This window comes from Lissotriton helveticus, chromosome 4_1 (assembly GCF_964261635.1).
Source record: "Lissotriton helveticus chromosome 4_1, aLisHel1.1, whole genome shotgun sequence".
NCBI lineage: Eukaryota > Metazoa > Chordata > Amphibia > Caudata > Salamandridae > Lissotriton > Lissotriton helveticus.
Window position 1 is genome coordinate 1,667,849,834 of NC_136063.1, and position 144,179 is coordinate 1,667,994,012.

General features: G+C 43.8%; 1 long non-coding RNA gene across 1 annotated transcript; it reads left to right on the forward strand.

Moving 5' to 3' along the window:
• Nucleotides 1–45,946: 45,946 nt before the first annotated feature.
• Nucleotides 45,947–116,651, forward strand: LOC144827644 (uncharacterized). The gene is made up of 3 exons (XR_013610281.1): nucleotides 45,947–46,159; nucleotides 84,151–84,357; nucleotides 116,507–116,651. It is a non-coding gene; the product is annotated as an uncharacterized LOC144827644 (long non-coding RNA).
• Nucleotides 116,652–144,179: the final 27,528 nt, after the last annotated feature.

Here is a 144,179-nt window from a genome sequence, read left to right on the forward strand (position 1 = left end):
TCGGCGAGCGCCATTTTGAGCGTGGTAGCGCTCTGGCAGCTTCGCGGGACGCCTACTTAAGGCGGTCCCTGGGTATTAGGCTGCCTTGACAAGGTTTCAACGCGGCTGCGTTAATTGCGGCAGCGCTCGCGCTCGTTTTTAAATTTCCCTCGTTTTGCTATTTTTGTTACTTTTCTGTTCTGCTTATCCCTTGCTTTTAATTAGGAGCCCCCTTACTGCACATAATTCTGTTATATCACCGCCATTTGGGCGGATCCGGTTCCCGGGGCTGGTGTGTTGTGGGCGCCATCTTGGGTGAGGGCACGGACCATCGGCGAGCGCCATTTTGAGCGTGGTAGCGCTCTGGCAGCTTCGCGGGACGCCTACTTAAGGCGGTCCCTGGGTATTAGGCTGCCTTGACAAGGTTTCAATGCGGCTGCGTTAATTGCGGCAGCGCTCGTTTTTAAATTTCCCTTGTTTTGCTATTTTTGTTACTTTTCTGTTCTGCTTATCCCTTGCTTTTAATTAGGAGCCCCCTTACTGCACATAATTCTGTTATATCACCGCCATTTGGGCGGATCCGGTTCCCGGGGCTTGTGTGTTGTGGGCGCCATCTTGGGTGAGGGCACGGACCATAGGCGAGCGCCATTTTGAGCGTGGTAGCGCTCTGGCAGCTTCGCGGGACGCCTACTTAAGGCGGTCCCTGGGTATTAGGCTGCCTTGACAAGGTTTCAACGCGGCTGTGTTAATTGCGGCAGCGCTCACGCTCGTTTTTAAATTTCCCTCGTTTTGCTATTTTTGTTACTTTTCTGTTCTGCTTATCCCTTGCTTTTAATTAGGAGCCCCCTTACTGCACATAATTCTGTTATATCACCGCCATTTGGGCGGATCCGGTTCCCGGGGCTGGTGTGTTGTGGGCGCCATCTTGGGTGAGGGCACGGACCATCGGCGAGCGCCATTTTGAGCGTGGTAGCGCTCTGCCAGCTTCGCGGGACGCCTACTTAAAGTCGCCCTCCCCGCGCAGCAGGGACGCGCAGTAGGGGCGCCGTCGCATTGCCGGAGTCGTTCCTGAGTCCTGCCCGTCTGCGCCCGTCCGCGCTAAGGACGCGCGGGCGCAGCGGGCTAGTCGGCCATCTGAGGTAAAACTCCCCTGAGTACCGTGATGCTCACCTACTCTAGAGAGAGTCTTCGGTCTATTGGGCAGACCGTCCCAAGGTGTGACCTAGCACCAATTCATCCTCTACGTGGCCCTTGCCATTGTGCCTGCAAGAGATGGATGCTCGACTCCCCTATGTCTATTCGCCAGAGGGATATTATATCTGTCCCTCGGAGCAATTGCTCCGTGCGTACGCTTCGGGTGCTGAATCTGAATGCTAGGTCTGTGGTGAAACACCACCAAGCCATCCATGACCTTATTAAGGACGAGTCTCCTGATATATTTACCATCACGGAAACCTGGCCTCAGGAGGCTGATGTGGCCATTATCAACTTGGCCTGTCCCCCTGAGTACTCTATCTACACCTTGAACCGGCCTACTAGAGGTGGTGGCATTGCCCTTATAGTTAGGTCTTGCTTTACCTGTATTTGGAATGGCCTTAACATCGCTGGCTGCGAAAGTGCCTCTTTTAAGATCTCAATCAGCCCCCAGTTTACGTTTTCTGGTATGGTTGTCTACTGACCTCCGGGTAGTGATGTAGTGTTCAGAGAAGCCTTTCCAGATGCCTTTAGTGCTTTAGCTATGGGCTGTGCCAATTTTTCCATCTTGTGTGATCTGAACCTTCATTTCGACAACCAGACCATCCCGGTGGTTAGTAGTATCTTAGCTGATCTAGAGGCCCTTCAGCTATCCCAACAGGTATCTCAGCCTATCCATGTCGGGGGCCACATTTTGGACCCTTTTTTTACAAACTTAGCTGAAGCCAGTGTCCTGTCCATCTCCCCATTAGGGTGGACGGATCATTTCTTGGTGTCCATTCGGTACCCTCTGCCTGAGACCCCTTCCATTCCATCTGTTAGACGGGTCCCTAGGCGGCACTGTAGTAAACTCAGGTTGGATGACCTGCACCGTATCCTGGTGGAAGAGCCGTTAGGCCCTCTGGACAACGTGGAAACGGGCTATGACCAGTTCTGCAGGTGGATCTCCAGGGCGCTGGACTCTCTGATTCCCATCACTTTGAGCAAACTGAGCTCTAGAGAGTCGAGTCCCTGGTATGACAGTGCCTTACGTGCTCTGAAGGGTACTTGCAGACGGGCGGAAAGAGCATGGCGGAAGGCCTATGAGGCCGATAAGAAAGCCGCATATGTCGCCTCCGTTAAGCTCTACCATCGAGCCATCTGTAGAGCCCGCGCGGCGTTCTACGCCTTGGAATTCCGCAACAGTTCGAACCCGTCAAAAAACATCTTTAAAGTTGTGAAAGATCTTCTGGCAAAAAGGACTTCCTCCCTGCCAACCGGTTCCATCTCCCACTGTGAGGCTCTGCCATCCTTTTTTCTGGAGAAGGTCCAGGTTATCTACCAGGCCTTCCTTAGCATTGGGCCAGTTTCGGGAGCCCTAGATTGCGCTCAAGGTCATACCATCCTGCACTTTTTCCCCCCGTTATTACCTGAGGGGTTTAACAAACTGGCCCAGCAAATTAAATCTGGCTCCCCCTCGGATCCATTGAGACCTGCTTTTTTCAGAGACCAGTCTTTTCTGGGACGCTCTGCGGTGTGTTCCCTAGTCAATCTTTCGCTGGCCTCTGGTATAGTACCAACCAAATGGAAGCAGGCGGTGGTTTCTCTGATTCTGAAGAAGTCTTCTTTGTATCCTTTGAAACCCGAGAACTACCGCCCTATTTCATACCTCCCTTGGCCGGCGAAAGTTACGGAGGCCCATGTTAATCTGGCCCTGTCAGACCACCTTACTCGGGCCAATGTCCTGGACCCCACGCAGAACGGCTTCCGTGCTGGTCACAGCACGGAGACGGCCCTTCTCGCCATGGTGGAGCATCTGCGTGTGGTGCTGGATGCGGGTCAGACGGCGGCGCTTGTACTATTAGACCTTAGCGCCGCCTTTGATACCGTCTCTCATCGCATTCTGCTGCACCGTTTGGAGGAGATTGGCATCGGGGGGCCTGCCCTGCAGTGGTTCCGCTCCTTCCTCGACAACCGTTCTTTCTGCGTGGCCATCCCACCTTATCAGTCCAAATTCCATCCTCTGGCCATGGGGGTTCCGCAGGGCTCCTCGCTGAGTCCCACGTTATTCAAAGTCTACGTGAGACCGCTGGCTGAGGTCGTCAAGCAGTGGGGCCTGACTATGGTTTCATATGCTGACGACACTCAGCTGGCGGTTACTCTCAGTGGGGATGCGGATCTGGATGCCCCTAGGTTTCAGAATGGACTGAAGGCGGTGGCCAGCTGGATGACTGCGAATTGTCTCCAGCTCAACGCTAGTAAGACAGAGATCATGATTGTCGGTAAGAGAGCAGAGCTCTGGGGGGACAGGTGGTGGCCTTCGGAATTGGGACCATCTCCGACTCCGGTCTTGGAACTAAGAAATTTGGGAGTTTGGCTAGATTCTAGCCTTAACTTTGTTGGCCATACAAAGAAAACTGCGGCTTGCTGCTTTGGTGTGCTGCGGGGCTTAAGACCCGTGCTTAAATTTTTTGATGCCCCGACCAGGCAGCTGGTGATTCAGGCGACGGTAATCTCCCGGCTTGATTACGCCAGCTCTCTCCTGGTGGGGGCTAACCAGGCAGAAATTACTCGCCTGCAGCGCGTCCAAAATGCTGCCGCTAGAGCGATAGTTGGCCTGCCCAGATTCTGCCCTGTTTCTAACATTCTTTGCTCCCTGCATTGGTTGCCGGTTAGGATGAGAATCCATTTTAAGGTCTTATGTTTGGCCTTCAAAATTTTGAAAGGCACTGCCCCCCAGATCCTGACCAATCTTTTATCTTTCTATGTTCCGTCTCGCTCTCTCCGATCTCTGGGCCAGGCTCTCGCCGTAGTTCCCCGGTTTAAGCTTTGTCGTGCCGCTGGCCGTTCCTTTCGAGTGAGAGCTGCGGTTATCTGGAACTCTCTCCCGGTTGAGATCCGTTTGTTGGAGGATCTTCTGCAGTTCCGTAAGGCTATCAAAACCTTCTTATTTTAATTCTGCCCCATAGTTGCTTTTTTGCTCTTGTTTTTAGCGGTGTTGTGTTTTACCTTGTCATGCGCCAGGACGCTCCTTTGCTGGAGCAGCTGTGCGCACGATAAATACCTGTAACATAACATAACATTTTACAAGGTAGAGTTCAGCCATGGTAAGTGGCTTAACGCTGCCTTGTAAATAAGGTGATAGGGGCTTGTACATTGCTCCAAAGACTTGCAAACAGTGCCCATTGCTAAGTCCTTTACGTCATTGATATTGCAAATATTGTCGTCCATGAAAATATTCGCTGATGTTTGCTTCCAGGATGGATTGCAATGTTCCTTGAACCCACTCAAAAAGTAAAGAGTATCACAAAGGATATTTGTGCATATTTAAGATGTTACGAATCTGTTTCTGTTTCTCCCTAACAGCAGTGGAAAACAGAGATGCCCCTGATTCATTCTAAATGTTAGAATCATGCTCATTGGCTTTGGTTGATGCCCTTTCCCAGGGACTCTGAATTATCCTTCTAGAATTTATGTTTCAAAATATATACTTCAACACAGGGAAACGATTTCCCAGTGGAAACAAAATATTTAAAAAAGTGCAAATGCCTTTCCCAGAATTGTACTTTGTGTGACTTGCACATCCTATCAGTCGTACTCCTGGAAAGGTTTAGAAATATTTAAAAAATGATGTAACCGTAAGGTCAGATGTGAGTGTAAGTCACCTGTGGGATCCTAATTCAATTATCCTGAGCATTGCTAACCACAGGGTCCCCTTCCCAATAAGCAGCGTTCCAGCTTCGAGAATGAGGGTTTTTCATTGGTGCACTAAACGCTGTTTACTGTTTCAAGATAAGCCTAAGAGAAGTCACTGGTCACACTGTGGAGATAATATCTTCTTAGACATTACGAGGATCTAGCATCTGGCCTTCACCTCTTCTGCTTTAACTCTTCACCTTCAACTCTTGCACAGCTGAACTCCATCTCCCTGTTGACCAAGCATTCTGGTTCACTTCAATCCTATCTTCAAGAGTCAATTGGTGACATCGCAGGTGACTTCAGCTGTAAGTGGCAGTAGAACAATCTATACAACATATATGGAAACACGTTATGTCAAAGCAGAAACAATGAAATATTGGTGAAATGTACATCCACTGAATTAAAAAGAAAATGATGCTTTGAAATCTTTTAAGTCTAGGGCTCTCATTAAGAGTTGGGAAATTTCAGTCTAAGTATATGAAATACTGCAAATTACAATTCAAAATGCCTCATATCTTAAATTATTGGGCCAACAAACTTCAAACCTGATAATTCTGTGCCCAGAAACACCAGAATTTGTCAGATGATACAAGGAAAAAGGCTATAGGCAGCAACATTGTCCATCTCCTGTCCAACCCCTGCAGCAAAATTAAAAGCAAAAAAAATGTTCTTCCTATGAAAACTATTACATAACTATAAGTACACAGCAGGGTCTTCCACTGTGTAATATATACAAACTACTTCGTTCCAGGGACAACATTATGTAAATATTATGTAAAGGGTTCACTTTCTCTGTTTGTGTCACTGCATATCTTGAATGTGGTATAAAAGGAGCAGGTAGGGACAATGCACCCTATTATATCTAATACACCAACACACAGGGCAGGCATGCCCCCCAAGAGCAAGCGTAAGCTGGGGCTGCACTGTTCGCAGTGCATTAGTGAAAGGCAGAGTGGCTGTTTGAAGCAGCTGCTCCATCTTTTACAGTGCAGGTGGGACTTGGCATGTCTTACAAGGGGATTGAGATCACACTGCAAGCGGGTATGTTAATGAATACTCCTGCCTGCAGTGGGATGTTTGGAGAATTCCAGGGACTTCCCTTTCATTTGCTCAGAGGGTGTCCTTGGGGGAAGCTCACTAACTGTGTGCCACCTTCTTGTGGTATGCACAGTCAGTGCACCTCCAGACTGCTCTTGGGGTCTGCACCCATACTAACAATACAATTCAATTCAATAAACTTTATTCAATATTTGACAGGAATTCCATAAAAGTTAAACAGATAAACAATATCAAAACTGATATAAAGATACCATTAAACTATCACGGTAAATAAAGAAAAAAGAGTGTACGAGCCAAAGCCCAAACTATCGTGCCTCATCAATGATAAACCTCACATATTGAGACATAAAAAGTAAATGGCAATAATAATACCAACCAAGTTGTATACATTTGTTGCCATATACTTTATCCATCCCCTATGTGATCCAATAAATACATAGGATTCAGGCGCGTTCCCTGGGATGCTATACAACCACCAAATAGAAGTAATTTATCATGCCTTGGGAAGCTCCTCTAGATCTTTCCATATTGTTTATGGCTGCTTTAAAATACTACACTACGGTGTGCAGATCACCATAGACCACAAATCTTGTTAAAAAGCTAGGGTGGGCCTACAATTACTGTGATTATGTTTGAGCATGAGAGGCTTAACCCCTTTGCTGCCAGGCCTACCCAGTGTTAAGCTCTTTTGACTATTTGGGGTAATTTGCACTTGGACCCCCGTAACATTTGTCCACATAAGGTATCCATGCCAAATTTGCATACTTTTCTTCCAACATCCTGCAGCATCTAAAGGTACCCAGGGTTTGTAGATTCCCCTGAAAGGGACTGACAAATCGGCAAAATACAGCTTAATTTTGTTTTTTGTAGTGAAAAATGGGAAACATGCTGCAGAAGCAAGCATCTGTGTTTTTTCCCTGCCAATGGTATCGATGAAGGGATTATGGTGGCAAAATCACCATCATCCCAGCTTTCAGGAACAGGCAGACCTTTGTCAGAAAACCAACATTTTCTACACAGATTTGACATTAGTGTAAGATGCCAAAATAAATATGAGCAGAATCCAATTGTCGTAAAAAAGATGGTTTAATCTCAATAGCTCAGTTCCATCCTGACAGAAGGCACAAACAGAATTACCAGGTTCTGGTTCTGTTTAGAACCTATACAAAACCCGGCAGGTGCTAGAATCAAATATATACAAAGGCTTAAATGGGGAAGGGACAGGGGATAACAGGATGTGATGTAACACATTTTCCTTATTTGACAAAATTTAAGGACAAACTCCCACACTTTTGGCCACCCTCCTGACATTCCATACTTTACCATCCTGGGTGACAATGCTGTTGCGATTCACCTTTATGACTTTTATAGGTCTTCCAAATTTGGCCTCTTCTTTAAGCAGAATACCTGGTTTACGTATTCTGACCCAGTCTCCACCAACAAAAAGAGGTTGCTTAACATTCATTCTAATGTCATAATAGTGTTTGCATCTCAATTGTTTCTCTTGCACTCTCAGGGCCACATCCTCTTTGTTCTCCACGCAAAGACTTCCACAACACTTCTTCCTAAACCACCATGGGCACAACTTAGAGATAGGCTCCCTGCCTTTCAACAATTTGAAAGGTTAAACCTCAGTAGTAGAGCGAGGCGTTATGCGATATAACCATAACCTCTCTCTCAGTTTGTCTTTCCACTCCAGACCAAAACTGCACAGAATATCCTGTTTCAAATCTCTATTATATCTTTCCACTTGACCATTACCTTGAGGTTCGTATATAGCTGTGGTGACATGACAAATGTTAAAAAACTTAAGAAAATCTGCCATATCATGAGATTTCATCTGTTCCCCGTTGTCCATAATGAGTACTCCCGGATAGCCTTCTATAGCAAAAACTTCTTTGAAAAATGCAATTACATTACAAGTATTACCATGAGGTACAAGCTTGATCTCAGGCCATTTAGAGTGATGATCAATCTTCACCAAAGCAAATCTGCTATCAAAAGGTAAAACTTTAAATGGACCCGCACTGCAAAACCAACCTTTTGCCACAGAAATTCAGGCCACTCCACAGATATTAGAGGAGCAGGGTTACACTTGGGCATCTTGTCACTGCTAGCACAATCAGAGCATTCCCTTACAACTCTGTTCACAAATCTGTCCAAACCAGGCCACCAAAACACAATTCTTCTGAACAATCTCTTCATGGATGACATTCCCAGATGACCTTCATGAGCCATAGACAAAATGTGACCACGAAGAGATAAGGGTGGAATGTATTTACCTTGCCTGAATACTAGATCCCCTTCCATCTCTAGTTCACCTGAGAATTTCCAGAGAGGAAACAGATCTTCAGAAATTTCACTCTTGGGAGGCCATCCTTCTCTCATATACTCAGTAACCTTAGGAAGATACCTACCACACTCCATAGCACTTCTCCACATCCATTCCGAAATGGTACCAACTCTCCCAGACACCAATTCTTCAATATTGGCTACAAGCTCCTCATAATCACTTCCTTCATTTAAATCATGAGGCAACGTAGAAAGACAATTAGTCGTTACATTGATTTTCCCTGGTACATATTCTACCAGAATATTTTACTCTTGTAAGCAAGACATTAACCTAGCTATGCAAGCAGTTGCATTCTGACCACCCCCAGGAGACAAAGGGGCTCATTAGGATGGCGGACGGAAGAGCCACCGCAGCCCTGGAGTAGGCGGAAAAAGCCCTTTCCGTGTCCGCCAGCCGCGGATACTCCGTCCGCCATATCAGGATAGGAAAACGTGTCAAGTTTCCGTCCGCGACGGAAAAGGACGCACCGCCGCCGAACTACACACGACCACGTGGCGGACGGAACAATCCCGGAGGCCCCGCCGTACGTACTGACGTCTAAGACCGTCCCCCAAATCAAGATGGCGGAAACTCCACATAAAACCGCAGCGGAAAAACAACCTGACTGAACACGGCGGAATCCACACAGCGAACATAGGTGACAAAGCAGAGATACCCACCGCAAGCTGACCACCACCATGGACCCAGCGCTACACGCTTTCCCGATGCTCTTCGCGATCCACCACGTCCTAGTCATGGCCCACTATGGACGACGACGCAGGTTAGGCACAAACCATTGGCTGTCTGGAGGGGAATACCAGCAAGGGACGTGACGTAGGGAGGGGGAGTGTCATGTTACCGAAACCACTGATGAGAAGCATATACGAATACACATTTGTAGTACGCAAGCAGGAATGACAACGACAGACCACGAGACTTGATAGACTACCTTTATTGTACAAAATAGGGGAATAATCACAGTGTATGCGTGAGCATGTGCAAAGTGGGCACCAGAGCAGCGACATCATAGGCAGGTAACGAGAGGGCAGAATGCAGTAACAGAGCACCAACAGGGCAGTGTGGCCAACAGAGCAGGTACATCATAGGCAGGTAACGAGAGGGCAGTATGCAGTATCAGAGCATCAACAGGGCATTGTAGAGTACAGAGCAGGTACATCATAGGCAGGTAACGAGAGGGCAGTATGCAGTATCAGAGCATCAACAGGGCATTGTAGAGTACAGAGCAGGTACATCATAGGCAGGTAACGAGAGGGCAGAATGCAGTATCAGAGCACCAACAGGGCAGTGTGGCCAACAGAGCAGGTACATCATAGGCAGGTAACGAGAGGGCAGTATGCAGTGTCAGAGCACCAACAGGGCATTGTAGAGTACAGAGCAGGTACATCATAGGCAGGTAACGAGAGGGCAGAATGCAGTATCAGAGCACCAACAGGGCAGTGTGGCCAACAGAGCAGGTACATCAGAGGCAACATATGAGAGGGGCCAAGTGCATCAACAGTCCATTGCACAGAACAGCTCCATCAGAGGCAGCACGTGAGAGGGGCCAAGTGCATCAACAGTCCATTGCACAGAACAGCTCCATCAGAGGCAGCACGTGAGAGGGGCCAAGTGCATCAACAGTCCATTGCACAGAACAGCTCCATCAGAGGCAGCACGTGAGAGGGGCCAAGTGCATCAACAGTCCATTGCACAGAACAGCTCCATCAGAGGCAGCACGTGAGAGGGGCCAAGTGCATCAACAGTCCATTGCACAGAACAGCTCCATCAGAGGCAGCACGTGAGAGGGGCCAAGTGCATCAACAGTCCATTGCACAGAACAGCTCCATCAGAGGCAGCACGTGAGAGGGGCCAAGTGCATCAACAGTCCATTGCACAGAACAGCTCCATCAGAGGCAGCACGTGAGAGTGCAGAATGCAGTAACAGAGCATCAACAGGGCATTGTAGAGTACAGAGCAGGTACATCATAGGCAGGTAACGAGAGGGCAGTATGCAGTATCAGAGCATCAACAGGGCATTGTAGAGTACAGAGCAGGTACATCATAGGCAGGTAACGAGAGGGCAGTATGCAGTATCAGAGCATCAACAGGGCATTGTAGAGTACAGAGCAGGTACATCATAGGCAGGTAACGAGAGGGCAGAATGCAGTATCAGAGCATCAACAGGGCATTGTAGAGTACAGAGCAGGTACATCATAGGCAGGTAACGAGAGGGCAGAATGCAGTATCAGAGCATCAACAGGGCATTGTAGAGTACAGAGCAGGAACATCATAGGCTGCACAAGTACGTGTCCCTACCAACCCGTCACAGGAACCACAAGAGTGCCACGCAGTTCTCAATTGACACACCATGTGAAATAACATTTGAGTGAAGTGTTCAGCACCTCACATCACAGAATCAGGGGGACTGCGTGAACTACCTGCCTCGGACACACTGGCAGCACCAGCAACAGGAGTGTGAGACACAGCCACAGCCCGAGTGACACACACATGGGCCACGGACCCAGACACACTGGCAGCACCAGCAACAGGAGTGTGAGACACAGCCACAGCCCGAGTGACACACACATGGGCCACGGACCCAGACACACTGGCAGCACCAGCAACAGGAGTGTGAGACACAGCCACAGCCCGAGTGACACACACATGGGCCACGGACCCAGACACACTGGCAGCACCAGCAACAGGAGTGTGAGACACAGCCACAGCCCGAGTGACACACACATGGGCTACGGACCCAGACACACTGGCAGCACCAGCAACAGGAGTGTGAGACACAGCCACAGATGTAGTCACTGACACGTGAGCCACTGACCCAGACAGACTGCCAGCACCAGAAACAGGAGTGTGCAACACAGCCACAGATCTTCTAACTGACACGTGAGCCATAGACCCAGATACACTGCCAGGACCTGCAACAGGAGAGGGCACAACTGACACTGTGCCACCATCTGATACATGAGAGTCAACTGCACCAGCGCCACTGGGACAACTGAAATGATGAGCCACAGGGCTGTATGGGCCTGGAGGCAGTGTGGGCCTGGGAGCTGGGGATAGCTGACCTAGAGCCAAATCGGTGTTGGCAGGTGTCAATGGTGTGTGTCTGCGTTTCTTAGGGATGTGTGTGTGCACCCTGGACAGGACAGGACTGCCAAGTGGTGGGGACGCCAAACAATCACCACCCACCATAGGTGGAGCATCTGCTGCCGGGGATCTGGTTTCTGGGTGCGTGCTGGAGCCTGCTTGTCGTTTGCTCTGTGCCTGCCGCCTGGACTCGGAATCATGTGTAATGGGGGATGCAACAACAGGGGACACCCTCCTCTGCTTCTGACTGGCCTGGATGGGAGTGGAGGTATGGGGGGACTCCGCGGCGGAGACATCAGTTTGGCGTGTAGTAGAAAACATCAGCCTCAGTACAGCCAGGGGTGAAGTATGCCTGTCCTTGATTGCGCCATTGTCCATGCTAGATGCCTTGTCCGTAGGATGTGCCTTATCCTTAGGTGGAGTGTTGTCTCTGGATGTAGCCTGTGCCCTGGTCGCCGCCCTGTTCCTGCCAGCAGACTTGTCGTCTGTGGTGCACCTGTCTCCAGTAGACACCTGCTCTCTGTGTGTGTCCCTGCCCTTGGGAGATGGACCTTGCTTTGCTGTGGGCCTGCCCTTGGGAGTCTCCCTGCTCTTAGGAGGTGCCTTAGTCTTGTCACTGTCCCTGGGAGCGTCCCTTTCCTCTGCTGTGGGCCTGCCCTTGGGAGTCTCCCTGCTCTTAGGAGGTGCCTTAGTCTTGTCACTGTCCCTGGGAGCGTCCCTTTCCTCTGCTGTGGGCCTGCCCTTGGGAGTCTCCCTGCTCTTAGGAGGTGCCTTTGTCTTGTCACTGTCCCTGGGAGTGTCCCTTTCCTCTGCTGTGGGCCTGCCCTTGGGAGTCTCCCTGCTCATAGTAGGTGCCTTAGTCTTGTCACTGTCGCTGGGAGTGTCCCTTTCCTCTGCTGTGGGCCTGCCCTTGGGAGTCTCCCTGCTCTTAGGAGGTGCCTTTGTCTTGTCACTGTCCCTGGGAGTGTCCCTTTCCTCTGCTGTGGGCCTGCCCTTGGGAGTCTCCCTGCTCTTAGTAGGTGCCTTTGTCTTGTCACTGTCCCTGGGAGTGTCCCTTTCCTCTGCTGTGGGCCTGCCCTTGGGAGTCTCCCTGCTCCTAGTAGGTGCCTTTGTCTTCTGACTGGCCTTGTCCAAGGTACAGTCCATGGACATGTGAGTATCCCTTGCCTTGGGAGTACCTTTTGTGTTGAATGCCTGTGTAGCTCCTGAAGGCATGTCCCCCAACAACAATTGCGGATCCTGTGTGTGTACTCCAGTGTATCTGACGTTGTCTAATTGAACAGATTTAGCTGATCTAGGGGATGGGGTCTGTGCCCTGCGTGCCCTGACGTGCTGTCTGACGCTGCTTCTAGTGCAATAACCTGTATTTGAGTCCTGCTCAGAATATTCACTACCCCCTGAGACATCCAGTGGTGTAGATGGGGAAACCGAAGTAGCACCCTGTTCATGCGACTGTACTATTGCAGACGACACACTGCTTGCCAATGACTGCACTGTCCTGTGTAGACCTGCAAGATCGCCATGCATCCCTTCCATGAAAGCCACCACCTGCCCCAACTTCCTATCATGGTCCTGGAAAGCATTTGTCATATTTGTCTGCCCCACACACAGCTGTCGCAGCAGATCAACGGCCTCAGCACACAGTGCATTTTGGCTCACCGTGGCAGGGGCAGCGGTGCCTGCACCGAACGCCACTCTGCTCCCCCTACTCCTCCGGCCACGAACAGTACATGGTGCAGTTTGTGGAAGTGTGGGCCCTGTGTGCTTACTTCCGACAGAAGGTGAAGAGTGCCCACTCCCAGTCTGTGACAACAGTGCAGGCTCACCAAGAGTGTCCGACGAGGAGGACGATGGTGTCTCCACATGCGAGTCCTCAGGGACGGTCCTGTCCCCCTCTCCGGCGCTGGCCTCCTCTGTGTCAGTCTGCGTGTGTGCGAAGTCTGAGCCGGACTCATTTCCTCGACTACTCTCCGCCGTCTGTGGCTGAGTGTCCTCTGTCATACCTGAAATGCACATAAAAGATGTGTGAGTCATGGGCAGACTGACGTACAGAAGGAACAGGATTCGCAAATTACATAGCTGACAAAGATTTTGTAGCCCTCATCCTGCACATGGCCCACCTCTACCAGTCATCCTCACATTTCCTGCCATGGGGCCATGGACCACTAGGGGATGTGCCTCAACACTCAACTACTAAGCAAGTGGCGTGTCAACATGGCGGACCTGGATGTCAAATGAGAACCACCCAAAGGGACCAAAATGGCATCACAGACATACATACGCAACACGGAACTCAATAGTGTGTCTGTGCACCAATACATGCATAGCACTCACAGGTTTCCTACACAGACAGTTTGCTCACCGCTAGTTTGCTGTTGATCGGCACTCAGACGTTCGGCCAGTTCAGGATGCGTCACTGCAATGATACGGTGCATGAGAGGGGTCATGGAGCGTCGGGCCAGACGGGGCGTCCTTGGAATCAGGCCCAGTGTTACTTCCGCTACATTCTTGCTTAGCCTGGAAATGTCGTCCCAGCGTTTGTGGCAGTGTGTATGTCGTCTGTTGCACACCCCCAATGCCCGTACTTCCCGTGCTATGCTCCTCCACAGGTCCTTGCGAAGGTGCAGCTTGACCTACCATGATGGGAGACAAAAGGGTTTCAGTCAGTGGACAGGTGGCCTGTCACACACATAGGGGCAAGACGTAACTGTCAGCAGCCATGCACAATCAGGAACATATGTCTAGCCCACACTACACAGCTAAGATAGAAATAGGCCAGATTATTTGGCCCCCTCATGCACACCAACATGTCCCACACTGCACTTACCACCCGTCCTGGTGCGCCGTAGAGGCGTCCATAGTTGCGGAGTACACCGTCCACGAGGACATCAAGCTCCGCGGCGGTGAAGGGTCGAGACCGGATCTCTTTGCCTCTCGACATGGCAAGATCACGGAGTATGGCACTACACCAGCAGTCGGTGGTCAGCTCAGCAGCAGCAGCAGGTCGAGGTGATGGTCACAGGCAGCAGTCGGTGGTCAGCTCAGCAGCAGCAGCAGGTCGAGGTGAACAGGCAGCACTGGTCCCCAGGGTAGGAAGTGTCATTTTGCCCAACACACATATATAGGGCCCTCAGCACGTGTCAGTGGCATACGTCGCCAGCAATTGGTCAGCCCTGGAAGCGTGATCGTGAGATGGGCCAATTACTGGCCCTGTTGTTGCGGTGCCCAGCTTCCGCTACTTGCGATTGGCCATATGCGGCCAGCGTCCCTCTTCCCATTGGCTGCATGTGCGGGGACCGTCACGGGCACACATCGGCAACCGCACGTGCAAGCCTCAGGCACGGATGCTTCAGTTGCAACAATGTTCTATCACTGGCGCCTCCATGGCGGTGCACGTACTCAGCGGGGGAGGTGCAGGCCTATACACCCTTTAGATGTACTCAATGGACATGCCAGTTCATGACCCCCCTTACAGTCACATTGCATCATCCACCGTACACCGGCCGGAGCGGCCGGGCCTAGGACGGCCGTGGCCGGCCATGAACACTACCGCCGTGCCCGGCCATGAACACAACCGCCGTGCCCGGCCATGAACACAACCGCATGCCGGGCACGGCGGTTGTGTACATGGCCGGGCACGGCGGTAGTGTTCATGGCCGGGCACGGCGGTTGTGTACATGGCCGGGCACGGCGGTAGTGTTCATGGCCGGGCACGGCGGTAGTGTTCATGGCCGGCCACGGCGGTAGTGTTCATGGCCGGGCACGGCCGTCCTAGGCCCGGCCGCTTCGGCCGGTGTACGGTAGATGATGCAATGTGACTGTAAGGGGGGTCATGAACTGGCATGTCCATTGAGTACATCTAAAGGGTGTATAGGCCTGCACCTCCCCCGCTGAGTACGTGCCCCGCCATGGAGGCGCCAGTGATAGAACATTGTTGCAACTGAAGCATCCGTGCCTGAGGCTTGCACGTGCGGTTGCCGATGTGTGCCCGTGACGGTCCCCGCACATGCAGCCAATGGGAAGAGGGACGCTGGCCGCGTCTGGCCTTTGGGAAGTAGCGGAAGTTGAGCACCGCCATGGCGGCGCCAATTATGTTATCTTGTCAGACGCTGCACCGTGATGTGTTGTGTGCAGTAGCGTCATGAGGGATGTGAGCGTGATAGGGAAAGGTCATATGTCATACAATGTAGCATGTGTGTCCATGCAATGCCCATCGGTGGGCACACAATGGGCAACAGATGTGCATTTGTACGTGTTGACGTCGGGTGTGACCCTACATACGTTCTTACATCTTCACAACTACACAGTACATCACGGCTGTGTGCCCAAATTATGCATCTGTTGTCTGTGTCTTGTTCTGGCGAGGTGACTACAGTGGTGGTGCTACACATGCATTCCGTGTATGTGTTTTGTACGTTGTGTCACCATGCATGTAATTACCGTATGTACATCATTCTTGGTGTTGGCATGTGTGCTTGATGACATGGCGTGTGTATAATTATCGTTTGTGTGCATGCAGTTGCATGTGTGTCTGTGATGTGGCTACTAAACATTAGGGTGCAGACTGAAGTATTGTCAGTAAGGTTCACATGTGATGGAGTTGTACACGTATACGTCGTTTGCAAGTTGACCTAAGTTACATCTCTCTCCCACACAGGAGGGCTACAAATGTGCATCGGCCATACACTGTGCTGGAGGATATGGTTGACGAGGAGGTGATTCGGAAATTCCGGCTGGATCGACGTCGGTTGCTGGAGCTTGTGGCTCAATTGTCTCCTCATCTGCAGCCACGTAGGACGTATCCTGGGTCGATTACACCCACTGCAAAGGTCATGGCGGTACTCCATTTCTTTGCTACTGGCACATTTCAGTATACAGTTGGACATGCCGGGGGGATGTCACAGGCCATGTTCAGCACGGTTCTTCGGGATGTCTTAACAGCTATGATGCTGTACAAGGATGACTACATCCATTTCCCACGTCCGGAAGAGTTGCCAGCTGTCAAAGCTGATTTCTATGCCCTGGGCCACATACCTCACGTTGTGGGCTCAATTGATGGCACACACATCGCAATCATTCCACCACGGGCACGGGAACAAGTGTTCAGGAATCGCAAACATTTCCATTCGCTGAACGTGCAGGTGGTGTGCCTGGCAAACAACATCATCTCACATGTGTGTGCAAGATTTCCTGGATCTGCACATGACGCCCACATCATGCGGAGCAGCAATGTCCCACGACTCATGGCTAATCTGCGACCCGGTCAAGCGTGGCTTGTTGGTGAGTGTGCAGTGGGGACTCTTGTGATCTCTGTGTTGCATGGGGTACCCACCATATCTTGTTGTGATGTTTGTCTCTGTCATCCCCCTACATAGGCGACTCGGCTTACCCAAACCGGCCCTGGCTCCTCAGTCCCCTACGTAATCCGAGAACAGCGGGTGAAATGCGGTACAATGATGCACATGGAAGGACACGGAGAGTCATCGAACGTACCTTTGGACTGCTAAAGTCTCGGTTTCGGTGCCTCGATAAGACCGGAGGGGCCCTGCCTTACTCACCAGGAAAAGTATGCAGGATCGTGATTGCCTGCTGCATGCTCCACAACCTGGCAGTACGCAATGACATAGAACTGCTGTTGGACCCTGAAGACGAAGGAGTTCCTCGGCCTCCCATCCCACCCATGTCGACTGATGAGGATAGTGGTGAGGAGGAAGGTGTGGACCAGAGGCGCCAGCTCATAGATCGCTACTTCCCTTGAATGTGAGTTACTACCTCTAGTGGCGGTTGACAATGCCTCATGTATGTTTGCTGGTGTTGTGTGGATGTGGGGTTAATCAGCTGGGTGTTCTTGTTTGTGATGGTTGCTTATGTGTGTCTTCATTTCTTTGGACATACAAGTCTCCATGATGTGTGTGCTCTCATCCCATGCTTTTGTGATGGTTGTCGTTTGTGTAATGTTGCTGTGCATTGTGTTGTGATGTGTGTGAATCTGTTTCCTGATGTGTGTTTGCTGTCTCTGATTTTCTCTAGGTCACTCCCGCAGCGCCATGATCATGTACGACTGTCATCCCTGAACCTGTTTACGTCTGTTTCTGAAGGCAATCATGTGAATAAACATGGAGGCAAAACATCATTGTGTGAGTAAGTGCTATTTATTTACAGGTTGTGCTTCTGTGCTGGTGAATATTTACAAGTAAGTGGGGTGGAGGGAGTTGGAGTTGAAGGTAATGGCAGATGAAATGTCCGTGCTGACACCACATTGGGGGGTGTCAGGGTAGTCCAGCAGACCAGTGGGAATGATTGTCTGTGGGACAGGATACTTAGCTCGGTGAATGTCTGGCACAGGCGGTGACATTGTCATGGTCGTCCCCTCTTGGAGCGTGTGGATGGCGCTCCAACACTGCTCTCAGCCACTTCCTGCCTCGGCCGGCCCCTCCGTCTCTGAGGTGGTACAGAGTCAGCTGGGAGGGCAGGTTGTTGAAGGGCCACATCCGTCGCCAGGGGCACAGGTGGTGGTGGCGGCGGTGGAGGCGGAGGTGACGGTGGCGGTGGAGGCGGAGGTGGCGGTGGAGGCGGAGGCGACGGTGGCGGTGGCCCTACGACACTTGGTGGAGGGGGGGGTTGTTCCGGGCAACCCATTCCCTCCACATCGTTGCCTGCTGGCCCATGATCTGCAACATCTGGCCAAGGATGCCACAGATTTCGCGCTGGATGTTGTTGTTGTCCACCGAGTCCTGGTGCGCACGATCTGCGTTTGCCTGGGACCGGTCGTATGACGCCTGGCACCTGGCAAGGGCTTGTAGGGACTGTGCCACTGGCTGGGGTAGCTGTCCTTCCTCTGCACGGCGGTGTGTGGCTCGCCTGATTGGCTGATGTCCCGTTGCCTGTGGCCCACTCACCCTGGTTGTGTGTGGGGCCGATGGACCAGCGTTGTGCGCTGGGTTAGGCTGGGTGGCACCGGCAGGAGTGGTGGTGCTGGTGGTGCTGGTGGTACTGGTGGTTCTGGTGGTACTGGTGGTACTGGTGGTACTGGTGGTACTGGTGGTGGTGGGGACTGTGCAGATCACAGAGACAGGTGTCGCTGGTGTGACACTTGCGACGTTGGTCGGTCCCGGGAGTCCCTGTGAGCCAGATGGCCCTGGCTGCGTGCTTGGTCCCGCTCCATCCTCCGCACCGGAGCTGCCTGTGTCCTCGTCAGCAGAGAGTCCTGTAGGTGTGGGAGGCGAGGCTGGCGGCCGGGTACTGGTTTCCCCAGTCAGTTGACGATCACCTGAGGGACAAGATAGAGCTGGTCAGTGATGTGGACATTACATGGTTATGTAGATTTGTAGACATTTCTGTTTCCTGTCGCACACACCCCACCCTCCACCACCACCACCACCACCACCCTCCCCGTGTGCATGGGGGCCTGTTGGGAGTTGTAGTTTGGGCCTCTCACACACCCCGCCCTCCACCACCACCACCACCACCACCACCCTCCCTGTGAGCATGGGGGCCTGTTGGGAGTTGTAGTTTGGGCCTCTCACACACCCCGCCCTCCACCACCACCACCACCACCACCCTCCTTGTGAGCATGGGGGCCTGTTGGGAGTTGTAGTTTGGGCCTCTCACACACCCCGCCCTCCACCACCACCACCCTCCCTGTGAGCATGGGGGCCTGTTGGGAGTTGTAGTTTGGGCCTCTCACACTCCCCGCCCTCCACCACCACCACCACCACCCTCCCTGTGAGCATGGGGGCCTGTTGGGAGTTGTAGTTTGAGCCTCTCACACACCCCGCCCTCCACCACCACCACCACCACCACCACCCTCCCCGTGTGCATGGGGGCCTGTTGGGAGTTGTAGTTTGGGCCTCTCACACACCCCACCCTCCACCACCACCACCACCACCCTCCCCGTGTGCATGGGGGCCTGTTGGGAGTTGTAGTTTGGGCCTCTCACACACCCCGCCCTCCACCACCACCACCACCACCCTCCCCGTGTGCATGGGGGCCTGTTGGGAGTTGTAGTTTGGGCCTCTCACACACCCCGCCCTCCACCACCACCACCACCACCCTCCCCGTGTGCATGGGGGCCTGTTGGGAGTTGTAGTTTGGGCCTCTCACACACCCCGCCCTCCACCACCACCACCACCACCCTCCCTGTGAGCATGGGGGCCTGTTGGGAGCCATGGAAAGGTTAGTGAGTTGGTGTCCAACGTGCATGGGTTGGGGCATAGGAGATGTTTCTTCTCAGTTGTGTGAGCCTGACCATGTCGTGCTAATCGTGGTGCTTGGTTTGTACTCACCAGTCTCTTCTCCTTCGTCAAGTCCGTCTAGGCTCTCTGGGTGTAGTATCACCAGCACCTTCTCCTCCCAATCGGTGTAGGGTATGGGCTCCGGGGGTGTGCCACCGCCAGTATGATTGGCTCGGGCAAAGTTTTTGGCTCGGATGCCCTTGACCCTGGTCTTCAGGTCATGCCACCGCCTCTGGATGTCATGCTTCGTCCTTGGCACAGTCCCCGAGGCATTCACCCGAGTGACGATCCTGTCCCACATGTGGTTCTTTTGCGCCACGGACGTCTGCTGGACTTGGGCCCCGAAGATGTGGGGCTCAACACCGAGTATTTCATCTACCATTACCCTCAACTCTGTCTCCGTGAATTTGTTTTTTTTTTTGGGTGCCATGGTGTGTGGTGCTCAGTGTGTGAGTTGAGTGAGTTGGGGGGTGCAGGTGTGTGGTGTGTGATGTGTAGGATTTGTGTGGTGGGTGTTTGTGTGGTGGGTGTGGTAGGGTGGTGGTTGTGTGTCTTCTATGTGAGTTTGCAGTATCTCGATGTTGGCCTCTTGCTAGCAGCAATGCTGTGATGCAAAGGATTGTGGTAGCGTGTGTGTGTCATTTTATAGTCGTGTCTCAATGGTTGTTGGCAGTCAGGTGGTAGGTGGGCGTGTTGACTAGTGTGCATTATTGGATAATTGGGACGTGTCATGGCGGCTTGTGCTTGATGTTGGGGGGGGGGTTGCTTGTCAATGTTGGTATGTTTGCTTTGGACTAGCGGTAGGCTTCCTGACATTTGTTTGCCGCTAGGGATGTTGTGCGCGTTGGCCTTCCGCAGTGATGCTGTGGTTATCGTAGCATTCTTTCCGCCGCGGACGTGGATGGCTGTGAGTTCCGTGGACCGGGCGGATTAATCCTAATTGCGGTCACGGAGTATTCACAGGTATGGCGGTACATGTGTTATTTTCCGCGGTCATTTCCGTCCGCGGCAGTGGTTGTTCATAGGACTCCGTCCGCCGCGGACGGAGTTGGATGTGTTCCGTCCACTGCGGACGGTGTTGGTTATGATCCGTCCGCCGCGGTCGGAGTTTCGTGACATGAATATCCTAATCCCAAACGCGGAATCTCCGCGGCGCGGCCGGGAGTTAAATTTCCCCCACCATGGCGGACAGTAGCCATTTCCGTCCGCCATCCTAATCGACCCCAAAATGTTTACAAGGGGCTTATGATCTGTTCTCAAAATAAATGTGCTCTCCAAAAATAGTTGCAGAAATGGTACACCGCCCACACACAAGCTAACAACTCTCTCTCAATGACTGATTAGCACCTCTCTGTGACATTAAGAGTGCGGGAAGCGAAGGCTACATTCCACTCTTCCTTTCCAGCCCATAGTGACAAACCCCCCCAACCTATATAAACTTGCATCCACTGTAACTGTGCACATCTTATTGATACAGTTCAGTTTTAAAGTGGGGGCAGTCACCATCCCAGCCTTGATACTCTCAAAAGCCCCTTGCTGTCTTTCTTCTCACACAAATTCAACATTCTTTCTTGTAAGTTCTCACAAGGGTTCGATCTTGGACGCAAAGTTTTTAAGAAATGTATTGTAATATTCGCAGAGACTTGAAAAAGAGAATACTTTATCTTTTGAATGTGGAGCAGGGGCTTTGAAGATAGCCTCAACCAGAGACTTTTTAGGTACCACTCCTTCTTTAGATAATGTTTGTCCTAAATATTCCAGACCCTCGTTACCAGCCGACTAGACTACAGAAACGCCCTATGCTCAGGAACCACAGTCAAACTTCAGAAAAGACTCCAACACATACAGAACGCATCCTCATGACTCATCCTCGACATTCCCCGCCACAGCCACATACCATCCCACCTGAGAGACATGCACTGGCTCCCCGTCAACAAAAGGATCACGTTCAGGCTCCTCACCCACGCATACAAAGCGCTCCAAGACATAGGTCCCGCATACCGCAACTACCGCCTCACGTTCTACACTCCAACACACAAACTACGCTACGCCAGCCTCACCCTCGCCACCATCCCATGGATCTGCAGAACCACCGCCGGAGGAAGATCTTTCTCCTACCTGGCGGCCAAGACATGGAACTCCCTCCCCACCCACCTACGACTGACCCAGGACCACCTCACATTCAGGAAACACCTCAAGGCCTGGCTCTTCGAGCAGTAGCGGCACTCCCCCTCCCTCCCCCTAGTGCCTTGAGACCCCTACGGGTGAGTAGCGCGCTCTACAACTGTTTTTGATTGATTGATTTATTGATTGAAAACATTTGAGGAACAATTGCATCCCTTTGAATAGATAACACATGGACCTTTAGAAGACAGAGGCTGCAGAAGTCCAAAGATATCCTTTTGAACTGGAACAAACCTTGAGGAGTGATAAACAGTTATGCAACGTGACTCCTCTGTGAGTTCTATTTGATGTTATGCAGAACGAAGATCAAGGGTAGAAATAATGGTAGCAACTCCAAGCATGCTCACAACCTCATTAATATTCGGTAAAGGATGACAGTCTACTAAAATATTAGCATTCAAAGCTCTGAGATCAATGTATAATCTCAACGACTTATCAGATTTTCGTTCTAAAGCAATCAGAGAAACCCATTCTGATGATCCCACTTTCTCAATAACACCCCCTTCAAAACATCTCCATTAGGAACACCTCCCAACTCCTCCCTTACATTATTTGGAACATTCCTGAGCTTCTGTTTAACAGGATACGCTCCTTGCATAAACTTGATTAAATGAGTAAAACTCTTATGCTTTCCGAACTTCTCAGACAAAACGTCAGGAAATTCATCTTCAATTACCTTCCCACCTGTGTCATCTTCAATTATAAAGAACAGGTTCCTTGCTGCGAGGATTTAGTATTATTCCTAATCTCCATTGGTCTCTCCAAGGCAAAACATTAACACCTTTTATCACCACATAAAATGTTATGAAAGCTGTGATCCCTTTGAATGAGATATCAGAAGCAATGAGATTGATAATAGAAACCATCAAAGCTTTGAACAATGACATCCAAGGCAAACAAATCCTCACAGGCCAAGGATTTATCAAACTTTTATAGTTTTCAGTAATGATTGACCATGGTGATCCTGAGTCAGCCATAAGTTCCAAATCTGTGTTTAAAAATTGAACAACATTGATCACATGAACATCTCACACACGAGATCTCATGACTTCTCGTGGGAAACATTTTCCCCTAGGTAATAACTCTCTTTTTATCATTGTTACACATTCTGGCAAAATGAAATATCCTCCCACATTTAATGCATTCTTTTCCAATGGCAGGACAGTGTTGAAAAGACGCTACATGGTTGAGACTACCACATCTATAACAAAATTAATTCTTGTCACTTTTGTTCCCTGGTTGAGGAAATTTCCGAGAAGTATTTATAAGACAAGTGGTCTACAGTTTTCTCATTTTTAGAACAAACTTCTTCAACAGTTTTCATCCATCATTCAGATTGTTCAAAAGCTTTAGCAGTAGCAATAGTATCATGCAAACTAGGATCACCCAATTTGCAGAGTTGTTCCTGCATCCTTTTACTCTTGACATTAACTATGATTTGATCTCTGATCAGTTCATCTGAGATAACTCCAACGTTACAAGAAACAACAAGTGCCCAAAGTGCAGTCAAAAAATCATCCAAGGACTCAGATTCCTCTTGTGAACGAGTATAAAACTTATATCTATAGAGTGCAATACTAATTGTGGGTTTATACCTATACTCCATAAGGGCTATAGCTTCTTCAAAAGTACCTAATTCCCCTTGGACAATTGGTAAAGTTCTAAATACAGTTTGACCTTCTGACCCTAAACAGTGTAGTAGTATATGTTGTTTTCCTCTCATTGTCCATTCTGTCTCCATTAATAGCTTTCATATAGGTAAAAGAAATCCTCTTTCCATTTAGGCCAGGGAATGGGGATCACCTTTTTCTTGAAATAAATTTGCAGGTGGTTAAAACTGCATATTCACCCCTCCTAAATACTCACTACTACACTAGTGTGTCCACACACTCAAATCGATTTTGAAAAAAAGATCATGAAATGAAAGACAGATATTATTATTAAATTATACAGTAAACTTTAAAATCTGTAAACCAACTCAGCTGTGCACATCAGTGTGAAGAATAATGTGCAATTTAGTATGAAAGATTTGCAAGAGAAACTATGTAAAAAGAGTTTCAGCTGTGCAAATCAGCATGGAAAATGCAACTCAATACAAAAACACTTTAATAAAGTTAATGTAAAGTGTTCCACTCACGTATGTCCTTCGAAAATAGGAAATGCTCTTAGGCGTGCACAACAGCATGATGTACACAATATTTATCCTCTTATCATGACGGGGTCACAATGAAGAATGAAAATAAAGAAGAACTATGTGATACGCAGTTGTGCGCATCGATGAGTTGGAATAAATGAAGAAATACCTTGTGCTCAGTTGTGCGTATCGACGTGTAAGAAATCCCAAATTAAGATGGCTGATGATGCTAGGGGATGTAACGTGATGATGGTGAGTAAAAAGGTGATGTCAGGCAACTTAGGATTCTTCTACAGGCATCTGGCTTCAGGCATCTTCCTACTTGGAATTCTTCTTCATTCTTCCCTTCTGTCAGGCGCCCTGTTGCTATGTGGTGTTGCCAGAGTGCTTGGCAAGGAAGATGCGTGTCGCGTGGGCAGCTGTTTGGCGCGTTTAAAAAACGTGGTAAGCAAAATTTAACAAATGTCGAAAATGTCAGTATTCCAACACTGAAAAAGGTAGACATTTGCGAAAAGATTCACAGTAGAGTAGATGAGCAGAATAATCCAAAGGCGAAGCAATCCAGTAGCAATTCAATACTCCAGTAATCCAGTAATCTAACAAATAGTTAAAATTAAATCCCAAAAGTAGTGGTACCGCTCCTGTGTCAAGTAGGGTAGCAGGTATGTAGTATAACTTGTCGCCAGTTTAAGATTCCAAACTAAATATGAGAAGAATCCAATTGTAGCAAAAAAGATGATTTAATCATAATGGCACAGTACCATCATCACAGCAGGCAGAAACAGAAAGACCAGGTTCTAGTTCTTTTTAGAACCTGCCAGAACCAACTATATACAAAGTCTTAAAGAGAAAGGGACAAGGGATGACAGAATGTGATGTAACAATTTCACTGGCTCATGTCCCATTTTTCCTGTTTTTGCGCTTTCAACCTCTTTCCAGTTAGTGGCAGAAATGGGTGTAAAACCAATGATGGATCCCGGAAAGCTATATATATATTTCTGTAAGGTAGACACAACTATGAATTCAGAAAAAGGTCTTTTTTGTAGGTCTTTTGAGAAATTACTAAAGAAAATAACAGTTGAAATAAACAAATATTGAAATTGATTTGGAAAAACTGTGCCTAGGTTTTTTAAAGCAATATACTGTTACGTCCACTTGACCCTTCTGATTGTGGGGATACATTGGATTTATAGATTCACCAAGAACCTGGGGTACCCAGTACCAATAATTGAGCTGAACCTTGCAATGGTTTTTCAATTGTGTACTGGGTATACAGCAATTCATTTAGTAAAATATAAAGAGTGAAAAATAGGTACCAAGGAAACCTATGTATTTCTGAAATGGGAACAACACATGGATTTTAGAAGCAGCGATTATTTGCGCATCTCTGAATTTGTAGGTAGTCATACTAGGATCAACCTAAAAACGTATAAAATTTTAATCTGAAAGGGAACCAAAGCATGTCCATAAGGACAGGTAGTGTTTTAATACATTTTTAGGCTCTACTCTGATATGAGCACCCACACAAACGATGCAACATTTTTATCAGGAGATCATGGTAAATGATGGGTGGTAGGAAGTTTTTGCCGGCACAGAAATCCTTCAACTTTCCCACACAAACATGTGACAAAAATGTAACTTTTCTGCTACATTTGAGGTTTGCAGAGGATTCTGGGTAAAAAACAATGGAGGATTAACGCACACAACACAGCCAGTCAAGTGTCAGTCAACACACACTGCGGAGCAGACATCTCTAGGGTCTAGCCAGACCTGACTGATTATTTACTGGTTGACTGGGACACCTGAAAGCTGCTTGAGCGCTGTGCAAGGGGAGGGGAGGACTTCAGCCCCCAAACTGTTTTGCCGCCTGCTGCATCATCCCTGTGCCCGGAGGCGTATACATTAGCACCAGGGGTCCCACAGCATGGGATGCCTGAATGCTGCTGGAGCACTGTGCAAGGGGAGGCGAGGACTCCAGCCCCTAGACTGCATTGCTGCATGCCACATTATCCCTGCACCTGGATACATAAATTATCGCCTGGGGTCCCACAGCGCAGGATGCCTGACTGCTGCTAGAGCACTGAGCATGCGAAGGTGCCGACTTTAGCCCCCAGACTTTTTTGCTGCCTGCTGCATCATCCATGCACCAGAAGGAGCATAAATTATCACTAGGGGTCACACAGCAGCGTGCTGTGGACCATGCCTGGGCACACGGGTGGGCCCAACACAAAACCCTGTCAGACCCCAAACAGGCTGGGCTGGGTTGGGCCACACCTGAACATCTTCGAAAGTGACTATCTCCATAGCTGGTGAGTGTTGAATATAGCCGTTTTGTTGCTTTTTTTCGAATTTCACATGTTGACTCCAATTGCCGTATATATGAGGTCTTTGGTCATAAAAAATCTTGTAGCAACAAGCTATTTATAGTTTGGTGAAGGGGAAAGCAGAATCCACTAATGGAACTTATAAAAGACCCAGAGCCAGCAAGTCTATACTGTTCTTTCATAACCAGACATTTGGAGTGCTCTCAGATTAAATTTTATGTGCTGAGGTTTAGCTAGCCTCGAACCATCAAGCCAATATACTAGCCAGAGATACGCAAGATGACCTTTGACCCCTCACTTAATCTGCACCTCCATCACAATCACACACATGTTCCATACATATAGTGGCTCGTCCTAAGAATCAGGAACCCCATGTTAATAAAGAATCTGGCTACATTCAAAGGTTAGGAACCAGATGCATAATCAAAAATCCAGGGAAGCCACTTCCCAATGAGCCATGCGGGAAGCCTGACAATGGATCAAAGAAGGCTCTATTGAAGCTCCTAACTGATAACAGCTCCAGGGGCTGATAAGTTTTTTTATTTTATTTTTAAATTCTTTTTTATTAACATTGTTCAAGAGAACATCAATTCCAATAGGCAGTTTCAATGGTACACAGTGAGGCGGAGACAGTTTTACATCAATGATACATTCTTGTGAGGATAGAAGACTAAGAAACCCCCCAACGAGATTCAGTTTCCCATGTTCACCCCTCTGTATTTTTGCCAGGGCCCCCACTTTCTTTCTTATTTCTTAATGCACCCCCTTCTTTTGTAGACCATTTCCTCAGGGCGCTGACACCAATCGAGGTCTCATCTTCACTCCTCCAGCGTCGGAGGCAGAGGCACCCCCCACCTCTGGCAATGTTACACTCTGCAATCCCAGCTGCTAGAGCCAACCATAATCCCTCATATCTGGGCCAGTCAGTCACCTTTAATCATGAGTAGCAGCCACTTCGCATCCAGGGGAATTCTCGCTCCCACTACTCTAGACATGGCATCGGTGACTTTTTGCCAGTACCTAGCAATCTCTGGACATTCCCATAAAATAGTTAGGAAGGTTACCTCCCCCTGGCATCCCCTGGCGAACAACACCATAGAGATCCTGCCCCATGTGTATAGGTGAGTACGGGGATAGTATGTTCGATGTAATATCTTGAGTTGAATCAACCTAATTTAGGATCAAATTGCGAGTTCTCTCTGGCACTGGATTGCCTCCTGCCACTCCTCATCGTCTATAGAACTCAAGTCTTTAGCCATTTTCCCGGAGGGCTAGAAGGGGGTCGGACATTATTTATTAACTTACGGTAGACCGTGGAGGTCGGTTTCTCGACGATTGGGTCTAATAACACTTGGTCTTCCAATGGGGAATATCCTGGGACAGAAGTCCCACCAAAAATGTGGGTGCACAGCACGTGTATGAGCCTCAGGTGCTGATATCTCTGAGTGTGGTGTAAATTGTCGGGCTGATAAGGTTGAGAGCATTATTTTTAGAGCTGACTTATAATTTGGAACGTAAGATTCTAACATGCCTTGATGCTTTTGGAAATGGCTTATTGCTCTGGAGTCATCAGTTGGAGTGCAACAAGGTTCAGTGGACACTTTACAAACACATTTTGAGAAATTGCCCTGTTTTCTAGTACCTACGTGGTCATTGATACTGCGAAAGGCATTACTAAGGGCTCTTTAAGATGCTTGGAGCTTCCAACGTCCAGGTAACCAATAATTGTCCAGCGCCTGTTAATGAGGTTGTATCTCCCTCACGATCAATGGTACCGAATGTACACTCCGGTGACCCGGTTCACCAGTGGACTTCTTATCCGGTCCAAACGCTCAATCATAGGATCATTATTGGCCCCACAGCAGTAGTCCATCACTTGCCTAAGGCCGCTTCTATAGATTGTCCATGTGCCAACACAATCCAGCTGACCCCAGCTGTTACTCCTTATGTTCTTATTATGTTTGATGTCCCCCCCTTAAGAAAAGAGTCTCAGGAAAACTATGAGCAACTCAAGAACAAAGTTGTCCACTGATTGGCAGCTTGGGCTAACTCATTCCAGCCCTTAACACAGCTCCTGTTGATTGAAATCATCATGGCACACAGAGGAGGATGGATCGGCCCCACTCAGAAGATATTTTCAGGTGACTGTATTATAGTGAATTTTAATAGCACTGTGCAAGCAGGACGCATTCTCCACACCCTGGGACCCAGAGGTTCCACCAAGGACCATAAATCAGTGATCCCGCCGTGGTTTTTATATCCACCTCCCATTGTAAGACTGGTGGAAAGGGGAGGACTGCACACTGGCCAGTATTGGCCACATGATGGAGTGGTGAATTAGATACACAAAAGTAAAATTTCAAGTATGCCACTCAGTAATCATTTCAAACCCCTTAGTTAGTTGGAAGATCTTGATTGACTGGGTCCAGTCCCAGATGTAGAGGACCTGCCCAAGTCTACGGTACTCAATATACCTACTAACCTAAGGGTTCTTAGCTGGAATATTGCTGGGGTCCAGGAAAAGCTAACCGATGCTGGCTGGATTAGATGTTGGTTACCTTTGATGTCGTTTGTCTACAGGAGATGTGGGATGCCAAGCGTTGCCTACATCTGACCTGCTTTGCTTCATTTTCTGAACAAACCATTCTGTCTCCCAGTGGATGAACTAGTGGAGGCCTTGTCACACTGGTAAATTTGGTCTTTACCTGTAAAGTTAAACTTATTAGGTTCAAGATGAAGGAGGTCCTGGGTACACTCCTAATCTTCACAAACATATGCAGACTGCTGGTCATATATTTCTATAATACAGCCACTTCCAAAAATGAAATATATGCCGTTTCCAGCTTTAAAGTTTTTATAGATGATTTGTTTCCCTTAGAACCTCTATTACTGTCATTATTTAATTGGGGGGTTTTAATTTGCACCCTTGTCTGTCCTGTCAGGCCAATGATGCATCTGAGAATGCAAACCCAGGCACTGACCAGGTGCACCTCCTTCACATACAGTAAGGTGATAACGTCATTAGCCTAATTGCCGAGTATAACCATGTCAATTTAATCAATCCAAGACAAGAGGGGTCAATTGAGAGGATTCCCATGTTCAAAGGGAGAGGTTTTAGTACTGATGCAGAAACATAAAGAAAAAGTAAAATCTCATGATTTTGGTACCTGGGAAGGTACAAGGACATACCATACCGATTTATATTTACCTAGAATGGTGTGAGGACTAACCCCTGGCCAATGAGCTGGTAAAGGGGCTCCTGAGTAGTCAGGAGCCAACAGTTCAGGACAGATTCAGGACAGATTCAGGACAGGACAGATGACAGATGACCTCTCCTAAGTGCAATGCCAGTTTTTCACCCCTCTCTGGTACTGCTCCCAATTCTTCCTCCTTCTAGATGGACAGGTTTGTTTTCTTCAGTTATCTCTCTGACTCTTCTCTCTCTCTGTCTCTCCTTTCTCGATTCTTCTGTCAGAGTGCTCGAGCAGCGTCTCTGACCTCCGTGGCATCCCCTGTCTTCTTCTGCTTCAGTGATGGGTCGGTGACAGGTCAGTGACAAGTCTGACAAGTCAGACTAACTGAGCCTACCTTAGTTATTCTATTCTAAGTATATGTACCACCCCACAATGTTTCAATATTCATGAATTCCCTACTTCTGATTGGACAATTGGATGAGCAGAGGTCATCACACCATCCTAATTTAATGCCTTTTCTTTTACTTATTGTTCTATGTTCCCTCCCCTTAATTACTTTCCCAAGCTTTATTTTCCCACCCGCATTTCACATTAGGATTAATACATTCTAAGCAAATTTTGACTTCTTCTCCTTCCCCTCTCTGAGTCAAGAGGTGGTGTTCCCAGGCGCTTCTCTGGTTAAAGTATCCTTGGCTGGGTTTCAATGTCAGAGCATGGAGTTTGACAGACTTCAGTGCGCTTGCGCATATCCAGGCAAGATGAAGATTTCAGTCACCCTCTAGGCCCAAATACGAACTGATAACAAAGTCAAAGAAAAACATGTTAGAATACGAAAATAAATGAATGCACTGTATACCACTTATTCCTACTCTAATCTCTTTAAATTATGTTAACTATTACATTAGTAGTTTAATAAGACGTGCAAGGTTTTAGTTTAAGCATAGCATGTCCATTAGCATGTGAGATTTAGGCGGCCATTTTAAATACTACTGCGCAGCTGCAAAGAATTCCCACCAAAGCGAAAGACGTCATACTACGTAGATGCAGTAGACGCATGCGCAGAAGATTCCCATGTTTTTAGCAGCCATTTTAAGCCACTTGGATTACTTGTTAGTAAAGCACATTGAAAAGCTTCCCCTAGATTAAGTAAATTGTAGTGTAATGCAATTATTATTATCCACAAAACATGTTGGTTACATTATTACATGTTATTCAAGAGGATCGCATCCCAGCAAGTTTCTTACATATGAAACCTTGCTCCTCTTTCATGGCATTCTATGCCATCACTAATTACTAAACCAGATGCCAACTTTAGCAAGTTCCAATTTCAATTTCTTCAATTCTCTTGGAATTTCCCTTTCCTTTTCTCTTTTGAAAATCTTTCATTCTTTTGTAAATATTTTCCTTTATCTCTTCAACCTGTGTTTCTTCATATTTTCTTTTCCTTCCCTTTTCATTCACTCCATACCATTTTCTTTTTCTCCAGCATTTGCACCAAACCATTATTGTTAAGTACAATAAAGTTATTCCCATTATTGGCATCAGTATTTGACCTATAATACTTCTCCCTAAATTAGAAAACCAACTACCTATAGTAGAAATACTATTTGTTAATTTCTTTCACACACTGCCAAATTCGTAATATTTTTGATGTACCTCCCAATTTCAACACTTATCTCAGGTATGTAAGTGCAACAATGTTGTGCCTTCAACATTTTACAGCCTCCACCCTCTTTTGCCAATAATATATCAAGGGCAAGTCGATTTTGCGAAACCATAGATTTTACCGCCAACAGTTCAGTATTGATCAATAAGAATCCTCCAGCAGTGTCAGTCGATAAGTGATCCACCACTGTAGATAATTTACAAATTCTTTGTGTATTCAGAATTACTCCGACTTAAGGTATCAATGCACTAAATATATTTCCTACAATTTCTGAAAAACTAGCCCTTCTCTTGCCCTTCTCTTGCATGTTAGTCCGTTATTTTCTTTATTGCTTCCAATGATTCTTTTTACCTGATATAATTTAGGGAATACTATTCCAAAATAGCTACTCCCATACCAATGGTCAGGCAGCTTAAAGTAAGCTTTGTTTCCACAAACATAATAAACTCCAGGAAATACTGGATCTGTTCCACCTTTTAGTCCCCATCCCCCTATTATCAGAAAATTGTGCTCACATTCACTGGAACCAATAAATATATTGTTATATTCTGTTTTTAACATATGGAGACAGATTTTCCCTTTCTTTTCAAGGTCCAGGGACATAGCAGCATGAGTCTTGTCAGTTGCAATAAGGTCTTCTCTATCAGCCCACTTAGGTATCTAAGGTTTTGGTTCAGAGGCCCTTCTATGGAAATCCTGTCTCCTTTTCTCTACTAAATTCAAAAATATCTTTTCTTCTTCATGTAACTTACATGTTAAATTGTACGTATGTGCTTCAGCTATATCTATTTTTTTCATTGTTAGAAAATATTCACCCATGAATTGTGACTCTCTACTGCTAAGGACAGGGTTCATATTTTTATGTAGGGGAACTTTAGAAAAAATCACATCTAAGTTAGAATAATAATATTGTAACTTTCCAGTCTGTAAAATAAACTATCTAAAATACTACATGAAATACCATAGGTCAATGGTAAATGATGATATGTTACTACTTCTGCTACTAATTATTATTATTGTGAGTTTTATATAGCGCCTAATGTTAGCTACCTTTCCATGTGCATTAGTGTCATTCTGTTTGTTTGCGGTCATTAAATTGGGAATGGCTATTGTCAGTACTAACCATACTAAAAGTACTAAAAATATGCTACTTATACACATTCTACAGCATCTTTTTACACAATTTTGTTTCGGTTTTCCAGCAGCTCTATTATCAGCCATTTTAGACTAGGAAGATTTCTCCCCGCTTTTTAACTTTTGTATGGAATACAACCTGGGGAGTTATTTCTTGAGGTTGGTCCCACTTCTTCGTCAATTCTATCAGCATTTAATTCTTCATCATTATCTCCACTTATTTCCAGATTCTCGAAATCTTCAGGAATCACATATGCCCATTCAGGACCTTTGAATTTTTTATTCAGTCTTTTCAATCGTGGACTTCTCCTTCTTGGCTTTTCTGTTGACGGTCCAGATTGTTACTTCATTTACTTAATCAGGTTCTTCACTTATTGTCTTAAGGCGATAGTTCAGTCTCTTGATAACAGTAGTCTTTTAGCTTGCACTGTGCTTTCAGTTTCTTCAAGTGCTCTTTTGTTTTCGTTGGTTTGTGGCACAGCTTGATTATTTTTGTCTTTTGAATTCCTCTTTATCCAACTTTGTCCAGTGCTTTTTACCTTAGCCGTTTCTGCCTAGATGGGTTCTTTTTCTCTAATCTGACCCTGTTTAGGATGATGTTTGATTTGGCTTTGTTCTTTTTTTTCCTGAACCTGTTTTTCTTTTCATAACTGGTCCTGCTCAGGTCATATAATTTATTGATTTTCTTCTGCCTGGCTTTTGTTTCTAATGCCTATCTGTCCCTCTTCAGACTTGTGGATGTCGCTTTGATTTTCTACTGTGTGAGTATATTGATCTTTCCTTATGTGGTCCCGCTCAGGTTCAGTATTGGCTTTATTTTCTGTAATCTGAGCACGTTCGCATATTCTGTCTCGTCCTCACTCTCGTCCTTTCTTTCTAATCGAGTTTGACTTCTTATTCTCACAATAATTTCAGGTATGTCCACTACTGGGATCCAGTCATCCTGACTAGTGCTAGGTTATTCTTGTTCAGCTACTTCAGGATCTGTTCCTCGTGATCCTTCAGCTGTACAACCATCAGTCGCCTCAACTGCTTGATTTTGCTGTGGTTCTACTTCATCAGGGGCTGGCACTCTCTTGGTATGGCTTGCATTATTCCAATCAGGCAAGCCTGCACATTTTACAGCTGTTGTTTTAACCAATATAACCTGATGTGGCTTTTCCCACCTTGGTGCTGGGCACGATTTTCTAGTGTGATTTTTCACAACTACCTAGTCACCGGGATTCAGATCATGCACTTGGTTCGGCTGTCTGGCAACAGCGTCTTCCCCAACCTGGTGAGAGATAGAACGCACTTGGTCAGTCAACTCTTTGCAATACTCTAGTACCAAATCATCAGATATATCAACAGCTTGTGTCCTGGAGTACATGCTTGCCTCATTGCTCTTCCCATGAGTATTGCATGGGGACCTAAGATTGTATTGTTGTCTGGGATACTTCTGAGTCCCATCAGGACAAGAGTTAAAGCATCAGGCCACTCGTCGGGTGGATGCATCCACCTTTACCAATCTTGACTTGATTGTGCCATTCAATTGTTGTACTACTCCAGAAGCCTCTGGGCAGTATGCACAGTGCAGTTTTTACTCAATTTTAAATACTTCACGAATTAATCAAATTATTTCATTATCAAAATGAGACCCTCTGTCTTATTCAATAGTTACTGGAAAACCGAAGAGAGGAATGAGTTCCCTCAATGGGAGTCTGGCCACTGTCAAGCTGGCATTCCTTCTGGTCGGGTATGATTCCACCCACTTGGAAAATAGACAGACTAAAACAAGTACATATTTTTGTCCTTGTCAGACAGGTAACTGAATGAAATCTATTTGAAGTTCTATAAATGGACCCTCTGCTTTCCAAATTTTCCCTCTGCAGACTACAGTTTTTCTGCCAGGGTTCATTTGTTGACAAGTTAAGCACCTCTGGCAAAGACTCTCTGCGACATTCCTGAACCTTGCATTGAACCAATCTTGTCTGAAAAGTCTAATCATAGCATCTTTGCTTATGTGAGTGTCCCAGTGGTACATTCTAGCAATGGGTGCAAGCATACAGTCTGGCAGCACTGTTCTGCCATCTAGGTAAATCCACACACCATCATCAGCCCTTCTCTGACAACCTATTTTCTCCGACTCTTCCTTTTCCTTTATGTCTGCTTCATCTTGTAATTCTCTCATTTCTTCCCATGTTCCTACGACCCCAATTAGCATAAGTTAGCATAGGCAATTATCCACCAAGCACTCGTCTTCAAATATAGTCTGTAAGATCCCAATGTTCAAAATTCGTTTATTCCATCAATTCTTCATCAGATTTCTTCATCCAATATATGACAAAATACCAGCCAACACGTGTTTCGTCTGATCAGTATATTGTCTGATTTGTTATGAGGATAGCGAGATATTTTGGAATACTTTTGAGAGTCTTTGACTTCTGACTAGAAACGAAGCAAACGGGGAAGCTTTAAATTGGATTGAGAATCTACTTAAAGACTAAGATACGAGGATAGCGAGATACTGTGGAGTATTCACGAGGGTCTGATTATGACTATGCCGGTTTTGCAACTTTGAGACGAAGCAAACTATTGGAAGGCGATTCTACTTATACATTAAGACTACTACTTCGTTTGGATTGGATTGAAGAATTTGATTTAACCGTGAGGACTATGAATTACAATTATTTGCATTAAGAGTAATGCCCTGAAGAAGTCTGTATATCATATACTGATCAGACGAAACACGTGTTGGCTGGTATTTTGTCATATATTGGATGAAGAAATCTGATGAAGAATTGATGGAATAAACGAATTTTGAACATTGGGATCTTACAGACTATATTTGAAGACGAGTGCTTGGTGGATAATTGCCTATGTTCAGTCATTTATGACATTTATTGAGTAGTGGTAACCTACTCTCTCCACTTGGAGCACCAATTGGACTTGAAACTGTGTTTACTTGCTTATACATGCTGTGCGCTTCATATTAACTGTTACCATTATAGTTTAAGCATAAGTTAGCAGCTGATTCCACATGCTTCAATTTTCTTGTTTACTGCTATTTTGTATTTAGCACAATGTTGGGCAACTTGGTCAGCATAACGATTAGAAGCTGTCCCCTTATCATTTCCTGACTGGTGAGCAGCACACTTGACCACAGCCACTTCTTTTGGCAACTGAACTGCTTCAATTATTTCTTTTACAAAATTTCAGTTTTTAATAGGTGTTACTGAAGAAGTCATGAAATCCCTCTGCATCCAGAGCTGGCAAAAGTCATGCAAAGCCCCGTAACCATATTGACTGTCAGTGTAAATGGTTACTTTCCAACTTTTTCCAATTTTGCAAGCTTTAATTAAAGCAATCAATTTGGCTACTTGTGCAGACTTGACTCCTGGTAAATAGGATGCTTCAACTATTCCAGTCAATGTGCACACAGCATAAGCAGCACTCAATCCTCCTTCCTCACGGCGCACACATGAGCCATCTACAAAAAGCTCATGTTCTGCATCTATTAGAGGTTCTTCCTGCATGTTTTGACGAGGTTTGGTACTTCGTTTAGTGACGTTGACTCATTCATGATCGACTTCATCTTTTCCTTCTTCATAATACGGATCTGGCAACAAGGGTGCTGGGTTTAAGACAGTACATCTGACTATTGTTACATTCTCAGCTCCTAATATGACTCGCTCATATTCAGTCAGTAGACTAGGAGTAAGGTACTGAGTTTGTGTTCTTGTCAATAGAATTACGACTGAATGTGAAATGTACACCTTTACAGGGTGTCCCATTACAATGGATTCACTTTGTTCCAGACTCATGCACATTGCAGCTACAGCTTTTAGACACCCTGGCAATGCAGATGCCACTGGGTCCAATGTGGCAGAAAAATATGACACAGGACGTCGCATTAAGCCATGTCTCTGTGTCAGGACTGAAAGTGAACAAGTTATTTCGCTCGTCAGAGAATAATGCAAATTCTTTTGAATAATCTGGCATACCAAGAGCAGGTGCTTCACACAGACAGTTCAATATTTTACAGAAGCTGTCATACTTTCATCATCCCACTCTACTGGATCTTTTGCTCGTTTCTTGGTCATTTGTATCAAAGGATTAGCTAGTACAGCAAATCCCACAATCCACTGCCTGCAATAACCTACAACTCCCAGAAGCATCCTTATTTCTTTTTGGATCTGTGGTAACTTCATATGTCTTATTATTTTTACTCTTTCTGAGGTCACTTATCTGACTCCTGTTTCTATTTGATGCTCCAAATATTTGACAGAATTTTTGCAAAATTTACATTTTTCTGGTGACACTTTATGTCCACCTTCAGGCAGGTGATTTAGTAATGCAATTGAATCAATAACACAATCATTTCGAGTTTTTGATGCAACCAATAAGTCGTCAATGTATTGCACCAAAACTGATTATCTAGGCAACACCAGAGAATTTTTTTTTTAATTTGGTTAAAAATCGAAGGACTTTTAGTGTACCCTTGTGGAACATGATTCCAAATCTAAACATGCTCATTAAATTTGAACAAAAATAAAAATTGGCTATCAGGATGAAATGGAATGGAGAAAAGGCCATCCTAATGTAATGTCTTTTCTTTTAGTTATTGTTCTATGTTCCCTCCCCTTAATTACTTTCCCAAGCTTTATTTTCCCACCTGCATTTCACATTAGGATTAATACATTCTATGCAAATTTTGACTTCTTCTCCTTCCACCCTCTGGGGCAAAAGGTGGTGTTCCCAGGCGCTTCTCTCGTTAAAGTATCCTTGGCTGGGTTTCAATGTCACAGCACGGAGTTTGACAGAGTTCAGTGCGCTTGCGCATTACCAGGCAAGATGGAGATTTCAGTCACCCTCCAGGCCCAAACACGAACTGATAACAAAGTCAATGAAAAACATGTTAGAATACGAAAATAAATGAATGCACTGTATACCACTTATTCCTACTCTAATCTCTTAAATTTATTTTAACTATTGCATTAGTAGTTTAATAAGACGTGCAAGGTATAAGTTTAGGCATAGCATGTGCATTAGCATGTGAGATTCAAGCAGCCATTTTAAATAATACTGTGCAGCTGCAAAGAATTCCCACCAAAGCGAAAGACTTCATACTACATAGATGCAGTAGACCGATGCGCAGAAGATTCCCGCATTTTTGGCAGCCATTTTAAGCCACTCGGATTACTTGTTAGTAAAGCACATTGAAAAGCTTCCCCTAGATGAAGTAAATTGTAGTGTAATGCAATTATTAGTATCCACAAAACATGTTGGTTACATGTTATTCAAGAGGATCCCATCCCAGCAAGTTTCTTACATACAAAACCTTTTTTGTGACTTTTTGACTTCGTTTATTTCCCCCTACTTCTTTCCTTATTTCTTTCTTCTTTACTTTCCCTTCCTTTCCTGTCATGGTGTATTTGATTTCCCCACCCAGCGTAATGGTAGAGGGGAGGCTCCCATGCAGGCAGCACAACCACCCAGGTGTCCAGCCCCAGGCGATCTTTGGAGAGGAGTAGGTGGCAGCACTAGTTTTTTTTGTGCAGCGCCACTTCTCCTCTATGTTGATATTAGGCGGCAGGCCCGGTAGTGGCTACTCGCTGCAGGAATGTCGGCGGAACTGGGGGACCGTGTGCCAGTGCATGCTGCTTAACAAGAGGTACGGCAGAGCGGCCAGCTGATGAGGCACCGCTGAGCCAACATTCTCAACAGGGAGCAGGACCTGTTTGAACTGCTGACATAGAGATTCCAGGGCTCGGCGAGTATTAATTATTTGTTGTTTGTGTTCTACAAAGCTAAAAAAAAATCTGACTAGCATGCGGTTCACAGTTAGAGGTAAATTATGTGTTTGGTATGGTTTACTCTGGTATATTATTTTTATTATTATTATTATTTTTTTTTTCTTTTTGTCCTCATTTGCCTTGCCCTTCTCTCAGATAACCGCCAACCACCTGGCGTGTCATACTCCGAGGCGATCGAGATTTTACCTAGCGCCCACTCGGTGACACGATTTAACAAGATTGGCAGTAGATGGACCTTGAGAGAAGAGGGAGATGGATGAAGCGGGCTTGCACTTACTCCAACTAGATATTTATACCTGTAGGACCAACCATGGAGCGAATGAGGGGGACCCGGGTCCTTGGAGTAGGATAGGCATAATCATTTGACCGGGGAAAAAAAAACACCGGACACTATCTCCACTGAACCAACAAGTCCCAAAAAGCCAAGCCACGTTTGCTGCAGGCTCTGGCCAGGTCCACTTCATATGTTTCATACATGGACGATAACCAGCCTGCATGTGATGGCGCCGTATTTTCCGCCCAGACTTTACAAATTTGTCTTCTGGCCAGCAACACTGCATAAAACAGAAAAGACCTTGCCTGACCAGTCGTACCGGCATCCAACCCAAAGATGATTAATGGTAGTGTAATGGATAGGGATGTATTTAAGATTGAGTCTAGGGTAACTTTCACTTCCTCCCAGAACCGAGCGACATAAGGACAGTCCTTGAACATGTGGACGTCTGAGGCCTCGATGTAATTACACTTGTTACACTTCTTGCCTGGGAGAAATTTAGATAGTCTCAGGGGTGAAAGGTAGGCACGATGCATCGTAAACAGCTGGTTACGTCTCAGCCATGTTGGTTTAACAATTTTGTATAGGAGTGTGAAAGATCTTTTCCAGTTTTCGACACACTGGGCGCCTAATTCTTCCCCCACAAATCCTCTGGAAGAGTAAACTCCCCATCAGCTTCCTCCAACATACTCCAATTCCACAGGGCCACCTCTTTGCCCCCCCCTTGTCGTTCCACCAACTGTTGTTCCAGGCAACTGACCTTCCCAAGTGGAATCCCTTTCCTACACAAGACCCTGGCCCAACTATCTAGTTGTAGATATTGTTATTGTGTGATCCAGTTTCTGGTTTCTACTAGGCAGGCACCAATACCTAATCGCATTCATCAGGCGCTTATTTTGGCTGATTAATAAAGAAGCCATTGCAAACTGTTTCTTCAGTCCTATAGTGAATCACTGAGTAGCTCATTCCCAGCTACCGCCGAGAAATGACCAGTTCTCGCAAGATGTATGTCTGACTTCGGCGAGGAGGAGGGCAGCCCGGGGACGCCGCAGGACAGGTAAGTGTGTTTTTATTTCTTTTTACATTCATTAGTACATTTTCTTTTTACGGGGTGGAGGCGAGGGCTGGCCAACTCTGATCCGCTGCGGAGTGTCAGTTTTGCCCTATACTCCTCGCTCTTGCCAGAACGCGGAGTAGGCAAATCTCTGCACACTCTGCTGGCAGAACGGAATTCTTTGCCTGCCATTAATAATTATCAGAATCACAAATCTATTTTTGATCTGCTTTGTTTCTTTCATCAACCCAGAAGGGGAAGAAGAGGGTTGATTTAGAGGGTCTGGGGTAATCTGGTCAGCCAGCACCGACCACCAGCCCTGCTTCAGAGGGCTTTGCAGATCCCAGTAACTCATTTTATGATCGTTGTGGACTTCTTAGTGTAGAACAGACCATAAAATCTTGAGCAATAGTTTGTCTATTTGAATGTTGGTTCTAACTATCGTGATTCCTGAATATTCAGATAGCAGGCCCAAGTAAGCTACTATTTTTTTAAATTAAAAAAAGTCACCATGTATGTTTGTTCAGAAGGCTTTCCTTTTCCTGCTTATGACTAGCTTTAACACAGTTCAGCTCACGAGACATGTGGCCATGGTCATCATGAACCACTACACCTCTCCTGAGTGTAGTGTGCTGCAGACCTGTTCATTTATTGATACAGTACACCACCAGTTTCCAATGACAGTGCAGCAAGGAAGGAAAAAAGTATGAGGTCCCACTTACATTGCATTTGCCACCCAACCCCATAGTTTTTTCATTGAACGTTATTCCATGCCTGGCTTGTCTAACTTTGTGAACCAACCAATCGAATGCCCAGAGTGATATTTGTAAGATACGTTCTAACTGAGCTGTAGTGCTGCATTTCTTGATTGCTTTTGTATTTAGGGTTGAATATCTGTGATCTAAAGAAAACTATGTGTAATGTTTATATTCTAGCCACACAGAACATCTGTGATGCCGGCTTCTGTGCCGCTGCAGAAAGAGACAGCAAAGGCTCCATTCATGCAGGACGAGAAGCAGAAGCAGGAACAGGCACTGGTTAGTCAGATATTTCTTGCAATTACTATGCTCACTAGCTATTGCCATTGCATCATTCATCGTCATTATCAATAAGGACTGTGAGGCTTAAAACTTCCCTCCCCCCCAGCTTTACCAGCCACAGCGGTGGTTGAGTTATTAAGGACTCTTCTATCTGCAAATACAGCAAAATCTCACACATTGCGCTTTGATGGCTTTAGGGAGACATGAAAGAACAGGAGGCAGCTTAAAAGAAAGGAAATGGTATATGAGTGAAAGAGTGGGTGGGCCATTCTTGGAATGTGCCACATTTAATCATGTGATACCCATGTAAAGTGATTCTAGAACATATATCATAGTTTCCCATAACAAACCAATTTACACTTGTTCAGATTTTTCCCTTGTGAATTGAACCCTGAGTGAATAAGCCAAATATGATGAATCGATGATCAATGTAGTTCCCCTCTTTTATATAGAGAAAAGCTCTACCCTATCTGTCTAATCCCTCTACCCTACCCACTGCAGTAGAGAAAGTAAAGTTCCTTTTCTTTGGTTCTTGCCCAGTACATAAATTTGCTGGAAATAGTGGTGACGAGCATGGCCACAGGGTAAAGTGGGAGTAAGTGCATGATTTGATATCAAGTTTGCCATATGTTATACACAGTGATGAATGTACCAAATAAAATCTATATAATCTGTTCCTTTGCCTGTAATACAGTCCATTAGATTCATCTTCCTCAACTTCTACTTACGGCAGACAGGATAATATATTAATATCTGCATTTCATACATGAGGTGTGTGACTGACGTAGTATCTTATTTATTATGTATCAGCCTCTTTAGAGATAGGGTTGAAAGTGAAATGCAATTGGCGAAGAGCATGGCCATTGGAATTAGATCATTGTCAACTAATGCTGTAGCCAGCAGCAAACTAGCAGAGGCGCTGGCTAGCAATGAGCATGGCTTTATTATTTTACCACCACACACAACTTGTACTCCTTAATATATACTACTATTATAAAGGAAGAACTTTGAACCTCTGAGGCGGGTAAACTCGGGAACCCCAGCGCCAATCCACACACCCGATACATCGTAGTCCCTTGGAAGAAGCGCCGGCCGCGACGTGCGTGCTGACGTTAGGAGCGCGGGGAGGAGCGACGTACAGGAGCGCGAAGAGGACCGGTGGACATGAGCGCGGGGAGGAGCGGCGCACAGGCGGGGAGGAGCGGTGAGGAGCGACGGACAGGCGGTGAGGAGCGGTGGACAGGCGATGAGGAGCGGCAGACAGGCGGTGAGCAGCGGTGGACAGGCGGTGAGGAGTGGCGGACAGGCGGTGAGGAGCGGCGGACAGGCGGTGAGGAGCGGCGGACAGGCGGGGAGGAGCAGTGAGCGGCGGATGAGATATGTTATTTATTTATTTATTTAGGAGCGGTGAGCGGCAGCAAAATACAAAAGCAAACGTTACATTAAATGAAGCAAAAATGACAATCGTGAGCCAACAAAATACAAGAGGAAGCAAACGGTGCATTACAAAAGTCAGCCAAACGGTGCATTACAGGAGGAAAAAGTGACGTGTGCAGGTTACAAAAGCGTACAAAGTAAGCAAGTGTTACATTAAATCAAGCAAAAATGACAATCGTGAGCCAACAAAATACAAGAGGAAGCAAACGGTGCATTACAAAAGTGAGCCAAACGGTGTATTACAGGAGGAAAAAGTGACGTGTGCAGGTTACAAAAGCGTACAAAGTAAACATAGAGGTATAATACTGCAATATATGGAGGAAGGCTCCGGGGGACCCACGGACATCGTCGGGCCGGGCGGGGGCCCTAAAGCCTAATTGCTCCCAGACAACGTCGGGACGGGCTGCTAGTAATGCTTAATGCTGTACTCATCAATGAGAAGTCATTTATTTTTCAACTGAAAGTGTCTGACTCTGTTTATCATAGTTACTTGAAAAGCCTTTAGAGGAAAAAAATCCAATCACTGTTTTATAATCCTGTGATGTTATTCCCTACCAGTCTGCCTGTTACTTTTCTGCCACACAATCACTGCTTTTTTATGTTTGCCAACATGTGTGGATAAATGAAAACATACAAATTGCCTTGTGTGAATCTCCTAAACATAATCATCACATTAAATAAATTGAAAATTCCAATGGGCCTAGGGGACCAGCAATGTACTGCTACAGTGCCACTCTGTTATTCAAAACTATAGTTCGCAAAGAGCGTTACTTACTATGTATCTTTTTAGTTTTTCCCAATACAGCTGCTTCTGCTGGTCCAGTCGGACCACCCGACAGGCAGGAGAGAGCGGCCCATTTGTGGTGGCAGAGGCTGGGGCTAATACAGCTTGAATACTCGTGGCTGTTGGTCCTGGAAGCCTCCCGTCAATCGCATTGATGGCGCCGCCGCTGGCCAACTGCTGCCACCCATCACCAGAATGGCAACAGGCCATTGCTATGCTGCATTCAGCAGTGACTGGACACTATCACGGGCAGGCAGACCTCAATGGAGCAGAGCATAGACAAGCTCTGGACCGACATCCATAATACCCTCTTCTAACCCTTTTTTAATATGCTGTTTTGGTGGTAGAGATTTGTTGATTTTTGGGGGTGGCTGGAGAGGGTGGGAAGGGAGTTGGGCGTGTGACTCTAGAGACTTTGATGAACATTTTGAGTTTTGGGGCTATGGTCAGTTTTGCTTGGGAGAGGGGTGGGAATGTTGTATTGGGTGGAGAGGGTGGGTTGCTTTATAAATAAATGGGGAAAAGATTATTTATAATCTAAATTTATGCTTGAAGTAGTTTATTTTATTTGTACTTTGCACTACTGCCTTCAAGTAGTTGTACCCAGCCTTGTATGTGCTTGTAAGACTAGAACTATCGAAGCACTTAGTTATAGAATCTAGGCTTATACTTCTCTAACTATCTTGATCATTATGGGAAATGCTGCCATGATGAGATCACCTAGGCTATATTGTGTTGAGGGTCTGAACTATCTAGATAAGAAACAGTAGCAATTAATGTATTTCTTACTAAGTTAATTTACAGCCTAGTTGTCTTACCTGACTATACATGCAGCAATAACAGGGGATACATCACAAATTCACATGTGAGGTCCCACTTCCAGTTCCACCCAGGTGTGATCCAACTGTAGGATTGTTCCTAATGATTGATTGATTGATTGATGATTATTCATCATAGGCAACTAGATGGAAGCAGAAAGACTGAGTAAGTGGGCTATGTATATTTATCAAAGATTTACAAATAATTGACACCACCTGAGTAGAACGTGATGGTGATGACACAATGAGAATGCCTGATTGTGCTTACATAGAAAAAATAGCAATACTAGTAAGTTTTAGCTAATGTAGAACTACAGTATTATTTGTGAAATTCACAAGTTATCAAATATGGACTCATTTTCTGGAGTTGACAAGCTTAGGTTAGGTGTTTATGGCTAGTGATGATGCTGACGACTGATGTTCTTCATTCTATATCTAAAAAACAATGGATTATTTTTAATGTATGGGTTGGTAATGGGCTGGAGGGAGTTACTGGTTCGAAGATTCAACAGTAAGTTGGTATTGCTTCACCACATCCGTCCAACCAAGTGTGTGATCCATTGATGGTGTAATTTGAAGCCCCAGCTCAATCAATCACACAGCTTAGGGTAAGAGGGTTAGGGTTTTGATGAATGGATAGGGATCGGGATTTGGGGAAAGGTTTGACAAAGAAAAACACTACAACACAAAGCCAACATTCATATGGGCAATAAGCAGTAGCACATCATTCGCCATCAATCTGTTGTTAGAAGGAATCAAAGGAATGAGTATGACAGAGTACAGATACATGCACTGCTAACAGTCCTTTTGCCCGCAGGCCGAAACCTAATTTACAATATATCCAAATGTTCTGTTTTCTAGGTTAGGAAATGAACCCACCTACCCACTTCTTCTTTTAGTTAATATGATTGAAATATTATACCATATTGCAAATTTGGGTGCTGCATCTGCATTCTCCTTGGAAATGTACACTCTTTGTGGCCTTTCTGCCCTGGTCTGGTAGGTAATCAGGAGTGTTGTTGAGCTCTTCTAGCTTTTACCTTTCGTTTGAGAAGGAGGCTAGAAGAAGGCCTGCGGATTGTAAAAGAGAAACTGTATTTTAGAGGCAAGGAGAAGGACAGTTGGAAGGTGAGCTACATGAGGAGTGTATAAAAAAAGAAGACTCAGAGAAAAAAAACCAAGAGGGGGTGTTCAGAGTTTCACTTTTGCCACAAGTCCAACATACACACACACAGCAACATTTCACAAACACACCTCTCCAAATTCCAAATAGCTGAGAAGCCAACATTAGCCAACTTTGCGCTTCTTGATGTGTGTTGATGAGGTAGTCTTGCAGCTCCCAGTCCCGTCCTGAGTTCTTCTTCCATGATACTCCTCCCATCCTGAGTGACTATGAGTAACCCCATACCAGCAGAGACCAGACTAGTCATCATCATCATCATGAATCGCATGGACCAGAGCAAAATAGACTTGGAGTGCAGTGCACTGCCTGTTGAAGAACAAGTAGAGAATGAAACAGAATTGTAGTATTTTGTATATGTGTTTTTTTATGTAAATTGACTGCTCTTGTGGCTGACGAACCAGAGAAAAGGAGAACAGAACACCCCTGCAATTAATTAAATCTGGCTAAGTGCCAAAGAGCTGATCATCATCACTTACAGGGAAAATAAAATAGGCGCCGAACACTTAACCGCATGCGTGCGGTCGATATTCTGCTGCTGCGCTGGGATTTACAAAAACCCATTATTCATGACGAGCTGGGCTCGTCATGAGCGTGCGAGGAGGCTACCTCATGACGAGCCCAGCTCGTCATGAGCGTCGAAGGGGTTAAGCCCCAAACAATGCAAATCAATTGTAAATTTCCCATGTTACAGTTCAACAACACACACCCTCCTTGAGTGTCTTTCACTACATGAATCATCAATCAACTTAATTCATCACTCATGCAATCAGTCACTCACTGTTGCAATAGTTGAAGTTACCACATCCAATCCAAGGCATGCATGGGTAGTTCAGGTATTGGGTATTCAATCACCTTTGATACAGGCAACACACTGGAATTTGGTATTGGCAGGCAGTTCTGTACATAATACATGATTTTATGCAACAGCTGCTCTAGTACTAAGAGATGCAAAAAGGGATAGGCATTAGGCAATAGGCATGTGAGGGGGGCAGGCATAATCCACAATGCCATAAAGTAATTGTGGAGGCTTCTTCAATGCACACTGGTACAACTGCAATCCAGCACTATATATGTGACCAGTGCTTAATTTGTGCCGGTGCTTTCCGGTGCTTAGCACCGGCACTTACTTAGCAGGGCCGGGTCTACGCATCTGCTGCTTGCACGTCACATTTGCATTATATTGTTGACTAGACTTAATTGATTAAATACTTCTCCTCACTGACTCGGTGCAGAGTGTTGTTCTCTAAGTCTCCCGTGACCGCCTGAGCCATTCACATGGCATTGGCGCCACGGCCGTTAGCTGGTGGGCGGGAGACCGAGCGGGACACTAATAGAGCTGGATTTAGTTCTTCCGGGGTAGGGGCTGTGCAGCAGAGTGAGCGTGCGCAGATTTTATTTAGATGATTGCCACGCACTGGCACACCCGCGCACCTCACGAGTCCTCATCAGCAAGCATTAAGGCAGGCAATCCGACGACTGAGAGAAGGCAGCACCAGGCCCAGTTTATACTAGGGATAAGGAAGTGTGCCCCGGACCAGCCCACCATGTGACCGTCGATCCGTAAGTAATAAAAACTTACTAGCAGACCGGCGTTGCCAGGATCTGGCTACAGGGGTGGGGGTCAGTGAGGCAGGCCTGCGTGGGAGCACGAAGCCGCAGCCAAGATGGTAGGCCCCCTCCAGGGGTTGCAAACCAGGCTAGTGCTGCCAGGTGCCATAGAACACGACTGCCTCAGAAGCCCTCAGCAGTGGTGGAAGGTGAGTCATTACTCACTATCTCCTGTTTGTGCCGCCATCTACATTGCCCCTTCACCGACTGGATACACGGCTCGGTTCCGTTAATGCTGGTATACAATGGCACACTAGCCCCGGGCCAAGGCGGAGACATTTTGCGCCTCCCCCGGTCGAAGGGATCTGGGAGGCAGATGTCGATCATCAGCAGGGCCCGGGGCATCTGCATGGCACGGCTGGACATCAGGAGAGCCGTGAATATTGTAAAAAAAAAAGGAGCTCTGTGGCCCACGGGAGCCCGGTGCTCAGATGAGCTGTGCTCTACTGCTCCATTCCCGTTCAAGTCACGTCCCCTTCTCTTTCACTTTTATCCTATGATAGAACGGGGCTCTGCCCCACTGTTTACCCCAGAAGCTCCCAGTATAATATTACGGATGCACTTCCATCCTCATTCAGGCGTTGTACGTCGTTGGCAAAAAACCCAAAAACGAAAATAACTGGGTTCAATAATACCTGTATATACGGTAAAACTATGGCCAATTTAACAATAACTGACCTCTACTAGCAGTATGTATATTAGTAAATTATAGCAGTAATAAACTCGGACTCATCACTGTCCAACCGCAGCCTGTGGCATAGCTTGGACAACGGCCGCCAATGAGTCTCTTGTGTGGCACTGCACGCACCTGCGTCCGTCTGTGTTTAACTTTAAATTAGGATTTTCCTGCGCTCGCCTGACCGGAACACAAACATTATTTGCTGGCACTAAACGAGTGTTGTAAGTTATTGTCTTGTGCAGAAGAAGTTGCACGTAGAAGTTCACACCTGAGTGCTCCGGCCATAGCACCGAATTGTTGTTTATTTTTCAGTAGTCATAGTGTTTATGGATTTGGGAATATTAGCACCAGCCAGCTTTAATGACGTCTTGTCAAAGGCGCTGAGGGACATCTCTTTGGTGTATTTTCAGATGTGTTTAAGAATCCTCCTAGCCCGTTGACCAATTGTAGAATTAAACCCTCCTTTTAGAGCTTTGGATGTCTGTCTGTGTCAGTGTTTTTTTGCCTAACAAGATCCACATCTAAACGTGTGTGCATGATGGAGCTTGTGACAGAGAAGGAAAACAAAAGTGAGGTGCGAAAGAAATGAAATTTCCAGAGTGGACATGTCATAACTAAACCAAAGCAAAACCAAAAGTGTCAGCTCATAACAAAAATGTTAAAAGCACAGAAAAAAAATCATTTTACTATATATTTTCACACATTTGCTGAATTCAGGTCCTGTATTGTTTTTGCGAAGTGCAGTCTACCATTGACCCCCAAAAATGATCACAAAATAACAATTACATCAAAGCACTTAGAACTAATGTGCTTCTTTCCAAAAACTCTAAAGGGCAAGATTTGCTGCTGTTTTGCGTTTGTGCTGAACTGGTTGGTGTAGCGCCAAGTAACTGTTTGTAGGTCGAGTAAAGCTTATTTTCCTTTGTTCCAATAACATTTTGTGATTCACGAAGCCTGCTTAGAAACGGAGAGGCTGAGTGTGCTCTGTACACCACAGTAACTCAAGGGGGAGATACAAAGGCCAACGTAAATGATTCCAGCAGGTATCTCCACTCCAGTATTCACAAGTTACTGCGCCTGGGAGCATGGTAAAAATGTAGGCCTCGGGCTTACTAGGCCCATTCCTGCATGCGGTGCCCTGATCCTAGGCCCTGGTGTAGACGTTTTCCATCTGCTTCCGGCTGGTGGAAAGTGTGCGCAGTAAAGCATTGCGGATTCTTGTTTTTTTTGTTTGGAGTTTTATATAGTGCGAGCTTGACCCGAAGGTATCAGAGCGTCTTACATGAGCACCAGTTGCATTACATACAGACACATTCTTTTTTTTTTGTTTGGCCCGGGGAAATTAAGTGATCTGCCCAGAATCACAGGATGTTGAGCATCCTCGCGAAGGCTCGAATCTGGTTTCCCAGCTTCGAGGTCGACCGCTGTAGCTCTTAGACCACATCCTTTCTGTGCTCCTGTACCCAGAGTTCGACTGGAGCACAAAATACACAATTAGGGGTGTGGCCTAAATCGTGCAAACTAGAATCATGTGCTTAAGAAATTCATAAAGTTGTATTTAACAAAGGATAATAAAATAGCAAAATGTTACATGAGACCTGTGCACAGCACAGCAAGGCAACACACACAAACTAGCATGCTCAAACAATAGTGACGTAGGGAGTGTGTCATGGGCTCTAGTGCAAGAAAGGAAATGGGTCAGCACTGATAGTGACCTATAAGGGAAATATCTTTTTGTTTCTGCAAAGTGAAGCAGCAACTAAGTTCTTATAGACAGTGGCGGGTCGCAGTGGAAGTGCTGCGGGGCGGGGAGGGCCAAGGTGGGGGGTAGCGAAGTCAGACAAACGATGGCCAGGGGTAAAGTAAAATACATACTTTACTCCTGGCCGTCGTATGTCTGACTTCACTACCTATCACCCTGCCCCTCCCCCGTTCCGCCTCGCAGCACTCCCACTGCAAGCCACCACTGCTTATACAGTATGGAAGCTTGCAAGAGAAGCAATGGTGGTGAAAAGACTTGGGTGCCCTGGATGTGTTGGTGACTGTACGTATGAAAAATATTGTGCTTAGAAGTACATCTTTTTGGTGTTCTAAACCCAGTCTGGTAATTGGCAAGCTATCTGTTTTGGTCACCTTCTCATGTTAAAGGTGCTCTCTCAAATGCAAATAAAAACAAAGATTACAAAATATTTATTAAAATCTTTAAATATCATTAAACTTAAATAGAGTTGTTATTTTGGTAACTTTTCTTAAATTCTGCTGTGGAAAGAAGACTGCTTCTTCTCTTTGCATCTGTTATATAACACAATTTTCAACTAGAGGACAAAAAGTCACAAGTGGAAGTGACAAAGTGACTCATTCAAGTGTATTGCATGATTTTATTCAGTTTATTTGTTTAGAGTGTTCTAAGAACATTTTGGTTTATTTTCTCACATAGGCTATGTACAAGTTGTATCTTTGAACTCATAGACTCTGTTAAAAATGGCATCCCCAAGTATTGTCCTCTCCCCAAATCGGCACAGAGTACTGGAATTGTCCCTTTTCAATGCATTAGTGATTTTAGCTAATTTATTCAAAAATTGTCCTTTAAATGCAGTTTGATTTAATCTTTTTCAAAATTTTCACAGGGCAGGAGAACCTCCTATCAAATCGACTATGCTAACGCGCTGTACGTCGGCATCCCCGAGTACCAACTGAGAAGACTCCAGCTAATACAAAACCAAGCTGCCCGCCTGATCTACCACCAGCCAAAAGATCAGCATGTTCGCCCACTTTTAAAGAGTCTTCATTGGCTGCCGGTATCCGCCCGCTGCAAATTTAAGTTAGGCTGCACCATCTTCAAGTCCCTCTCTGGTTTAGGTCCCTCTTTTATTTCTTCCCTTCTCCATTCTTATACCCCGTCCCGCAACCTACGTTCATCCCAAATGGCTCTGTTATCCGTTCCCAGGTTCAAGAGGAAAAAACATGGGGGCCTGAGGTTCTCTCTTCTGGCTCCATCCCTCTGGAACTCCCTTCCACTTTCCCTCAGACTTGCACCTTCATACTCTGGTTTCAGATCACTCCTCCATTCTGTTTCACATCCTTTTTCACTACGCCCCAGCACAGCGCCAAGAAACCTAATGGTGTTAGCCGCGCTTTATAATTTTTTTCAAATCAAATCAAATCAAGGCTCCCTTGCTGAAATTCAGATCGGGTATTACATCTGACATTTAGCAGTGACTGGTTGAGGGTGTGGGTGGAGCTAGTAGAGTAAGTGGGTGGAGCCAGTGGAGGAAGTGTGTGGAGCCGGAGAAAAGTAGGTGTGGCCTCCGACAAACATTTGAGCACCTGCACTTCAAATTTTACAAATTAAGCACTGTATGTGACTAATGAAAAAATGTGGGGCAGCCTAAGTCTGACACAAAAATAATAATGCTCACCTAGCTAATTTAAAAAAAAAGATTTTTGCAAAGGAAAAACTAAGTTCAAGGAGAAAACGTGAAAAGTTCCATGGGGCACTGCCATACTTAGGGGCCTATTATGATTGCGGTTTTTCCGCATCCTCCGGGTCGGCGGAAGTCACCGCCGGCCCAGAGGATGCGGAAAAACCGCAGCGGACCCACCAGAGACCCACCGCCACATTAGGATGGCTGGTGGGTCCTGTTTTCTGTCCGCAGCTATTTCGCCACGGTTGGCTTACAACCGCGGCGGAAAAGCTCTAATATGGTGAAGGTGTCTCTCAGACACCGTCCACCATATTAGGAAATGCTTGAGAAGATGCTTTTCCGCGGCGGATTTTCCGCCGTGGAAAAGCATGTCGAACTTCACTGCGGGGACCCGTTGCGGGCCCCCTAGGTGAAGGGGGGGTGGAGGGTGCACATGGGGGGTACCTATGGTACCCCCCTGCATTTGTATGCAGAGATCGGCAGGCACCGCGCGGTGCCTGCCGCTTTCTGCATACAAAAGCAAAGTATGCATTTTTTACATTGCGGCCGGTGCAGCTTGAAGCTGCACCCGCCACAATGTTAAGGATAGAGGATGTGACCGCCACCCTGGCGGTCACATCCTAATCTTCACGGGGGAACGCCGCTGCCCATGCGGACGCTCCCCCCTACTCTATGGTGGCGGACGGACTCAGGTCCGTCCGCCATCATAATCGGCCCCAAAGTGCGGGAAGTAGAGCTCGTCCTCAAACTCTGGTGGTTCACCCAAAAATTGGTCAGCTAACACATTTGATTCGATTTTGGACCAATCACCCTCTTCCTGCTCCTGTGCTGCTGTTTCAGGAACGGTGTAATTGCCAGCCTGCTAAGCTCTGACCATTGGCGCATCTTCTCATACCAATACATCAATGGATTTTGGTCCACATAGACCTCTTTTGGATCATCCAGATCCTCCTGGAACAGCCTGTGGATAGTCATTGGTACTGCCACTTGCTCTATCTGTTTTGACATCGCCTCTGCACTGGACTTGAGGCCTGCCAATTGAAACCAATACAATGCAGAGGTTGGGTCTGGCCTTCTTTTTCTGGTGTTGCCAGTGCTATGGTTGATGGTGTTGTTGGCTGCTGTGAGACAAAATTGCCCTCTCTGGATGTTGAAGGCGGCACCCCAGAACTGCGGGGTCGGAATCAATGCTCCAGCCATTCTTCTTCCAAGTCTCCGTCCGGCTCTACAATCCACTTCTTGTATTTTGAAACATTCCCTTCAGAAAAAGGGATTAATGTGGGCAGAATGGTTTTGTACCATGGATCAAGTAGTGTGGCACAAATGTACTCTTTGAACTTGATGTTGTCATGTTGCAGCCTTATATTAGAAGCCAAGCATGGGACTAAGCTCTCAACCAAGATGTACGGTTGCATGTTTTCATTCAAACCTGCGGGGGTGAACCTTTCAGACACCTTCTTTACCTGAGCTTGTAGGAGATGAAGCAATGGGATAGCCTGGCCCATTGTACTGTCCTCCTTGCTAACTTCCTGTGTGAAAACCTCAAAAGGGAGTTGCATCTGTGTCAGGCATTTGACTAGGCACCATTTGTCCCTATCCATGGTTATAGCTTTCCAAACTGCATCCCCTCCTTTTTGAATGACATAGTCATTGATCTGCTTGTACTGCTCAAACAGACGTAGCAGCATGTAAAAGGTGGAGTTATACCGTGTTGGCATGTCCCGTATCAGAGCTTTAACGAGCGCTCTATTAATACGCTGTATAATCCGCAGCTGCTTCCGGGCTTTAAAAGAATAGCTGAAATGAGAGCAGATTCTTCTGCAGGTGGTCAGAATGTTGCTGACTATGTTTTACTTTTTGAGAAAGTCTTGCCCCACCAGGTTGATGCAATGGGCCAAACACAGGACCTTCAAATAGCCTCCGTCTAACATGGCCTTGAAAATGTTTCTGCCATTGTCTGTGACAACAAATCCAATTCTAAGACCTCTGGGTCGCAGCCATTCATCCACCTTGCTGTTAAATTCCTCCAAGATGTTTACAGCTGTATGTGATTTCTCAATGGCGAACATGGCCACTGGTGCATGCTGCAGAATGCTCTTAAAACTTTCTTCAGGGCCAAAACCTGAAGATATCTTTTGATTTACCCCTGCAAAAGAGATCCAGTGTGCAGTGAAGCACATGTAATCAGTCACCTGGGAACTGGTCCACATGTCTGTCGTCAGGAGGATGGTGTGAACAACACTTTACTGCAAAGCCTGTCCAACCAAATGCAGCACATCATGATGAAGTACTCGAAAAGCCGCTCTGGCAAAATAGGTCCTACTTGGTAGATGGCTGACACAAATTCTTAAAGTCCCACTCGTTTCACAAATGAAATACGGACAAGGTCCAGTGCTAAATGTTTTGCCAGCTTCCCATTGTACAAACGTGCGGTTGGGTGGTTTCGCTCGTGGGGCCCCTCCTGCTTAAACATGCCCGTAATAGTAGCCTGGATTTTCTTCTTTTCTTGGGGCACTGACACAGGTGTCTTCTGAGAAATAGATGCTAGTTGTAGACTCAATGTGCGTCGTGGTCATTGGGCAGTCACTGTATGCCACAGTGTCTCCATCATCTCACTCTGAGTCTACTTGTGCTTTTGTGAAGTCACTGAGGTGGGTGAGTTTGCTGTTGCCCTGCGGGGGACAGGGCTGCTTTGTGTGAAGATGTTATCTTCTTCTTCATCATCACCCGCCGCCATAATTGGACTTGTAGCTGATGTTCCCTGGCTTTCCCCACCACTACGACCACCTTCAGCAATTTATTTAAGTTGCTACTCCCACTTGAATGTGTGGTGTTTTTTTCATATGGATCGATTGGCTTCCAGTACCATAATGTGTACCAGGGTTACCTCAACGAACATTTGTGTGGCAAATAGTACATACTGCAATGTGCTTCCTCGCTTTTCTAACTGTGGAGGAGTACTTCTTTATCGGGCCACTGCCAAAACCTGAAGACAAACTGGAGGTAGGCGGCTATGTCATCGATTGCCTCTCTGATTCTCCTGAGGCAAGGGTTGGTGCAGGTCTCAGCTGGGGCTTTGCAAATATGGGAGCTGGTGGTTGTGCTACCTGTACTACATCCCTAGGAGCTGGTTGAATAGCAATGTCAGATTCCTCTATGTCACCTTCCACCATAACTATCTCGTCACCGTCATCCTTCTCTTTGCCCCCTTCCATAAGTCTTTCTGGAACTTTTCTTTTCCCTTGCCGCTCCTGTTGTCTCCTGGTCTCTGTTGGGATTCACTCCATGTCCCTATCATCATCATCAGAAATGGTGCTGTTTGAAGACAATGGTGCTGCAGTACCCTTCCCTTTCCTTGCTGGAGATGTAGAAGCCAATGATTCGAAAAGAGGAGTTTCAACTTCTTGCGGAAGCCCAACCTCCTGTTCTGCTCCAACATCAGAAAAGTCCATTCTTGGCTCCAGCTACTGTCCAATTTGCTGTGTTTCCTGAAAAGATTGTGTGCTAATTTGTGAAATGGACCAATCCAATTCAACATCGCTACTCATCAGCGTCGACATGATTGCACTGGCTGCCTCACTGACAGACGCGGTCCTGGGCTTAGGTTGGGGATGTGTTCTATTGATGGAGGAGTGCTGCTCTCAGCTTGCTCGCCGGAGGCAGGTGCGGCAGGCATAACTTTCCTGAAAAAGGTTGGAGTTGGCACACCAGTGGTGGAAGTCTGCTTCTTCTGCTCTACTGTAGTCACTTTCTTGGCAGCACCTTTCTTTGGGGCCATCTTGAAGCTGTTCGTTGGCAGTGGCACTTAGCTTCACAACAAGCTGAAGAGATGACTGTGTTGCATTCTCAGTCACATGTCACGTAGTGTACAGGCCTTCTGTCTGGCAGTACTGTGGGTAATGCCGCTTCTCTTGTGAACCTAAAAGCAAAAAAGCAAGAAAAACATCCATGAAGCATGGCATTATTGCAGTTCAATTAGTAGTAGAAACAAAGAATATCATTCAGTGTGGTTACTTAAGATATTTTAAATAATTCACTATAGTATAGAGCCATTATTTATTCCTAAAACAGTAACCTACACCATCATAAACTTTCATGATGACTGTACACTCAGGAAGGATTAGAAAGAGCAACAAAACTATACAGTTGTAACTGTTTGCTTTATGTGCAATGCATCACTTGGGCTGTGGCACGCAGGGAGTGCAGCTGACAAATGTATTGACAATTGAATGATCCCTGCACAATGATTGCTGTTAGGTACCTATATCAGACATGGGGTTGATTCATTAATGACAGATACTATGAAAATGGTTTAAAAAAAAATTCAAAAAGAACTTTTTTCAAAAAAACTAAAATTGAAAACAATTACAATTAAGAAAAATATGAATAAGTTACATTATCCTCAAGCATATCATTCCTCGGTGGAGCGCGGAGTGTCCGAATTCTGCAAACTCCCCGAGCGGATAGAGTTAACTGCACCAAGCTGTGGCCCATAATTACTTAAGTGGGAATAGAGCCCACACTAGTTCGTTTTTTTTTTATTTATTTGCACAGGGACATTTCGGCATCTGTTAGATATGGCTGCAATGGGCAATGCACACCGCACTTTAAAATGAAGCCTGGGGTTCCCCCAAGGCTGCATATTAGCACAATTTGTATTTATTTTTTAATCCAAACAACTGGAACCAGTTATGATGGATTCTCACCTGAACGTCCCCAGGGCTGGAGTCCATCTGATCCCTGCTCAGCTTTTTGCAGACAACACAGTATTAAACACTCGGACTGCCAGGGGGCTACAGAAACCTTTAGATCTTTATATTGATTTTATGAATTGCCTTGACTTGTCCACCAATTTCTCCAAATCCCATGTGATGAAGTTTGGCCTGCCCAAGACAAAAACCATGAACTTCATAGTAGAAGGACACCATATCAGCCAGGTTGATCAGTTTCATTATCTGGGTGTTCAACTGGACTCTCGTCGTAGCTGGCACTCTTTAATAAATCATAACGTGGCAGCTTTCAACAGGGCAATGTATAGCACAGAAGACTTCTCCCGGCAGTTAGGGCGCACCCACATGAAAACCGTTTGGATATATTTAGGGCTAAGGGCATTCCAATAGCTAGCTATGGATGCGGTATTTGAGGATACGGGCCAGTCACCTCCATTCAAATTTGCGAAAAATAGATTCCTTAAGGCTCTCCTCGGGGGTCACACAAAGTACACCCTTTGAGGTTGTTCACGAAGAGCTGGGTATGGGCTATGTCATTGACTATATCCGGCTCTGCCCGCTGATGCTCTGGCTCTCGGTTTGGACAAAGGAGGATCTAGGCCTTAATCGATTGATCATGCAAGGTTGCACAAACTTGAGTATCTCATTTTTGATTCCTTGCTTGGCCTATGACTCTTCCATTATGACAATTTTATGGAGACCTGAACTTTATATAGATCCAAGTGGTATTATCCAAACTGATAAACGATGGGTCAAAGAAGCATTTAGAGAGAAGATGGCAGCAGATCAAGAGGCATTAGCATTGAATAAACTTCTAGCACATTATGCGATTTTAGTGAAAACTGTGAGTGGCTTGGAGCCGTTTCTTACCTTGGACATGCCCCGCCACCAGCGACAATTGCTGACATTGTTTAGGTTTAATTTATTCCCGCAGCTACTGACCTCCAATCAATGCTGCTTTAAGGAGTATAGGTTGTCCCTGTGCGAATGTGTTAATGATTCCATTAATGATAATTTGCACATAGTCATGATCTGCCCGAAATATAATTATCTGCGTTTTAAATTTATACGTCACCTCTTGAAGCCCATGAATTTTAACCAAGTGAGACCTGCACTATTGTTCATACAGTGTTTTAACTACTTCCACAGTATGTTTTTTAATCTTGTTATCTTTCTGATGTTTTTAAAGCAAGCTAAACTGTAATTATGCTGATGTTGATATTTATGAAATATATCATACTGTGCTTGACTTTTAATATTTTATTGTTTTAAATCGAATAAAGAATATATTGATTGATTGATTGACTGGTTCCCCACCACTGAGCTTTTGCAATTGCATCTCTTTGTTACTTTGCTTCCCATTAAAGTTGTGTTTTACAAAACTTCAAATAGCATAACAAGTGTATTTGTAAAGCGCACATTCACCCAAGATTATCTTGCCAGTGAATAACAGATGTTTAATGTTACCCAACGGTTCCCTTTTATCAACCTTAGAGGAATGAAAAGCTGAGTGGACCCACAGGGATTTGAATCTTTGACCTCGAAGTCGAACACAGGCACCTACAGTACATGCATTAGTCTACTAAGCAACCAGACCTCACTCTCAATAAAACAGAATAAAATAAATCTCAGCATGCAAAATGTGGTTGGCTAGCAATTGACAAGGGCTAATTTGCAATTATGACTACCATTAACTACTTAGTTGTCCTGCCTTTCACAGTTATACTATGCCTCAAATGCTAGGGGCATCACCCAGCTCTATTGTACATCTTGGGAAAGAAGCCCTGACACTAATGTGATCCGTATTTTCCGGCCAGATAACCTCACCTGTGTAAATGAATAATTTATGTGTTGTGCATTTCCTCTAACTATACTGTTCAATCGCTTTAGAGTCAGATTTAGAGCTTAGTGGATAGGGTACAAATGGAACACTGTACCCTGTCCACCAAACTCGCTGTCCACCCCCTCATCTAGAGAGTTATCTGTCAAATTATCCCCCATTGCCTCCATCAATGTAAAGCTTCATCGGAGACCTGACAATCAAATGAGCCACCACTTGCTCCATCAATGGAACATTTCCTCCTTCAGCCCAAGTGGTCATCAAAGACAGGATATTACACCTCTTGCCATATTAAGGGTGCAAGGTGTATTATCTTTATTATGTTGTATGTCACTGCCAGGAAATACCTAGTGGTGATAGAAAGGAAACAAAAATAATGCCCACGCACACTAAGAGAAAACCCCTAGGGTTTAGTGTTTATTAGATTTTTGTTTTTTCTGAAACAAATTTCCACTTTGGAAGTTTGTATCAGAAAATCAAAAGCATATTAAAAGTTTGGTGAATGGTCATCATTACTAATGGCGGCCTCCACCAAACATTTTTTACATTAAAAGGAACCACCATAAATATTCCAAAATGGCAGTCAACTATGTTGGAACCATGAATTGAAAATACTGAAATGGACACTAGCAAGCCATGATGTGCGCACAAGAATTAGTGGCCATATGAGAAAAAACATTTAAAAAACGCTCATTGTGTACCATGCATCGGCGGCAGTTTAGATTTTCATTCAGGTCAATGCAAACAAGCAATGGAAGGGGTAGGGGCGGGGCAGGAGAAGTCGACATAGACGGGTTAGTGAAAACAACAAAAAAATATGTAAAAACTATTAACCTTGAGTTCGCAGCACTGCCGACTCAGTCAGAGTGGTTTTGTTTATGTATGACTTTTCATTAAAAAACATGGATGGTGACATGGGAATGTTTATGAACCATTTATGTATATAACCCTAGGTATTCACTAAGAACATAGAGGAAAAGATGAGATCGTAATATGAGAGAACAAACAAGGCACGAAATTTCTTTAAAAGTCAACTTAATTTTAATCTACGTAAACATATTAAAAACAATTCATATCATACAATTATAATCAAAATTGATAATACACAATTGATCATATAAGAATTCATACACAATTAAAACAAAACAATAGTTCTAAAATCAACTAGTGGCATTAGTTGGTCTCTACGCGCGTTTCGGCGTCAAACAAAACGCCTTCTTCAGGAGCCACGAGTATTTCTGTAAAGAGAGCATAAAAATTCTGACTGTTAATTTACCATTCGTACATAATACATATAGTTAATTTACAATGTTACTTATCTGCCTTGTTAGTTAAATGTTTATTCTCCCTATAACAGTTTTTAACTTTCCAATTTTGATCACAAGTTTATCCTCTATAATAAACATGGTATACATTTAAAGCGAAATCACAGTCAATTTATTGAGCATTTGCATTTATATATTTTTACCTTGTTTCTATGATAGTGACAGTTTGCCAGAAGATCCCAACCGCTTATATATATAAAAAACTTTTAACTTAATGAGTCACTACATAGTTAGTGCCCAAGATGTTTCAGGAAGCTGATATTTTCTCAGAAAATTCATAATTCCTTTGATTATCATGTCAATCATTGAGCAATACTTATGATCTATATCTTATAGTATTCTCAATTACTTAAGGAAGCTAGAATTATTGTGCTAGCCCCATATTGGGACCATTTTAATGAAAATTACTGATTTAAAACAGCTTATGGATGATGTTTATCATAACCTGACAAAAATATATTGACAGGTAGACTTTATATAATATAATTGTGTTTTCTTAATGCAACTATTGGAACCTACACCTAATAAATAAAGTAGGTAGGGTCATAATTATTGCATTTGTCTAGTTGGGACAATAAAATTCTTAATATTATTCTAGTCCTTTTTCTAAGATTTGGTCGAAGGAGATATATTTCATAGCACTCACCAACTAAAAAACTCTAACAACCGTTTATGTACAAATTCCTGTTCAACAACAGCTTCAAGATTGGATTCGTCTTTATATTGGTATTTCCACTTTGTATTATATCTGCAGGTTAGAGAAGTTCACAAATGTTTAAATACATTATATCCTATATGTATGTTAGTTATCAACAAAGATATCATAGAGATATTTATTTAGCTTTTCTTACCATCAATATGGTTATCATTAAAATGGAAATCTTTGTGATTACATCAACAGGCATCCAGGTGAAAATCTGATCATAAAGATATTGGTGTTTATCAGACCGAGCACCTAAGGATAGTAATGTAGGCTAATAAATATTTATTTAATAAATCTCATATAAGGATCTAATGTATAGCGGTAAACGGACCACTAATTACTAACCATGAATAACAATTTCTCCCGTTAAGGCTGCAGTCACTTCAAGCGCTTCATCTGCGCAACCCCTGGCATAAATTCAAACATTTCTTTTTTGAAGATAATTGATATACCTAAAATGGTAACATAGGCCAATAATTATTTGTTCAATGAAACTCACATCACGGTCTAATGTGTGGTAAACAGACCAATAATTACTAACCGCGAGTGGCTGTTATTCCGGTTAAGATTGCAGATACTTCAAGCGTGTCATCTGCGCAATCACAGGAATGAACTCAAACGTTTTCTTTCAAGATAAATGATACTCCGTACGTTCTGGGCGCTTGAGTCTGTATGTAAGAATTAAACAAACAGACATGAAATCAAATCTGCCTACCTTCTTCTATCAACACCCTTCCCTTGCTTCAAACTAGTGGCGTCTCATTCTGACAACACACTTACCGAGATATGGCTATATGCGGGCCTGAACGACGGGTAACTGGTAGCGTCTCCTTGGTAGATGAGAAAGAAACGACAACCGCTTTAAACCCCATTGCTTTAAATACTTCCCTTTCCATGGTCATATGACCTGCAGTATTTAACATTTTAAAGCGGTATAGCTTAAATTTGCAGCGCCTGAAAGTATTCAGCTGTGTGTCCTACCGGAGGGATCAATTGTATGTAAGGTAAGTGTACAAAGTTTAATAGTGTGCTTTCTGCAATGATCACGAACCTACTGGGTCTTGGCTTAGAGGAACCGGCACTTCGCAACCGAGTTGGAGATAGTCAGTCCCCGACAGGGGTTCGATACCACCTTGACACTGCCTAATTAAGGTAATTTAAACAGGAAATCTTTTGATTATATTATTTTACAATTACATTTTATTATATAATCAGACGACATATTTTCTTATGCCTGCAATATTTAACATTTTAAAGCGGTGGAATTTAAATTTACAGCGCCTGAAAGTATTCAGCTGTGTGTCATACCGGGAGGCAGATTACAGTTTAAAAGGCAGGTTATAGTTTAATAGTGCACTCACTGCAATGATCACAAACTTGCTGAGTCCTAGCTCAGGGGAACCAACACTTCGCAACCTGTTCGAAGATAGTCGGCCCCCGACAGGAGTTCAATACCACCTTGATACTACCTAGATATGGCAATTAAAAAAGGGAATCTTCTGATTACATTATTTTATAGTTACATTTTGTTATTTAATCAGACGACATGTTTTCTTATACATATCATCTTGCAATTTCATTCATTGATACATACAAGGGGAGTATTCTAAAACAATAGACTCCCCACATATATCCCTCCAAAATAATTCAGTATTTCAGTGTATCCAACATTACCAGAACATTTTCCTAATATAACGTGTGAACAGCCCATGGTTAAAATATCGCATTTTCCCACGGTATCTCACCGTTCAGACCTCGTTTGAATGTATTAAGAACAAAAATCCAATAGACTTCTTTCTTTTTTCGGATTGCGCATCCACCTTTATCTTCCGGTGTCTTAATTTTTTCAAGGATGCGCCACTCGAAGTCCTCAGCTTTATGATTATTCTCCAAAAAGTGTTTAACTAAAGGAGCTGCAAGTTTTTTAGTTCTAATTGCAGAACGATGTTCTGTAAGCCGGACTTGGATTGGTCTGGAGGTTTCTCCAACGTAGCCTAATCCACAGGGGCACTTTAAAAAATACACAACATTCGCTGTTTTGCAATTCCATATTTCAAAAGCCTTGGTGTCAAAGCCATTATGTGAAAAATGTTCACCTGTAATTATGGTTGCGCATGATTTACATGTGGAACATTTAACGGTGCCACGCACTGGGAGGGTGTTAATTAGGGATCGTTGATTAGGTCCAAGTAGGGAAGGTTTTGTACCAAACTTGGAATGGACAATGTGGTCCTTAATATTTTTATTTCTTTTATGTGCGAATAAGGGCTTAGCCAGATTCTCTTTAGATGTCGGGTTGCAGTTCAAAATGTGCCAATTAGCATTAATAAGTTGTCTGACACATTCATCTAGGGTGGAATGTCTTGTAACGCAGACAAGTTGATCTTTTGTTATTGGCTCTTTTGTTCTCAGTAGAGCGTCGCGATCATAAAATCGCGCTCTTTTATAAGAGTTTCTCACAAGCCTGTGAGGATAACCCCGATCGAGGAACTTTTTTCGCATAACTGATGCCTGTCTGTCATAATCGATTAAATTAGTACAGTTCCTACGGACTCTCAAAAATTGAGAAAATGGAATGCTTTCACGCTGGCTTTTCGGATGAAAGCTTTGAAAATGCAACAGCGTGTTGCGAGCCGTAGGCTTTACATATAAGTCGACCTCTAAACCATCGTTTTGATTCTTTATTAGAAGGTCAAGGAATTCTACTTGCTCAGTGCTATACTGAGCAGTGAATTTTAAGTTCACATCAACAAGATTAATCCATTCTAGGAATTCCATAAGGGAATCGCTCCCATTGGTCCAGACAAAAAAGATATCATCAATATATCTGGACCAATGGGAGATAGATTCAAAAAAGGGGGCAACCTCATTTTCAATAAACTTCTCCTCAAAGGCAGACATATAGATGTTTGCAATAGAGGGCGCAACAGATGCGCCCATACTTACTCCTCTAATTTGTTGGTATAGTAGATCTCCAAAAGCAAAATTATTTTCAGTTAGTACAATAAATAGACAGTCAATCAAAAAGCTTTTGGGACAATTTATGTTAAACTTGTCGATAAACCAATCTGTTGCTATAATGGCCTCATTTAATGGGATGTTGCTGTACAGAGACTCAATATCCATAGTTACAAGGATGTCTCTATTGGGCATAAATGTCAGGTTTTCTACTATATTGATCATATGGCCACTATCTCTGATGTATGATTTAATTTTTGAGATATGTGGCCTTAAGTAGTGATCGACACATTTAGATAGGGGCTCAGTTACAGTTCCTATCGTTGAGACAATGGGTCTATACGGAGGATTGTTACTGTTTTTATGTATTTTTGGGAGACCATAAATACATGCCGTTTTATTCTTGTGGGAATTTAAAAATTTGTATTCTTTAGTGCTAATCTCTCCATTAGAAAGAGCCTCATTTGTTAAAAGTTGAATTTTCTTTGAGATTGAATATAAGGGATTGGAATTGATTTTACGGTACGTGGAATCATCGTTTAACATCTCAATCATTTTGCATTTATAAGAGTGAGTGTCCAATACAACAATTCCCCCACCTTTGTCACATCCTTTGATTACCAAATCTTTATTCTCAGATAGTTTCTTTAGGGCTATTGACTCCTCTTTGGTTAAGTTGTAGATAGGTTTAGGAATGAATTGCAGTGTTTTTTCTAGTTTTTGTAACACTACTAGTTCAAATGCTGCAACTTCAGGGCCTAATTGCTCTAACCCTGGACAGAATGTTGATGGTAATTTCAACTCGTTATTATTATCTAACTCAAGATTGCTTTCCTCATTTTGAAAGAACTTTTTTAGTCTTATTTTTACGAAAAAACAAGATTATATCTTGATATAATTCAAAAATGTTTACATGAGAGTGAGGAACATATGAAAGTCCCTTCGATAATAATGATTCACTCTGACTATCTAGTCTAGTGGATGATAAATTGAAGATGGGTATTAGATCCCCTGACCCCAATACTGACGGTTCCGAGTCTCTCTGATGAACTGGGGCTCCTGCACTTGATGTTGTTGCTTGTTCGGCTGAAAATTCCCTCTGTTTTGGCCTTGGAACCTTACTCTTTGGCGACCCCGTCGAGGCCCTCGGTTGGATAAAAAAGAGGACTGTTGTTGAGGTCGTGAACCAGGGTAGGGATGGAAAACTCCTCCTTGATCATAATAGTTACTTGATCCCTCTCCCTCTGAATCTGAAGTTTCAGAAAAATTATTCACTCTCTGTGGGGCATTTCTAGACTCATCAACATAATGATTTTGTTGATAAAATTCCTTCTTTAAATACGGATAAGCTATTTCCTCTGTATAGAATCTTTTCTCTTTATTTAATTTATCCGTTTTTCTTTTATTTAGATAGCTGGTGAAGGATTCGAGTTCTTTATTTGATTCCTCTATTCTTTTCATTGCTTCCTCAACTCCATTTGACTGTTTAAGTTTCTCTTCTAACTCATCTATTTCTGTTTTAATGTTGGCAGCTAGTTCTCTAGATGTTTCCACGATTAACATCATCAGATCGCGAGAACACCTACTCGCTATCTGACTCCACCTTTCTAAGAAAGGTCTATGGTGAACAAATAGACCTGGTACATTCCGTACCCTTAATCCATTAGGTATAATGCCTGTTCTTAAATAAGCCAACATGAACTCTCCATGCGCTTCCATTCGGATGAGTTTCTTTTTAAGATCCACTAATTTGTTTTTATCATCATGGACCCTGTTGTCGGTACTACTGCTACTGAATGTAGCTGTAGTTCCAACTAGAAGTGCAAACTCAGCATCCGTAAATCCAAATGTTTTTAAATTGGCCATGAGGGATTGGCAGGGAATATAGTTTAACTTGGGAATAAAATCAAATCAAATGCAAATGCTCAATTCGATAATAATTTATAGGATTGATAACAGCAACAAAGCCCTGCACAGACAAGCTGTGGGAAACAATATGAAAATAACAAGGACCCCCTGTGAAAGTAAATACACTTCCTAGGACAGGGAAAGCAATTATGTATATAACCCTAGGTATTCACTAAGAACATAGAGGAAAAGATGAGATCGTAATATGAGAGAACAAACAAGGCACGAAATTTCTTTAAATATATATAAGCGGTTGGGATCTTCTGGCAAACTGTCACTATCATAGAAACAAGGTAAAAATAAATAAATGCAAATGCTCAATAAATTGACTGTGATTTCGCTTTAAATGTATACCATGTTTATTATAGAGGATAAACTTGTGATCAAAATTGGAAAGTTAAAAACTGTTATAGGGAGAATAAACATTTAACTAACAAGGCAGATAAGTAACATTGTAAATTAACTATATGTATTATGTACGAATGGTAAATTAACAGTCAGAATTTTTATGCTCTCTTTACAGAAATACTCGTGGCTCCTGAAGAAGGCGTTTTGTTTGACGCCGAAACGCGCGTAGAGACCAACTAATGCCACTAGTTGATTTTAGAACTATTGTTTTGTTTTAATTGTGTATGAATTCTTATATGATCAATTGTATATTATCAATTTTGATTATAATTGTATGATATGAATTGTTTTTAATATGTTTACGTAGATTAAAATTAAGTTGACTTTTAAAGAAATTTCGTGCCTTGTTTGTTCTCTCATATTACGATCTCATCTTTTCCTCTATGTTCTTAGTGAATACCTAGGGTTATATACATAATTGCTTTCCCTGTCCTAGGAAGTGTATTTACTTTCACAGGGGGTCCTTGTTATTTTCATAATGTTTATGAACCAACCATGGTACTCTGCCAAATGCAAAGCAATGCAATATAGCAGGGATACAGTTGATTGCTTTAGGGCACCGTTAAGCAAGAAATGAATTTGGCGCTGGAATGTAAATCCCAATTCTTTATTTTGCACTTATTTGCAATACTACTGTGATGCAAACCAAGGCAACGTGTTAGTAAAATTGTCTGAATTGCAGTGGAGAAATAAGCACTGTCTTTGAACTCACACAGGTTGTGCATATGTAGATTGTAACTGCATTGCCTCAGCTACAATGTCAATGTTTATATCTTTGTGTCCACAATCAACTTCCATTTGAATGTGCAGGGTGACCACCCACATGGCTGTACAGTGCAGGTCTCTGTGGATTCACATGGCCCCCATGTTATCTCGGAATGCCCACCCTTGGGGTGGACGTAAAAAATGCCATCTTTATCCCAGGTAGCTAATATTTTGCACAAGGTCCAGGTTTGCCTTGAATGCGTGTATGCCTTAGTAACATGAGCATGCTCAAACAGACCATGTCCCCAGGCCAGTAAGAGAACCTCAAATGTAAATATTCACCTCCCGGTTCAAAGAGGTTTCCACAGTGCCAAGAGGCTTTAAGGTTTATAATGTGCTTCCAGATTTTCTAATACATAAAAACATGATACAGTACATCTACTGAAACAAGAGGTGAGCGTAAAGAAGGTGCTTGTGACTCCTTCAGTAGAATGTATTTGTATCCACTGCCTTACAAATTACCAGGAAGCCTGAGTGCGAAGGTGGCATATATTCACTCATCTGTATCCAGGTGTTGCCTCACCTTTACTGTTAGAGTGATGATAGTGTGGATGCCCTTATTATAAGAAATGTTTCAAAATGTTCTCAAAATCAATTTTTTTAAATTGCTCTTGTGTCTCAAAAAAGATTCCTCTTCAAAAGTCACATAATTAATTTTACTTTTGTAATCATTGTGGCTGATAATTCAAGTGGGGTACTAGAATGGTCCAGTTTCTTCTAAATGTATCCCTGCCTTCACTTCTATAAACACATCTTCAGCAGATTTTTACATGTCCTTCTCAGTAGCCGACTTTTTCTTCTCTCTGTATCCTACCTTTGACCAGCACAGTACTAATTAACACAAACCAGACACTTGTAAACGTGTTTCTGAATTAGTTTTAGCATGATATTTAATGTTTTTGTTTGCGGAGATCATTTTTCTGCGTTTTCTTTCTCAAGTGATGGGAACAATTTCCCGGGTGTTGGACAACTATCAATGATTCAATAGCACATGCGATTCACTCTTAGATTTCCACAGTGAAGACTATGCAGGGCACACCGACAAAAGTTACTGATGCTTCTCTTTTACTTCTAGCCTGATAAACACTTGGGCCCCGATTCACTAAGGTAAACTCAGACATTTGGTATAAACTTAGAGCAAACGTCTAAGTTTATGACTTTGATAATTCACAAAAAGCATTTTAGAGTAATTTCTTTGTGTTTACACTGGAGCCAGAACTCCGCCCCAAGTGCAGATAAAGGTAGAACTCATAAATTCTCTTTATGAATTCCCAAAGTTGGAATCTTAGACGTTTGGTCTAAGATTAGACCAAATGTCGAAGTTTATGAGTTTGGGAATTCACAAAGAGCATTTATGATTACTTTCTTTATGTCCGCACTTGAGCCAGATCTCCGCCCCAAGTGCAGACATAAAGATAGAACTCGTGAATGCCCATTATGAATTCCCAAAGTCGTAAACTTAAATGTTTGGTCTAAGTTTAGACCAAACGCCTGAGTTTACAGCTTTGAGAATTGGGTCCATGGTGTGAATGGTGTAAAGGGATCTCATTGTAGAAATCAGCACAGGTTTAAATACCAGGGTAAAATGAGAAAATACATAGTGTACCCATTGCTAAACTCAATTAACATTTGTTTCTTCTCAATGTACTAGTGTTAGAGATTTTTAAAAAAATGCCATATTCTATGAACAGCTAGGTAAAAACAATAGCAGGTTGATATTGCACAGTTTTTGTTGTGTATGTCATAAACAAATGGAACAAACTGATGTAGCCTCAAGCATAGCCCTTGATTTAACATTCAAAGAATGGATTAAATGTATCTGCTATACATTACATTATGCAAGAATTGAGAGAAGAGAAGTGAAAAATTCTTGGGCCAGATGTACAATAACTATTTAGCAGTTGCAAACCCTACGATTCTCTAAACTTGTGGGTTTGCGACTCCTAAAGGTTTTGTTTTTGTACTAATCCTATTTTAGGAGTTGGTGAAGTTTTACCAACTACTGAATTGGCTTTAGAAATTGTTTCCAAATTGCTATTTGGAAGGGGCATGCTGTGGAAATGTTTTGTGAAGTAGTGATACAGTACTCTAGGTCTGAATGGTTTGTGATAGGAATTCATGTCACAAACTATTGATAAGTTACTGACTCCGAAGTTGTGGATGTAACTTATTCACAGAGGGGAAGGATCTATTTAGTCGAAGTTACAATTTTCAGGGACACAATCACAGGGATGGTCGCTTGATGAGCTTGTCAGGCTTCCAACTCTGTGATTGAGACTAATCGTAGTGAGTTTCAAATTGCGACCAGTCTAATGAATTTCCATTAGTCAGGGCAGTCTGTGACCGATCATGATTCCTTATTTTACAAACCAACCCATTAGTGCATAGGCAGGATCACAGAATAAGTTTCTGGTTGCAAAAAGTAGAGTTGGAAATCGCACCCACTATTTGCGACCATAAAAATAATGTATCTGTCCCCAACTTCCATGTTTTCACCGGTGTAAATGCTGCTAGCTAATCTATAAACAGCAATCATGGTGAAATCAGATTGACCTTCTTAGTGCAAAATTTTCATAATGCTTCTGCCTGTGTGCGCATTAAGGGAACCACTGGGCAATGCTTGTGCCTAGTTCTGTATACTTGCTGGATACATTGGAATCATATTGAATTTGTACATATTTATTTTTTTACCCAAGCAAGGTACTGAAATGAAGCATTTGAAAAAATACACTTAGCCACCACTAAATAAAGCTATCGAAACTCTTTAACTTTTTCACTTTATTTTTTACCTTAGATGGCAATGAATTAACTCTGAAAGGAAATGAAAATGTAATGAAAAAATGTACTTATGTATTCTTAAACTAATGATTTCTAGCCTAGGAAGCCTTTTCATCCCACATTGTCATAACACCAGTCACACCACCAATTACAATTAAGTCAACCTGACTCTCAGGATTTTCTCTTTTCATTTCAGACTTCTGATCGAAATGTATAAGCCACCAGTGTGTGATTTAATAAGATTTCGTTGTAAAAGGTCAGCGATTACGTCTCTGAAATATCATTCCAATTATAGATAAGGAGGAAGTCCCTGGTGAATCTAACACGTTGCTTTATATCAATTCAACACACAACATTAAATGACTTTACTAGATGATATTTTGCAAGTTTTATATATTTATTTCATAAGATACTCCTTCGCTTTGCTTGAGTGCTCCATAGAGTCGGAATATAAAATATCTTGTCTTACTGAATGGTGGTATCTTCAATGTACAATACTGGTAATAGGGAGAAAAACATGTCTCAGTGCCCAAAAGGTAGCATACCACAATTGCTTGGTAGCAGCTCTCTCGTCTAAAGGAAGTGAAACTGTTACTTCCAGAACGCAACTTAAGAACTGTTGTTAAAGCCCCCATACTCTTGCATCTGGATGGTGGTAACACACTGCTCTGTGGTCTTCCAGCCTCCACACTTGCACACCTTAAGGACACTCTACATAATGCAAGATGGTTCATCCAGGCTCCAAAAGAAATACGATCACATCACCACCATCCTGGTGGAATTCCATTGGCTCTTCTTGCTAGTTCACACCATTTTCAGAGGCAAATACAGCCTTTACAAAGTAATCACGACCAGCACCATTCTTTACATGAGGACAACCTCACCATCTCTGTTGCTTCTTGGCAAACCCGCAGCCAGGACGTCATCATACAGCAGAAGAGTAAATAAAAAAAAAAAGAATAAAGCAGAAAGCATTTTCTGTATATCTACCCAGGACCTAAAACAGCATTCCTTTGTCCATCAGAACCACCACAGCGCTGAACACACAGGGGCATATTAGCAAGAACCTCGTTAAAATTATCGCCGTTTTAGCGGCAAGAAACTGCCGCTAAAACGGCGATAATGAGCTAGCTAATTTGTGTTTTAGTATTCCAATAGAAGCCCAGGTTAGATGTATTGCACATCTATTCATCAAAGAGGAGGGATGAGGAATTCATGTCCAGTTCAGTTCCCCATGGACAATATTCTGATAATCAATAAGAAAAGGACACTGGTATCTACAATAACCATTGGTTATCTTTGACAACCCTCATAGACGCTTAAGATTGTAACGATGCGGTGTATTTGTTTCTCCGCCCCTCATCTAATTAATTTGGTGAATAACTGTTTTTTAAATTCACCCTCTCAGTTTGGCTTTCGGACATCATCCCTCTGGAGGTGTCATTATATCTCCGGACACTTCTACATTCTCCAGAGGTTGCCTCGGGTGAGGCAGGCATACTATCCTTTTGACTACCCAATGACTATGCCATGACGCTAGATGAGGGGCGGAGAAACAAATACACCGCATCGTTACAATCTTAAGCGTCTATGAGGGTTGTCAAAGATAACCAATGGTTATTGTAGATACCAGTGTCCTTTTCTTATTGATTATCGGAGTATTGCACATCTAGCCTGGGCTTCTGTTGGAATTCTATAACGCATATTAGCAAGTCCATTATAGCCGTTTTAGCTGTAGTTACCTGCCGCTAAAACAGCGATAATTTTAACAGGATTCTTGCTAATATGCCCCGTAGTTCTTTAAAGAACACTACATCCAATGCATTAACGGTTCACAAACCAACTACTTCTCCTATCACTTGTTGGCTTTATTGTTATCTTTTATCCTGTGCAGTCCTCAGCTGCCTTTTGGCTAGGTTTGCGCAATAGAAATATGGCAATACTACTGTGATGCAAACCAAGGCAACGTGTTAGTAAAATTGTCTGAATTGCAGTGGAGAAATAAGCACTGTCTTTGAACTCACACAGGTTGTGCATATGTAGATTGTAACTGCATTGCCTCAGCTACAATGTCAATGTTTATATCTATGTGTCCAAAATCAACTTCCATTTGAATGTGCAGGGTGACCACCCACATGGCTGTACAGTGCAGGTCTCTGTGGATTCACATGGCCCTCCATGTTATCTCGGAATGCCCACCCTTGGGGTGGACGTAAAAAATGCCATCTTTATCCCAGGTAGCTAATATTTTGCACAAGGTCCAGGTTTGCCTTGAATGCGTGTATGCCTTAGTAACATGAGCATGCTCAAACACACCATGTCCCCAGGCCAGTAAGAGAACCTCAAATGTAAATGTTCACCTCCCGGTTCAAAGAGGTTTCCACAGTGCCAAGAGGCTTTAAGGTTTATAATGTGCTTCCAGATTTTCTAATACATAAAAACATGATACAGTACATCTACTGAAACAAGAGGTGAGCGTAAAGAAGGTGCTTGTGACTCCTTCAGTAGAATGTATTTGTATCCACTGCCTTACAAATTACCAGGAAGCCTGAGTGCGAAGGTGGCATATATTCACTCATCTGTATCCAGGTGTTGCCTCACCTTTACTGTTAGAGTGATGATAGTGTGGATGCCCTTATTATAAGAAATGTTTCAAAATGTTCTCAAAATCAATTTTTTTAAATTGCTCTTGTGTCTCAAAAAAGATTCCTCTTCAAAAGTCACATAATTAATTTTACTTTTGTAATCATTGTGGCTGATAATTCAAGTGGGGTACTAGAATGGTCCAGTTTCTTCTAAATGTATCCCTGCCTTCACTTCTATAAACACATCTTCAGCAGATTTTTACATGTCCTTCTCAGTAGCCGACTTTTTCTTCTCTCTGTATCCTACCTTTGACCAGCACAGTACTAATTAACACAAACCAGACACTTGTAAACGTGTTTCTGAATTAGTTTTAGCATGATATTTAATGTTTTTGTTTGCGGAGATCATTTTTCTGCGTTTTCTTTCTCAAGTGATGGGAACAATTTCCCGGGTGTTGGACAACTATCAATGATTCAATAGCACATGCGATTCACTCTTAGATTTCCACAGTGAAGACTATGCAGGGCACACCGACAAAAGTTACTGATGCTTCTCTTTTACTTCTAGCCTGATAAACACTTGGGCCCCGATTCACTAAGGTAAACTCAGACATTTGGTATAAACTTAGAGCAAACGTCTAAGTTTATGACTTTGATAATTCACAAAAAGCATTTTAGAGTAATTTCTTTGTGTTTACACTGGAGCCAGAACTCCGCCCCAAGTGCAGATAAAGGTAGAACTCATAAATTCTCTTTATGAATTCCCAAAGTTGGAATCTTAGACGTTTGGTCTAAGATTAGACCAAATGTCGAAGTTTATGAGTTTGGGAATTCACAAAGAGCATTTATGATTACTTTCTTTATGTCCGCACTTGAGCCAGATCTCCGCCCCAAGTGCAGACATAAAGATAGAACTCAAGAATGCCCATTATGAATTCCCAAAGTCGTAAACTTAAATGTTTGGTCTAAGTTTAGACCAAACGCCTGAGTTTACAGCTTTGAGAATTGGGTCCATGGTGTGAATGGTGTAAAGGGATCTCATTGTAGAAATTAGCACAGGTTTAAATACCAGGGTAAAATGAGAAAATACATAGTGTACCCATTGCTAAACTCAATTAACATTTGTTTCTTCTCAATGTACTAGTGTTAGAGATTTTTAAAAAAATGCCATATTCTATGAACAGCTAGTTAAAAACAATAGCAGGTTGATATTGCACAGTTTTTGTTGTGTATGTCATAAACAAATGGAACAAACTGATGTAGCCTCAAGCATAGCCCTTGATTTAACATTCAAAGAATGGATTAAATGTATCTGCTATACATTACATTATGCAAGAATTGAGAGAAGAGAAGTGAAAAATTCTTGGGCCAGATGTACAATAACTATTTAGCAGTTGCAAACCCTACGATTCTCTAAACTTGTGGGTTTGCGACTCCTAAAGGTTTTGTTTTTGTACTAATCCTATTTTAGGAGTTGGTGAAGTTTTACCAACTACTGAATTGGCTTTAGAAATTGTTTCCAAATTGCTATTTGGAAGGGGCATGCTGTGGAAATGTTTTGTGAAGTAGTGATACAGTACTCTAGGTCTGAATGGTTTGTGATCGGAATTCATGTCACAAACTATTGATAAGTTACTGACTCCGAAGTTGTGGATGTAACTTATTCACAGAGGGGAAGGATCTATTTAGTCGAAGTTACAATTTTCAGGGACACAATCACAGGGATGGTCGCTTGATGAGCTTGTCAGGCTTCCAACTCTGTGATTGAGACTAATCGTAGTGAGTTTCAAATTGCGACCAGTCTAATGAATTTCCATTAGTCAGGGCAGTCTGTGACCGATCATGATTCCTTATTTTACAAACCAACCCATTAGTGCATAGGCAGGATCACAGAATAAGTTTCTGGTTGCAAAAAGTAGAGTTGGAAATCGCACCCACTATTTGCGACCATAAAAATAATGTATCTGTCCCCAACTTCCATGTTTTCACCGGTGTAAATGCTGCTAGCTAATCTATAAACAGCAATCATGGTGAAATCAGATTGACCTTCTTAGTGCAAAATTTTCATAATGCTTCTGCCTGTGTGCGCATTAAGGGAACCACTGGGCAATGCTTGTGCCTAGTTCTGTATACTTGCTGGATACATTAGAATCATATTGAATTTGTACATATTTTTTTTTTTACCCAAGCAAGGTACTGAAATGAAGCATTTGAAAAAATACACTTAGCCACCACTAAATAAAGCTATCGAAACTCTTTAACTTTTTCACTTTATTTTTTACCTTAGATGCCAATGAATTACCTCTGAAAGGAAATGAAAATGTAATGAAAAAATGTACTTATGTATTCTTAAACTAATGATTTCTATCCTAGGAAGCCTTTTCATCCCACATTGTCATAACACCAGTCACACCACCAATTACAATTAAGTCAACCTGACTCTCAGGATTTTCTCTTTTCATTTCAGACTTCTGATCGAAATGTATAAGCCACCAGTGTGTGATTTAATAAGATTTCGTTGTAAAAGGTCAGCGAATACGTCTCTGAAATATCATTCCAATTATAGATAAGGAGGAAGTCCCTGGTGAATCTAACACGTTGCTTTATATCAATTCAACACACAACATTAAATGACTTTACTAGATGATATTTTGCAAGTTTTATATATTTATTTCATAAGATACTCCTTCGCTTTGCTTGAGTGCTCCATAGAGTCGGAATATAAAATATCTTGTCTTACTGAATGGTGGTATCTTCAATGTACAATACTGGTAATAGGGAGAAAAACATGTCTCAGTGCCCAAAAGGTAGCATACCACAATTGCTTGGTAGCAGCTCTCTCGTCTAAAGGAAGTGAAACTGTTACTTCCAGAATGCAACTTAAGAACTGTTGTTAAAGCCCCCATACTCTTGCATCTGGATGGTGGTAACACACTGCTCTGTGGTCTTCCAGCCTCCACACTTGCACACCTTAAGGACACTCTACATAATGCAAGATGGTTCATCCAGGCTCCAAAAGAAATACGATCACATCACCACCATCCTGGTGGAATTCCATTGGCTCTTCTTGCTAGTTCACACCATTTTCAGAGGCAAATACAGCCTTTACAAAGTAATCACGACCAGCACCATTCTTTACATGAGGACAACCTCACCATCTCTGTTGCTTCTTGGCAAACCCGCAGCCAGGACGTCATCATACAGCAGAAGAGTAAATAAATAAAATAAAAATAAAGCAGAAAGCATTTTCTGTATATCTACCCAGGACCTAAAACAGCATTCCTTTGTCCATCAGAACCACCACAGCGCTGAACACACAGGGGCATATTAGCAAGAACCTCGTTAAAATTATCGCCGTTTTAGCGGCAAGAAACTGCCGCTAAAACGGCGATAATGAGCTTGCTAATTTGTGTTTTAGAATTCCAATAGAAGCCCAGGTTAGATGTATTGCACATCTATTCATCAAAGAGGAGGGATGAGGAATTCATGTCCAGTTCAGTTCCCCATGGACAATATTCTGATAATCAATAAGAAAAGTCACTGGTATCTACAATAACCATTGGTTATCTTTGACAACCCTCATAGACGCTTAAGATTGTAACGATGCGGTGTATTTGTTTCTCCGCCCCTCATCTAATTAATTTGGTGAATAACTGTTTTTTAAATTCACCCTCTCAGTTTGGCTTTCGGACATCATCCCTCTGGAGGTGTCATTATATCTCCGGACACTTCTACATTCTCCAGAGGTTGCCTCGGGTGAGGCAGGCATACTATCCTTTTGACTACCCAATGACTATGCCATGACGCTAGATGAGGGGCGGAGAAATAAATACACCGCATCGTTACAATCTTAAGCGTCTATGAGGGTTGTCAAAGATAACCACGGTTATTGTAGATACCAGTGTCCTTTTCTTATTGATTATCGGAGTATTGCACATCTAGCCTGGGCTTCTGTTGGAATTCTATAACGCATATTAGCAAGTCCATTATAGCCGTTTTAGCTGTAGTTTCCTGCCGCTAAAACAGCGATAATTTTAACAGGATTCTTGCTAATATGCCCCGTAGTTCTTTAAAGAACACTACATCCAATGCATTAACGGTTCACAAACCAACTACTTCTCCTATCACTTGTTGGCTTTATTGTTATCTTTTATCCTGTGCAGTCCTCAGCTGCCTTTTGGCTAGGTTTGCGCAATAGAAATATGGCATACATTCATAAATAGATACATACGTTTATACATACCATACATACATACACACAAATGCAACTAAATTGGTGTACTATACTAGCATAGCCAATTTGTTTGCTGAATTTTCACTTGCTACATGCACTTATCCAAGTACTTTTTTTTAAATGGGGTTTTGATTAACAAAGAAATTTGAAAATCTACTCTCATAAGCTTGAGTGTACTTTTGGATATACATTTTCAAATTCATAAAGATTTCCCGGATTACTACCAGAATACATTTGAACATTTAAATTTATGCCAATTCGGAGGCTTTTCTACATTTCTATATGTGATTAGTATCCAGATAAACCCTTGAAAATATATCAAAAGTGCATTTTAATTTTTTTACATTGTTTTCTTCAAAGAAAATGTAGAGAATATACATAATGTTTCTGAGATGAGAATGGGCTATGAAAATGTTTGTGAATGCCCAGAAATGTGTGACATTTTTGGTGTGCTCTATCATTTAAGAATATCCCCACATTGGAATTACCATTCCCCACCAAGATAATCAGTTTGATCCCGAAATATTGTACCATATTTGGAAGTAAATCGTTTTTTAGTCCAAATTTACTTTTTGTAAATTATTTAAATTGTAACTCAAAAATCAAGAACCTTGGGGACCTAAGTTTGACTTTAGAGAACAAAATGGCTTTGTGACTGATGCCATCTGTGCATAGTTGTTGGGATGGGAAGTCCACTACATTGTAAACGGCATGTATGTTTGCTCTGGTGCCTAACTAAAATAAGATATACTCAGAGATATAGGCCAGTCCAAGGTAATACAAGGTCCAGATCCTGTTTTGTGATGTCAAGGGACTCGCAAAGCATTCCTTCATAATGGGTGTAGAAGTACTGTTCATGCCTGGTTGAATCACATAAAGAGGTGGTGGCATTGAACTGTGTTCTTGTTACTCAATTGGGCGAACAAAGCTTTTTCTCTGTGTTACAGAAAGGAGAGTATACAGACCAATCTCATGTAAAGCTCTGCTGTCATGTGAGCCCCATAACCTTGTGTTGATGCTGTGTGTGAGTGTAGGTGTCAGTGTGTGAGTGTGTGTCTGGGTGCATGTGTGTGTGCATGTGTGTGTGTGGAATGTGTATGTGCAGTGAGTGCATAGCACATATATGGTAGAAGTACTCTGTGTGCGATATGAGTCTGAGTACTATGAACAATGGAAGTGTATGATCTGCATTCATGTGTCTGGGGTGGAGAGCCAGGTACTAATGTAATCAGTACCCCACTTTGCTTCAATTCCAAATTCTTACGAACAAGGAAGAGAGGGGCATATTACCAAGGGTGGCGATAGGCAATTATAATTATAATAATTAACTGATGTTAGCGACAGCTTTTAGGTGATAGCGAGCGGTTTGGGGCCCGCTTTGCATGTCAGCGATATTTATCGCTAATGACATGCAAAGTGGGCGTACCCAACCTGTTAGCGACTGAAAGCAGTCGCTAACGTCGCTATCACCTATTAGCAAGGCAGGCGTAGTGATGGAAATATTCCCGCTATCGCCAAAAACCAACGCCTGCTCAGACCAGTTCTTAGCCATGTTATTCAATGGGAGGTGGATAACATGGCTAAGAGCATTTTGTCGCTAATGCGTGAATATCGCTGTATTCTCAGCGATATTCACGCATTTCGCCGCTATCGCTGGATATTTTAGCACAATGGAGAAAAACGTTGCTAATAGCATGTTTTCTCCGCTAACATATCCAGCGATAGGCAGCGATAAAAAAAACGTCGCTAAGCCTATTTAGCGATAAATATCCCTACTTGTTGGTAATATGCCCCAGAGTTCTTAGCAGAGTACGGGAAAACTTGTTGCCTGTAAAGAGCCAGTGTCTGCATGAAAATCAGTCTTGCAGAGGTGGAGGGACATCACCTGAAGTCTGCATAACATGTTAGAGAAGCTGAAGTTCTGCCTAGTGCCTAGACACCTGCATGCTCAAAGAGGGAAGGAGAGGGCCTGGCCCGGTAGTAGAAGAAACTGCCCAGGTGAGGAAGATAGCTGTTTTGCCCGTGTTAGGAATATTCACAATTGATGCTAGCCCAGAGGCCAAACTCATCTGGATGGGCACCTGTTTAAAAGACCTTTTGTCACTGCCCATGTTAACGGAGGCTTTGTGAAAGTACCAGTCATGGGAAAAGCCTGCGAGTAACCCCCACCCAGCAATGTGAACAATTAGCAGAGCCTCACTCACAAAATAATAAGTTAGATGTGCAGATAAGGTTATGCAGGAGACTCAGTGTCTCCATTTTGTTTTGGAGCTTTTCGTTCCATGGGCAATAGGCTCAGCCATATAAGTGGTGTATCACTTTTATCAAGAGGAGCGTGAGGACACAAGATAGTAGGAGTTGTTATCATCAATTGAATTTCTTTCCGATGATGGGTTCCGAATGAAAGCCAGTGTGCAAGTAGGATTACGTTTTGCAAATTGCTCTCTGCATCACATGCTAGTCTGAGAGCCACAAATTCAGGGATGTTCAAATAACTACTCTTCCTTAACTCAGTATCTTGAGCATATCTCAAAAATCCATAGGTTTCTTGCATAACCATGTCTTAATATTTACATTTCACTCTATGAATTGCTGCATGGTTGGTGGGTGAAATTGGGTTTTGGTTGAGAGGGGTCTGAGCCCTTCTTAAGCAGCCACCTCAGTCTCCGTCAGGGTGAACTACAAAAGTCACTAAATAAACCTGTGCTCAACCCTCTGGTAGCCTGAAACAAAATCTGTCAGGCTTGAATTAGAGGCAGTGTGTAAGGTATTTATGCACAAACTGTAATACAGTGAAAATAAAACAAGAAAAATCCCACAGTGATTTAGACAAATATTTTAATAAATAATTTGAGACCAAAACAACAGAAATCATTTTAGTACAATTGGAGATATACAATTTGAAAGGTTTACATACAAATAGGGCTTAAAAGCACGAAGCGCCAACTGTGGTTATCTGGTCATTTCAGACTGGGATAAAGTAACAAGTTTAGGCTGCATGCAATTGAGTGCGGCCCAGATTCAGGGACCAGGTTAGGCCCACTTAGAACTGTGCAATATGTTCTTGATGAGGGGTGTTGTGCCACACATTTTCAGTTCAGAGGAGTGATGCATGGTCCTGCATCAAGTTGCATTGTACACATCGGTTCTGATGAGCGATGTGGGGTTCTGCATTGAGTTGTGTGGCGCTGCCTTGTTTCCAATGAGGAGGTGCGAGGGCCGCGATTCATGGTCCACGTAGAGTTGTGTTACACTGTATCAGATCCGATGCAGCGCTATGAGGGCTGCGTTGGGTTACGTTGCTCTGTGTTGGTTCCGCTGTGGAGCTATAGGGGCTGCAATGTGAAGTCTGTGTCAAGTTGTGTCATGCTGCATCAGTTTGAGTTTGAGTTTGAGTTTAAAAGTATTTCTAGAGCGCACGTACACCCAGCGGTTTCATGGCGCTATGCAGTACTACAGGACCCGAGGAACAGAAAGACTAGGGAGCCAGGGGGGCCATTAAGAGGGTAAGGCCTGAATAAAAAGAAACGCTTTAAGGGCTTTGCGGAAAAGGGAGTACTGCGGGCAGGATCTCAAGTGGATTGGGAGAGAGTTCCAAAAGGCAGGAGCCAAAGTAGAAAACTTAGATCCACCCCATTTTTTTCGTTTAAAGCGGGGGACCACGAGAAGTTGTTGGGTGGCTGAGCGCAACTCTCTAGACGGGTTGTAAGTGTGAATTGCCGAACCGATGAATGCAGGGGCAGAGCCGGCCTGGGCATTGAAGATAATGCAGCCCAGCTTGAACAGGGCACGTTGCTGTACGGGGAGCCAATGCAAGGATTTAAGAAGGGGCGTGACATGGTGTGAATTAGATAAGTTGAAAACCAGGCGGGCCGCCTGGTTGTGGACCAACTCGAGACACCTCACTAGGTACGCCGGCATGCCACAATAAAGGGCATTGCCGTAGTCCAAGCGGGACGTCACCATCGCCAGGAGTATGAGTTTGAGGGCAGAAGGAGAAAAGAAGCGGGAGACTTTACGTATTGTCCGGAGAGAGAGAAAAGCTGAAGATACAGCCGCACTAACTTGGGAATGAAGGGAGAGTTGATCATTGAGTTTGAAGCCGAGAGTTTTGACAGAGGCGGAGGGAATGGGTGGGGGACCTAAAGAAGGGGGCCAAAAGAGAGAGGACCATGGACTGGAGCAACCACCCGTCAACACCAGTTCCGTTTTGTCGGGATTGAGTTTCAGGTGGTTGTGATTCATCCAGTCCTGAATGAAGGTCATAACAGATTGAACATTGGATATTGAAGCAGAGGAGGAGGCTAAAGAAAAAATTAGCTGGATGTCATCCGCATAATTGTAAACAGAGACCTCCAGCTGTTGCAGGACAAAAATAAGAGGGGCAATGTACAGATTGAATAACAATGGGGAAAGGGAGGATCCTTGGGGAACCCCGCACTGTACAAGCCGAAAATCGGCTGAGTAATCACCCAAGCGGACTGCTTGAGTGCGGCCACTCAGGAAGGAGGACAGCCAGACCAAGGCCGAACCCCCGATTCCCGCCGCTTCGACACGGGAAAGTAAGATGGCATGGTCTACCGTGTCGAACGCGGCGGAGAGATCGAGGAGGACCAAGGCCTGGGGCTGACTAGTGTCCATACCCTCCCTGAGGTTGTCCAGGACCGATAAAACCACGGACTCCGTGGAGTGTGCAGGGCGGAAACAAGCCTGCCTAGGGGCCAAGACACTGTTGCCTTCCACAAAGTAGCTGATAGTTCTTACTACATGGCGTTCCAGTACCTTGGCCAGAAAAGGCAGGAGTGAAATAGGGCGGTAGTTAGCTGAGACAGAAGGGTCTGCACCAGGTTTTTTTAGGATGGGTAAAATTACCGCCGATTTAAGTGATGGAGTGACAATACCCTGGGAAAGTGAACTGTTAAGGAACGTGAGGGGTGGTGAGGGGCAGAAAGAATAAATCTGTTTCAGAATATGAGCAGGGCAAGGATCCAGAGGGGAACCTTGATGCCTTCGGGCTTAGTTGCGCGTTTATAAATCCCTTTTCATTTCATTTCTTTTCATTTCAACCAGACTTAACCAGGGGAAGAAGGGAAAGGAAAGAGTCAACTGTGAGAGGAAGGATAGCGGCCAGACGCGCTGCGACTGGGGGACAGTGAGGATTAATGAAGGAGGGGGGCGGGAGGGGAATATTGGCTCTGATCGTGCTGATTTTGTCAAGGAAAAACGAGTTGAGGGAATCACAGAGGAGCTGTGAGGGAGAGGGTTTGAGTGTGGCCCTATCAGAATATGCTTGATCTTGAATGATGGCAAAGATTTCTCTGGGCCGATTTTCGGCAAACTGAATTTTAGAGGAGAATTAGGCCTTCTTGATTTCCAAAATGGATTTCTTATATTGGGCTGAGAGGGTGATGTAGTGATTTCTTAAGATGGGACAGTAGTCCCGCCACCAGAGGCGCTCCGCTCGGCGAAGATTACATTTTTGGGTCTTCAATTCATCATTAAACCAGCGGTTTGCATCTTTTGAGCGCTTAGATGATATGCGCTTTAGAGGGGCGACTAAGTCACAGCCGGCCCGCAACCAGCCATTGATGGACTCCGCTTGTCCAAGAGATGGCAGTCCTGAAAGATCCGGGCTGGACGCGGAGAGTGTGGCAGACAAGGAAGCTACGTCCACGCGGTTCCATGAGCGCGCCCAAGTGTTTTGAACTGGGGGGGGCTTAGGAACAGAACAGAGGGATAAGGAGAAGGAGATAAGAGAATGGTCAGACCAGGTGCAGGGGGAAATGGATAGTGAAGTAACCGGGCAATCTCGATACCAAATTTGGTCGAGGATGTGGCCCAGACTGTGGGTAGGGGCGTGTACAGCGGAAGTAAAATTAAGAGAGCGGAGCGACTCTGAAAACTCCTTAGAAGCTGTACATTCTGCGGGGTCGGAGGGCCAAAAGTTAAAGTCCCCAAGAACAACAATAGACGAGTGGTTGACTGCCAGGGTAGCCACCAGATCTTGGAAGCCTGGAAGAAATAATTGCGGGGAGGACGGGGGTCGGTAAATAAGGACACAAGTGAGTGGGGGAGTGAGGGAAAGTGAGCGGGCCACTAAACAATCCGATAAACCCAAAGGAGAAAATGCGAGAGGTTGAAAAATAATTTCTTTACGGGCAATCAGAGCAACTCCACCTCCTGGTTTGCCGGGGGAGCGATCGGCTCTAAGGGCATAATAGGATGGGGGAGCATTGCCAGTAGGGAGGGGAGGGAGCTATCAGAAAACCAGGTCTCGGTAAGGAATAGGAGGTCAGGTTTGTGTGAATCCAATAGCGTGAAGAGATCATGTTGATGCTTAACTGCCGATCTGGTATTAAAGTACATCGCAGAGAGAGCCGTAGAGGAGGGGCCAGTGAGTAAGGGGATAGTGGGGCGACAGGCCGAGGGCAAGGGTGGAAGGCAAGAGTGGGAAGGGGCATAAGATGTGGACAGACCTAGCCTACTGATACGGGCAGATACCGTGTCATCAAGTGGCCAGGGGCCTAGGAAATCGGTCAGCTGCACAGATGAGTATTGAATAAAAGAGGCAGAGTGACCAGCCCCTAGCCCCGGTCGGTCGCAGACGGGCTTTCCTTAGGCGTGCCTTCGGCGCGCAATCGTCGTGCCCGCTGCGCTCGTCCGCTGCTCTTCCGAGGGAAACACATGATTTATAGGAGGGTGGGCAAGTGGACGGTGGGCGTGGCCTCCGAAGGGGGCGTGGCCTGCGGGCTGAGCGAGGCGCTAGTGAAAGCGTTCCACGGCAGATGACAAACAGCGCTTTTCCGCTTTTCAAAAGCGTGAGGATATCAGGGGGGGGAGTGGTCATTAAAATACAAAAAATAATGGAAACAACAATTTTTAAAAGAACTACCTCCCGGCTTTCCGCCTCAGGAGTGTGATACTGCAAATGGCGGCGCTAGTAATTCAGCGTCCCTTTGTAGTGTTGGGCGGTGGGCGTGGCCTCCGAAGGGGGCGTGGCCTGCGGGCTGAGCGAGGCGCTAGTGAAAGCATTCCACGCCTGATGACAAACAGCGCTTTTCCACTTTTCAAAAGCGTGAGGATATCAGGGGGTGAGTGGCCATTAAAACACAAAAAATAATGGAAACAACAATTTTTAAAAGAACTACCTCCCGGCTTTCCGCCTCAGGAGTGTGATACTGCCGCCCGGGCTATTTTTGGCCTACGCAGACGAGCTCGAGCTTCCGGGCTGCTTCAGACGCTGCACTGGCTCCCTATCAGGAAGCGGATCCAGTTTAAATCCCTGACTCTGATGCACAAAGCCCTGTATGGATCAGGGGCGGGATATCTGCGGCGGAGACTGGCTTTCTATCGTCCAGTCCGCTCCCTGCGTTCGGAATCCCTCTTTAAAGCGGTGGTCCCGCGGGTGAGGAAGGCCCGCGTGGGAGGGCGGTCTTTCAGCTGCAGAGCCCCCCAGCTTTGGAATCTGCTTCCTCTTTCGCTCCGTAGCACTGCCAATTTGCTCCAGTTCAGGAAGAGCCTGAAGACCTGGCTTTTTAATCTTTAGTCTGTTTTACTGTTTTCTGCTTGTATTGTTTTCCTCTGCTGTCTCTTGTCTTATTTTAGCTGTGTTGTGTTATTTCTACTCTGAGTTGCAGGTGGAAAGCGTCGGGACACTCATATCAAGTAGCCGTACGCTATATAAAAGTTACATAACATAACATAACATAACATAACATACTGCAAATGGCGGCGCTAGTAATTCAGCGTCCCTTTGTAGTGTTGGGCGGTGGGCGTGGCCTCCGAAGGGGGCGTGGCCTGCGGGCAGAGCGAGGCGCTAGTGAAAGCGTTCCACGCCTGATGACAAACAGCGCTTTTCCGCTTTTCAAAAGCGTGAGGATATCAGGGGGTGAGTGGTCATTAAAACACAAAAAATAATGGAAATCAGTTCTGATGAGGAGCTGCAAGTATTGTGTCAGGTTGCATTGGACGACGTCAATTCTGATGGGGGCCATAGTTGGGCTGGCGAACACCTTTAGCCCCAGTCTCAAGGATCTAGAGTGCACAGGAGCAATGCGGGGTCCTGAATCAAGTTGTGTCACGCTGCATCAGTTACAATAGGGAGCTGCGATGCGAGGTCCATGTCACGTTGCGTTGCTGTTTGTCGGTTACTATGAAGAACTGCAAAAACAGCATCAGGTTGCGTCGCATTGCTGCTGCTAAAGGGGCTGTAAGGGCTGTGATGTGCGGTCTGCACAGAGTAGCATTGCACTGTATTGATTCTTGTGAGGATCTACGAGGGCTGTCTGGGTAGAGTTTGGTTGAACTACATTAATTCTGGTGGGGATCACGGCTGGGTTGGCACAGCACCTTTATCCCACTTCCAAGGATCCAAAACTGGGGATGCACAATATAGGGGGTAGGACTCAAACCAGGCAGGGTCCAGGAGCAAGTTCAACATGGTTGGAGCCTTTTCTGTTACTGAGGCTCTTATCAGGAGACCAGTCAACAAGCCCTCAGAGTCACTCTGGAAGATTTGTGTTTTCAAGTTGGAGAGTAGGTCACAAGCAGCAGGATAGACTTCTGAGGGCACAGGCAGGCTTCAGGCAGCAGAGCAGTCATACTTGGTGCAGCAAGGCAGTCTTCTAAAGTTCACTGTAGGCCACAGCAACAGGTAGTCCTCTGAGAGCCCTTCCTCAGGTCCAGAAAGTGAACTGAGCAGTGGGTCCGAGGGTCCCTCTTTTAGACATGATGTCCATTTTGAAGTAGGAGAAATGTCTGGAGATTTCCCCCAAACGAAAGGTTTGGAATTTCCTGACTCCCTACCTTGGCTTCAGTCTAGCTACTGGCACAAACTGCTAGGGTGAATTTCTTTGTGTGAAAGCAATGCACAGCATATTGAAGTGCAAGTGGGCCTTTCTCAGCTCTGGCTCCATCCTGAGATGGACCACACAGGCAGGTCTAATTCCTCTATTGCGTGACTGTCTGGGAAGAGTATACAAAGGGTAGATGCCTCTCACACTTAAATATGTGACCCAGGAACAAGCTGCAGGCACCAAATGGTTAGGGTAGAAAATGCAAATGTTCTAAAAGTGTCATTTTTTAAATTGTGACTTAAAAGGTAAGGTATTTGGTTATGTCCAATGTGTGCATGCAGTGTCCATCTGACACGATCAATGTTTTGTACTATTTGAACACGAACTCCATGACACAGGATCGCCATGCTTGTTTGTCCACCGGTGTTAATATTATGTAATGTAAACTGTATGTCAAATTGTGTTTCTTTTCTCCTGAATAATACAGGTCAGCTGTCAGTGAAATCAAGCAAATATGTGTCTGTTACTGGCTGTATACATTTATTTGAATTTATTTAAACCAGCAGAGTGGGTTGCGGTCCTGATTAATGCCTGGCAACTCTGTTTAGGGTCTGGTTTAGTCACAAACATGTTCACCACATGATTCCGCACCAGGAAACCCTCGTGGGTGATAGTATACAAATGCACACACCATAATATTTGGTTTGAATTACAATCCAATCATGTAACCCCTTCCCACTTGGGACGAGAATAAAGCAACATGCATCCACTAGGCACTAGCTTTAACAGTTTTTTCCATTTTGTTCATAGACACACTCCTACCACTACGGAGGACTTCCTTCTGTAACTCAAAAGGTCCCTTCTGAACAGGTCTATATTCCACACCACCTCTATCGTTGATTGTAGTGTTAGGAGGGTCTATATGATGAAGCATGCCACCCTACAGTGGGTGAGGATTGCCATCCTTTAATTTGAAGAGACCAACACCTTCACAGAAAGACCACCCCTTTTTATCAGGTACAGTGACCACTCTCTCTGACCTATTGTGTTTACTGTTATGTGTAAGACACTGTGCTTTGTGGTCTTTTAACTCTCCCCTTTTCCCTCTTGTGTTGATGGCAATTTTCCTATGAAGACAATGTACATTTCTTCTCTTAAACGTCAAAAAGCTGATATTATTATTCTTTGGCTTTCCCCATTGGTCGCCGGTCCTTTATGGGCTGGTACTCACATGTATTCTTTATGGGTAACAACCGTTGTCAAGATGCCACTTAATCATCAGAGGTATTAAATAAATGAAAGACTGAGGTTACGACAATGCATACCTGCAAAAATAGTGATGGAGATGCTGGTAATTATTGCGGATACAGTCCATTGAATCATTGTAATTGTTTGCGCAACTGGCGTAGCTCATGGGCAAGCTAATCTGCTCTCTGCCCAAACCCCAACTAGTAGGTCGCATCTTTTCTGAATTGAAACGCAAACAACTGCAGACTAGTTACGGTCTTGCTCAGACTTGAGGAACTCACATGTGAGGTGCAGCTTGAATTCTTATTCCGCAGTGTGGTCATCATTCTCTGGGCTTTGTCTGGAATCCCCGGTGAACCATCTTCCAAGTTTTAAAATAAAGAACAGTCTCTGCTCTTCGTTGTAGCTCCTAAAAATAAATAATAGCTGTAGTGACGGTGCCACCCGGCCTGCGCTATACAATGTAATATACCTGGGTGCACCCAGAGGGCGGGCTCATCCGATGGCAGAAATAAAGGAGTGCAAAACTGCTCGGGGTCTTTGGCTCATACCTAATTACTAGTGTGTGTGTGCTCTTCTTGCTGCAACTTAAGCCAGAGGCCTAGCCTCAGAGCAGTGCGTGTCCACCCAGGCCTAGACACCACATTGGTGATGAGGGGGGTCCCTCCCACGCCTTTGCCGTGCCTCACCTGATCACTGTCTGCCTCTCCTGGTGCCGAGGAATATGATGCACGGCCACCGTCAAGGCTTGAAGCTCGGTGAGGGAGTCCGGTGTGATGTATTCCTATAGGTACTGTATCGATTCCCCTATTCCTGACCCTGGTTTGGTTAATAATTAACTAGCAGCCATCCAACGGTGCAAAAACTGTTATCTGATTAAGCCACACCACGGCACAGAAGCGCGTTATCTGATTAGGTCATAACGCATGCCATCTAATTAGACAACCGATATTCCTCCAGCCCCTGATAAGGCATACGGAGTTCTCAAAACAAATCAAACCTACAGCGACCTGGAAAATTCCCATAGCCATTATTTTGATTTCACCGAGAACTTCAGCAAAAGAATGTGCGAACGAGCCCGTTCATATGACATCCTTATTGACGTATATATGTCCATCCTTACGTCAATCTCGGCACCTTTCAGGTATAAATATTACCGACATTGCCTTAAGCAAACACATGCGGTGGTGACGAGATCGGAGCAGCGAGACGTGCTGAGGAGCCCAGCAGAGAGCGAAGCCCACAGACGCTGCCCCGCCTTCCTGACGTGCTGAGAACGAGACACTGCCTTTCTCCTGCCGAGAAATCCAGCTCCGGCGCTTCCAAGCAGCCCTCGCAGGCAGCTGGAATATCAAGACCTGGGATAAGAGATACCAGCCCTCCATCATTCTAGATCTCAGGTACAGACCTGAATAACCCCTTGCAGAGAATTCTCGAATCAGTCCCTTGGCAAAACAAACTTAACTTAAACTGCTACTTATCTACTCCCGCCCACGTATTAGGCTTAGGTCAGGTACATTGGGGTAGGCGTGGTTAGAAGCACCAGTTGAGTACGATTAGTCAAATGTATATATGTATGTATCTATTTTAGCCATTTTAAAGTATCATATGGCTCAGAAACCATATCAATGCTTTTACAGTATTATTTTATAATTCTGTCTCTACTGTATGCACTTTACTTAACTACAAGTATTGCAATAATAGCGATTCATTTCTCTTGTATGAGAAAAGAGACTGATCAATAAATAACATCTTTTATTGAACCACGCCCATCTCTTATTTCTCTACAAACTGGTGAAACTAAGAATGCACATACTGACTGAGTAAAATAAGTTGTCTATTGTTTTCACACGACTCTAGAGATACACTCTTGATTAGGGGAGAGCAAAGTTGTCATGTTCTATGGTTGTCAGAAACTAAATCCCTTCTTGTCTATCCAGGGAGGTTAAAATCCTCCTTGCCTATTCGAGAAAGTTTCTAGTGAACTCTGAGCTAGCTGGCAAACACAAAACTTTAAGTCTAATATCGTCGGTAGAAGACCTAGTTAACCTCTGCCCTAGGTCTATACTATTGAAGATATTATTCCAATGCGCAGAGCCCATTGGGATAATAGGAACTACACTACATGGCGCCCAACGTTTGGATAGACGAAAAAACTAACGCAAGACATTAGAGTAACTCAGTCGTGCTTTTTCACACAGAACCCCTTTTTTCCCATAATACTCCAAAGACGTCTGGAGTGGGTGAAAGGTCATATCCGCCAAACCTCGCAGGAGGAGACTCCTATGTATGGTTCTTGGTTTATTCAACGTTGAAGGATACACTGTTCCAAAATATTGTGCATCTAATCTTTATATTCCGTGGAAACTTGATCTGCAAACAAACAGAATACCCTTCATGTCAGTAAAATGTCAGACACTGAAGAAGAAAGAGAGACAGCTAGACTAGCAGCTGAACTAATAGCAGCTGATAATACTCTGCTACAAAATGACCCGGATATAATACTCATCCCGGTCAACATAAGAAAATCTATAACTTTAAAACTTATAGAAAATGGACTGACACCAAGAGGTGGTACAGTCATATTCGTAATTGAGGCACACGAATATCGGCAGACAGAGGTATTCTATTCATGGATAAACTTTCCAGCAGCAAACGCTGTAACAAAGGACTTCCACTATTACAAAATAGAGGAACCTCCTAATGAGTACACTCCTTTCGAGGAGGTGGAAATACCACTCAAATTCCAAGAGCATCTGCTCTTGTTTAATGGCGCCCTAAAACATAATAATCACATCACCAGGCTCGGTCCACTAGGTAGACCAGGAGCAACGTGGCCGGTCCTAGCCGGATACACACCACATCCAGACATTGAAGAAATGCCTGCACCAGAACTTTTAGCACAGCTAAAACAATTAATAAAAATACATAGACAATTAGTCCAATATGTAATGCGGACTTCAACAATCCAACCAGCAATTAAAATTCCACAGCTGACCAGTCATCAGGGGAACACAAATAAAATTACACCACAGAACATACAGTCCTGTCTAGGTAAGGTACCCGCAAAACGGGAACAAATTCCTTTCTGGCTAGCACAAAAAATAATTCAAATAGAGGCGGTGTTTCCAGATACCACCCCTGTTGAGAAACATAGGATTCTGACTATCTGTCTTCCAATGGGAATCGCACCACATGTGGAGGATTGTGACACTTGGGGAACAGTCTTTGCTTCCATTTACACAAAAACACATGGTGTACCATCCATGTCAGTAATACCAGATGTGCTAAAACAGATTCAAGATGAATACGGTCCAGAACCCGCTTTAACTCTCGGTATGAAACTACTGAAAGACTTCAAGCAGGTCTCTGCAATATTATTAGCCAACATAAAGGGAGAAGCAGCAAATGTGGCGATTTGCCAGAGGTTAAAAGAGACAAATATAGCAGACCAACCATCGGAAATTGCCAGAATCATAGAAAAATCCTATGAAGAACTAGGAAGAGATAGTTTGGGTGGAATACCAGTGAAACCCCAACTAGTTGAAAGTCCTGAAAAGGTATTTATAAACAATAATTTAAACACTCAAAAAAAGAGCTGGGATGGAAATAAACAATCCAATCCTAAAGAAAAAAGATTCCAGTCCAGAGGAAGGTCTCCTTGGCGGAGAGAAAGATCTCCCGACCAAGGACGCAAGTCTCTCCAACGGGAGCCCTCTGTGAAAAAATACAACCTTAGAAATAGGGATAATATAAAGAAACCTGATAGATATCAAGATATTGATACACGTCCCTCTCAATCTTTTCAGACTTCCTCGCAGAAATCGGAAAGAAGAGGACGATCAGAACAAAGGGAAGAGCACGTCAAGTCCAAAGACAAAGAACCTGCTCATCTGAATAAAAAATTACAATTTCCAAAAAAGAAGGTAGCCAGTATTAAAGTAATCAACAATGCCGAGAATACTGAGGACACAGCTGAAAAACGGAGAATGGGCTCAGACAATGCTAGACAGCGCAGCAGAAGTGAGCATAGCTCGCAAAGTCCTTATGAATCATCTTGAGACAGTGGACACGAATGAATACATTCAGGTGGAAACTGCAGATACCAGAGTTAGCAAACCTCATAAAATATATGAAATAACACTGCGTATAGAGGGGGATAAGACTAGAAAAATAAGGGGACTATTTTGGGATAATCTGTCCAAGGGCTATGACATCCTTCTAGCTGAACGAGACTGGCCTCCAGAGTTTGTCAGGGAGTGCCCACATGGCGAAGAAATAATTATGCCTGCCTTCTCAAACCATATTCCAATTCATAAAAAATATACACTTGCAAGAAAGTGGGCAGTAGCTCAAGCCCCTGCCTTATATAAAAATCATGTGGGATGGGATGAGGACTCTCCTCCTCACAAAATCCAGTTAAAATCACAACCTACTGCACAGAGGCAGTACCCGATTAAGCAAGAAGCTAAAAAACAGGTAAAAGAGATCCTAGATCAACTTGAATACCAGGGGGTGATTGAAACCTGCACCTCACAAATGAACAACCCTTTGTTTCCTGTCTCCAAGCCAGACAATTCATATCGTCTTGTTTTGGACTACAGACACCTTAACTCATGTTGCAAAACATTTGCAGTACAAAACTCGCACAGTGCTGCACTAATGAATAACATAGTGCGCAAAAAATACAAAACAACCTTAGACATTTCTAATGGTTTCTTTTGTCAAAATATAGCACCAGAGAGCAGATATTTGACGGCGTTCTCAATAAATGGCACGCAAAAAAAATTCTGTCGTTTGCCCCAGGGGTTCAAGAACAGCCCAGGATTATTCTCAGTGAGAGTAACAGAATTACTACAAACATATGATGACGAGGCATTATCTTATGTCGACGACATCTATCTAACAGATGATGACTTGGATACTCACTTGAAAAGAGTGAACACCATAATACTTGGGTTCGCAGCAGAGGGTTACAAATTTAACTTTAAAAAGTCAAGAATTGCCCATCTAACAGTCCTGTTTTTAGGATATGAACTATCAAGTGAAGGCAAAAGCCTGGCTGACAATTTCCTAGAGAAATGTGCTGTAATCCAAGCACCTAGAACACTAAAAAACTTACAATCAATTCTAGGCTTCCTAAATTTCGGAAGAACTTACATTATAAATTATGCAGAGAGAATTAAACCTCTCTATGATCTAATAAAACCAGATTTTAAAAGAATCATTTGGACTCAAAAACACACAGAAATTTTGAGATCTTTACAAACGGATATGTTAGTTAAAACAAAATTACAAACACGTGACAACACACGCAACCTTGTGATTCGAGTCATCCCAGGAAGATGCGGATTCACATACCTGACCTCTAATGAGGGAGAGAAGGTACCAATAGCATACAAATCACATTTTTACACAGAAGCTGAAAAAAGGTTCAGCATTAAGGAAAACATTGTTCATGCGGTTCAAACAGCTGTAGAAAAAGAAAAATACCAAGCAGACGGTAGACAGGTTACAGTCAGAACAGCAGAATCAGCTTTTGAGGCATTAACAACACCATGTAATTTACCGACAACTGCACTAAATCCAGAATGGATACAATGGGTAAATTCTGTTGCTACAGACAAAGTAAAATACTATTTTGACCCGGAAATGAAAGAATTAAAATATCTAGAATATGAGAAAGAATACCCTCTGCCAATCGACATTCTGCCTTTACAACAGTACGCCTGTGTAATACATACAGACGGGCATGCTCAACCCTCAGTTTGGGGAGAGCTGGCGTACAAGGCCACATGCGAAATTGTAAAAGAAGTGTGGCGCGGAGGTAAATTAAGACCTCTACTTACAAAAACACACTCAGTGGAAAATAATTCAGAACAACAAACTGAAATAATAGCGTTAAAAATGGCGCTAGATAATGCCGATCGCGAATTCCCGACACTTATTGTGTGCGATTCGTATTACTGCGTCAAATCATACAATAACGATTTACAGAAATGGATTCAAAACGGTTATAAAGATGACACAGGTGCAACAATAAAGCAAAAAGTGCTTTGGGAACAAGTAGTTCTTTTCCAGAAAGAACTACCAAAAACTCACGTGATACATTCACTGAGTCATCAGCGTGATGGCGTTCACGTGGCAGGGAATTAATTGGCTGAGATAGCCACAGCGGTAGCAACTAAACCGGCTTCCGTAGCTACAAAAAAGCGTACAGTAAAACACATTGACGGTGAAACTGTGCTGGCGGTGAAAACGTCATCAAAAGGCGACTGCTCGGCGCTACCGATCAATTATCCACTCAATTATACATACATAATCGATGCAAACTCAGTCCCTTTTGCTGGAATCCCTGGAGTGGGGGATAGAGTGATTCCAAACACGGACAGGAGAGGCTTGTTAATAGCAGACGCACATATGGGTGAGGGTCTCAGACACCTTAAACAAAAAGATTCTCTGGAAGAATTACAATCAGTGTACTGGTGGCCAGGCATGAGCCTGCATCATCACATTTTTGTAAAAAACTGCCCAGACTGCAATAGAGATCGCAGTGGCGAGCGGAGAGGACTATTGCCATGGCATTTCACTCCAGATAAACAACAACAATAAGAAAGCCCCCATCATGAAAAAAAGCGTTATATTAACATAAAAAGACTAATTTACACTTATAATGTAGACCCCAGCGCTCGGCTGACGTCTGGACTGTTATAAAAGGATTTGCGAGTCTATAATGGCATATACGCTAGGAGCATGCTACGTTTTGACTAATGTATTCCTTTTAGCCTTCAAGCTTATGGGGAAGCATGGCCAAATGAGCATAGCATAGCGGGACTCTTCTCACTTCCTTCCTGAGGGATACGGGATGGTGTAAAGAAAAAACCAAGACATAAAGCAATCTATAACGGAAAAGGTATTAGGTTCGGGTGCTGGGTGGGTCAAACATCTAATAAGTGTCCAACGTAGTCTAAATAACCTGCCAAGGAATTCTCTGAAAGGGTTCAGTCCGTACGAACTATTGTTCGGGACTAGAATGATGATCCAAGATCTTGATAGTCAGACTTCAGTGGTTAAAGACAAAAGCTTTGATATCAAAGATCGTTTGGCTATTTTACAGGACTTAAATGAAACAAGAAATGACCTGAGCAACATAAAACTGAAACAACAGCCAACAACCACTGAAGAGAAACCACCTGTCCCAGCAAGGCCTGTCTGGATTCCAAAAGTCGGGGATCTAGTCAGAGAAAAGATCGCGGTAAAGAAGGAATTTGGGCCTTCTTACAGAAAAGCAGTTCCTGTCTTGTCTATCAACGGGACAAGATCAGTAGTACTACCGCCCCTTGCTGGTAAAAAGGATAACCGAGTCATATCCATCGACCTGGTAAAACCACAATCATGTGGCCGATAACAAACAGTAGGCCAAGTGAACTCCCGAGAAATAGCAGAACACCAATGTTTGCTACAAATACAGAGGCTCAAACTGGAAGACTGATCACATTTGGAAAATCTACAGTGAATCAACAAGGACTATGCAACAAAGCAATGGAACTTGAACCTCTTAAAACCCAAATTAAAACTTTTCATCAAGAAACAACAACCTATGATGATGTAACTGCAGACTTTGCTAATGAAACAAAGCAAAATCCAAAAGCAATTGGAACAATTGACAGAACAGCATCCGGCTACTTCATCAAATTCGATGATTCATCTGAAGCCCTGAGTAAAGCAAAGAAACAGCCATCAACAAAAACTTTTAAAGACAAAGCTAAGGAACTTTTTCAACAGCTGAAAGAAACCTATCTGATCTCTCCATGGATTGAATTTTGGGTGGCCTTCGGTGCATTTATCCTCATTCTTTGGCTCATCTTAGTACTATGTTTGGGACATTTCATTGAAGGGAAATATGCTAAAATGGACACAGCAAGCCAGAAAATCAACTTGGTCCTTAAACCACACACATCTTCACACATCGAGAAAGGAGAACTTTCTTCAGTAAACTTCACAGCCAATCCTATACCAGGCGGTGTAGCATGGGACAAAACTGATTATGAAATCTATGGTCCGGTTGAAATCCTGAAGTATCCACACCAATTCAAGATCTCATTGAGTGACTTTGTAAAACCAAGCTCATTTGCGGATGATTGGGACTTTGAAAGTATTAATGATATGATGTCTGATCTTGTGATGTCTGCTAAATTTACAGAACATGATTATTTGCAGGGTTCGTCTAATTATGATCAGATGTTCTGCTACAACCATTATGGTAACCATTATCTACATAAATCTGCTCAACCTAGAAATGTTTTAAATTATAACCAATGGGAACATTGTGCTACTCCTCCAAAAGATAGCTCGAAAACATTTTATGATAAATATTCATACTTTTCAGGGTTTAACACAAGTAATGCAGAAACATTTTATTTCAAATTGTCAAATAAGACAGGTATGAAGACCATGCTTACAAACACAAAATTGATATATTCCGATTCATTCTTTGAACAAATGAATACATTTGGGTTTGATTTCTGGAACAATAATATTGAAACAAAAACTGTTTGGGGTACAAGAGATTGGCAAGTACAAGGTATAGAATCATTGTTTAGAGCCTGCATGATCCCAGAACAAATTATATTTTTGAACGACACTATTCAACAAACTACCTGTCTTGGCTTAGCCAAAATCAAAGATTTGAACAAACCGTCTATTCCAAAGCCAACAGTGAACAGTAATAGCTCTATAGATGTTGAGATAGACGTAAACCATATATTAAACCAAAACAGAACACATCCTGAATGGAAAAAATGGTTGATCTGGCCCACAGATACAAATAACTGTCAAGACAGATTCCTGAACAAAGTACAGGGGTTCACATTGATTAGGCCAGACCCTAGATATTCCCAAAGACAACATCCAGGGATAGTAACCACCTACAGCGTGGGCAAGCTCTGCCTTCAATGGCTACAAACGTCCACACTGGCTGAAATTAACAACACCTAACTTTACTTACAGAAGGTGCTGGCTTGCGTGATTTCATATTGGGACCACGCAAACAGCGTCAAAAACGTTTCATAGCGGCCTCTATATATGCAGCTTATAACGAAGTCTGGAAAGTAACTCAAATTGAGACAGCAGAAAAAATACGGGAAATTGACCGTATTAATTTGGAAAAATCACTTTCTGTGGTGGACAATGGGTTAATGACTCTGTCCTCCAGAATATATTCTCTGGACAGCATTGTGTCTTCAGCAATCAATATAATATCGCAAGACTTACTGATGTTACAACACGGTCAGTCCCAATTGCGTTCTATTGTACAGCTTGGCTGGACGTTACAAAATTTGCGTTCTGGCTATGTGCCTTGGCGTTTAATCAACACAACGTCATTATTTAATATCTTTAACCTCACTGATAAACAAATCAGTTTGGCACAGAAGGGTGCTGACTATACAATTCTGAGCATTGAAAAACTTGAGAGATTACCATTGACAATGTCAGAACGACCTGTCATTGAATGGATAATACATGGAATAATAAATATTCCGATAACTACTTTCCAGTTTCAATTCTGCCAGAAATATATACAGGCAGGCCAGTATGAAAGGTTGGGTAAAGGATACATTAAGTCAATATGGAACTTGCCCTATACACACGAATGTGTCAGCAATAAAGGCCAGAAAGTGTTTCTCAGTGGCGATAATTGTGCAAGATCACTGAGCGGTACACTTCTGTGTCAGGGTATTAGTTTGCACGGAGCCTGTGAAGGGACTTCAAATAACCTTTCATGTTACCAGCTAGGCACACCTGCAACACGAATAGAACCATTCTTTAGGAGACTCTCGAACGGGAGTTACATTCTAATAGTAGATCGCAGATGTTGTAGTTTGCTGCCCGGAAAACCTTATCTCATAACTGTGACTAGGAAGGTCATGTGCTGTGAACATGTATTGTTCCCCAGCGATTCTCCAGACAGGGAGGCAAGGTTATGGCCCGATTTGAAAATTGCTTCTATTCGAATAGATACTTTAAGCAGAATGAAGACTGTGCTCCTACAGACGCCGACCAGGCTCACGTCATCAAAAGAAACGTATGATCTCCAAGTTGCAAGGACAACAGAAGAGATTCATTCATTATTATCAACTAATTCCCCCATACATTTCGCAGAAATACTGAACGAAATCTTAAATATTTCTGATACCACTGGTATCTCCAGTGTATTTAAAGCAGTGTTTTCGGGTGCTTTAACTCCATTCAAAGCCATCCTGGGTATTTTTCCAGACTTTGTCCATTCCATTTTTGGCGGACTTCCTCTCCTTTTAGGACTAGTAGCGGGTATTCTATTTTTGATCCTGTTATTTCGCTATGGCAAACCATGTCACAGACAAAACACCTGCGACAAGGGAAGAAATGATCCTAGCCATTGGCTACCGGGACCGGGTAACTAAAATCCTTGGACTATCCCGGCTTAGAGACCTGAACATGACTTGGTTTCTTTCATTTAGACCAATGTGGCAAAGTTGTGTTATGCCTGTATTAAGGTGCTTGCTATGCGGCGAAGAATGCGTGTTGGACACCTGTCTGGCACTACAATCGGATGTGCCAATGGACGCAGATACCTTGTTGGGTCCGGTAACGGCTCATGCATTGTGCTCTCCCCTGCGGCTACCAATCCTGATGACGGCATTCGTGGAGTCTTCACCACTACGATTGAGGGGTAGTGAAGTACAAGATGAAAGCAGCATCGATCAGGTACGACCTTCAGTCAGCTATGCTGATCCAAACATCAATGGAGGCAATCATGCTCAGGCTCATGAATGCATGGTAACAACCTTTTCCGAATTAGTGGAACTTACGCAAGAAGCTGTTGACAGTTTTTTCAACAGTTTAAATGATATGATGTTTTCACCAGAGCAGCAGGAATAACTTTGAGCAAACTAGCACTTGGAGTTCCCTACATGCTGAATTTGGCCTTCAACTTTTTGAAGAAAAGCGATATGAAAAATGTTTCTCATAATTTTTTTTCAGACTGCAAGAACTTTTTCCCCAATTCCAAAATATTTACGATTTTTGGGACACTTATCTTCTGCTTAAAGTAGACGTTATTCTTAGAGAACTAAATTTCTATTTTTAGGTAGTCACAAGACATTCGCTATGCTAGCACTGTTATACATAAATTTATGATTGTGATGAAATGGTCGCGCACTTTTTTTCTGTATTAAGAGCCATTTCATGTGTGGTTTTCGCATTTAGATTATGCTGAATTTTTAACATATGAGTAGCATTATTAGACTGCTTGTGCTTATAGTATACGTGACAGTACATGTGATTGTGTTTCGTATATTTTATAAAATCCAATTTTCGGAATGCATATAAATGTATTTTGGGGTGGTACGGTATACACAAACGCTACTGATATTCACTATGCCTAGATTTGTAAATATGGACATAGTCTACGTGGAGTGGGTGTGATGTATTCCTATAGGTACTGTATCGATTCCCCTATTCCTGACCCTGGTTTGGTTAATAATTAACTAGCAGCCATCCAACGGTGCAAAAAACGTTATCTGATTAAGCCACACCACGGCACAGAAGCGCGTTATCTGATTAGGTCATAACGCATGCCATCTAATTAGACAAGCGATATTCCTCCAGCCCCTGATAAGGCATACGGAGTTCTCAAAACAAATCAAACCTACAGCGACCTGGGAAATTCCCATAGCCATTGTTTTGATTTCACCGAGAACTTCGGCAAAAGAATGTGCGAACGAGCCCGTTCATATGACATCCTTATTGACGTATATATGTCCATCCTTACGTCAATCTCGGCACCTTTCAGGTATAAATATTACCGACATTGCCTTAAGCAAACACATGCGGTGGTGACGAGATCGGAGCAGCGAGACGTGCTGAGGAGCACAGCAGAGAGCGAAGCCCACAGACGCTGCCCCGCCTTCCTGATGCGCTGAGAACGAGACGCTGCCTTTCTCCTGCCGAGAAATCCAGCTCCGGCGCTTCCAAGCAGCCCTCGCAGGCAGCTTGAATATCAAGACCTGGGATAAGAGATACCAGCCCTCCATCATTCTAGATCCCAGGTACAGAACTGAATAACCCCTTGCAGAGAATTCTCGAATCAGTCCCTTGGCAAAACAAACTTAACTTAAACTGCTACTTATCTACTCCCGCCCACGTATTAGGCTTAGGTCAGGTACATTGGGGTAGGCGTGGTTAGAAGCACCAGTTGAGTACGATTAGTCAAATGTATATATGTATGTATCTATTTTATCCATTTTAAAGTATCATATGGCTCAGAAACCATATCAATGCTTTTACAGTATTATTTTATAATTCTGTCTCTACTGTATGCACTTTACTTAACTACAAGTATTGCAATAATAGCGATTCATTTCTCTTGTATGAGAAAAGAGACTGATCAATAAATAACATCTTTTATTGAACCACGCCCATCTCTTATTTCTCTACAAACTGGTGAAACTAAGAATGCACGTACTGACTGAGTAAAATAAGTTGTCTATTGTTTTCACACGACACTAGAGATACACTCTTGATTAGGGGAGAGCAAAGTTGTCATGTTCTATGGTTGTCAGAAACTAAATCCCTTCTTGTCTATCCAGGGAGGTTAAAATCCTCCTTGCCTATTCGAGAAAGTTTCTAGTGAACTCTGAGCTAGCTGGCAAACACAAAACTTTAAGTCTAATATCGTCGGTAGAAGACCTAGTTAACCTCTGCCCTAGGTCTATACTATTGAAGATATTATTCCAATGCGCAGAGCCTATTGGGATAATAGGAACTACACTACACCGGACTGAGGAGCCCCGGCGTATGCTGCCTCAGCGGGTGCCCACCCCGCACTGTGGCACCGCCAGAAGCCGTGTGCAGCGTTGAAGTTCCAGCAGGAAGCAAGCGGTGTTGACCGGGCGGTGTCTGGAGCAGCATGATGGAGGTGAGGCCAAGCACACACCCGCAACAGCAAGGCACAGAGCTCCCACTAGCACATGGTCGAGTCTGCTGCCTCAGCGTGCGAGGGCCTGATCCAGCCATGAATAGCACTCCTACTATCACGTGGTTTAGCCTGCGGCCGGTGAAGGAGGGAGAGCAGGCCGGTCTGCACCCTCACACTTGGCCGGTCCCTTCCGACTGAAGCAGGGCCTTCACGCGCCGACTTTCAAACAAGCTCTGGCAACTGCAAGGGCAGCAGTTGCATTCCAACAAGCACTGGCAGCAGCAGGCTATACAGGAAGAGGATATGGATTTGACTGCCACCCAGGTTCTGCTGCTTGGCATTCACAGCACGCAGGCCACCAGGACGGTGCGTGGCCATCAAGCATTGGCGAGGGCAACAACACGGAGGTGTCCTAAGGAGTGTACCTTCCATACCCTGCCCGCAGCTGTTCTGTGAGCAGGCATGAGCATCCCCAATCCAGATGGGGCTGATGCTCCCGCGCCACAGCAGTGAGTCCCACTACAGGCATCAGTGCATGCACCACCGCAACCAGGGAGTGCCACAGCAGCCCTTCTGCCCCCATTCAGTGTACTGGCGGATCCGGCCACGGTGCCAGCGAGATGGAAGTCATGGATTGGTCACCTGGATAACTATTTTGTGCACCTGAAAGAAATAGATGAGAGGGTGAATAGGTCGCTCCTTATGTGTTGCAGTGGAGGGGACTGCCTAATACAGGGGTTGATGACAACTACGAGAAGGGGGTGACGGCCTTGAACAGGCACTTTGACCTCCTCAATAAACCCGGACTTCAAGTGATTCAAGCTCTGTCAAGCAAGACAAGGGAAAGCCAAGACCATAGACTAAGCCTGCCTGAGAAAACTGGCGAGCTCCTGCACACTGTATGACCAGAGAGAAGAAAATAGGGCGCAAGTCATACCGATCGGTGATGCTGCACAGCCTGATACTCAAGCAACCAGGTATCACTCTGGACGAGATCCTGGTACTCGCAAGGTCCTGAGCAGATGAGATGAAAGTGGCCCTTAACCAGCCCACTACTCAGTCAGGAGCCACTCGACCTCAGTAATAAAAGAAGAGAGGGTGGATGCCATTCAAAGATGACCGGCGGCACAAAGAGGGAGTGAGAGACCATCACAGAAGAATGCATGTGGTAACTGAGGTTTAGATCATTCGCTGTCTGGTCGATGTTTTGCAAGGGGGAGGACCTCCTCCGAGTGTGGAAAGCTCAACCATTTCACAAAGTTGTGTTGAGGTGGGAGAGCGAGAATAAACACCACGGGACAGCACAGACCGTCAACGGCTGTTAGACAACTGAGGCTCGAAGACCCGTTAGAACAGGTGGACTGGTGGACTGTGGTCTAGGCGCAGATGACATCTTCATAGTATAGTTTGTGAGTCAAGAGGATCCGAGGCATTGGCCTCCACCCATGTGCACCGTCACAGTGGCAGGTTCAGCATTCAAAGCGCTCATAGACACTGGAGTGTCAGTGAATGTTATGGATAGTGAGCAATACAATTGACTATCCCCGTGACCCCCGCTCGCAGCCTCCAGGGCAAAGATATACACCTATGGCAGGATAGAGCCACTTCCCCTGTGATGAGCCATGGAAGTTGAAGTATCCAGTGAAGGGTGCCACTTCCACACGCGGTTTTACATCAGCGTAGGAAAACGAGGAACACTCCTCAGCTGCCACACGGCGGAAGACCTGAAGCTAGTTTTTTTTGTGAACCAGGTGCACAACCTACACGCCCTGGACATACTCAAAGAATTTACTACGTTATTTGAGGGGCTGGGGTGCCTGAAAGGGAAGCTATTCAAACTTCATATTGACACAACAGTCAAGCCTACATCCCTGAGGCACAGGAGGGTGCCGTTTCACCTACGCCCTCAAGAAGAGGAGGAGTTACAGAAGCTGGAGCAGTTGGGTGTAATAGAGAAGGTGTTGGGCCCCACCCCATGGGTGTCACCCCTGGTTGTAGCCCTGAAGCTGAAGCAGACGGGAGCCATCCTGCTATGTGTAGACATGCACCTTTCAAACAGAGCCATGATTCGGGAGCAACATCTCACGCCCACCATGGATGACATCGTGGCAGACCTCAACGGAGCCAAGTGGTTCATGAAACTCAACCTCAACGCTGACTAGCACCACCTAGAACTCCATCCAGACAGCAGGAATACAATGACATTCTCCACTCATGTGGGTCTACGACAATACTAGAGGCTGAGCTTTGGGGTATCCTCCGCCGCAAAAGTGTTTCAGAACGCTATAAGAGAAACATTCACTGGACTGCAAGGCGTTATCAACTTGAGTGATGACATCCTGGTGTTCTTGAAAACACTAGAGGAACACCATGTACATCTCACGGACACTCTTCAACGACTGCAGAAAGTTGACTGACCCTCCACGAGCCACGTGCTCATTCTTCCAGGAGTCGGTGGAGGTATTTGGTTATATCTTCTCTCACGATGGCCTCCAGGTTGACCCAAAGAAAGCCGCTGCCATAGGCACTGCCCCAAGGCCCACATTGCCCCTGGAAGTCTGTAGTTTCCTAGGCACGGCCACATACTGTGGCTGGTTTATTCCGAATCTGGTGTATCTCTCTGAACCTCTCCCTAACCTTACAAAATCAGGACAACCATGGGCGTGGACCGCAAAAGAAGACACTGCATTCCATGCTGTGAAAGAGGCACTCATCAACAAAAAGAGTCATGCTGTACTTTCGACCCAACAGACGCCCCGAGGTAGTGATGGATGCTAGTGGCGTGGGGCTAGGAGCCGTTCTCCTGCAAGAAACGAAAGCGAAAGAATGGGTCCCAATTGCGTATGCTAGCAGAGCTTTAACCATAACAGAGATGCGGTATGCCCAGATAGAGCGTGAAGCCCTGGCCATCAAGTGGGTGTGCCAACATTTCCACCTCTATCTCTACGGGCAGGAGTTTTACGTGGTAACGGACCATATGCCTCTCATTCTCCTCTTTGCAGGCATGTCCAGATTGGCTCCCCCAAGGATTGAGAGATGGGCAGTACAACTGCAAGCCTACCGTTTTGAGGTTATTTTTTGGCCCACGGTTAACAACCCGGCTGACTTTCTGTTACTTCACCCTGCCAAGTCTGCTTCAACAGAAGGAATTTCTGATGAGGACAACACGGAGGAGTCTGTCCGGATGGCCCAAACACGCTCATGCCACCGAGACCTACGAAAGTATGTTCAAGGTCAAAGCAAAGTTGGTGGGCCGGAGCTGGCAACACTTTCTCGATGGAGTATGTGCCCTGACTGAAGAGGAAAGACTGTTCCGTCAACAGCTATGGTGGACCCGAAGCAAACTTAGTGAAGGACTTCATGGGATTGTCCTGCGCTGCACCACCCTGCTAATCCCCAGGATCCTTCAAGAGAGAGTGGTCAGTCTGGCGCATCAAGGGCATCAGGGGTTTGTGAAAACGAAAGCATATCTCAAAAACAAAGTATGGTTCCCTGGCATAGACACCATGGTCGAAAAAGTCACCCACACATTCCACTCTAGCAACATCACTGGCAGTGACCCGATGCCATCTCCAGTCATTACTGAAGCGCCATGCCCTGAGCTGATGGACGAAGTACTCTAGTCCTCATTGACTCACACTCCAGGTTCCCGGTGGTAGCGGTGGTGTCATTGATCACTTTTCCTCAGGTTAAAGCTACGCTCGACCGCGTCTTTGCGATGATCGGACTTCCGGAGTAAGTCAAGTCAGATAATGGACCACCCTTCCAAGGGAGAGAATTCAAGGACTACCTGATGTCCTTTTGATTCGGCACCGCAAGATCACGCCACAGTGGCTACAGGCGAATGGAGAAGTAGAACGCCTCATGGGGACTCTGAACAGGGCTCTAAGGATTGCTGTTGAAAAGGGCGAGGGTGCTGAGCGCTGCCTACAGCAGTTCTTGAATGCGTACCATCAGACTCCACACTGCATGACACATTTGCTTTGGCGCACCTGTTATTCCGGAAAGTGCCTCAGGACAGCATTCCTGCTGATCCATCCTGGAGTACACCTGAGCTAGATCAAGTCGATGCACAAGCCAGGTGACGAGCCAATAACGACAAGGCAAGCCAAGCGCGCTGGGCACACATGATGGACATTCAAGTAGGAGACCGGGTCATCATGAAAGACTGGCACCCAGGATGGAAGTATTACACCACGTATGAGCCAGAGGTTTGGGAGGTTATCCACATGCAGGGAACCATGGAGTCGGCCAAGCACAGGACCCAAATGGTCGCGAGGAAGGTATCATGGTTTAAGAAGGTAGAAGCCAGGCTCCCAGTGGTAGATGAAGAGACTGGAGTAGAAGAATGGGGAGAAGAAATGGCACCACGCAGCACCCCACGAAGCAATCAGGGAACGGCGCCAATGAGTCCAGAAGGAGAAACACCGGCTGGTGTCGAACAGATAAACCACAGCGCAAGCTCACCGTCATCGGAAGGTGACTCTGCGGGGACAGGGGTTGAGAACAACTCCCGGAGCTAGAGGTATGGTCTTTGGCCGAATCCTGCCCACAGCAGAACACTAAGGGACTTTGTGAGCCGCATGTATGAAGACTGAATCCTGAACATTACAATAACTTTTCATCTAAAAGATTGGAGGGATGTAGTGACGGTGCCACACGGCCCGTACTTTACAATGTAAAATGCCTGCATGCAACCGGATGGCGGGCTTGCCAGAAGACATAAAAAAAGGAGCTCAAGACCACTCTGGGTCTTTGGCTCATACCTAATTACTAGTGTGCGTGTGCCCTTCTTGCTGCAACTTAAGCCAGAGGCCTAGCCTCAGCACAGCGCGTGTCCACCCAGGCCTGGACACCACAATAGCCACCATGCATTTCACATCCATCAAACATGTCAACGCTGCAAAGCCCGATGGAGTCAGAGCAACTCTTCCTAGGAGAAGGGCTGCGCCGGTCAGGGCTGGCAGCCTTCTCAACCAAGACGCCTAGCCTGTGATCTGTGAAGCTGAGATTCGTTGGGAAAACAAAGACCTGGAAACCTGGCTTCATGCTCAAGGACTAACCCTAAAATTACGTCATGAGAAGCTGATAGAAAAATGTCTTAGTGATGTTAAAGTAAGCCGTGGAATTGGAGTGAGCCCACCGCCGACCCTCGCTCCCATACTCACATCAGATTCACGCGACACTTAAGGATACAAATGAGGGGTGTCTGCAAGCTAGCATACCGACCAGTATAGCGAGCTCCATTAACAAGGTCCACTGTCTGATTCTAAACTAGTCGAGAGTGGTAGATATAGGCAGTGCTGTTGATGTGGAGAGAAACTGCAGTAGTGTGTTCTCATTTCCACTGCTAATTAAGAAGGCGAAAGACGAAAGTCTATTTGGTCCAAGCCGCCCCCTCCCTTCACTAATCTGCAAGAGCACCGGATGAGATGAGGTAAAGGAAAATAACGATAGCGGTCACAAGAGTAGTTAAACAGCACCACGGAAAATATTAGAATCTTAACACAAGGATTATTGTACAAATTGTACTCTGTGAGAAACAAATAATTGCAATAGAACGCCAGTAGCAATTTTCCTGAGGCGCCTGAACATTTTTCTGTCACTGAAGCATTGAGCAATAGCAAAAAATAACATTATTGCATTGGTGATTGTTTTAGAAGTGCACGTCTCTTTTGTACCTTGAACATCGTGTCAAAAAGGCCTGCAAAACAGAAATGAAATTAACTGGCAATGTGATTTATTTCAGCGTAGAAAATCCTCGCCTCCATCATCGCTCCGTTTCACCTTACATCCCATTGTGTGCAATCCACTATCCCTTTATAAATTAATTTAAAGCCTGGTGTTTTCCCCTCAATTTGAATAATGTGTAAACATTCTTAAACCAAGCAATTCAGGCGTATAGTTTTAGATTCAAACCTGCCCGTCTTGATGAAATAAGCCTCAGGCTGGTGCATTAATCTCCTCAGCTAACTGGAAATGAAATATCTCCTAGCACCAGCAGCAGCAGGGATCAGTGTAATGTTGTGCAGTAGGGCAACACGGCCAGTCCTCGTGCAATTTTCTTATGGTATAATAAATACTCGCTTCAGCAGGCATTTTCTCTGGGAGGGGCTGCTATGTTTGAGATAGGGCGGCTCCACTCGATACTTTGATATATTCACTAGAAGTTCTTGTACTTATAGTCGGATAAAAACCCATCTGATGGCTTAGTCATTTCAAAACCTTTGTTCCATAGGGCCTTTTTGCATTCAGAGACGTACACATCACTAAAAAAACTCATTTTATTATCATTCATGCTGTGGCATGAAAGCACTACTGTGTGCTCACAGAAGCTACAATTTGTCACTGCGAGGCGTACATGTGAAGTCATCTGTGCGCAGCATATATGTGAAGAAACATATATGACATACACTAGGTAATTGTGCATCCAGTCACGGTGCACCCCTTTCTTCATGTGTTATGTAAAGTGAAAAAGTACCAAATGCATTTTGTTTTGACACTTAATAACTTAGAGCATGTTTTGAGGTTTTCACAAATACATCATGTTATCTATTGAACCTGGTGACATACAATTGACATTTTTAAGTGACCATTACTGTATATTCCTTTGACAAAAAGTCATAGGCCCCGACTTCCAGCGCTTCCAGCCCTATTCTTCCCTAGAGACGTTACCCTCAATGGGTTGAGAATGTACTGAGAGAGAAAGCATCTCTTTTTCTATACCTAATTTTGTGTTCCCTTCACCAGGAGCTTCCCTCCATATCCATCTTTCCAGATTACACTAGAGGACAAGTGACCTGACCAGCCTGGGAGGAATACACAATTGTCAGTTACTACCTGATACTGGTACCAGAGGTGAACCTGTGGTATACAAAATCTCTGTTTGTAAAGTTGATATGAGTATAGGGCAGAACCCCCCCCAGTCATTTTGCCAGGATTTGTCTTTGACCAGTGCCAGTGGTGCCCAGGGTTCGATTGGGATAAAAAATTGGCCCTGGCATACCAAAAACAAGTTGCCCACATTTGCGTATGGCCTTTCCCCAAAAAAGTGCTTCAGGGAAGTTTTATGAAAAGAAAGGGGGTGGCGGGCATGTTTTATTAACTTCACTTGGAATTTTTTTTTTAAATGCACAGATTAGTTCACACTGCTGAGCCACACATGAATGCAAGTGAGACCTCTTCTGCTCAGGCCCCTGCCCATGCTTAATCAGCATGCACACATGGGCCGGCCCAGAGAGAGAAAGGGAGTGATACCTCTGCCCATCTGCCTCTAGAAAAGCCACTTAGGCAACCATTGGGCCACTGGCGGCATCCGAATAGCACAGACAGCCCCCAGGCTACCCAAAAATGCATCCCCCAGCTAGAACTCGGCTACCGGCCCTTGGGCCATTTCCAGAGTGCCTGCATTACCAATCCGACCCTCGTGGTGCCACACCAATGGAGACAGAGAAATACATCTCTGCTCCAGGGTTGGGGTCATCAGATGCCAGCTCTCCATGCCCAGGTTTGGGAACGAGAACCTGTGAGTTCTCCAAAAAGCCATAAAAAGCTGTCTGGCTGTACCTTGAAGGAAGGAGCATACTGACTGCTGTAGAGGGGAATAGGAGGTACCCAAACTTGAAGGAAAAGCTGCTTAGAAGAGAAGGATCTCAAGAGGCTGTGCACGAAGGTCTGGGCCACTAAAGACCAAAGAAGAATCTGCACTACCATGCCGTGTGGTGGGTGCCTTACATTCCTGACACCCCTGCAACGCGCTGTAAGGTGAAACGATTTTATACTTCAAATTTGGACGTATGCAATTTTTCAAATCCCCTTATCAGTCCACAGAGCGTGGCAGAATGTAACCAGAGATGATGAAGAACAGAATGTAAGACAAAGCACGTGTGCTAGACATATTTGCAGCTGCCATCAGAGGTTTCATCATTGGCCTTTGCTGGCTTGATGCTGAGAAATATCAAGCGCGTTTGCGAGTTTTGTCTCACCAGAGATCACCACTGCGAGCTGGCAGGGAATATTAGAGAGTTTGTGGCAGTTTTGAGCTTTGGTCCTGAGGTCGACCTAATAGCGATGACCCCATCTTCCGACAGGCGAGTGCAATCCATGTCACCTGTGTCGGCGCAGCCTTACCTCTCTCTGATCAGGAGCATGCACACTTATGTACTGCCGGGGAATGTCGCAGGAGATGACAAAGTTGGAACCGAGTAAAGCACTGATGCTCAAACAAGTGTATGTTCAATCATGTTCATGAGCACAAGTTGCGCATCCTGCTCCAGCCACCATACACAGTATAGGAGATGGTGCTTGTGGACTATTAAAGGGACAGAGTGCAACTACAGTTGTGAGAACTACAACAACAGTAACTGTGCATATTATCCTACCCTGTGAATTTCATGTGTGCTATTTAGCTGTATATACACAGCGATTATATCCTGAGCTTAGATAAATACATAAATGAACAAATTCCAAGAGTTGTGAAATCTTCATATCTTCTTTTATTGGAGATTTTCTACTTCAAAAAACCACACTAGCCGTCTCCAACACGTGTTTCGTCTTGGTGTAGTAACCATAGACTTCTTCAGGGCTATAGCTAAAAAGCGTAAAATGTCACAAAAAATACTCTCCATAAATCATGAGACCAATATGATAAGATTTAATACTTCGTGCGTTCTTCAATCCGTATTCATCCTGATTTTAATTTTTCAAGTTTTCTGTATCAGGCCCCCGATATCCAAAGTGAGTAAAAATCGAATAGTAGCTCGTAACCGGTCCGTGGCGTGTCACCTCCCCTCTCTTTTTCCTGTGTATGCTATTTAGCTGTAGTCATGATTAAAATACGTTTTTTCCAAAGAAAAAGCAGTGGCAGGACAATGATTTAATGACTGTTATATGATCTATTGAGGACTGCGTTTCTAGGCCACACTACTTCCATAAGTAAGCCTTGTACCTATTGGCTTTGCTAACTTGATACTCAGTTTAGGGTTCACATTAGGGACACCAGTGGCAAAAGGTTCTAATAGCTACAGTCTGAGATCATAAACTCCTTGATGCCCTAGGAATCCTGAAAAGGTTCTCACAAGTCAGAAACATCACAATATGTCAAAGATAGACAACAATTACCAGGACTAACATTATGTGAGGGATAGTGCATGTATGTCAAGAATACCCATCACATGTCAAGGATGTGCACCATTAGGCTATGATCAGCATTGTGCAATGGGTAGTCAGATTTATGACCAGAGTGCCACCAATAGTTCAGTAATGGATACCATTAGAGTAGGACCACCTTAGTGCCAAGTGTAACTACAAATATATCAAGAAAGCTGTCAGTATGCAAAACATGAACCCTCTATGACCACCATTATGTCACAGATAACCACACATATGTCAAGAGTGCCCTCAATATGTCAAGATGTGCACCATTGTATAATGGCTCCAATTATGCCCAGCAATATCAGACATATGATGGAGCAAGGACTCGTGGAAAAAGAGACTTGATTGGATGCATTCTTCTCATGTAACCTCTAACCCCGTACTAAACTTTGTTAGAACTGGGGGTCTCTAGTTGGCAGAGGTAGGTACCACTGTCCAAATAGGGACCCTTGCATCTAGTCAGGGTAAGGAGGATACACTCTTTAGATAACCCCTGCTCACCCCCTTGGTAGCTTGGCACAAGCAGGCAAGGCTTATCGAAGGCAATGTGTAAAGTATTTGTACCAACACTCACAGTAACACAGTGAAAACACCACAAACTGACTCCACAACAGTTTAGAAAAATAAAGGTATTTAATCTAAACTACACACGACCAAAACGACAACAATCGAACATACACAGTTCAAGATTATGGTTTCAAAAGAGTTCTTAAAGTTGCGATAAAATAATCCACAGTTGCATGAAAAGTTCACAGTTGCGTCACGTTTAGCCAACAGTACCTTTAAATGCGACAAAGTTCCAAAACAAGCTGGTGCGGTGGAAAACAAGCGATACGTCACTCCTGAGATCTTGGGGAGGGGATGCGACAACCCCGCTGGACTTAGCGAGCGTGTTGCGACAAATCCGGTCTGTATGGGGAGGGAGACGATACCTTGTATGGATTCCGGTGCCGAGGTTCAATAGGAAAATGCTCGCAAAGGCACGATGCGACGATCTTGAGGGACTGGGACGATCTCCGGGGCGACGATGCGCAGCTCAGCGGTGATCTTTAACTCGCAGTTCCTGGATGCGATGGCTCTGCGACGATTCTCGCAGCGACGTGATGCGGTGATCTCACCCAGCCGCGACAGGTTCTGCGACTATGTTCACAGCAACAGAAATCTTCCCGCAAATGAAGGATGCGATGTCTTCAGGCAGCGACGACAGGTGCTGCGATGATCTTGGTTTTCGCAGCGGCCGGAATTTTCTTGCTATGCCGGAGATGCGATAAAACTTGCAGAAAAGTTCCTTAAACGCTTGGTTTCCAGCCTTCCCAACACAGGTACAACTTCCAGAGGCACCACAACTGGCCCAAGCACTCTAGGAAGGACAGAACTCTCTCAGCAGAGTTCAGGGAAGCTGGGGGTGAAGTCCTTTTGTTCCTGGGACTTCTTAACAGGGAGCCAGCTTTTCTCAGGCCCTTGGAGATTCCTTCAAGAAAGAGGACACAGCACAAAGCAAAGTCCTACCCCTCTCCTTAGCAGCAAAGCAACAGCAGGTCAGTCCAGCAGAGCAACAGCAGGACAGTCTTCCTTCTTCAGTTTCAGCTTTCTCCGTGGCAGAGGTTCCTTCTAGGTTCCAGGATGATCTAATTTTCTGTAGTCAGGGGCCCTGTACTTATACCCCTAAAAGTCTTTGATCCCTTTGTTCAGGAGGGCTCTGAACCCGCACTGAACCAGTTATGGGTGTTCCTTGAGCACTTTGTTTTCCTGGCCTCTCCTTTCCTTTCAGGGAGAGGGGCAGGGTCGTCAGCCGCCCAGCAGGAGGTGCAACCTGCATTGTGGAACGCAGGCTCAGCCCTATTCAGGCTCAGGTGCTATCCCCTTCCACCACTCAAGATGCAGATGCAGTCATTCAGCCTAGGGCTGACTCAGCAAGCCTCCTGGGGGCTCCCAGCCTCTGTCACTCTCAAACCAGACAGTCAATTCACAAACAGGCCAAGGCACACAGAAAGGTCAGACAAGAGAACAGCAACTTTCTAAAAGTGCTGTTCTCAAACACAGGATTTAAAAACAACCTTTCCTAAAAGATGTGTTTTTAAATTCTAAGTTCAGGGATACCAGACTTTTATGTCCTATCGTGCTCCTATGGGAAGATATGCTGGTAGCCACTGTAGCCAGCATTCCCCATGATAGCCTTACAATAGTGAAAAACGAAAATGACTGTAATTCACTACCAGAGCATGTCACCTGCACCAGTACATGCTCTACCTTTCACATACACTGCACCCTACCTTAGGGGGTACCTTGGGCCTTCCATAGGAGGAACCAATGTGTACAGAAAGGGAAGGGTTAGGCCTGGCCAGTGGGGACACTGACCAGGAGGTCATGGCAGTTCACAGACTGTACGCAGGCACTGCAGTGGCAGGCCTGAGACACCATTTTATGGCTACTCATGTTGGTGGCACAATCAGTGCTGCAGGCCCACAATTAGCATTTGTTATCACCAACCCTGGCACACTCAGTGCACTTTACTAGGGACTTCCTGGTGACACAAATATGCCAATAATGAATAACCAATCACATTAACAATTTACACAGGGAGCACTTGCACTTTGACAATGAACAGCAGTGGCAAAGTGCCCAAAGCATCTAAACCAGCAAAAACGAAATCAAGCACAGCATCAAAAAAACAGGAGGTAGAGGCAAAAAGATAGGGGGAAACCACGCCAAGGATGCCTGGTCTAACACACTTGTATTGTCGAAATAACATGCTTTAAACAACATTTATAAATGAGAACGAAGCTTGCCTATGTGTTTTATTAACCAGTAACTCGAGAGTGATTCTAAGATGGCCGCTAACTGAAATTATTTAGTGCACATGCGTCTACTGCATCTATGTAGAATGATGTATCTTTTGCTTGGAGGAAACTTTCTGCACTTGCGCAGTAGTTAAAAAAACGGCCACTTGAAACTTACCTGCTTGCTAGAAAACTAAACTCAGCTATTTTACTAATGCTAATGAGGGAGATAATAATAGGTAAATGGGATTAGAGTAGAGATAGGTGGCATACAGTGAAACTATTTATTTTTGGTTATTTTGGTTATTATTGTCTAGTTTGGTGAGAAGTATTGATTATTGATTATTGTATTATGTTTTGTTGTATGCTTTTGAATTTCCAGGGGAAAAAGTGAATAACGGGTGGCTATAGAAACCACACTGGAGTGAGGTTACTCGTCTGTTGGAATAACACTGAGACGCTAGGTAAGACTAGCAGTGTTGAACTAGGGACTACTTTGTATAAAGTGTGAGTGATTGATAGCAGAGAGTTCGTTGGTGAAACCTTGTGTTATATCACCTTGTAAGGGTAACACTGAAGTAGTAGCAGGTTCTTTCGAGCTAGATTGAAGGGTAAACGGAAAGTTTTACTCGTAGTGTATGAAAAGTAAAAGGAAGGTCTTACTCAAAGAAGTGTGAGAGGATGGTTTTACTTGCAGTAGAAAGAAATTTACCATCCTTTGATTTTGTGGAACAGACAGAGTAGCGAATGTTCATATGTCTTTGTTAATGGATTTTATTTGAAAGAAAAGTGAGGAAAAGAAGTTTACGTATTACCTTGTAAAGGGAGGGTCAGTTGCCGGAGTTACACTAATGTCACAGTAAGCTGCGCTGGGATTAGTGGAAGCAGCGAGTATGTGACAAACACAGATTGAAAAGGAGGGCTCAGTAGTAAGGAGCAGAACTGACATAATTCGAAAGGCCACCCGAGCATTGGTCAGATTACCAGCGTGACCGGAAGCCTGATTGAAAGCCTGAATAAAAACTATAATTTGACTAGCTAGTGAAATTTTGTATGCTCAATTCGTATTTGCCCGTTGGTGCAAGACGTCTTGACAGGAAAATTCAAAGTTCTTCAGATTATTATTTTATTCATCGAGTATCTAAAATGTTTGGAGAAAGGAGTACAGTGTCATTTATAAAGAAAATTTAAAATCTCTTCAAGAAAGATAAACCCGTCTTGACTAGAGAGGGAATTTCTATTCTGCCACCTAAAACACCTGCTTCATTCATGATGATGAAGAGAGTTTATCATACATGTGTATGGAAGGAGAATTGGATGGAATATACAAAGGATAATGGTGTTTTGGCTTTCCCAGAGCATGGTACCTTTAACGGATACATTTTATAGAATTTGAGAATGAGGATGTATGAATTAGAGCCAAGACCTGGATTAACTCAGTATGAGGCATTAGAAGAATGGAAGACTGAGTCATTTGAGAAAGAAAAGGGTCGAAGAGGAACATTTTCAGGATTTAATACCAGAGTTATGATTGGGACGCGTGAAGAACAAATGAAACAGTGGAGAAGAGCAATTGAATCAGAAGGATTGTATCCCATATTAATGGTTGATGAACAAACAGGGAGTGAGTGTAAATAAAAATCGAAATACTTGAATGACTTGAATGCAACAGGGTATGGAGAATCAGATTATGAATTGTATGAAAACATTTTGAATAATAACCCACCACCGTATCAAGAAGGCCCAGGTAAAGTTATCCCAAGTGCTCCAATGTTAGGACCACCATTAATTCCACAGGTTATATATGAGCAGACAGTTAATAGAGTACTATATGATAAAGAAAAAGAAGCATTAAATAAAAATAGAGAAGAACTAATACAGAAAATAACTCAGCTAAATGTAAATCCTGAAGCAATGACAATACCCGTAACTATAGGTCCCGTTGTTCCCTGTATGGAGACAAGGTAAATTGTCCTAAAGCACAAACTGTAGCAAACACTTTGAATAATCCCAGAAAATAAATTATAATAACAGATGACCAAGCAAGTGAGTGTGATTCAGTAATTTCATTAATGGATCTACCTAGTAGTTCAAAAGAAGAAAGGACAGTAACATCCTTGGGGGTCAGGAGTGCCTCATCGGTATCACCAGAAACGTTAGAGAGATGGGCACAAGGGTTTGAAAAACAGAGTTCACCTCCTAAAATATTAGATATTTACAAATTGAAAGTATAATTGGAAGAAATGTGGGAATAAATAGATTGAACACATGTGATAAAGTAGAATTGTTGTTTGTATGCAGGAGTATAACCAGAAATGCTAGATTGTTTCTTGAGAAATTGACAGAACTATCCTCTGAGATGGGAATAGACATAGGGAGATCAAAGGTATTACAGAAACCTTACAGAGTGGATTTTACTGACAAGGATTTGGAAAATATGAATGTGTCAGGACGAAAATTGCAAGTGAAAGAGTTATTGAGTATTTTGCAGAAATGGGGAGACCTTGATAAGTTGAGAGTAAGGTGGCAAAAGAAAAAGGCTTAGGAAACGTCTAATGCATATTTCATGAAAGAAACAGGGAAAGTAGAAAGATTGTGTCCCATGATGGAGGTACCTGGTGGTGGATACATGCATGTTCCATGGAGTCAACAGGATATTTTGTGTTTTACAAACGAGCTCCCAAAACTTGAGAGAGAAGCCAGTTGAATGCGACTGACAGGTCAAAAGGTTTATGAAGATCTGGAAAGTTTTATTGAAAGGTTTAGATGGTCTGTTTGATATAGTTGTGCCTGCAAACTTACGGACAGAATGTAAAATCACAGCAGATTGGCCTAGTGAAGAATATCCGAGAGATCCCTCTCAATTAATTACGTTCTTAAAAGGAAAGGTACCTCCAAAAGAAACAGATTGGATAAAAATAGATTACACAACCCATGAGCAAAATGAATCTGTTCATGCCTATTATGAATGGTTACTGCAGGTAATAAAGCAGTATAGTGGATTTGAAAGCATTGGAGATAAAGATATGGGACATTTCGTATATCGATTTGTTACTGGATTAGAACCTGAGATTAGTCAAATGATTCAACAACATAAGATTTGTTGCCAAAGCAAGATCGTAGATGAAATATTAAAATATGGTAAATATTATGGGGACGATATTGAAGATAGGCATAAGAATATAAAAGAATAGATGATGTGGGCACAAATGAAATTGGCAGAACAACAAGGAATAAAATTAGATGTTCAAACAGATGGACAGACAAAAGAGCATGGTCAGAGTGATAATGTGGCCAATAGTGGTAAACAAAAGGGACGAATTAGCAGAGAGGATGCAAAGAAAAGGTTCCCTTGTCATGGATTTGGAAAGCTTGGCCTTTGGAAAAACTAGTGTAAAAATATTCAGAATAATAATGGCCCAAATCAAAACTTAAATCCACAGACGCAGATTGAGGGATTTAAGAAACAACCGCAGCAGGTAGTTAATCAGAAGTATCAGTTACCACCTCTCCTCTGCCAAATTTTGTGAATCAGGCACAGTACAGTGTGGACACCGGATTACCAGGAAGCGGTAAGAAAAGTTCTGTAGTTTCACAGTATTTTTTGCAGAACAAAAATGAAGAAGATATGTAGATGCAATGATGGTGCCTGAGGGGGGAGGAAGAGGAATGCGTACTTGGCACATCCTTACCGGTAGATCAGTCAGGTCTATTTGTTGATGGGAAGGTGGAAGGTAATGACATCACTTTGCTATTGGACACTAGTGTTACCCGTTCTACTGTAAGAACAGCAGACCTCCCAAACCTACCCCTCTCAGGGGTCTCAATCCAAGTGGTTGGAGTAGCTAATCAGCAAACCAGAACCCCAATTACAGAACCTCTGGAGCTACGAATCAGAACATTCAAAGATATGCATAGATTTGTAGTCTGTGATTCAAGTCCAGTCAATTTATTAGGCAGAGACCTTTTGTGTAAATTGAATTGTACAATCTATTGCACACTGGATTGTGTTTCTCTTCAAACCCCTGACGAAGACATGGTTTATAAAATAATGCTAGCTAAGCAAGGTACCGAAGTAGATGAACTGTATTCATTAATAACAGAGAATGACTTACCAGAAGAGCTAAAAACTACAGTAAATCCAAAAGTGTGCTATTTCACTGGAAAGGAAATAGGTCTAATGGCAAATGTGGACCCAGTAAAAGTGACTGTAAAAGAAGGTGCTGTTTATCCGAACACCCGAGAATACGAAATGAATCAAGAAGTTAAAGCAGGAGTAGCTTCTAAAAATTGATCGAATGATTAAACAAGACATTCTGAAAGAAAGATTGAGAGGTCCTTGTAACTCACCTATAATGGGTCTCAAAAAGCCTAATGGGAAGTACAGGATAGTGCAAGATTTAAGGAAAGTCCCTAAAATTGTAGTACTGTGTTGTCCAATGCTGCCAAATCCAGCAGTGATTTTGTATCAAATACCCTGGAATGCGGGATGGTTTACTGCAATTGATGTGTGCCAAGCCTTTTTATCGATTCCATTACACCCTAATAGCCAGTATCTTTTTTCTTTTAAATTTGAGGATCGTATTTTAATATGGAACAGAGTTCCTGAAGGGTATACAGAGAGTCCATCTATTTTTAATCAAATTTTAAAAAAGTGCCTAGAAAAGCTAATTATGCCCCAAAAATCAGTCCTAGTGCAATATATTGATGACATGATTGTGGCATCAAAATGCAGAGATGATTGTGTCACTGATTCAAATACACTACTAAATAATTTGGATGATGAAGGACACAAAGTATCTCCAGAAAAATTACAATTTTGAAAAACAGGATTAAAATATTTGGGTCACCAAATAGAAAGAGGAGTGAGAAAAGTGACCACAGAAAGAATCTGAATAATAAGACAAATGCAATTGCCACAAACGCAGAGAGGGATCAGAATGTTTCTTGGAGTTGTGGGATACTGCAGACAGCGGATTGTTGGATTCTCCTTACTGTCGAAGCCTTTAATCCAGATGACACGAAAAAGAGCAAAAGATTCAATAGTTTGGGATTATGAAAGTGTAGAAGCCTTTGTGAAATTACAAAGCGGTTTATGTGAGGCCCCAGTTCTAGGAATGTCTGACTATACAAAAGAGTTTTCACTGTTATGTTGTGAGAGGGGAGGTTGTGCACTCTCAGTCTAAACTCAGAGACATGGATTAAGCCGACGTCCAGTGGCTTATTTTTCAGCTACTCTGGATCCTGTGGCTTTAGCATTACCTGGCTGCATAAAAGCAGTTTCTGCTACTTGTATGAGCATAGAACAAAATGAATCAATTGTGACGGGACATCCTGTGAAGGTATATGTCCCACATTCAGTCGAGATTTTATTAACAAGAAATAGAACACAGCATCTTACCCCTAGTCAGATAGAGTTCGAAAGAGTAATTTAGGAGCCAAAAATGTGACAGTAATCAGATGTACTATGATGAATCCAGCCTCACTATTACCAGATCTAAAATGTGAAGAAGTGAAAGATGAGACAGAACATCACTGTTTAGATGTTACATAGATGTGCACTAAGCCACATTGTGACATACAAGAGGAACCAGTGAAAGAGCCAGAACAAAAGTTATTCGTTGATGGCTCCTGTCTAAGACTTGAGGAAGGCGTACTGAGTGCACCCTATGTGGCAAGCAAATTGGCTGGAGTTGTTGAAGCTTCCTGTTTACCCGGAGTTAAATCTGCACAAGTAGCTAAATTGATCGCTTTAATTAAAGCATGCAAAATTGGGAAAAATTGGAGAGTGACCATATTTACTGATAGCCAATATGGTTACAGGGTTGTGCATGATTATGGCCAGTTATGGTTGCAAAGGGGATACATGATTTCTTCAGGATCCCCTATTAGAAATGGAAAATGTGGGAAAGAATTATTGGACGCGATACAATTGCCAAAAGAAATAGCAGTGGTCAAGTGTGCTGCACACCAGTCAGGATATGACAAAGTGACAGCGGGTAACCGTTATGCTGACCAAGTTGCTCTGTATTGTGCTAGAAATAAAATGTCTATAAACAAAAAAATGGAAACAAATGGCATCAGCTGCCAACTTATGTAATTTTCAGTTTTTAAGACATGGGTAGTGGTGAGACAGTTGCAGGAGGAAGTGGAAGAAAGTGAAAAGGAAAATTGGATAAAGCAGGGTTGAGAACGAAGGGAAACGGATGGTATGTGGGTGTACCATGATGGCAGACCAACTATGCCAGATTGCTTGCTCTCACAAATGGCAAGAATGTATCATGGAGGCATGCATGTGGACAGGGGTGCTATCATATGACAATTCAGACAGGATTGGTACAATCCAAGATTTAGGGCAGTCGCAGAAAGTCTTTGCCAGAGATGTTTAACTTGTCAATAAATAAATCCAGGAAGAAAAACAGTGGTCAGTTGCGGAAAGATTGGGCAAGCAGTGGGACCATTTGTGAGGCTACAGCTAGATTTCATAGCATTACCACCATGCAGGGGATTGAGGTACGTCCTTGTGATTGTTTGTTTGTTTTCACGGTGGTTGGAGGCATACGCCACAAAAAGAAGTTACAGCATAACTGTTTCTAGACTATTGGTGAGGGAACTCATTCCAAGAATTGGTTTTCCAGTAACTTTGGAATCAGATAGAGGAACTCACTTTAACAATGAAATAATTAGAATAATCTTTGATTCATTCAAAATCGAACAGAAACTGCACTGTGCATACTGTCCAAAGGCTTCTGGAGTGGTAGAACAATTGAATGGCAGAATAAAGTTAAGACTGGCAAAGGTGTGTGCATCAACTTCAATGAGTTGGCCAGATGCATTGCCTCTTGTTCTGATGGGACTCAGGAGTATTCCTGGCAGGAACACAGGTCTGAATCCCCATGAGATTATCATGGGAAGAGCAATGAGACAGGCATATATACCAGGACATAGATTGCGGAATATAACTGATGCTCTGGTATTGCATTATTGCAAAGGATTGGCTGACCTAGTGTGTTCTATCTCCCACCAGGTTGGAGAAGACACAGTGATCAGGCAGCTGGATCAAGCTCATGATTTGAATTTAAAGGACATGAATGGACCTATGTGATTCTTGAAGAGTTTGAGAATCTAGATATTAATGAAGAATCTGATGAAGAAGTAAACGTAGAACAGATTGACGAAGGTAAAGTGAGATCTCCTTGAAAGCATTCAGAAAGTCTGATTCTAAATCAAAAGAAAGAAGAGAAATCTTCTTGAATCAAAATAGTTGAGACCAGAGTTACAGAAAGACCAAAACGAAATTGTATTAAAAGATGTTGTAGTGTTTGTATATGTAATTTGTTGTTAGTGATACTAGTTTGGCTATTATTGACGATTGCAGTTCCTTATCTCATGATAATAGATAAAAATAATGGCACTAACATTAATGAAAAGACAGCTAACATGAAAGGAGATAGAGTAGAATTAGAAGCATGAGATGAGATAGATTTACATCACCCAGTAACTGACAATGATACCTCTTTAAATGTATTTACAAAGTTATTATTTCAGTATGTAGACCCCATGGAGATTAGTGATTGTTCTGTTTGTATGAGCTTACCTACTTCAGTAACTGAGAGCATCACATATCACCATTTACCTTTAACATATGGCATTTCTTGTAGTGTACTTTCAAGTTTACTTTATAGAACAAGGAAATAACAATATTATTATTCTAATATAGATGTCGTGTTTACAGAAATTCCTATTCGAAAGAATATGAATCCAGTAAAAAGTAGTTTAGACCACAGTTTATGGGTGAATTCTTCTTAACAATGAAATCACTAGATATAGAAAGGGCACATAAAGATAATCTAACATGTTCATTACGTGAAGAATAGAAAGTATTTTTTAATTTAGTTGAGGAAAGGAGGCAGGATTTCCAAAGAAAGGCTGCTGAACAGAAACATCAAATTCTATCATTGGCGGAGAAAGAAGGAATTTATACAGCTGGCAAAGAACATGCTGCGATGGCCCTAGATTTTGTAAAGACAGGGAAAATATGCCTCCATAGATTAAAGACAGATTATAATAATGAATGTATTGGTTCCAGTGAATATGAACATAACTTCCAAATTTTGGGAGGTTGGGGACTAACAGGGGGAACTGATCCAGTGCTTCCTGGAGTTTACTACATGTGTGGGAATAAAGCTTATTTTAAGCTGCCTGCCAGGTGGTATGGGAGTTGCTATTTTGGAATAGTTTTTCCAAAAATATACCATGACAAAAGAATCCCTGGAAACAATGAAAATACTAATGAACTAAAACGTAGAAAGAAAGCTAGTTTTTTGGAAATAATAGATACATTCCTCTCTCTCAGACCATTTGGGTATCTGGGGTTTCGTTTCAGTGGCTTTTCAATGGAAATCCTGTCTCCTTTTCTCTACTAAATTTAAAAATATTTTTTCTTCTTTGTGTTGTTTACATGTTAAATTGTCTTTGTGTGCATCAGCTACATCTATTGATTTCATTGTTCGGAAAAATTCACCCATGAATTGTGAGTCTTTACTACTAAGGACAGGATTCATCCTTCTACTGATAGGCATTTCAGAGAAAATACCATCTATGTTAGAATAAAAATACTGTAACTTCCCGGTTTTATAAAACAGGCTAGTTAATGTGCTACAGGAAATACCATAGGTCAAGGGTAAATGATGGTACGTAACACCTTCAGCTATAGATAAATTCATACAGACATAGCAGTCACTAATTTCCATAGTCTCTACATAATGTACTAATAGACTAGCGAAAACATTCATATCTGTTTCATTTCTATTTCTAAAGTGATGTAATTCTATCTAATCTGGTGCTTCTAAGTCTACTCTATCTTGTTTGTGGTGCGCTATCTTTCCGTGCATACTAGTATCATTCTGTTTAGCAGCCATTAAGTACGGTATTTCTATTGTCACCCCGAGTGGGACGGATATGCTCAGACGTGAGACCCGTGCTCTCCATGCCACTGGAATCAAGCTATCCAGGCTGATGAGGGCTGAAAGCCCGAAACCGGTCCTTGAATGCTTGTTTCCTTTCCAGGGCGGACCTGGCTTGGCAGTTCGGGCTGGAATGTTCCCATGGGGCACAGGGTCAAGACTGATTTGCATATGGCTGGGTTCAAACTGGAATGGCATGGTGAGCAAAAAAACAATGGATTTAGGCCCAGATCTCTGTACTGGGGTGAATGTATGACATTGTTCTGCATTATGTCCATCACCTGTTGTTTTTGCATTTGTCACCCTGAGTGGGACGGGTATGCTCAGACGTGAGTCCCGTGCTCTCCATGCCACTGGAATCAAGCTATCCAGGCTGATGAGGGCTGAAAGCCCAAAACCAGTCCTTGGATGCGTGTTTCCTTTCCAGGGAGGACCTGGCTTGTCAGTTCGGGCTGGACTGTTCCCATGGGGCACAGGGTCAAGACTGATTTGCATATGGCTGGGTTCAAACTGGAATGGCATGGTGAGCAAAAAAACAAAGGTTTTAGGCCCAGATCTCTGCACTGGGGTGAATGTATGACATTGTTCTGCTTTCTGTCCATCACCTGATGTTTTTGCATTTGCCACCTCGAGTGGGACGGGTATGCTCAGACTTGAGTCCCGTGCTCTCCAAGCCACTGGAATCAAGCAATCCAGGCTGATGAGGGCTGAAAGCCCGAAACCGGTCTTTGGATGCTTGTTTCCTTTCCAGGGAGGACCTGGCTTGACAGTTCGGGCTGGACTGTTCCCATGGGGCACAGGGTCAAGGCTGATTTGCATATGGCTGGGTTCAAACTGGAATGGCATGGACCTGGCTTGGCAGTTCGGGCTGGACTGTTCCCATGGGGCACAGGGTCAATACTGATTTGCATATGGCTGAGTTCAAACTGGAATGGCATGGTGAGCAAAAAAACGATGGATTTAGGCCCAGATCTCTGTACTGGGGTGAATCTATGCCATTGTTCTGCATTCTGTCCACCACCTGTTATTTTTGCATTTGTCACCCCGAGTGGGACGGGTATGCTCAGACGTGAGTCGCTTGCTCTCCATGCCACTGGAATCAAGCTACCCAGGCTGATGTGGGCTGAAAGCCCGAAACCGGTCCTTGGATGCTTGTTTCCTTTCCAGGGAGGACCTGGCTTGGCACTTTGGGGCTGGACTGTTCCCATGGGGCACAGGATCAAGACTGATTTGCATATGGCTGGGTTCAAACTGGAATGGCATGGTGAGTAAAAAAGACGATGGACTTAGGCCCAGATCTCTGTACTGGGGTGAATGTATGCCATTGTTCTGCATTCTGTCCATCACCTGTTTTTTTGCATTTGTCACCCCGAGTGGGATGGGTATGCTCAGACGTGAGTCCCGTGCTCTCCATGCCACTGGAATCAAGCTATCCAGGCTGATGAGGGCTGAAAGCCAGAAACTGGTCCTTGGATGCTTGTTTCCTTTCCAGGGAGGACCTGGCTTGGCAGATCGGGCTGGACTGTTCCCATGGGGCACAGGGTCAAGACTGATTTGCATATGGCTGGGTTCAAACTGGAATGGCATGGACCTGGCTTGGCAGTTCGGGCTGGACCGTTCCAATGGGGCACAGGGTCAAGACTGATTTGCATATGGCTGAGTTCAAACTGGAATGGCATGGTGAGCAAATAAACTATGGATTTAGGCCCAGATCTCTGTACTGGGGTGAATGTATGCCATTGTTCTGCATTCTGTGCATCACCTGTTGTTTTTGCATTTGTCACCCCGAGTGGGACGGGTATGCTCAGACGTGAGACGCGTGCTCCCCATGCCACTGGAATCAAGCTATCCAGGCTGATGTGGGCTGAAAGCCCGAAACCGGTCCTTGGATGCTTGTTTCCTTTCCAGGGAAGACCTGGCTTGGCAGTTCGGGCTGGACTGTTCCCATGGGGCACAGGGTCAAGACTGATTTGCATATGGCTGGGTTCAAACTGGAATGGCATGGTGAGCAAAAAATGATGGATTTAGGCCCAGATCTCTGTACTGGGGTGAATGTATGACAATTTTCTGCAATCTGTCCATCACCTGTTGTTTTTGCATTTGTCACCCCGAGTGGGACGGGTATGCTCAGACGTGAGTCCCGTGCTCTCCATGCCACTGGAATCAAGCTATCCAGGCTGATGAGGGCTGAAAGCCCGAAACCGGTCCTTGGATGCTTGTTTCCTTTCCAGGGAGGACCTGGCTTGGCAGTTCGGGCTGGACTGTTCCCATGGGGCACAGGGTCAAGACTGATTTGCATATGGCTGGGTTCAAACTGGAATGGAATGGTGAGCAAAAAAACAAGGGATTTAGGCCCAGATCTCTGTACTGGGTGAATGTATGACATTGTTCTGCATTCTGTCCATCACCTGTTATTTTTGCTATTGTCAGTCCTAGCCATACTATGAGCACTATAAGCACACTACATAAACATATCATACAGCGTGTCTTTATACAACGTCTTTTCGAGTTTTCTATTAACTCTATTATCAGCCATTTTTGACTTAGGAGGTTTAACCCCTCTTTGAGAATTTTACACAGAATACACCTGTGATTTTATCTCAAGTTGGCCTCACTTCTTTAATAGATTGATCAGCAATCAATTCTTCCTCACTTTCATCACTTATTTCCAGATTTTCAAAATCTTCAAGAATGACGTAAGTCCATTCAGGGCCTTTGAATTTATTGTTCAACTTTTTCAGGTGTGAACTTCTCCTTCTTTGATTGTTTGTAGACAGATCAGTTGGACTGGTTACTTGGTCCACCTATTCAGGTTCTTCATCTACTGTGACTAGACGATATTTCAGTCTCTTAACAACACCAGGCCATTTATCACCTTTTACCTGGCACTGTGCTTTCTCATTCTTCAAATGTTCTTTTGTTTTCTTTAAGTTGTGGCACAACTTGATTTTCGTTAACTTCAGGTATCCTCTCTAACTGACCTTGTCCAGGGCTTATTATTGTTGACTGTTCTGCCTGGATGGATTCTTCTAGATTAATCTGACCTGATTCAGTATATGACATTGTTGGGCCTGGAGTTTTTTCTTCGGCCCCAACCTGTTTGACTAATCCTGTCTGGTCCTGCACAGGTCTTGCAGATTCTTGATTGTCTTCCGTCTGTGCGTTTTGTCTAGTGCCTATCTGTCCTTCCTCAGACAATGGAGTTCTGATGGGGGTTTCGTTGGTCGTAGTATATTGCTCTTTCCTTATCTGGTCCTCCTCACAATTACGATTAGCTTGAATTTCTGTAATCTGAGTATGTTCTTCTGTCCCTATCTCATCCTTGCTATCAGTCTGACTATCTAAATGTTTGGCTTCTTGTTCTTACTCTTATTTCAGGTATGTCAACCACTGGGATCCACTCATCCTGACTGGTGCTCGGTTGTTCTTAATCAACTACTTCAGGATCAACTTCTTGAGACCCTTCAGCTGCAAACCTTTCTGCCTCAACTTCGTCAGGTTCTGTTACCCGTTTGGTATGTCTTGCGCGGATCCAGTTGTGGATTCCCTTGCACTTTACAGCTGTGGTGGTAACCAGTATCACTTGATGTGGCTTTCCCCACCTTGGTGCTAGGCAAGATTCCCGGGTGTGATTTTTTTATCACTACCCAATCTCCAGGGTTCAAATCATGTGCTGGAGTTGAATGTCTGCCTTCAGCGTCTTCCCCAACCTGGTGAGAGATAGAACACACTTGTTGGGGGATTTTAATTTTTGCTGGATGGACCAACTGACTCTGCTTTCAAAGAGTTGGTCCAGGCCTGCCGCAACATCCAGCTGCAGCAGCTAGTACTCTCAGACCCATTTAAAGGGTCATACCTTAGATTTGATCTTTGCAGACGCACGCCAAGTGACCATACGGAATATCCTACCCCAGTGTTGGACGGATCATGCGCTCGTCCATTTTTCTCTCTCACTTTCTGCCACCTCAGCGAAGAAAGGCAGTTTAGGAGCCACTAAGGTGGGTAGACAATGGTCTAAACTCCTTAAACAGTCAACTCTGCCTACTCTGCTTCTGGATGGCTTCACCTTGGGAGATAGTGTGGATGCGAGCTATGAGACTCTTAGCCAGCGAATTTTGGCCTCATTGGACTCACTGGCCCCGCTGCGAAAAACTAGAGTTAGGACCAAACACGCCATGCCGTGGTTCTCAGGGGAACTTCTTCAGCTTAAACTCCAGTGCAAACGGGCTGAGCGTGCCTGGAGAAAGCAGTACCTTGAATCAGATAGAGCTCTCTTTAAACAGGCACTGGCGATCTATAAAGCTCAGATTAGACGTGCCAAGGCTAGATTCTTAGAGTAATCGCTATTGTCAGCCGCGAACAAGTCACAGGCCCTATTCAAGATCGTTAAAGACCTGGCGCGTCCTGCCTGTATTGCAAAAGATATTCCTGCCTCTCAATCTTTATGTGAATCGTTGGCACAGGCCTTTGAGGACAAGATTGCTACCATCCTGAGCAATCTTGCTACACCGCCAGGCTCTGACTCTTAGTCCTTGCCTAATCTCACATCGATTTTTATCACGGAGAGAGATGCTAGGCTAGTCCGGCTGAACAGTTTTCCTCTGCCGTCCTTTGAGGATTTTTGTGCATTGGCTAGCGGTGTCTCTTCGGGCTCGCCGTTCGATCCACTTCCACATAAATTTTGGAAACTGTTCCGTGAAGAGCTTTTTCCCCCACTTTTTTCCATCTGCTGTCAGTCCCTCAGGTCTGCACGTGTCTCGGATTGCTGAAAGCTGGCGGTGGTCTCTCCACTTCTGAAGAAGGAAACTTGGGATCCCACCTACCCAGCAAATTACAGGCCTATTTCTTTACTTCTATTTCCAATTAAAATTCTAGAGAAATTGGCCACAAAACATCTTTCCAGCTTCTTAGAGACCAATGCTTGCTTGGACGTGGCTCAATTCGGTTTTAGACCAGCCTATGTGACGGAGTCAGCATTGGTGACAGTTTTGGATGATCTTCGGACGCGTGCCGACCAAGGTCGAGCAGCCTTTTTAGTGCTGCTCGACATGTCGGCCGCGTTCGACACGGTCAGCCACACGATCTTGATCAGGAGACGGGAGGAAGTGGGGGTGTCTGGCTTGGCCCTTGACTGGTTGGTGTCTTACCTTGGTAATAGGCACCAGGTGGTGGCCCTGCCACCCTTTAAATCTAACATCAGAAGGGTTGGGCAGGGCGTGCCTCAGGGGTCGGCCATCACCCCGATTTTATTCAATCTCTACCTCCGTCCCCTGATCAAGCTGATAAAATCTTTCGGCAAACCAGTCACCAACTATGCTGACGACACCCAACTTATCTTCTCGTTTGAGGGAAAGGAGGCTGTGTCACAAGAGATCTTTCACCATTGCATGACTACTACGGCGGAATGGTTGAGCCACAACTCCTTGCAATTTAACAGCTCCAAAACTGAGGTGTTGCACTGCTCAATGGATCGCACCCCTAGGCCTCTTCCATAGGATTTTTGGCCTCCTTCTTTTCAGGGCACTAGTTTACCGGCTGAATCCGTTCGGAACCTGGGGGTGATGTTCGGTTCCAACCTGCAGCTGGACGTGTCCGTGAATAAAACGGTGGCCACCTGTATGGCACTGCTTCGTTCGTTGCGTAAGATTCTACCCCTGCTCCCTGTGCAGGTCAGGCCAGAGGTAGTGCGGAGCATCATCTTAAGTAGGCTTCACTACTGTAACGCACTACTTCTGGGGGCGCCTACGACTTTGGTGGGAAAATTGCAGCGCGTACAGAACTTTGCTGCTAAACTGGCCCTTTCGCGCCGACGTTCTGACTCATCTGCTATGGCACTCAGGGATCTTCACTGGTTGCCAGTCCTTCAGCGGATTGATTTTAAGCCCTTTGTTTGGTATTTAGAGCCCTTCATGGGCAGGGTCCGTCTCCACTGCAGGACTCGTTCTCCTGGTACACCCCGTCCAGATCTCTCCGCTCGGCCTCAGCCTGCTTGGTAGTAGTTCCCAAGATTCTGAAGACCTGAATGGGAGGTCGGTCCTTTAGGTTCACCGCAGCGAGACTGTGGAACTCTCTACCGTTGTGCTTGAGAAGTATGGGAGATCTCCCTTCTTTCAAGAAAGCTCTAAAAACACACCTCTTTCCTAGAATAATGTAAGCCGAGCAGTAGCTGTAAACATCGTGTATGTGTTACAAAAGTCTAAAGCGCCAGGATACCCGTTGGGTGACAGCCATTGCGCTACACAAGTATGCCAATACATACATACATACATACACTTGGTCAGCCAACTCTTTGCAGTACTCCAACACTAAATCATCAGATATAGTTAACAGCTGATGTCCTGGCACACATGCTTGCCTTATTGCCCTTCCCATGAATATTTCATGGGGACTCAAGCCTGTTTTCTTGTCTGGAATGCTTCTGAGTCCCATCAAGTCAAGGGGTAAAGCTCAGGCCATTCTAATTGGGTAGATTAACACATCCTGCCCAATCTTGCTTTAATTGTGCCATTCAATTGTTCTACCACTCCAGAAGCCTCTGGGCGGTATGCACAGTGCAATTTCTGCTCAATTTTGAATGCTTCACAGGTTAGACTAATAATTTCTTTATTAAAATGTTTCCCTCTGTCTGATTTAATCGTTATTGGAACACCGAACCGAGGAATAAGCTCTCTCAAAAAGAGCTTGGCTACAGTTAAGATGTCATTCATATGGGTAGTGTATGCTTCCACCCATTTTGAAAATAGGCAGACAATGACCAAGACATAGTTTAATCCTCGACAAGCAGGTAACTGAATGAAGTCAATTTGGAGTCTAATAAATGGGCCTTCTGCCTTCCCAATTTTCCCAGGACACACTACAGTGTTTTTACCAGGGTTTAATGGCTGGCATGTTAGGCATCTCTGGCAAAGACTCTGTGCTTTGATCCTGAACTTCGCATTGAACCAGTCCCGTCTAAACAACCTCACCATGGCATCTCTCCCTATGTGTGTATCCCCATGGTACACTACTGCAAGAAGAAGAGGTCCACCCAGGCGGATCAGGCAATGGCCCATAAAGAGTCCAATACTTTCAATACACAACATGGAACTCACCAACGGGGGGCAGAAAGGTCACACGGTACAATAAATTTCAAATATGAATGTACAAAATCTTTATTTTCTTTTTGTCATATTTTGTTTGCACACATTTTATCCAAGATAATTCATAAAATAGTACATTAATGGATTAATTCATAAAATATGCATCAATAAATACACAATGCGAACACCCGACATCACCTCTCAACATACACACACATTCTTCTCTTTCAGTCACACACAAACATTCACTGATATACCAAACACTATATACATATTCCTCAACGTAATCCCCAGAGTGACAACAAGAATAGGATACTGCGGAATCTTCATAGCAAACTGCCAGAGAGTCCAGGTTGATAAAGGAGGACCCAAGAAACACGTAATGCCAACGCGCGTTTCGGTGCAGGGCCCGGGTCTACGGGCGCACCTTCATCAGGGCTCTCACGCCGAGGGAGTGGGGAGGACACAACACATTAGAAATAACCCGTGGCCAATCTGTTATAAACAAAAAATTTAATTTAGAGTCAGCAACCTCATAAACTGTTCAATAATTTTCCAAAGTTATACTTCATATATACAAGATCCAATATAGAGCCTCGTACTTTTCATAAGGTCCACAGAATCGGGTGACATTTACGCAAATTTCATTCAATTAAATATACATATACAGTTCCACATTATATGAACTCTTATATATATAACATTTTGTTATGAGGCATCGCCCCACAACTGGTGAGCTCCAATGTTGCTAGAAGAGATACTTACATAACAAACTGAAAAACGTGCAAACAATACACTAATGGGAATCCCTAGAAGCATGAAATATCAGACATCTCATACATCACAAATCATACAAGCACCATACTACTCCTAGATATTCGAATGATCAAAAGGCAACGTTTCCACAGAGATCGATAAATACAATGATATACAACTCAAACAAGAGGCCGCCTGCAGACAGTCTTTCTCAAAGAACTTACCCGCTGTGGAAGTTTCTTTCACAGAGCGTTTTTCAAAGATCTCACATGGAAATTAGCTGCATATTTCAGGCGGCATTGTATATGGTTGCCTAAACAAAACGTGCACCAGAAAGTCATACCTCTTGGTACACAGTTCGCCAGATTAGGAAAAATCATTCAACGTGATGGAAAATCAACATGCTAGAATTCAGAGGGTTACGAGGCCGCCTAATTCTTCATTTTATTTAAAAAAGGAAAAACAACAACGGTAGGACCAGTCATAATTGAGTGACAGGCAGCTGTTTAGTTAGGCTAACTCCACAATCGACTAAGTAAGTAAGTCGAATAAAACATACCATAAGATTACCGGCACGGAGAATACTCGCAATTTCAGGCAGTCTATAAAGGAGAGTTAGCTGAAATTTCCGCATATAGCTTTAAATCCCACGTGTTCTGCAAATGATAAAAGGAACACGAAAAACAAATGAAGGCAGTGGAACTATATATGGTTTCCACCGATATACTGCGGACACAGGTCTTTAAATTAAACAACATCCGCCACAGGGTGACCGACGGGTCAGTGACAGAAGGACTAGATCCGAGAAGGGGAACCCCCGAAACAGCATACTGCCTTCAAGAGGCCGTGTTTACTACAATTACAAAAAAGGGGGGTTATCCGCCAACAATTAACGCACCCTTCTTACCGAGAGTCAGAGAATGACAAGGTCCTCGCGGGTTTCAAACGACCTCAGCTCACATCTTCCCGCCGTTTAAAAAGGTTGCGGGCCCGCCCCTAATCTCTGAGTTGAAACACCTGGCCCACCCCTCTCAAGTTCCTCAGGGTCAGCGGCAAAACCCGGCACAGATCAAACTAACAATCGGGCCACGGAAACACAACACCAGTCGGTCCGTAAATAGTGACAACTCTACAGGGAAACAAACAGAAGTTGCAAACTGCTGCCTCGATTGCATAGGGTCCGATAATCTGCACCAGTTATAACTAGATCATTAAGGGGGGTCAAATCGGCTGTTCAAGTTTCTGCCATACAGAAGATGGAATACAACCGCAGAAAACAAAGCCATTTATTTCAAGACTTAGGGAATGAGAAAGATAAGATAGAAAACAACTCACAGAATGGCATTTTCCCAGGGGCACCAGTCGTTCAGACCAGTCCTTACCGAGTCAAGGAGGAAGATCCAGAAAACTTCTCTTTTCCTCCTTATAGCAGTCACATCTTTGCCAGGGATGACGCGAATCTTTTCGAGTATAGACCATCTGAGGTCAGAGTCACTATGGTTAGCAGTGCCCCAGTGGGCTACGAGCGGGGCCCCACTTTTAAGATTTCGAATACTGGATTTGTGCTCACCAATCCTGGTTCTGCACTCGCGTCCCGTCTCACCCACATAGGGGAGCCCACAAGGGCAGATGATAACATAAATGATATTTAAGGTCCGACAGTTGCTCATACCATTTAATTTAATGGTCCTATTGCCGATCTGTAGCGTGCTGCCCGTCAGCGCTAGCGGGCATGCTTGGCAGTTCCCACAGCGGTGGTTCCAAACCACAGGGGGGAGACCCAGCAATCCGCCTTGCTTAGATACCATCGTGGTTTTTACAGTTCCTCTTACCAAATGATTGCGCAGATTTTTATTGCGTTGGAATGCGAAGATGGGTTTGGGAATCTGTTTTTCAGAATCATTCGCGTTAAGAATATGCCACAGCGAGTTGACTACTTGTCGGATTTTGTTGTTCATCGCCGAGTGTTTCGTAATGCATACAATGCAGTCAGTGTCAGTGCGATCTCGCTCCAGGAACATACTCTCCCTATTGAAATATCTCGCTCTCTTGAATGATTCTCTGATCAAACGGAGTGGATATCCCCTCCGAGATAACTTCTCTTTTAAAATATCAGACTGAAGGAGAAAATTGCTCAAAAGAGAGCAATTTCTCCTAAGTCTGAGAAATTGACTAAAGGGTATGGAGTCGCGCTGACTGCGCGGATGGAAGCTTCCATACTCAAGGAGCGTGTTCTTTGCCGTAGGTTTTGTGTAAAGGGAGACATGAAGAGATCCCTCCGCATGTCTCACCCACACATCAAGGAACTCCACTTGGGCACAGCTAACTTTAGCTGTAAAGTGCAGATTTGGATCAGCAGCATTGATCCATGCCACAAATTCTTCCAAGGAAGCCTGGTCGCCACTCCAGATGAAAAAAATATCATCAATGAAGCGCGACCAGGCTCGAATGTTCTCAAAGAATGGTGCCATCTCGTTGTAGATATTAATTACTTCGAAATGGCCCATATACAAGCAAGCCACACTGGGGGTACAAGAGGCCCCCATGCTAACTCCCTTGACTTGGTGGAAATACTGTCCATTGAACTCGAAATAATTTTCTCTAAGGACAATTCTGAGAAAACTTATTATGGTGGCTGCATTGGGAAGGTTGGCCATACTAGTAACAATCTCTTCCACAACGGCCAAAGCTCCCTCCTGAGGTATGTTTGAGTATAAGGACTCAAGGTCCATGGTTACTAACAGCTCAGTTTTAGAATTGAAAGGAAGATTTTCAACTTTCGAAATGAAATGGCCTGTGTCCCTAACAAATGACCGTAGTTTACTAACCAAGGGATTCAGAAATGTATCAATATATTTTGATAAAGGTTCTGTAGCAGCCCCAATTGTAGAAACAATGGGGCGCATAGGAGGATCCTCCCTATCTTTGTGGACTTTTGGCAGCCCATAAATGATGGGCATTCTCGTTTAGGATGGAGTAAGATATTCGGCTTCTTTAGTACAAATGTGTCCCACATCAACGGCCTCTGTTACTAGACGAAGGATACGTTGTTTCAAAGCTTCCTCAGGATTCTTAAGTATTCAACGATAATGGGCATCTGAGGAGAGGAGGGAATTCATTTTATCAATGTATGTGGAGGTCTTAAAAACCACAATCCCCCCACCTTTGTCACAAGGCTTAATGGTGAGTTCGGAACAATCGGCAAGTTCTCTCAGGGCCAGATTCTCATCACCCGAAAGGTTACTGGTGGAGTGAGGGACAGATTTCAACAATGTATTCAATCTGTTGATGACAGCCTTCTCAAAGACCCCAACTTCGGGTCCTATAACATCAAGACTCGGGGTGAAATTGGAAGGAGGTTTTAAGCCTGAGGCATTATCAGCATCATCAAGAGAAGGTCGAGAAAGAAAAAACTTCTTTAAACGGATCTTTCTAAAGAAGATGTGAATATCTTTCATTAATTCAAATTTGTCAAATTTAGTAGTAGGGACAAAGGAAAGACCATGAGAGAGAAGGGCCATAGATTCAGCAGAAATATCAGTTCCTGATAGGTTAAAAACTGGAATGTTGCTCACTTTCTCCAGTATTGAGTATTTCTGGTCTGAATGTATCTCTGAGGACGGCCCTGGCCCTGATTGAATTGTGGACGATTCCTGGGTCTGGGGTTGCCTCCTCAATTCGATAAAAAATGGTCTTGGCCATTAGGTCTTTCAAAGTGATCTTGGCGCTGTTGGAAGCCACCGTCATAGTGGGTATCTTGGTTGGGACCACTTTCACCATCTGAATCTGTGGTATCGGAGAAGGTCTGAACTCTCCTGTTGTTCCCTCTTGGGTTGGTCTGATATCTGTTTCCATTGTCAGAGCTAGTGTAAAATTCGGGGTTTAGATAGGGGTGGGCCTTTTCTTGGGAGAATAAGCGTACATCCTTTCTGAATTTCTCCATCTTTCTTTTGAGAAGATACTCAGAAAAGGAGGCATTTTCTAGGATAATTTCTTCAAGTTTCTGCTTCCCCAGATCCACCGAATTTTCTTTTTTGAGTTTCTCCTCTAGCTCCTCTATTTCTTTAGCTAGAGCAGCCAAAACCTTGCGCGCCGTCTCTACGATGAGCATCTTATAATCGCGCGAGCACCTGTTGGAAATCAGAGCCCATTTCTCAATAAAATGCCGAAGCTCCACAAATAATCCAGGGATGTTCCTGACCCTGAGGCCGATAGGAATGGTTCCGGCCTTCAAATAATCAAGTATGAATTTTGCGTGGGCCTCTGTGCGAAGGGACTTCTTTTTAAGGTTGAGCAGTTTATTCCACTCACATTCTATCCCTTTCGATAGGGTAAAATGACTGCTAGTTCCCTCGGTTGCGCCGATCATACGCGCGAAATTATCATCCGAAAATCCGAAGGTCTTGATGCTTTCCATGCTCTAAGCCGGAACAGGTAGAGCGCTAGAAATCAAAGAGAGATAATTACGTTTCCCTTAAATTTGCCACAGTGACCATTTAAATCAATACAACTACAATCCAAATCACTCCATACATCTTAATCAGATCAAGCATCTAGGGTTCCAGGTAATACACAAATGCACACCCCACAGCACAGGGCTGGGAAATCAAACCAATACAAAAGGGGCCCCTGTGAAAGATAAGGGCAGACGTCAGGGGAAAATAACACTACTGCAAGAAGAAGAGGTCCACCCAGGCGGATCAGGCAATGGCCCATAAAGAGTCCAATACTTTCAATACACAACATGGAACTCACCATGGGGTGGCAGAAAGGTCACACGGTACAATAAATTTCAAATATGAATGTACAAAATCTTTATTTTCTTTTTGTCATATTTTGTTTGCACACATTTTATCCAAGATAATTCATAACATAGTACATTAATTGATTAATTCATAAAATATGCATCAATAAATACACAATTCGAACACCCCACATCACCTCTCAAAATACACACACATTCTTCTCTTTCAGTCACACACAAACATTCACTGATATACCAAACACTATATACACATTCCTCAATGTAATCCCCAGAGTGACAACAAGAATAGGATCCTGTGGAATCTTCGTAGCAAACTGCCAGAGAGTCCAGGTTGATAAAGCAGGACCCAAGAAACATGTAATGCCAACGCACGTTTCGGTGCAGGGCCCGGGTCTACGGGCGCACCTTCATCAGGGCTCTCACGCCGAGGGAGTGGGGAGGACACAACACATTAGAAATAACCTGTGGCCAATCTGTTATAAACCAATAAATTGAATTTAGAGTCAGCAACCTCATAAACTGTTCAATAATTTTCCAAAGTTATACTTCATATATACAAGATCCAATATAGAGCCTCGTACTTTTCATAAGGTCCACAGATTCGGGTGACATTTACGCAAATTTCATTCAATTAAATATACATATACAGTTCCACATTATATGAACTCTTATATATAACATTTTGTTATGAGGCATCGCCCCACAACTGGTGAGCTCCAATGTTGCTAGGAGAGATACTTAAATAACAAACTGAAAAATGTGCAATCAATACACTAATGGGAATCCATAGAAGCATGAAATATCAGACCTCTCATACATCACAAACCATACAAGCACCATACTACTCATAGATATTCGAATGATCAAAAGGCAACACTCTAGAAAAGGGGGGAAGAGACCATTCTTCAAAAGGACATACAATTAACTCAACTTTCAACGTAATCATTTTACCTCTGCCACTATTTCCTAGGTCAAGATATCGCAGCTGTATTATCGACTATCGATATCACAAGCCCAATCAAGATGGCATGGAAAACGTACTGATCCGGTTGGAACCTGGTTGGGATTTAGCAAGAATGGAAATGTTTCCACAGAGTTCGATAAATACAATGATATACAACTCAAACAAGAGGCCGCCTGCAGACAGTCTTTCTCAAAGAACTTACCCGCTGTGGAAGTTTCTTTCACAGAGCGTTTTTCAAAGATCTCACATGGAAATTAGCTTCATATTTCAGGCGGCATCGTATATGGTTGCCTAAACAAAACGTGCACCAGAAAGTCATACCTCTTGGTACACAGTTCGCCAGATTAAGAAAAATCATTCAACGTGATGGAAAATCAACGTGCTAGAATTCAGAGGGTTACAGGCCGCCTAATTCTTCATTTTATTTAAGAAAGGAAAAACAACAACGGTAGGACCAGTCAGAATTGAGTGACAGGTAGCTGTTTAGTTAGGCTAACTCCACAATCGACTAAGTAAGTAAGTCAAATAAAACATACCATAAGATTACCGGCACGGAGAATACTCGCAATGTCAGGCAGTCGATAAAGGAGAGTTAGCTGAAATTTCCACATATAGCTTTAAATCCCATGTGTTCTGCAAATGATAAAAGGAACACGAAAAACAAATGAAGGCAGTGGAACTATATACGGTTTCCACCGATATACTGCGGACACAGGTCTTTAAATTAAACAACATCCGCCACAGGGTGACCGACGTGTCAGTGACAGAAGGACTAGATCCGAGAAGGGGAACCCCCAAAACAGCATAGTGCCTTCAAGAGGCCGTGTTTACTACAATTACAAAAAAGGGGGGTTATCCGCCAACAATTAACGCACCCTTCTTACCTAGAGTCAGAGAATGGAGGTAAAACTCTCCTCTCGGGACCGGGTCCTCGCGGGTTTCAAACGACCCCAGCTCGCATCTTCCCGCCGTTTAAAAAGGTTGCCGGCCCACCCCTAATCTCTGAGTTGAAACACCTGGCCCGCCCCTCTCAAGTTTCTCAGGGTCAGTGGCAAAACCCGGCACAGATCAAACTGACAATCGGACCACGGAAACACAACACCAGTCGGTCCGTAAATAGTGACAACTCTACAGGTAAACAAACAGAAGTTGCAAACTGCTGCCTCGATTGCATAGGGTCCGATAATCTGCACCAGTTATAACTAGATCATTAAAGGGGGTCAAATCGGCTGTTTCTGCCATACAGAAGATGGAGTACAACCCCAGAAAACAAAGCCATTTATTTCAAGGCTTAGGGAATGAAAAAGATAAGATAGAAAACAACTCACAGAATGGCATTTTCCCAGGGGCACCAGTCGTTCAGACCAGTCCTTACCGAGTCAAGGAGGAAGATCCAGAAAACTTCTCTTTTCCTCCTTATAGCAGTCACATCTTTGCCAGGGATGACGCGAATCTTTTCAAGTATAGACCATCTGAGGTCAGAGTCACGATGGTTAGCAGTGCCCCAGTGGGCTACGAGCGGGGCCCCATTTTTAAGATTTCGAATACTGGATTTGTGCTCACCAATCCTTGTTCTGAACTCGCGTCCCGTCTCACCCACATAGGGGAGCCCACAAGGGCAATAAAATGTTATTTGAGGTCCGACAGTTGCTCATACCATTTAATTTAATGGTCCTATTGCCGATCTGTAGCGTGCTGCCCGTCAGCGCTTGGCCGTCCTCAGAGATACATTCAGACCAGAAATACTCAATACTGGAGAAAGTGAGCAACATTCCAGTTTTTAACCTATCAGGAACTGATATTTCTGCTAAATCTATGGCCATTCTCTCTCATGGTCTTTCCTTTGTCCCTACTACTAAATTTGACAAATTTGAATTAATGAAAGATATTCACATCTTCTTTAGAAAGATCCGTTTAAAGAAGTTTTTTCTTTCTCGACCTTCTCTTGATGATGCTGATAATGCCTCAGGCTATACAACTCCTTCCAATTTCACCCAGAGTCTTGATGTTATAGGACCCGAAGTTGGGGTCTTTGAGAAGGCTGTCATCAACAGATTGAATAAATTGTTGAAATCTGTCCCTCACTCCACCAGTAACCTTTCGGGTGATGAGAATCTGGCCCTGAGAGAACTTGACGATTGTTCCGAACTCACCATCAATCCTTGTGACAAAGGCGGGGGGATTGTGGTATTTAAGACCTCCACATACATTGATAAAATGAATTCCCTACTCTCCTCAGATGCCCATTATCGTCGAATACTTAAGAATCCTGAGGAAGCTTTGAAACAACGTATCCTTCATCTAGTAACAGAGGCCGTTGATGTGGGACACATTTGTACAAAAGAAGCCGAATATCTTACTCCATCCTATACAAGAATGCCCATCATTTATGGGCTGAAATAGTCCACAAAGATAGGGAGGATCCTCCTATGCGCCCCATTGTTTCTACAATTGGGGCTGCTACAGAACCTTTATCAAAATATATTGATAAATTTCTGAAGCCCTTGGTTAGTGAACTATGGTCATTTGTTAGGGACACAGGCCATTTCATTTCGAAAGTTGAAAATCTTCCTTTCAATTCTAAAACTGAGCTGTTAGTAACCATGGACCTTGAGTCCTTATACTCAAACATACCTCAGGAGGGAGCTTTGGCCATTGTGGAAGAGATTGTTACTAGTATGGCCAACCTTCCCAATGCAGCCACCATAATACGTTTTCGCAGAATTGTCCTTAGAGAAAATTATTTCGAGTTCAATGGACAGTAATTCCACCAAGTCAAGGGAGTTAGCATGGGGGCCTCTTGTGCCCCCAGTGTGGCTTGCTTGTATATGGACCATTTCGAAGTAATTAATATCTACAACAAGATGGCACCATTCTTTGAGAACATTCGAGCCTGGTCGCGCTTCATTGATGATATTTTTTTCATCTGGAGTGGCGACCAGGCTTCCTTGGAAGAATTTGTGGCATGGATCAATGCTGCTGACCAAATCTGCACTTTACAGCTAAAGTTAGCTGTGCCCAAGTGGAGTTCCTTGATGTGTGGGTGAGACATGCGGAGGGATCTCTTCATGACTCCCTTTACACAAAACCTACGGCGAAGAACACGCTCCTTGAGTATGGAAGCTTCCATCCGCGCAGTCAGCGCGACTCCATACCCTTTAGTCAATTTCTCAGACTTAGGAGAAATTGCTCTCTTTTGAGCGATTTTCTCCTTCAGTCTGATATTTTAAACAGAAGTTGTCTCGGAGAGGATATCCACGCCGTTTGATCAGAGAATAATTCAAGAGAGCGAGATATTTCAATAGGGACGGTATGTTCCTGGAGCGAGATCGCACTGACACTGACTGCATTGTATGCATTACGAAACACTCGGCTATGAACAACAAAATCCGACAAGTAGTCAACTCGCTGTGGCATATTCTTAACGCAAATGATTCTGAAAAACAGATTCCCAAACCCATCTTCGCATTCCGACGCAATAAAAATCTGCGCAATCATTTGGTAAGAGGAACTGTAAAAACCACGATAGTATCTAAGCAACGCAGATTGCTGGGTCTCCCCCCTGTGGTTGGGAACCACCACTGTGGGAACTGCCAAGCATGCCCGCAAGCGCTGACGGGCAGCACGCTACAGATCGGCAATAGGACCATTAAATTAAATGGTATGAGCAACTGTCGGACCTCAAATATCATTTATGTTATCATCTGCCCTTGTGGGCTCCCCTATGTGGGTGAGACGGGACGCGAGTGCAGAACCAGGATTGGTGAGCACAAATCCAGTATTCGAAATCTTAAAAGTGGGGCCCCGCTCGTAGCCCACTGGGGCACTGCTAACCATAGTGACTCTGACCTCAGATGATCTATACTCGAAAAGATTCGCGTCATTCCTGGCAAAGATGTGACTGCTATAAGGAGGAAAAGAGAAGTTTTCTGGATCTTCCTCCTTGACTCGGTAAGGACTGGTCTGAACGACTGGTGCCCCTGGGAAAATGCCATTCTGTGAGTTGTTTTCTATCTTATCTTTCTCATTACCTAAGCCTTGAAATAAATGGCTTTGTTTTCTGCGGTTGTATTCCATCTTCTGTATGGCAGAAACTTGAACAGCCGATTTGACCCCCTTTAATGATCTAGTTATAACTGGTGCAGATTATCGGACCCTATGCAATCGAGGCAGCAGTTTGCAACTTCTGTTTGTTTACCTGAAGAGTTGTCACTATTTACGGACCGACTGGTGTTGTGTTTCCGTGGCCTGATTCTTAGTTTGATCTGTGCCGGATTTGCCGCTGACCCTGAGGAACTTGAGAGGGGCGGGCCAGGTGTTTCAACTCAGAGATTAGGGGCGGGCCCGCAACCTTTTTAAACGGTGGGAAGATGCGAGCTGAGGTCGTTTTAAACCCGCAAGAACCCGGTCCCGAGAGTAGAATTTTACCTCCATTCTGTGACTCTAGGTAAGAAGGGTGCGTTAATTGTTGGCGGATAACCTCCCTTTTTTGTAATTGTAGTAAGCACGGCCTCTTGAAGGCAGTATGCTGTTTTGGGGGTTCCCCTTCTCGGATCTAGTCCTTCTGTCACTGACACGTCGGTCACCCTGTGGAGGATGTTGTTTGATTTAAAGACCTGTGTCCGCAGTATATCGGTGGAAACCGTATATAGTTCCACTGCCTTCATTTGTTTTTCGTGTTCCTTTTATCATTTGCTGAACACGTGGAATTTAAAGCTATATGCGGAAATTTCAGCTAACTCTCCTTTATCGACTGACTGAAATTGCGAGTATTCTCCGTGCCGGTAATCTTATGGTATGTTTTATTCGACTTACTTACTTAGTCGATTGTGGAGTTAGCCTAACTAAACAGCTGCCTGTCACTCAATTCTGACTGGTCCTACCGTTGTTGTTTTTCCTTTCTTAAATAAAATGAAGAATTAGACGGCCTGTAACCCTCTGAATTTTAGCACGTTGATTTTCCATCACGTTGAATGATTTTTCTTAATCTGGCGAACTGTGTACCAAGAGGTATGACTTTCTGGTGCACGTTTTGTTTAGGCAACCATATACGATGCCGCCTGAAATATGAAGCTAATTTCCATGTGAGATCTTTGAAAAACGCTCTTTGAAAGAAACTTCCACAGCGGGTAAGTTCTTTGAGAAAGACTGTCTGCAGGCGGCCTCTTGTTTGAGTTGTATATCATTGTATTTATCAAACTCTGTGGAAACGTTTCCATTCTTGCTAAATCCCAACCAGGTTCCAACCGGATCAGTACGTTTCCCACGCCATCTTGATTGGGCTTGTGATATCGATAGTCGATAATACAGCGGCGATATCTTGACCTAGGAAATAGTGGCAGAGGTAAAATGATTACGTTAAAAGTTGAGTTAATTGTATGTCCTTTTGAAGAATGGTCTCTTCCCCCCTTTTCTAGAGTGTTGCCTTTTGATCATTCGAATATCTATGAGTAGTATGGTGCTTGTATGATTTGTGATGTATGAGATGTCTGAAATTTCATGCTTCTAGGGATTCCCATTAGTGTATTGATTGCACGTTTTTCTGTTTGTTATTTAAGTATCTCTTCTAGCAACATTGGAGCTCACCAGTTGTGGGGCGATGCCTCATAACAAAATTTTATATATAAGAGTTCATATAATGTGGAACTGTACATGTATATTTAATTGAATGAAATTTGCGTAAATGTCACCCGAATCTGTGGACCTTATGAAAAGTACTAAACTCTATATTGGATCTTGTATATATGAAGTATACCTTTGGAAAATTATTGAACAGTTTATGAGGTTGCTGACTCTAAATTCAATGTTTTGTTTATAACAGATTGGCCACGGGTTATTTCTAATGTGTTGTGTCCTCCCCACTCCCTCGGCGTGAGAGCCCTGATGAAGGTGTACCTGTAGACCCAGGCCCTGCACCGAAGCGCGCGTTGGCATTACGTGTTTCTTGGGTCCTGCTCTATCAACCTGGACTCTCTGGCAGTTTGCTACGAAGATTCCGCAGGATCCTATTCTTGTTGTCACTCTGGGGATTACGTTGAGGAATGTGTAAATAGTGTTTGGTATGTCAGTGAATGTTTGTGTGTGACTGAAAGAGAAGAATGTGTGTGTATGTTGAGAGGTGATGTGGGGTGTGCGTATTGTGTATTTATTGATGCATATTTTATGAATTAATCAATTAATGTACTATGTTATGAATTATCTTGGATAAAATGTCTGCAAACAAAATATGACAAAAAGAAAATAAAGATTTTGTACATTCATATTTGAAATTTATTGTACCGTGTGACCTTTCTGCCACCCCTTGGTGAGTTTCATGTTGTATATTAAAAGTATTGGACTCTTTATGGGCCATTGCCTGATCCGCCTGGGTGGACATCTTCTTCTTGCAGTAGTGTTATTTTCCCCTGACGTCTGCCCTTATCTTTCACAGGGGGCCCCTTTTGTATTGGTTTGGTATCCTCATGGTACATTCTGGCCATTGGTTCAAGCATACAGTCAGGGCGTACTGGTGACCCATCTAGGTAGACTATCACGCCATCCTTACGTCTTGACTGACACCCTATTTTCTGCCAATCCTCCCTTTATTTTGGTTCTGCCTCATTTTGTAAATCTTTTACTTCTTCCCATGTATTTACTCCTCTCAATAGCATAAGTTGGCAGCTGTTTCCACATGCGCCGATTTTCTTGTTCACTGCCATTTTATATTTGACACAATGTTGGGCCACTTGGTCAGCATAACGGTTACCAGCTATCACCTTGTCATGTTCAGATTGGTGAGCAGCGCACTTGACCACGGCCAATTCTTTAGGCAATTGAATTGCTTCAAGTAATTCTTTTACAAATTGTCCATTTTTAATAGGGGTTCCTGAAGAAGTCATGAACTCCCTTTGCATCCATAGCTAGCAAAAGCCATGCACAAACCCGTAACCATACTGACGATCAGTGTAAATGGTTACTCTCCAATTTTTCACAATTTTGCACGCTTTTTTTAAAGCAATCAATTTGGCTACTTGTGCAGACTTGACTCTTGGTAAATAGGATGCTTCGACTATATGAGATAATGTGCACACAGCATAAGCAGCGCTTAGTCCTCCTTCCTCATGGCGCATAAACGAGCCATCCACAAATAACTCATGCTCTTGGTTTTTTAAAGGTTCTTCCTGTATGTCTGCGTGAGGTTTAGTACTGAATTCAGTTAAGGCGATACAATCATGTTCGACTTCCTCTCTCACTTCCTCAAAGTGAGAATCTGGCAATAAGGTTGCTGGATTTAGAACAGTGCACCTCACCATTGTCACGTTTTCTGAACTAATGATGATTCTTTCATATTTAGTCATCTGACTAGGAGTTAAATGCTAAGTACGTGTTCAGGTTAACAGAATCACGACTGAATGTGGGACATACACTGTTACAGGATGTCCCATAATGATGGATTCACTTTGCTCAAGACTCATGCACGTCGCAGCTACCGCTTTCAGACAACCTGGCAGTGCTGATGCCACTGGGTCCAATGTTGCAGAAAAATATGCCACAGGTCATCGCATTAACCCATGGGTCTGGGTTAGGACTGAAAGAGCACAACTGTCTCTTGTGTCACAAAATAGTGCAAACTCTTTTGAATAGTCAGGCATCCCTCATGCTGGAGCTTCACATAAACTGTTATGCAATTTTAAGAAGGCAATCATACTTTCATCATCCCAATCGACTGGGTCTTTTGCTTGTTTCTTTGTCATTTGAATCAATGGCTTTTCAAGCACTGCAAATCCCACAATCCACTGTCTGCAGTAACCTACAACTCTGAGAAACATTCTGATCTCTTTCTGAGTTTGTGGTAATTTTTATGTTTTGATTTATTTTGATTCTTTTGGATGTCACTCTTCTGACCCCTCTTTCTATCTGGTGTCCCAGGTACTTGACTGAGGTTGTACTGTATTGCAATTTCCCTGGGGACACTTTATGTCCACCTTTTGCTAAATGGTTCAATAATGCAATGGAATCAATCATGCAGTCATTTCGAGTTCTCGATGCCAATAATAGGTCATCGATATAATGCACCAGAATTGATTTTTCCGGGCAGCACCAATGATTCAAGGCAATTTTTCAGAATCTGATTAAAGATGGATGGACTTTCTGTGTACCCTGTGGAACACGATTCCAAATGTAAACATGCTCGTCAAATTTGAAAGAAAATAAAAACTTGCTATCTGGATGCAGTGGGATGGGAAAGAAGGCATGGCACAAATCAATTACAGTGAACCATCCTGCTCCCCATGGTATTTGATACAGAATCACAGCTGGATTTGGTACTAATGGGCAACATGGGATGACAATTTTATTTATCTTTCAGAGGTCTTGGACCACCCTGTACTTTCCGTTGGGTTTCTTTATGCCGATTATAGGTGAATTACAAGGACTGCTTATTATTTCTTCTAGAATGCCTTGTTCAACCAAACACTCTATTTCTTGTGCAACTCCTGCTTTTATTTCTGGACTCATTTTGTACTATCGAATATTTGGGTAAACTGGACCTTCTTTTATGGTCACTTTTATCGGATCGACATCTGCCATTAGACGATCTTCTTGTCCTGAAAAATCCCATACATTTGGATTCACAAAGGTTTTTAATTCTCCTGGTAAATCTTCGAAGGACTTCTTTTTAAACTCTACTTCTTGTCTGGCTAGCATAATTTTATACACTCCGTCTTCATCTGGAGTCTGAATTTCAACACCATGGTGTACAAAAGATTGTGCAGTTCATCTTGCACAGTAGATCCCTTCCTAGCAAGGTTACAGGGCTAGAATCACACACTACAAATTTGTGCATTTCTCGGAAGTTGCCAATACAGACTTCCATAGGTTCTGTGACAGGGGTCCTAATTTGTTTATTAGAAACACCCACTACTTGGATCGCTTCTCCCAAGAGGGGTAGGTTTTTGGATGTCTGCTGTTCTCACAGTAGAACGGGTAGCACCAGTGTCCAACAGAAAGGTAACATCATTTCCCTCCACTTTCCCTTCAATGTAAGGACCTGACTGATCTACCGGTAAGAATGCGCCAAGTATGCAATCCTCTTCCTCCCCCCCTCTCAGGCACCGTCAGGACGTCTCGTCTTCAAAAAATTTATCCTGCAAAAGAAACTGTGGTGTTACCATATTTTTCTTACAACTTCCCTCCTGAAATCTGGTATCCACACTGTATTTGGGTTGACTCACAAAATATGGCATAGGGGCTTGAGGTAACTGATTCTGTATTACCTGTTGCGGCTGTCTCATTGACACCTCATTCTGCATCAGTGGATTTAAATTTTGATTTTGGACATTATTATTCTGTATTAATTTACACTTGTTTCTCCAATGCCCCAATTTTCCGCACCCATGACAAGGAAACCTTTTCTTTGCCTCTTCTTTACTCATTTTCCCTCTGGATTTGCCCCCACTTCCATCACATTGGCCTTCCCCTCTTTTCCGATTCTTTGCTTGCTGACTTAACTGAAGTTCCTTCCTTTTCTTCTAATTTCTTTTGTTTATGATCAATTTCATCCTCACAGTATTTTGCATACTTGAGAATTTTGTCCACAGGCTTCGCTTGCCAAAACAGTTTATGCTCTTTAATGGTTTGGGAGATTTCAGGTTTTAGTCCAGACACAAAACGATTAATAAAAAATGTGGCATGTCCTTATTATCAATGTTTTCAAAACCACTGTACTGTTTAAATACCTGCAAGAGGGGTTCATAATATGCATTTACAGATTTGTCTTTATTTTGGGTGGTTCACAAATCAGCTGCAACAAGAAGGTCAAACAACCCATCTAAATCTTTTAACAGTACTTTCGACACTTTCAAAAACCTTTCAATTTGTCGATACCATTCTACAGGTTTTTCTCTGAGTTTTGGAAAATCATTAGAAAATGATCAAATATCCTGTCGGGACCATGAGACATGTACATAACATCCTCCTGGCACCTCTCTCATCGGACACAACCTTTCAATTTCTTTAAGTAAATACTCAGAAGTGGTTTTATTTGCCTGTGCCTCTTCCTTCTTCTTTGTCCATCAAGCTTTCCATTTATCTAAATCTCCCCATTCTTGCAACAACGACAACAATTCTTTTATCAGCAATTTTTGTCCTGACACATTCATATTCTCCAAATCTTTGGCAGAAAATTCAGCTTTACATGATTTTTGCAATACCTTTGATTTACCAATGTCAATTCTCATTTCAGAAGCAAAATTCATTAACTTTTCATGGTATATTTTTGTATTTTGAGTAATACTTCTGCATTTAAACAACAATTCATCTTCATCAAATGAGTTCAGTCTGTCCAATCCCACATTTCCTGTTAACATTTCTTCTAATTCCACCCTCAATTTGAATATGTCCAATACCGTTGACTGTGATTTTGGCTTCTCTATGTTTCAGGTCCATCGATCTAATTCTTCTGGGCTTACTACAGTTGCATTTCTCATTCCTGAGGATGTCTCAATCTGTACTTCTTTTGAATATTGGGCAGTAATTTTTCTGACCGTGTCATTTACTGGTTCTCGTATAGGTAAATCCATTAGGGAAATTACCGACTCACACTCACTTGCTTGATCATCAACTATTAAGGTTTCCTTTCTAGGCTGTACTATGGGTGTAGTCAGAACAGGAGCTTTAGGATTAGCTTGCTTATCTCCATATAAAGGAACTACAGGACATATAGTCACAGGTATTGTCAGGGCTTCAGGACTTGTATTTAATTGAGAAATGTTTTGAATTAATTCACTACGCTGTTTGTTTAATGCTTCTCTTTCTCTTTCTTGGAGTACCTTTTCCAATGAAGTTTCATGTATAATCTGTGGAACTAAAGGAGGTTGTAGAAATGGAGTACTAGGAGTAACTCTATGGTTTTCTTCTTGGTAAAGTGGCGGATTTTTCATCAACAAATCATCTAAATAAACATCATCCGAATCACCACTAGTCATTAAATTTCTTGTTTTCTCTGTACTTTTACTTCCTGATGGTTCTTCTCTGGTAAAAACAGGATATAATCCTTCTACTAACATGGACTGTCTCCATCTTTTCATTTGCTTATCTCGAGTATTATTTGGAAATCTGGGGTAAAATCTGATAACACTTTTGTCACCTCATGATCTATCTCACTCAAAGGCCACTGTCTGCCATTCCTCTAGGGCTTCCTATTGGGTTAATCTTGGTCTGGGATCTAGTTCATTCATGCGAGTTCGCAAATTGTGCAAAATTCTACCATTAAATGTACCATGTTCTTGAAAAGCTAGTATGCCATCATTTTTTGTATATTCTGTCCAGATTTCTAACCACACACAAGTGTGGTAGCCCCTTTCTACCATCATGTATGATGCAGGCGTATTGGGTGGTGGAATAATAATCCCTTTGTCCTTTTTGAAATAATTCTTTATTTTCTTGAAAAGCTAAATTTTTCTCTTTCCTCCGTACATAGTATAGGGTCTTCCTCTAATCTGTTGTTCTTTAGCAAACCCTAAATATTTTCTATCAGGACGATGTCCTATAAATGCTGGATCTAAATCCACAAGTCGGACAAGTCGGACAATTTCTCTATCTAAACCTACCTTAGTTATACCGTTTCGAGGGCAATGTACCACCCCTAAGTGTTGCAAATCTATGTGTTCGCCTTCAGTGATTGGTCAGAAAGACGAGGAGAGGTTATCACACCATACTAAGATGAGATAATTTCATTATTGGTTTCAGTTGATTCCGGTTACCGCCCATAATTTATTTTCCCATGCACTTTTATTCCACCCAGCAATACTGTTCAAAAAATTTGATACATTTTATATAGCTTTAGTTCCTCCTGAGGTCAGAAGGGCATTTTTTCATAGACATAGTGGGTAAGATGATTCTCGGCTGTGGTTCAATGCCAATGCTTCAGCACTTCGGAGCTAGAGTGCGCATGCGCAGCTTTGTCCAAGATGGAGTTCGTATCAGTATTCAGGCCAAGTACGAGCTCTCAGCAAAGTAAAATAGAAACATTTTAGAATACAAAAATAAATGAATGCACTGTATACCACTTATCTCTACTCTAACTCCATTACTTTATTTTAACTTTTGCATTAATAGCTAAGCAGAGCGAACAAGCTTAGTACAAGCAACAGATTAAGCATTAGCATGTGAGATTGGAAGCAGCCATTTCT